Here is a 114,416-nt window from a genome sequence, read left to right as displayed (position 1 = left end):
TAAAATCAAAACTGATAAGTAACTGTTTTTGTAAAAATTAAAGTACAAGAATTATTTATTCAATTTTTCCACTACTTTTTGTAATTATCCAATGACATGTGTTACGTTAACTAGTGCATTCAAGGTTATACAAAATACCAGCGATTGTGTCTAAAACATATATTGCAACTTCTGGAGAGAGAAAAACATAACTACCTCCAATTGTCGTGCTTGCTCTCAATCTATTTAAATGTGATTGATTAATAATGAAGCCGGGAGACCTTTGTTCTAGATAATTTACTAGTGATTTTCATAATAAAATTGAAAGAAATGGGACTACTTATTTTTCTGTTATTACAACTCCTTCTTATCAAGTTTCTTATTTGCTTTGCTACTGCTATATGACGTTATATTGTACACGATTATGATATTTGATCAACATAACAGTACGAATATCTTTTTCACCTTATTCTTTTTTTCCACCTTATTCTCATTATATATTTGTTTTACCTCATTTTCAATAGCTATAGCTTATAGCTTATGAATGCGTAGGTCTCCGATTCCCCTATTGTTGTAACGAGACAATCGCGACAGCACCTTTCAACATAAAATAATTGGTTTTTACAAAATCACCAGAGGAAAATCTCTGACAAACAAAAACAGTTGTTACAGTACTGACGTCAAATTTCCTCGTACTTGAAGGATTATAATGGCAACTTGTTACATTGTTTACACAATACAACTTAGAGCGAATCATTGTCCGATTTTGCATATCAATCAGTTTGAGATTAAACCGTGCAAAGAATGTCCAGAGACTGACGTGTTAAATCTTCAATATCTCCTGATAATATAACAATCATTTTGATGTGAGACACTTGGTATATGATAAAATAATGTCTCCAAACAGCTGTCCAAAATAATTTTGATATGTGTTTTGTTACGTGTGGATTTTTCATGTTTGTGATCAACCTTTGTATAGCACATTTGTGATCAACCTTTGTATAGCACATTTGTGATCAACTTTTGTATAGCACATTTGTGATCAACCTTTGTATTGCACATTTGTGATCAACCTTTGTATAGCACATTTGTGATCAACCTTTGTATTGCACATTTGTTATTCCGTAAAGAGAATAAATATAAGAGAGTCCTTAAAACTACCTTGATACGTACAAGAAAAGAAGATATAGATTAAATATAATATTAATGTATAAGGATAGGTAATTGTGAATTGGTTTCAAGTCTAAAAATTACCACACTCCTCATTCCTATGACTATTAGAGTGCAACAGGTTAAAATAAACTGGTGCAGTTAAATGTTTGATTGATGTGGTTATATGTCCGTCTGGTGAAGTTGTTGTTTTATTGTTTAATAATACTTTTTGTATTCCTTTCTTTCTTTGGTGCGAATGTACTTTGTCTATATGCCGTTTTTATGTTTCTTTGAAATATTTGATTGGCTTTGTACCTATACATACCGTCTTTAAGTTATTGAGTTATTGTATATTTTGGTATTCCTGTCTTTCATTTTTGCTGATGCGTTTGTCTATGTGCCTTTTTGTGGTTCTTTGATACATGTATTAATTAGTTTTATACTGCGTAAGCTTATAACACAATGTTGACTGCTGTACCCTTATTTGTGATATTTATTTTACTTTTCATAAAAAATCTTTTGAATTTTAATACATACATTTCTTATCATATCATTCTTTAATTAACTATCTGTTAAATATGATATATGTGTCTACTACAAAGACGATAAAAACATAACAAAATAAAGTAATTCATCAACAACAAAATATGTCTTAAAACAGTATGTATCCTTCATAAATGCTTCACAAAAACATAGTTCATTATTGAACGAAAATTTATAAACCTACATGTTTTATAGTTATCAAAAGTACCAGGATTATAATTTTATACGCCAGACGTACATTGTAATTTCGTGGCCTTTTATAGCTGACTATATGTTATGGGCTTTGCTCATTGTCGAAGGCCGTACGGTGGCCTATAGTTGTTAATTTCTGCGTCATTTTGCTCTTGTGGAGAGTTGTCTCTTTGGCAATCATACAACATCTTCTTTTTTTATACGTACAAATATAAAATAAGATATACAGTTGCAACAGGAGTGCATGCTACAATATAAGCTTTTGTTTTGCTTTTACTCATTTTTCGTAATGTTGAATATAATGATCATGTTCATGAGCATGAGCAATGCACAACACAAACCATAGACAATTATTTCCAGATGTGGTCTGAGTTCCAAATGAGACAACTCTTCACCAGATATCATATGTAGAGAAGTAACAAATAAATGTTACCGTACGGCTTTGAGCAAAACTTATTATATCGCAAAGTCAGCTATAAAAAACTTCGTAATGAAAATGTTAAATAATTCATACGAGGAAACTAACATGGCGAGTTGCTCAAAACGTTAGATAAAGTTATTCACTGGACAGCCTATCTAATTGATACACAGCCTATATATTAAAAGCTATCCAACTTTAAATTGCTCAACCTCTGGTTAGCGTATCGCCTAGCTAACAAGTGTATAGCACTGTAGTTGATGTTTTTCGCTCAGTTTTGGTTTTGTGACTCGAGTTTGTTTCAGCTTAATCGATTCATGACTTTTGAACAGCGGTATACTACTAGTGCCTACCTTATTTATCTAGTGAATATTTGCTTTAGCTCGTGTTTTTTACCCACAATCCGTTGTAACTTGAAATAAAATTGAAGCAAACGACGCAAAACCTAAACGTAAAAGATCCGAAATCTGTAGCAAAGAAATCCTATTCTTGCATTTGGAAAGAAGTGAAGGGGAATATCGCTGTGACAGACAAATAATTATATATGCTCATAAGTCGCACGTCTGACAGAATATTATGGAAAATGTGAACACCAGGATCGTGAACAGCTAAAGAACTATGGAACAGATCAATGGTAATGGAGGAATGCTTGCCATGGGCGTAAACTGCAGGTCACACAACAATGGAAGTCAAGGGAAAAGAAAGGAGGAGGTCTTATGGAGGGGAGACAAATCTGCCATAAAAAATCAAAGACCTTCATTAATATACTCCCCGTTTTGTCGGGACGTAAGGAGGAATGGATGTTGGGATAGACATTACATTTTTATTTCCACAATGACAATGTTAGTTATTAGTTAATGTGGTGCTTCGTTGAATGTAGGATGCATTTATTGTACTGAACAAAATATCGAGTAATAAACGCGAAGTTCTCAGTTCACTATTAAGGTCCAATCACGTTTCAAAATATTTCAGACAGCCTCCCCGCCCGGGTGGTGGTAATGACATACCACGCGGCGTGTTCAAACATTACCATCACATAACTGTTTCAACAAACAGATTATCTTTCTGCAAACTAGACGTATTACTGTAGCCGGCGACATATATACCTTTGTTTTCTGCGAAGATCTTCGAAAGATTACAAAAATACCTGTTGAAACTAAACACACTCGGAATAAAAAAAAAATACATATATTGTTTCAAAAAAAAAATTTAATGTACTTTATAATGAACGAAAAACAAATATGATATACAGCAACAAACGAAAACTTTAGATAACAGGCTCTTGACTTGGGAAAGACACCTACAACATTGCGGGTTAAACTTGTTTGTTGGCACAAAAGTCTCACCTAAACTGGGCCAATCGTATAACAATACAATAAAAAAGCAAACTACAAAAATAAGTTGAAAAGACCATAACTCATCTGATTAAAGACTACTTATCATACATCGTTTCGATATAAACTTGAAAATGACAATTTTACTGTGAATATTGATATCGCAATAAACGCTTTCCATATACCCTCTAGCGAGTCGATGCACATTCATAAACAATTTTAGCCGGGGAAAAATCCTCAATTCTATTGTTTGAGACTGTAATAAAATTGAGAAAGGAAATGGTGAATATGTCAAAGCGACAACCACCCGACCATAGAGCAAACAACAGTCGAAGGCAACCAATGGATCTTCAATGTAGCGAAAATTCCCGCACCCGTAGGTGTCCTTCAGCTGGCCCCTAAAATATGCATAATAGTACACGGATAATGGACTAAACTCCGAATTATACACTAGAAACTAAAATTTAAAATCATACAAGACTAACAAAGGCCAGAGGCTCCTGACATGGGACAGGCGCAAAATTGCGGCGGGGTTAAACATGTTTATGAGATCTCAACCCTCCCCCTATACCTCTAGCCAATGTAGAAAAGTAAAAGAATAACAATACGCACATTAAAATTCAGTTCAAGAGAAGTCCGAGTCCGATGTCAAAAGATGTAACAAAATAAAATAAATAAAATGACAATAATACATAAATAACAACAGACTACTAGCATTTAACTGACAAGCCAGCTCCAGACCTCAATTAAACTGATTGAAAGATTATGTCTTCATCATATGAATATCAGGTACAATCCCTCGCGTAAGGGGTTTAGTATCATACTATCATAAAATATATGTGAAGAACATAACCCGTGTCATGCCAACAACTGTTTTTTTTAGAAATAAATGTGTTTAGTTCGGATGCAAAGACCCTATCAGTGAATCAATGTTTAAGCCAAAATATGCAATCTTTAATGACCTGACAACAGTATCGTAACTATATCCCCTTTTAATAAGCCTATTTAAAGGTTTTGTTAGTTTCTGAGGAGAATACTGACATTTTTGTGCTTTATAAAGAATATTTTCATAAAATTTTGGATGTGAAATACCTGAACGTATAAGATGTCTGCATGTTGAGTTATATTTACGAATTATTTCATTATACCGGCTATAAAATTTAGTAAATGTTTTGACCAGTTTGTGATATCGAAAACCCTGGTCTAATAATTTTTCAGTAATACATAAATTTCTCTCGCTAAAATCTAATCCGTTGTTACATACACGATCGAATCGTACAAGTTGAGATATATAAACACCATAAGATGGTGACAAGGGAACGTCACCATCTAAAAATGGATAATTAACAATAGGAAATGAAAAATTATCTCTTTTATCATAAATTTTTGTATTAAGCTTCCCGTTTATGATATAGATATCAAGATCGAGGAAAGGGCAGTGGTCATTGTTATCATTAGCTTTATTTAAAGTAAGTTGTACAGGATAAATTTCTTTAGTATAAATACTGAAGTCGTCATTATTGAGAGCCAATATATCATCCAAATATCTAAAAGTAAGTTGACTTTTAGATGTTCTTAAGATTTTATGTTGCTGATCAGCTGTTTTACTGTACATCAATCAATCAAGTACACAGGTGTTACCAATGCTGTTCGAGTTTAGGCAAAGTTTCCGGTGATCAAAAAATTATCCAAAACTTAAACAGCCTAAATAATCGAAAAGGGACAAATGGTATAGCCAAATCCAGACAATAAATCAGAGGTTTGTGTAAAAGGAGTGCATTCCATAATTCAAAATAATATATTCTTAGGCTTTAAGTTATTACAGCAAATATTTTAATGTCAATATAAAAGTACTCAGTGAAATATAAATTTCATTCGTATAATTAATTTTGTTCTTTCAACTAAAAACCATGCAAAATAAAAACAAAAATGATGAGTTCCTTAATACCCGAAAATACAAAATCGATATTTTAAAAATACATGAAAGATTCATGTCGATAAATATTTTTGTCAACTTAAGAGTTGCAATAATATATAATTTGAAACATGTGAAATATATTTACAAAGAACATATACTTGTAGATTTAGATAATACAGATTTTCTCGCCAGTACAGAAGTACTGAGTGATTTATGAATTATGTTCGTATAATAGTAATTAATCATACTTATTTACTTTGAGAGCGAAATGCCAACAGACTAAGGCCTACTTATTATAGAAATGGCCAATCAAACTTATTATTTGGGATTTGTTTGTTTTATATTGAACACGTGTATAGACGGAACATGTGATTTAATCCAAAACTTCATTGGGGAAGTCTGATGCTTCATTTGAAGGCTAGAAAATGTTTAAACTACGAACTATAAATATCTTTTAATTTTAATTCAATATAACGCTGACATAAAACTACCACATAAGTTCCACCAAACACTATTCCAAAGGGGGTAAAACGTGAGATGTGAAGGGAGGAGGAATCATGATCTAAAAGGTTGTTACCTGCATAGAAAATCTTCACTATAACTGTTTTATAGTAGGCTCATAAAAATACGTCATCGTAGTTGGTTAAAATATCGAACATGTTACTCCAAGAAAGAGTTAGACATGGTAAAGCAATTTAAAAATGTTTATTAATAAACATTATGCAATGGCTGACAAGCGTATATTCAAAGAAAAAAGTAGAAAACGAACTAACATTGTTATGGCATGAAGTCCCCCCCCCAAAAAAAAAAAAGTACAAACAACAGTATACAAAACAAAACACAACATCAAAAACAAGAGACCTAGCGATACGAACCCTTCCAAAAAAACAGGATGATCTCATGTAAATTGTTAGGTGTTTTTTATCAAATTGTTTTGAAAGTTATCTGTATAAGACTCATCAGTGCTAGTTCAATTTGAAAACATTGATTTTATACACTGTTTAAAGCGGGTGTCAGACAAGCCATATATAACAGGATTTGCAACGTTATTTATAAATACTGTCCAAAAGAAGGACCAGAAAAGAACACTTTGGGTGTATGACATTTTACATTCTACATTCTGTACAACATGAAGAAATAATGCTAATACATGATGGACCAAGGAACTTAAAACGTAAACTGAGGAGATGATAAAGAAAGTTACTGTTGCTTTCTTAGTATGAATTATTCTGTTCGTGAATGTTATATTAGCGTCTTGTATATGTTCTTCAGGGTTATATTTGGTAAAGAGTTTGGATTTTCTGCGTACATTTATCATTATCACTAAGTAGATTACAATGAGAAACGCAGAAACCAGTGTAAATAGTCCTGTCAGAATGATATACTGCCACCAAGTAATCGTCTGTGAAAGTGTTCCATTTTCCTTAAAACATTGCACCAGTACTATGCTCCTATTGACCGATTTCATTTCGGTAGTGCCATAAACAATGGGAACGTACCATGAAATAAATAGAGCTACGATGTTTATAAATAAGCACATTAGTTTTGCTCGTCTTGCAGACCATTGTAAACTAAGCGGCCGACAAACATTCCTGTATCGGTCTGCGGCTATTAAAATTAATGTAAAAGGGGAGGCAATTCCGATGAAAAATCCAATCAAATGACCAATCTTACATAACAATTCCGAGGGGTAATTTTCCATATACAATAGATAAGTGAGTACGAAAGGCATTGTCATGAAGCAATTTATAAAATCAAGCACAGCGAGACATAGCACATAAATTCGATAAGACGACTGATTGAATTTTAGACCGAAAATCCAAATCACAAGAAAATTTCCGCTAATGCCAAGAAGGCTTAAGGTTGAGACAAATAAAATTCCCGGTAAATTTCTCAAACTGAAGGCATGGTTTATTTCATTTGTTGTAACATTGCCCACTTCGATTAAATTTCGTATCCATGGCGTACAATGTCTCTCAAATATGTCCATCGATACCTGAAAGTAGCAATGAATACATTATTTCAATATTTTGCATAAATAATCAGTTCGGTAAATAGCTACTACATAAACAGATAAATGATAAGTCAAAATATAATCGAAAAGAATTAACCAATTGCTTCCGTTTACAAATAATAATAATTCATGATTAATTCTAATGCAACAATGTTTGTTACGTTCATATTGATTGCACGACGTCACTAATTTTCATGGCATCAATTGATAATTGATAATTGATGCCATGGAACGTACGTGAAAGCTCAGACGATATATGACAGATTTTAAATACGTGTTTTAACGTTGTTTTCTGGGAGTTTCATTAGAATTGAGATAACAATCTTGTATTATAAGCTCAGACGGTATCAATTAGTGATGTAATAGTCGCAAATACCCGTTTACTGTCTCAGCTAACTTGTCGCCAGTAAACCTAATTTGCGACCATCAAATCACCAATTGATGCCATCGTAGCTTAAAATATAATACAGTTTTCTCCTATATCTATAGTCGATTTTGCTTGAACAGCATGAAATAAGTTGTCGATCAATTACAACTAATAGTTTCTATCACATAACTATTTATAATGATATAAAAAAAGGAGATGTGGTATGCTTCTCAATAAAGCAAAGACCAATTGACCAAGAAAATAACACGTCATTAACATTGACGAATGCTTTCCAATTTCGTTTATAAATCAATCCAAACATTTAACTTTAACCTATAAACGTCAATGAACAATTTTACATTATGAAAAAAGATTTTAAAACATAACCATAATCTGGTTATGAATTATGGTCATCGTCAATAAAAGTGTCGAAGGATTAGTCCTAAGAGAATGGTCTTTTGGCGTGTCTCATGACGTCTCACATACAAGTCTTATGATGTAAAAACAAGCTATCACAGGGCAGTCCTAACAACGGTCACCCCATCATATATGACTACCCAAACAAATGTATTTAGTTGATAAAACAATGTAGAAAATTAAAAAAAATGTATTTTAGTAGGGATGTTAAAAGTAAAATTTAATCGGAAAGTCCATAATCAAATGACAAAATCAAATGACAAAACACATTAAACGAATAGACTACAACTTTCATATTCCTGACTGAGTGCATGCATTTTAAAATGTAGAAAATTGTGGATTGAACCTGGTTTTAGAACGCTGAACCTCTCACTTGTATGACAGTCACATCAAATGCCATTATTTGCAACGATTCGTGAATAAAAGAGACATGGTAGTAATAGGTAAAATAGTCAAAATATTGGTACAGCAGTCATTCCTGTATTTCAATCTTAAAACAACCAATTATTGACAAAAAAAGCACAAAAGCATCTATCATATTAACAAACAAAAAAACAAAAAAACATTCATAAAGAGAAGAGGTTGCACCTTTTATTGGAAAAAACAAAGGATTATTTTCAAAAAATTGAAGAGACTCACATAAAGATAAAAAACTTAGAGGTACGTATACAGACTCATTAACAAAAATACCAGTTCAGTTATCAAAGCCTTAATGAATTTGTTTATAATCTAGAAATAGTTGTTCATACTCACACAGACGATGCGGGTAAACATATGTTTATTCTTGGGTAGTTTTTCTTTAAAAAAAATTTCATATGCACGTTATTTTAGCTACTGATCATCTTTTCAGCAAATTTTGGCTTTAAATACACTTATTTTACGGCAAACCCTTTCCGTTTTAACTGGTTGTCCATTTCAAATATAAGATATGTTAGTAGATCTAATAATCATCTGTTTTCCTATCATGTTTGTTTTTGTTTTGCTTCCACATTATTGTAAATAAAATGATATTTTATTTGATTAACATACAAGTGAGAGGTTTAATTAAGCAGATATAAAAGCAGGTGTAATCCACCACTTTCTACAGTATGACAGTAGTTTCCATTCCTTTGATATGTTTGAGCTTTTGACTTTGCTTTTTGTTAAGGGATTTTTTCCATTTTGAATTCAACTTTTAGTTCGGTCTTTTTGTTATTTCAAAATTTATTTTTGCCTATTTAAAAGATGGTAATGATGATTTTTTGTCTATAAAAAACAGGAATATGATATCCAGGAATTGCTGTCTGCCATTACTTTATATCGATTGTTGTTGTATTGTGAATCATATAGTTTATTTTCTTTGAATAATTCGATATTTTGCAATCACGAGACATTTAAATAAATCATTATATGATTCGGGTTTTACTCATTGTAGAAAACCGTGATCAATGTAATTGTCCATTGGTCTTTAATATATAGTTGTTACTTTGGCAGTCATACTACATCTCTATACTTTGTATTGATGAACACGTATTCGAAATATTCATTTTTAAACCTAGTTCATCGATTGACACATCATATGTCTATATGAAATACGCACGCTTTACAGTTTTCTACAATTAGTGCTACTAATTTTAAATTTAAATCGTACATTTTACACTATCGCTACTGTTTTCGAACTTAGAACCCAGATATACAGATTAGCTACCCTAAACAACTTTAATTTTGATTCTGGTTCTTAGTTAGTATCTTTATCTGTCTTTTGTTTTTAGTTTTGAACATTGAAGTATACTACTGTTCCCTTAGATTTAAAAACAAATAAAAAGTAAAATAACAAAATGACCATACTCTGAGGAAAATTCAAACGGAAAGTCCGTAATCAAAACCTCAAACACATCAAACGAATGGATAACAACTATCTTATTCCAGACTTGGTACAGGCATTTCCCTAAATAGAAAATGGTTTATCAAACCTGGTTTGACAGCTAGCTAAACCTCACACTTGTACGACAGTCGAATACAATTGCATTATATTGACAACGATGTCTGTACAAATCGAACAGACGTGATAAATAAAAATGTCAAAAATGAGGTACAACAATCAATATTGTTTTATAATCTTAATCACTATAAAACAATGAATGATGTAACAAAGAATAAAGACATTGCACATAAGCGAAAATGAAAGACAAAAATTCAAAAAAATTGTCCTATCACATTAACACAATGGCGGGATGTTTAAGTCCAGAGTCATATGTAACGAAAACAACACAACAAGGCATATATACACATGGCACATGGCACATAAGTAAAAACAAACAAAAACATAATACATTATTTTCTTACCAGAGAACAATAACAAACTGACAGGATTTATAAGCACAGAGACACGTCGAATACATATCACTAAAATCAGATTAAACAATAACAGTATTACTGAACTCCAAGGAATGTTCTTAACCGAAAGTCCCTAAGCAATTGGTACAACCAAAAGCTCAAACACATCAAACTATTTCACCTGCCATATTCCGGACTTGGTACAGGCATATTTTTATGTAGAGAATTAAACCTGGTTTTTTTAGCAAACTAAACTCATTTTACATTTACAAAATGTATATATTTTTTTTTAAATAAAAAATTTATCTACTTAACATAATTTCAAATATGATTTAGCACATCGAGTAACATTTGTTTGATTATATCAATTTATTATTTATATGTTTGATGTTTGTAACTGTTTTAATTTTTTTCATTTCGTTCTTAAGGTGGTACCCAACATTTTCACTTAAACTAATTTGGCTCATTTTATTTTAATAAAATTTTAACAAAGTATTTACTTTGATCCTTTTACAAAAATACAAAAAATTCAAAAATTTTAAACCAACCATTTTATAAGAAAAATTACACTGGTTATATTGCAATTTTACAAATACCAATTTTGATCATTGAGAAGCTTAATATTCCCTTTACAACACAACGTAATTAAAACGTTTAGATGACTTTACAGAGTGATAACCTTGTAGTGTTTGGTACCACCTCAAGTTCTGTCACTTCATCAATGTCCGATGAAAATTGGATTGCTACATACTTATAAATATGTTCAATCGCGGCACATTGTATGTGTAGCTGTCCCAATCTGACTCAGTAGATGATCCAGTGGTAGTAATTGGTTGCAATAGATGTTTTTCTTTGTTTTTAACCTTAACCAGTTGGATTTCTCTACTACATTTTACCGTTTTTTGTTTGTTTTTCCCTTTAAATCATATTTTACTGAATGGATTGTTGAAGGCCATTCCATAGCATGAAATCTATATCATCAGCCTTTTGTGTTTTACTAGCTTGAGAAACAGAAATATTGCAGCGAGATTTTATTCTGTTTTTGACACAACTTTATTTGACACAACCATTTTCAACTTTTGATCTTCAGTGTTGTACAACTTTGTACTTTTTTTCACTTTCGATCTTTTATACCTGGGCGTCACTGGTGAGTCTTGTGTGGACAAGGCGCGTTTTTGGCGTATTAAATTTTAACCCTGATGCTTTTTGTTATCTATTAATTTTGTGTTTTGAAACGGACGAGTATCGTACAAACCCCACTTCATCCGTTGGACGTCCGTTCAAAGTTTTGAACATCTTCAAAATTTTCCACCGGACAGAACGGACGTCGACGGATATGGACGAATGTCTAAGGGATATGAAAGAATTGAAAAAAAGTTATCCGTTCGGCATCCGTTCGAGCTATCCGTTGTTTTACAAAGCCCTCAAAACGCAGTTACTAAATTTAAATATCGAAATGTATTTCGGTTTATTCATATTTTGTCATTAAAGATTTCCCTGTTCAAACAATAAAAAGTTCTACTTACGAATTTCTTCTTGATCTACAAGAGGAAAGTTTGATGCTATCCGAATACCACGCCACCACTTTATTTTTAATCAAAATGTATAAACAGGCCTTTTGTTTTCAGAGCACTTGATTATACTAATTCATTTCTGTATCATGTAAGTTACACCGGATTATTGAATAGCTTCCTCCTTTGTAAACAGATTTTTTTTAAATCCAGATATTGTTTTTAATAATTGGTAATTACAATACAAATAATTGCTCATAGGATGTTGACAAGTGTTTTAACATTATTCTATCTGGTGGAACCAACTAAAATGGAATGGTTTCGGAATTGTTTGTGTTTGCACAATAACTTTCGTTTAGATAAATACCAGTTACATACATATACCAGTGGTAAGGTGCATAAGTTTTTAATATAAACTAGCAAAACAAATCAGTAATATTTGCAAAGTGTTTACTTGCTATTGTTTGTTAGATAGCAAGCGTTAATTAGTAATTATTTTATTTAGAAATTAGAGAAAATTCGATGAGAGAAAAAAAAATAGTTTATTAATTTTTCCAGGATTGTCACTAAAATGTTTTTCTTTCAATTACTTTACAATTTGGATTTTTTTTTATCGATTACATTGATTCACAATATTGAGAACCATATTGTTCAACTTAAAGAGAAATCACGATTAATGCATAATAGATAAGAACATTTGAGAAACTAAAATATAATACAGCGAAAAAAATAATAAATGTTATAGTAATAAAAGTTCAAAATTACTGAAAAAAAGACACACTTTAAAGTAATTCGATATTTTATGACTGTATTCATGAGAACATATTATAGATATGCTGTTGACACTCATAGTCTTGCTACGTTAAGAGGAAATAAAGTTATTGTCTCTGTTTTCCCTGTTATTGTTTGTTTATATCCGAACTTTCGATATTTAAACTAACGACAGTGTAACATCTTCTCATGTTCTACCGTACCGTACCGCTATCGTTATTTGTTATTTCGGGATACCACCAAAAAAATACAAAAGAAATGTTACCCGACTTTGTTTATTAGATTAAAGTACCTGGGGTTGAACCGTCCCATGTTTAAAATTAATTATTTAGTGTCACGATTTTCCTCGGGTAAAACCCACCTTTTTAAAATGGCTGGATACACGCCTGCATGATGAAATTCTGATAGATTTAAAAAAAAATGTTAAATGAAATGGCACTGGATTTGTTTTATATAGCACGGACAAGTAAGTGATGTACTGAAAAATATTGATGTCACTGTTGATTGGAATAGAATAACGATACCGTGGAGAAAATATACATCGTTAGTCAAAGACGGACATGTCATAGCTTGCAAAAGAAAACAAGATTTAGATAATGAAAATAATTCAGAAAAAAACCCAAAACACTTATTTAAACATTACACATAATACTTAATAGAGAAAATTATGAACCCAAATAAAAACCGGGGGTGATACCAGAAGTACATGTTTAAGCTATTTCATGGGGATTATTTTTGTTTTTAAAACTTTTTATACATAAAGTTGACTTGACTTTTTTTTTAATATAATGTTCCATACCGTTCGATGCTCGGCGTGTTTTTTTGACTGAAAATCCAATACATACAACTGTTTGTTTTGTAGCGGCGCTCTGGATAAACCAATCATATGTTTTCATAAGCGCCCATGTCAGGTCAGAACTTACACCGCAAATCGACAATAATAGTTCTCATGACAGCCATTAGTAAAAGTGACAATGCATATTTATATACCGACGTGTTTATTTGTTATTTCCTTTTCATTCCTTTAGTTATTAAACTTTTGGTCACGGAGCAGGACTGAGAAATAATACAGAAAATTCAACGCGAGTAAACGTTCGATAAACATCGCACCTCGATGGTTTTAATGATCGGTCTAGTCTGGAGTAAAACGATGAATTTATAATCAACCGCATGGTCTCACTAATATTTTAAAATGCCGTTTTTTAGCGTCTTCGCTAAGTTCATTGATTTGAAATTAACTTGTCATCGTTCAGATAAACACATTTCACCATTAATGAGCTCTTGATATTGTAAAATAATTTAATTTTGGATGTAACGCGTCTTCTGATTGGATGACATTATTTTGTTTTGAGCCCATAGATTTAATTTAGACATGTGACCGTGACGTCATCAACGTTTTGTCAGGGTTTCTAAGGTTTCAAATGAAATTTAGAATTAAATTATAAGAAATGACTGTAATATTTTTTCTGTCTATTCGAAATAGCATAAAAAATGTGGTGCACACTGTTAAATAACCAGATACGCGCGTTATTCAGTGTGCACCAAATGTTGTATGTTATTTCTTCATAAACAGAAAAAATATAGAGGACGTGGTATGAATGCCAATGAGACAACTCGCCAAAGAGGATCAAATGATGTAGATGTCAGCAACTATAAATCACAGTACTGCCTCCAACAATTATCAATTAGTTGTCAAAGGTACCAGGACTATAATTTAATACGTCAGACGCGTGTTTTGTCTACGCAATGCTCGTCCGTGACGCTTAGATCAAAATAGTAAGAAAGCCAAATACGTACAAAGTCGAAGAGCATTGGTAACTAAAATCCCAAAAAGTTGTATCAAATACGTATACCGCAGAGCAAGCGATGAAGACCTTATATGACAATTTCGATGCCTGTATATGTGCATTTTGTTTGAGTTGTTCTCCATTCAAAACATATGTACTTAGACGCCTTCGTTTCATTCTTACATACTGGAGTTATGATTTACTGTACGTGTAGAAAAATTGTTCTAGTTCTTGGACAAGACAACCAATTCTTTCACATATATCCCTTAAATCTGTTTGATAAAAGAAGTATTACCGTAGAATACAAAATGATTTTTTTTAACTCTATCGTCATGAAGACATTTCAGGTAAAGAGAACTGATCAAGCATTTAGATTATGTGGTTGCTTTAAAAAAATATTTGTCGACTTACAATATCTTCAAAAAATTTGAATTTCTTCCCAAAAATTTCATGTTTGGGACTTTTTTAGCCGAATATATGGTATTGTTTTTTTTTAATTGCTGAACACAATACAGTGGGTTATAATTGCTTTTATCCACTTCATTGAAAATCTGGTTAAAAATCTATTAGGTAATCTTGTCAATAAACTCATCATAGATACCAGGACTAAATTTTGTATATACCTCAGACGCGCGTTTTGTTTACAAAAGACTCATCAGTGACGCTCGAATCCAAAAAAGTTAAAAAGGCCAAATAAAGTACGAAGTTGAAGAGCATTGAGGACCAAAATTCCTAAAAGTTTTGCCAAATACAGCTAAGGTAATATATGCCTGAGGAAGAACACCCTTAGTATTTTCAAAATTCAAAATTTTGTGAAAAAATACTGGTACTTTTCAAATAGAGTTGCAAGTATAACATGCATGCATATACAATGCGACAGACTTTATTTTTTCTAGAATGTAAAATTTCTATCCTGGTAACTATGATGAGTTTATTTATACATACACGATGTTGATTTGAAGTGAAGTTTAGTACCTGGTTAAACTCATCTCTAGTTTGCAGACATGATTAATGATTTACGTGTATGAAGACTGAACTTATTCTTGGATGAAAAAAAAACAAGAGCATATTTACTGGTTAACCGTCAGCTAAAGGAAGCAATGTGATACTGTATAGTAACAATAAATGAACATAATTCTTCTTATTTTTCATCGGTAGCTGGGTAAAGAAGGAAAATATGATTACATAAGCGTCTAGTATAAAAACACTGAATTGTATTCTCTCAGACAAACAGAACGCATTTAACAGATTCAGTGTACAGAAATAGATTAAGAAAAATTCAACATAGGTGTAAGACTTTTGATTTGGTCGTTTAAATACGACTCACGAGATGCGCCAAAAATATCCAAATCAAATACGATGTAGAATATCCTTGACTAGGTTCAGAATCACATGGCCTTGTGCAATGCAACACAAGAAGTGAACAGTACACATCGACAGGATGTAAGACAGTAGTTACTAACTTATAAATAGCAACACACATTTAGTTATGTTTTGATATAACCAATACAAAATCAATGTAATTTTTCTTGTTTCGATTGATAGGATTTGCCGAATCATCATATTTGAAACATTGCAATTAAAAAAGATAAGTCTGCGTTACATCAATGAGACATGCACATCATTAAAAACGTACAAAAAATTTATAGCATTTCAATTAAAGCTGACAACTGCAAATGCTTGCAAGGAGAACAGCAAACAATCTTTTCAAGCAATAATTTATACCTTTGAACATTAGAAATTCATATATCTTTAATAATGACTGTTATACACCCTACTAGCACACACAGGTTCATTCTAATCATTTGCTTTGGAAAATGAAACCAGGTTCAGACCACCATTTTATACATTTGCAAATGCCTGTACTAAGTCAGAAATATGATAGTTGTTGTCCATTAGTTTGATGTGTTTTATTTTTTGAGTTTGCCTTTTGATTAGGGACTTTCCGTCTTGAATTTTTCTCGGAGTGCAGTATTTTTATGATTTTCCTTTTTGCTTTGGAAAATATGACGTGCATTCAAGCAAAAATATGAGTGAATCATGAATCCTGTACATTCGTCAAAAAGGGATGTTTCAAAACACTTATAAATAGTTTTTGGTGGGATTCGTGTTGTTTGTTCTTTAGTTTTCTATGTTGTGTCATGTGTAAAAAGTAAAAACACAAAACTACTGAACTCCGAGCAAAATTCAAAAAGGAAAGTCCAAAATCAAAAGGCAAAAATCAAAAGTCCAAACACATCAAACGCATGGATAACAACTGTCATATTCCTGACTTGGTACAGGCATTTTCTTATGTAGAAAATGGTGGATTGAACCTGGTTTTATAGCTAACTAAACCTCTCACTTTTATGACAGTCGCATCAAATTCTATTACATTGTCAACGATGCATGAACAAAACAAACATACTCAAAGAGTAAAAATGTCAAAAACAGGGGTACAGCAGTCAATATTGTGTTATCATCCTAATCACTGTAAAAACAACAAATGTAACGAAAAAGCAAAAAAAGGCATACATCAAATTTAACATACTCATTTTGCTTATCTTATACGACTTTATTTATCTATGCAAAGTCTACCCGTAAAGGATGGTAGGTTTTCAAAGTACTATTGTTTGTCTGTTTTTTTTTCATTTTTAGCCATGGCGATGTCAGTTTATTTTAGATTTATGAGTTTGACTGTCCCTTTGGTATCTTTCGTCTCTATTGTTTAAACAGATTCTAAGAAACAAGGTATCAAACTTTAAAATTTACTACGGTAGCCACAAAAGTATATACAATTTTCTACATTTGAAAATGCCTGTACCAAGTCAGGAATATGACAGTTGTCCGTTTTGAATTTTCCTCGGAGTTTAGTATTTTTGTGATTTTACGTTTTGGCACACATAACAAAGTTTTGATTGTGTGGGTACAAGAAGTTCTATAACAGTATTTCATTACTTTGTCTAGAACTATGATGTCTTTATATACAATCTGGTGTAGATGTACTGATTTGAGATCTGTACTTTAAAAATATTTTACTGACGAATCGACTGAGTTCAGATATGTATGCAGGAAATTAAACACTCACTTTGGATTTGGAATATTGTATATTACGAACATCACATAGTGAGAATTATATTACAATTAAATATGAAATGTAAAAGAAGTAAAGCGGTCTTTCAATGTTATTATCTAAGGAACAATACGAGTCTTCAAGATGATGAGTATATGAACAAAAAGTTTGAATAAGCTGATTTATATTCCGCTTGTACTATTAAATCTGTATTTGTTATATTATTAGAAAGGTATTGTTGAATAAAAAGTATCAGCCAAAGCCATTTACATGCATAATTTTTAACATAAAAAAACTTTTCTTACGTACAGTAGTTTAGCCGAAAATTAACATATACACATCATTTGTCTACAAATAAATCTTGTACATACGAAAAGATTAAAAAATAACCTATGTGCACTGTATCTTTATAGCTATTTAATTTCAACACAAAAATGCAATTAGAACATCCCTTGAGCCTTTAAAAAAGATTTATTAATCTGGAATAACCCAATTAGTTATTTTCATCCGAAGTTACCTTTATAAATAAAAACGTTCAAATTATGTAATTTTAGGTTTAACTATACCTAAACAAGTGAAGAGAAAAAATATGATCAAAAGGCACATGAAACATTCATCTACGGTCACTTTTGACTGAGTGACTTCAAACCTTGTTGTCTTAATACCCCTTTTAGTTTATGAACCAAGTAAAAGTCGTTCTATATAAATCGTGTCCTTTCGGAAGTACCACTGAGTAGAAGATCATCGACTCTAACAGTCTATGTCTACCTTCATTATGAAGGCTCATTTTCAAAATTTTGAAAACAAAGAATGTAAATAAGCGCATTATTAAAATAATAAAAGGCTAAAAGGGACATAAAACATAGGCTTATTTATCTAAGGTCATTTTCGTTTTGAGGAAGTTGAAACTTCTATGTCATTATAACATATAAGTTTAGAAAAATACAAAGGAACATGTTTTTATAAATTATTTGAGTACCGCAGCACTGAGCACAAAGTTTATGATTTATTTAACAGTCCACTAACAGTGGTATCGAAGCAGTGCTAGTATATAAAGAAAAATAACCATTGTTTGTAAAGTGTCCGGCTCGAATTGTGTTTTTTTTTCGTGATCTGGTCGGATATTTTTGTTTGCTAGAGTGTGACCACAATTTTCGAGTAAATATGATCATAAGTGTAAACAAACGGACTTCTTTACTGTAGGACGTTTACAAAAATGAGATTTATAATCAATACCTATTTAGATACTATTAAGTTATATAAACACTTTACAAAAAATATTGTTTTTGCATTTAAAATTACATTTGGAGAGTAAATCCATTATTTTCGAGTGCGTCCTTGATCAGTCAGTAATAATGTATAACAGCTCGTATGGATTGAATTGTAATATGTCAGTGCATTTACAATGTACTTTGAAAAAATAATGAAAAGGTCAAATAAAGTACTTTGCAAATCACGGAACAAACAATGCATTTGACCAATACTGTCTTAACACGTACATTTCATCGAAAGGCATGAAAGTGTACCAATTTCATACAGTAAATATTAAATGTTGAAATCATCCTTGATGTGAGCTTAGACATGTTTGATAAACGTGAATACACAAAGATTGCAAAACGAATGTGTTTTTTAACATCCTAAATGTTTCATTTTCTAACGTTTGTCTTGATGATAATATCAATTATTTTGGTGTACTCAGGGTTGTACCGAATTAAATTCCGGTGTTGAAAATTCATAACTTCTTTGACTGGGGAATAGAAACATGCAGACTTTAGTACACTTCTGACCGGAAGTTAAACCCTTGTCAAAGTGAGGCGCCAACTTGACTGCTCTGAATGCTTGAGCACTCATCCACGTTTAGTCAAAATGAGGCATGTAAAGAGTGTCACACTCACAGTTATTTCTTATATATCATAATACTGCAATATTATGCAAATATGTTTTCAGAACAAAAAGTTATCATTTAACTGAAAACTGTTGTAATTGAGCAACTGTTAGTACTAGTAATCGTTTTTTTAATTTATGTATCACTGTCATTTTACTAAGTTTCTTCTGTTACCTATTTTACATCGGATTTATTTTTTCAATTGAGTACCACTGTGTGTATTAAAGTGTATATTCCTCACTATGGGGAGGATTGAAATCGTACAGAACATGTTTAACAACTGTTACATTTTTGCTCCTGTTCCAAGACTGGAACCCTTTGCCCTTGTTTGTCTTGTATGATATTCTTTTTTATTTCAGTTTTTTAATATTTTTCGGCGTTTAGTGTGCCGTCCATTTTAACAGCACCAGTTCACATTTATGATTTAACTGGTATATAAAGTCCAGAGACAGCTTAAAGGTGTCACCAATTTTTATTAAAATGTCTTGTACGAAGTCAGGAAAATGGCAGTTATTGTCTTATAGTTCCTGTCTGTGGGTGTTGCATTGTCGTTTTGCTTTTTTGTTGCACTTCAGTGTTTCTGTTGTTTCGTGGTTTTCCTCTAATAGTTTATGGGTTTACCCCAGTTTAAGTTAGTAACCCGGATTTGTTTTTCTCTCGATCGATTTATGAATTTCGATCACCGGTTGACTACTGTTTATTAAATTAGACAGGGTGAAGTGTAAAGAGCACATCCTAATAATTTGAACATGCATGAGCGTATCGTATCAACTGGAAGATTTTATTGTAATACGATGGATCACACGGTTTTTCTATTGAGAAGAGGACATTGACAACTGGTAACTTGTAACCATCCTGGTTGACATGGGTTCTGGTTTGAAATCGTCATTCTGTGTCAATTTTGAAGGAAACTTCCAGATATAAAACTTTTAATTGGGAATTTATACTAATAAAACTAGAAAAGTGAACTTGTTTTTAAAATAACAGCAAAATTATAAAGATTTTAATTGATTTTTTTTAGTAGATCTTTATAGGATGTTTATACATGAATAGTTAACAAAGTTACAAGGGTTATAATTTAGTACGCCAGACGCGCGTTTCGTCTACATAAGACCATCAGTGACGTTCATATCAAAATAGTTATAAAGCCAAACAAATACAAAGTTGAAGAGCATTGAGGACCCAAAATTACAAAAAGTTGTGCCAAATACGTCTAAGGTAACCTATGCTTGGGATAAGAAAATATTTGTTTGTCGAAAAATTTGAAGTTTTGTAAACAGGACATTTATAAAAATGACCACAAAATTGATATTCATGTCAACACCGAAGTGCTGACTACCGGGCTGGTGATACCCTCGGGGACGTCATGTCCACCAGCAGAGACATCATTATCAACATTGACGCTGGTGCCTGGATAAACCTGATCATAATGTCAATTCGACTGTGGAATGTATAATATATAATTAGGTCTTTCCACTTTTCTGTGGAAAGACCTATTATTTTTCTTCTGATTATTTTTTTTGTTCTTGCGATAAATATTTGTTTCGCAATATGTCGCTTAGATATTTGGTATATATATGATATCGAACATTTTTTGCGCTTTTGAAATAAACACTGCGTAACCGAATACTTTTCTTTGTAGAAGTTAATTTAAACATATTTATTTATAGTGGATTGGGAAACAAGTTTTGCAACTTATATTAATCCCTTTCCACTTTGCGGGTGCGAGTGCTGCCTTGTAGCGGCATTAGCCTACTCTTTTTCGAAATCTACAAGGGTGTCTTTAACGTGCAAGAGATGTGGCTCTCTCTTAACACGGGCCAGCCATTTATCGTCCCCGTCCGACGGACTTTCATCGTTTCCTCAAGACCATACTTGCAAATAGTGTCAAGGGAGAGCCGAAAATTGGGTTCCTGAAATTTTCATCCCAAACGGGAATCGAACCAGGAACCTTTGTGTAGAAGTTATTCCTCAAACACTGTTTTTCTTGTGTCCACGACTCCTTCACTACCGTAAAAGTTTACGACAAATTCCTTTTATAAAATTGCTTGTTATATCCTTCGCATGATTTGTCCTATTTTGACCGAAGCAATATGAACTCTCCATTTGAGAGTTATTTCCCCTTATGCATTTGATATATCAAGTGATATGCATTTATATCTTGTAAACCATAAGTGAAAGAGACATTAGTTCTTTTGATTTGAGGTCCTTGGTCCAAAAAAATGAAAATTAGGTCAAGGTCAAAGGTTAAAGTCATATTCTAATTTTTGAATGTGGCTTGTTTTCACTTATTCCCAAAAACCGTATCAGATATCAACAAATTATTTTACTAAATTGTTAGTTGCGACATGTCGTAACACCTTAATATGGGAGGCTGTCCATGCACCCATGGCCTTGTGAGTAATCTCATGTGTTAAAATTTATTGCTATTTAAGTGAAATAATACAAAAAATTAAATATTCTGAGTGGATTGAGTCTCCAAAACACATTTTATGAGAAATTTGTCTTGAAATAGGACTGTACCATGAATATTCAGTTGACAGAAAAAGCCATACTAAGTGCATATATTATTTTTTTTTGAGGGGGGTGGGCTTTTTCTCCTTATTTCTTATATTTTGCTATGATATAACATTTTCTTAGGTAATACTTAAATAAATATATAGTTATAAGTTGATGAAATTATTTTTAATGTTGTAACGACAAGTTATTCACTAAAAGAGAAGCCTTTTATGTCGCTCTTTGAAACGCGGCGTAAATTTAATTTTTACGGATTGTTCATTCTGCTAAAATGCTTCAATTACTCATTTCTTATAATATTTCTACCATAAATGAGTGAAAGTTACCCCAATATTTTTATTTAATGGCCTGAACAGTTGAATTTTCTAGGAAATATGAGGTATAAATTGACCAAAAGAGACCTTATAAAGAAGACAAAGAGGTTTATAAGTGGTATTTTATCTTCCCAAAATCATCTTGTGTTTCATTTTTACTGTTTGTAGGCAGAGAAGATAGATATTTGATCATTTATTGGTCCACACTCTATTCTAACTTGATGCTGCTTGGTTTGGATTTGTCGAAGAAATTTTGCTCGAATCGCTGTAGATGTCGTCTTTCATTATACTAGATTTTTCTCAAACTATTGAACTGATTATGACAAAACTTGAAAAGAATGCTTGAAATAACCAGTATAACAAAGGGGAAAAGTCACATTCAGTTTATTGAACAAAAAGGTCTTCTTTAGGTGTAACACCACCACCTACTTTCGTTTGCAACGGGATGTGACGAACCATAATTTGGTGGTATTACCTTACAAAAATGTATTAATATAAAAGTATATAGAACCAGACATTTTTGGAATCAGTGTCAAGTAAATATTTAAATATTATCAGAAGTAACATTTTTCAAACCGGAAGTAACAAATTATCTCCCTTATTAAAAACAAATATTATAAAACTATATACTTTTTGAATTAGCGTATAATAAGCTATCATTTAACGATTGAAATGTCAATTTAAACTTAATTTTACAGCTTTCATAATAAAACACATAGTTTTTGGTGGAAAGACCTTCAATTGTTCTCTGAACAATTGGTTTTAATTATACTTGTAATGTTTATATGTCGTATATAAAGTACATGTATATACATATGTGTCTTTCAGAAGTGAAATTTTCTCTACTAAAATATGAATGTAGAGGGGTTTCTGGAATACATTTTGATGACAACTTTACTAAACCATCTGTATATACTTTTTTGTTTGGTTTCTGTAGAAACAATTAGTATACTAATAAAATTTTAAAAGAGAGACTTAGGATACCAGAGGTACATTCAAGCTCATAAGTGGAAAATTAAGAGACAACGACATGGCTAAAAAAGACAATTACAAACAGACAAACAAAAGTACACATAACGTTAACGCAACATACAAAACTAAAGTTTAAACAACACGAACCTATTGCGAATGAAAAATGAAGATGCTGGTGTGAGTATCACTGATACAGAAACCAAACAACCTTGCAGACAGAAAATAAAATAGCATTAAAAAAAAACTGAAAGTGCAAAAACTAAGAAAAAATAAACGTATCGTTATGAAAAAAAAGTAAAATAAAAAAAATACTGATCTCCGAGGCAAATTCAAAACAGAAAGTCTTTAATCACACCAGCACAAATGAGAGATAATACAAATAACACATTGACGGGATGTTTAAGTACCGAGTCACGTCAGATCAATGTCATCGAAAACAGACCAAACAGTAAAAGTACATTTTTGTAATATTAATAATAGAACAAAGACAAAAAAAGAGCAATATAACACGTTTCTTTATAATATTGAAATTTAACAACAGAGGATTAAAAAAAGTTGTACATGTGTAAAGCATTTAAAATGTTTTCTCTGCAATATAAGAGCGTTCAACAGGAAGGAGGAGAGGAGGATGGAATTTGAAAAAAGTTGGCAGGACAGGAGGTTAAACAAGTTAAACAAAAGGCAGGATGAGACACTTACAAAAATAAAAAAAGTCCGGGTGACAATTTAAGTAAAAAAATGTCAGGATACACTAAAAAAAAGGCATGACCGATCGCGAATATTGTGTAAAATAAAAATGCAGGACAGAGATTACAAATAACAAAATGTTTCATCCTACCCCCTCTCCTAAAATTCAAATGGTAGCTCCCTAATTACTGTTATACACCCTTCTGGTACACACAAGTTCATTCAAATAATTTGCTTTAGAAAATAAGACCTGCGGTCAAACACGAGAGAATCATGAATGTTATGCAACCGTAAAAAACGAAATGTTTAAACTCACTTAAACAGATAATAAGAAACAAGGTATCGAGCTTTCTAATTAAGTAATAATTCCTCCATGTCATACTCTATACTCATTGTAACATGGGTAGGCATTATATTTGTCAATATTTTACACTGAGCGTTCGCGAGGTAAAATATGGTCATATATAATGTCAACCCATGTTGAAATGAGCATAAAGCATGACATGAAGAAATTATTTTGATTCTAATAGGACAAATACAGTATTTTTATAGTTCGAATCGTGCGAAATTACTGTAAAATATTTGGCTGTTCATGTTTCCTTCTTACGGGGTCTGTGCATTGCAGTTCATATTTGATCAGTTTAAAAACTACGAGCAGGGTAAATATATGTTGTTTCATCAAAATATATAATAAGAGTTAATGTTAGCTCCTTAAATGTATATATTTTAAAGGATAACGATGGAAATAAAGTAAATACAAACAGTAAGTTCGTGCGCATGTGTCAAACATAGTTTGTGCTCATTAGAACACGGCTTTGTTTTCAAAGCGTAATAAGGACGTCATATTAGAATCAAAATAAACATTGGTAGCCACAAAAGTATATCAATTAGCAAATTACAGTTTTTTGTTTGGGCGGATAGTTCTAAAATAGTATTTGAATGGGCTTTTACTTATGGGCTTGCTCATTGTTGAAGGCCGTACGGTGGCCTATAGTTGTTAATTTCAGAGTCCTTTTGGAGAATTGCTTGGCACAACTTTTTGGAATTTTGGGTCCTCAATGCTCTTCAACTTTGTATTTGTTTGGCTTTTTAACTATTTTGATCTGAGCGTCACTGATGAGTCTTATGTAGACGAAACGCGCGTCTGGCGTATAAAATTATAATCCTGGTACTTTTGATAACTATTGGCAATCATATCCCACCTTCTCGTGGACTATTTATGACGTCTGTACACAAAACCTGATTTGAGATCTTTACACAAAAATTGATTTGAGATCTGTACTCTAAAAATATTTTACTGACAAATAGACTGATATCAGATATGCATGAAGGAAATTAATCTCTCACTTTGGATTTGGAATATTGTATATTGCGACAATCAGATAGTGAGGATTCTATTACAATAAACTATGAATTGTAAAGGAAGTGAAGACGTCTTTCAATGTTATCTAAGGGACAAAACGAGTCTTCAATATGATGTTTATATGAAAAAAAGTTTAAATAAGCTGATTTATATTCCGCTTGTACTATTAAATCTGTATTTGTTATATTATTAGAAAGGTATTATTGAATGAAAATATCAGCCAAGGCCATTTACATGCATAATCTTTAGCAACAAAAAACTTTTCTTACGTACAGTTGTTTTGCCGAAAATTAACATATAAACATCATTTGTCTACAAATAAATCTTGTGCATACGAACAGATTAAAAAAATAACCTATGTGCACTCTATCTTAATAGCTATTTAATTTCAACACAAAAATGTAATTAGAACATCCCTTAGGCCGTTAACGATGATTTATAAAAATGGAATAACCCTATTAGTTATTTTCATCCGAAGTGCTTTTATGGATTTACCTTTACCAAAAACACGTTCAAATTATGTAATTTTAGGTTTTATTATACCTAAACAAGTGAAGAGAAAATTATGATAAAAAAGAACATGAAACATTCATCTAATGTCACTTTGGACAGAGGGACCTTAAACCTTATTGTTTTAATACTCCTTTTAGTTTATTAACGAAAATTTAAGTAAAAGTTGTTCTATATAATTCGTGTCCTTACAGAAATACCACTGATTAGAAGATTTTTTTACCTTAACAGTCTATGTCTACCTTCATTATGAACGCTCATTTTCAAAATTTTGAAAACCAGGAATGTTAATCATGAATTTAACAAGTGAAGCGCTATTTTACCAAAACGAACATACAAATAGGCTAATTCTAATGTCACTTTCGTTTGGGTGAGTTGAAACCTTAATGTTCAAATAACATCTTGAGTTTATGGAAGTAAAAAAATATTCATTGTATTTACAAATCTTTTAATACCACAACACTGACCACTAATGATTGCTTTAAAAGTTCACCAACAGTGGTATCGACACAGTGCTAGTAAATGAGTATAACTGTTTATTTTGAGCTTCCAAATCTTGCTGATTTAATTTTACAATCCTATTATATTAAGGGTACAAATTTTGTTTAATAAACATTTGCATATATAGTAGTATTGTACAATGAATATATAACATTGATGGTCTTATGTTTATAGCACGTAAATTGGAAAAAATCAGAAGTTGGAAATCAACTAACACATCATGGCAAAAATACAAATAGACCAAATGACAAACAACAACACACTACACAAAGCATACAAAACGAAAGACTGAGCAACACAGAATTCAAAAATTTAAGTATTGTGAACAGTTAATTGATACTTATGACCATACCTATATCAATTCATGACAACACAAAATTTCTGAATTGTTGACTTATGGGCTGTGATTTTGTCCAGGAGAAAACCTCCACCAGCAGTTAAATCTGTCCAGTGGTTGTACATACAATCATCATAGATACCAGGATAAAAACTGTGTGTATTAGACGAGCTTGTGGTCTACAAAAGACTGATCAGTACATAGGTAAAGATACAAAAGATACGAAAGTATATACCTATGCATATACGAATTATTCATTTCAATGTTTATATTCTGTCATTTTTATATATTGGGTAGTGTTAATGAAAAAGAAATACATAAGTTTTATGAATTTTTAAAGAAATCTGATTTAATTATAGTCGAAGTTGACCTTATGACATCCTCCATTTTTTTTTTATTAATTATTTTAATTGGTTGAACATGAAAAGTCAAATAAATATCAAAAGACAATACGTGTAGTTCCTTACTATGTACGCAAAAATTTCAGTTCATTGATAATCAAAACTATAATAAACGTTCAACTCAACGTTCAACAAAAGGAATTTGACAGTTCTTGTCCATTCGTTTTTATGCGTTTTGTTATTTGATTTTGCAATGTGATTATGGACTTTCCGAATTGATTTTTTTTCTAAGTTCAGTATTTTTGTGAATTTACTCATCATCATTAAAAACAGAAAACATATTTATAACATTTCATAAAAAGCTGACAGCTGCAAATATAATCAAACATGTTTTCAAGCAGTAATTATTACTTTGAAATATAATAATATAAGATTACAACTAAAATTATAATTGCTAGCAATAACGTATAGCAGCCTCGTTTCCCCATTGGCATGTTAATGGCAGCCATTTTAAATTTCCAGAGTCAAGAAAGGCTTATACACATGTCTATATACATTATTGTAAAGTTTCAATAAGTTAGGAGTTTTTTTTAAATTGATGACATTTTTGCTGTTTGCATGGTAACGTCGGCCATTTTTAGAAATTCTAAAGTCAAATAGGACATCTGCATATGCAAGTCAATATTTGAATGAAGTTTCATAAACATTTTGATTATGTCCATTTTTTTCGACATTTAAGCCTTTTCAAAGGTAACTGCAGCCATCTTGAAAATACCCCGATTTCAAATCTCCACACGCTGGTTAACATTACGGTATGGTTCCGTAACCATTGGTTGATAGAATTTTATGATATAAGCTGGACAAAAAAAAAGCGAAAGAAAAAAAAAAGAAAAAAAACACCGTATAATGACAAAACTCGGTTGAGGGTACTCTAATTATATAGTCTGATATATATGTTCCAGACCGTATGAGTATTTGGACCGTACGCGTACGGTATGGACCGTATCCGTACTTTTTCAAACTACTCATACGGTTGGACCGTACGCGTACGCTCTGACTTATAAGAAGAAGTTGGTCAAGTTTATAAGATACAAATGCATATATAACAGATCAACATAACTTAACTCGTAAATTAATATAAAATAGTTCAATTAAAATTGAAATAAGAACTTTATATTTTAACTTGTTTTAAAAATCACGCTAATTGTAATTTTAAATATTTTAATCTCTTGTATTCAGCATGTCGATCTGTGAAACATTAATTGAATACTGATCACTGAAAATGGAGATATCAAAGTAAACATAATGTGGGAGGACAATTGTTTTAGAATAATTAGCAACTTTACAAACAAATGCAAACGCAAAGGAACATACACGAACTGCAAAACATGATAATGTAAGAAATATAACGCAACTTGTGTCACCTTGGGCGAGAGTACCAAAATAGGATTCAGATACACAATTAAACCAATATTTAATTTCAATTGTTCGTTTGTTAATTCTATCCATCTAATTGTAATAATAACAATTGGTAAAACTTAAAATAAAGAGTGTGATAAATGTTTGTTTAAATTTAGATCCATATGATCCAATAATATGTATAATCAGCTCGTAGTGGACCATACTAGTATACGTATACGGTCCGGACCGTACGTTCATTGTATTCGGTCCAAATACTCATATGGTCTTGAACGTATACATAGAACTAGAACACAGATTCATTCCAATTATTTGATTTGGAAAATAAGACGTGTATTCAAGTTAAAATATAAATGAATCATGAATCTTATACATTTGTTGATAAAGCAATGTTTAAACACACTTAAACATGTTATAAGAAACAAGTTTTAAGAAACAAGTTTTTAGCTTCCTAATTAAAATTCACAATGGTAACCACAAAAGTATATCATTTAGCAAATAACAATGTTTTGTTAGCGCAGATAGTTCATTGTCGTTGACGTTTAATGACGTCTTTTCACAACATCTGGTGAATGTGTACTGATTTGTGATCTGTACTATAAAAATATTTTATTGACAAATTGATTGATTTCAGATATGTATGCAGGAAATTAATTTCTCACTTTTTGGATTTGGAATGTTGTATATTAAGACAATCACATAGTAAGAATTCTATTACAATTAAATATGAAATGTAAAGGAAGTGATGCCGTCTATCAATGGTATTTAAGGGACTATGCAAGTCCACATGATGATGTTTATACGGCACAAGTGAAAATAAGCTGATTAATATTCCGTTTGTACTTTAAAATCTGGTTTTGTTTTATATCATAAGAAATTATTGAAAGTAAAGTATCATCAAAGGCCATTGACATGCATAACTTTTATTTTTTTTATTTTTCCAATGTACAGCAGTTTTTCTTTAAAAAAAATATCATTTGTCGACAAAAAATTCTACATACGAAAAGATATATTTAACAAATAATCCGTGTGCACTTAATCTTTATGGCTATTCAATTTCAACTTAAAAATACAATATGGACTTCCTTTAAGCCTTTAATGATCAATTATTGAATTAAAATAACACTACAATTTATATCCGTCCGAAGTACTAAAACACGCTTTAATTTGGAGCCTATGATGTATTAGAAATAAACAGGTTAAGAGTTAAATATGACGAAAAGGGACACGAAACATTCATCTGAGGTCACTAATGCCTAATGGACTATAAATCTTATTGTCTTAATAGTTTATTTAATTCTCAACGCAAAATGAAAAAAAGTTGTTTTAAGTGAGTCAGTACAGAAGCACTGCTTATGTGATGATACCCACGGGACTAAAAGTCTAAAAGTTACATGGCCCTATGTTAGTGAAAGAAATAACGCTATTTATTGTGTGCCTAAAAATCGCTCTTTATGGATTACCCTCAAAAGGAACGCAAATCCCGAAATTTAGAAATAACTCTTATTTTTTGCATCCAAATCACTTTTAAAAGTTGGTCATTTGTTTTACAGTAGTATTATAATATGTGTTCGAATTTGTATTATATACATTTGAATACGTAATAGTATTGTGAAACGAGTGTGCAACATTCAGGGTCTTTTGTTTATAGCACGCTAAAAAGAACACATAATAATGTGATATTCAAAATGAATATAAGAATTAAATAATTGCGTTTACGAAAGCGTAACATACAAATGTTGCTGATTTGTGGCTGTTTCTATCTAGTTAGCATTTGTTATTGTAGCAGTTCAGTCTTTCTGTTGTTTTTTTGTTCGTTTACTATTTACAAGTTTTCTCGTTGTTTTATCTTCTATTGCGAATAAAACAAATATAGAAAACTGATTAGCTTTTGGTTCGCTTTAAAGCAACGTCAATTTCTTTAAACAAATACTGATGAGTTAGTTCGTATACTATGTACAAGTTTTCTCGTTGTTTTATCTTCTATTGCAAATAAAACAAATATAGAAAACTGATTTCTTTAAACAAATACTGATGAGTTAGAATTGAAACATTTGTGCATGCATTGGTTTCTTTCCTTTTTAATATAGTTAGAAATATATATTTGCTTTTACTGATTACGAAATAGGATAAACACTTAACAAGTTTGACTTAAAAAATAGTTTTAAAATTATGAATATTTTCCAAAATGTTCGTTTTATATTACCTTAAAATTCGGTATTTGTTTTATGCTTTTCTGTAATGGAGATACTAGTTTTACAGCAGTAAAGATTATTTATATGTTATTGCTCACGTAAAATATGAACATTTAAAACTGTTTTAGATTTTAAATAACACTGACAATACAGCGCGTGTAAACGTTCGATACCCATCGCACCTTATTAGTGGTATTTGGCTGATGTCGAGTAAATACGGTTGAGGTCACAGCCCTCTTCAGGGTCTAACAAATGTTAAAACTTGTATTTGCTGCTTCTCCTCTAAATACACTAATGTTAAATAAGTTTTTCTCGTTCAGATATGCATATTAAAGTTACTACTAGACAATCAAGCCATGTTTATGTGCCTTTGTTTTCAGATATTCTGTAATCAAAAGATATGTGCCTAGATGCCGTCTTTGAATTCTTGCAGACAATCGTAATGATTTACTGTATGTGTATCAAGACCACACTAGCTCTTGGATAGCGAAAATATATGCTTTCAGACCTATGTAAATTCCTTTTAATTTGTCAGAAAAAGGAAAGAATACCGTAGAATATAAAGTTATAGGCAAAATAACGCTGTTTTAATTAGGATTCTCAGGTAAAGAAACATTGCAAGCGTCCTTTATTTTTCTGTTTACTTTAGAAAATATAAGTCATTTTACAATATTATAAAACAGCTTGAAATGATCTTTATGTTTTATGTCTTTAATTGCCAAAACTATGGTATGGATTTTTAATTGTTGTTAAGGCCTAACGTTGGTTTAAAATTGGTCATATCAACTTAAATTGAATTTAGGTGGATGATAGCGTAATAACCAATCATGTCACATATTATTTTCATATTAATGTATAATGTTAATGATAGCCTCAAATGGTCAGTTTAGAATTCTTGTCACAACAATATCATCTTTTACCATATATCTGACATGATTAACCTAATATTTGAAGTGTTAAAACAAAACCATATGTGCAATAGTTGTATGTATGCGGATACCAGTTAGATGTATAAATTTACTTAACAATTTATAGAAATGATTGCTTACGTCTGAATTTCCATAGCCTCCAAGCAAAGTAATTGGTTTCTATATAAGGACCTTTAAAATCATAAAATCATGGCTTTTACAAGTTAAGATAAAAAAAAAAATACCCACACTGGTTTTTTTTTGGCCCCTGGGGCCTCAAAGTCCCTTAATTATTCTGCTGTTTCTAGCAATATGGAATATTTAGTACATATTCAGTATAAAACACAATTGTATAAGTTCTGTTGAGATATATTTGTATTTCTAACTTGTATTGTTTTATGCTGCGATGACAAAAAGTAGATTTAAGCGTTACGGCTTACTTTTCGGTTATCGACAGGACAAAAACAGCCCACCAAAATATTCCGGAAGGATCTATGAGTTTCTATGATTGAGTAATTCAGGGATTTAAGTAAACTATGCAAACTGTAAACTGTGACTTTATACCGAGTCGTCATAGTTAAGGCCCATGATTTTTCTCAATCTTCATGAAATATTCATAAAATTCATATATGAGTAAATTTCTGTAAAATCTGTGACATAAACCAAGTTTGCTTAAATTCAGTATGTTCTCTTTTTCACCCAATTAACTTGAACATGCACAGTCAGGTAAATATGGTGTTTTCAATCATTTATTCCTTTTGAAAGTACTTATAACGTTTTTAATTGTCATGTCATTAAGATGACATTTTTTGAGTTAATATTGCTTTACTCAAAGGGTCTTTGCACCGAATAAAACACATGTATACTAATACTCACACCACATATTCCTATATCTAATAAAACTAGTTGCTGAGATGGTACGGGTTATGTCACTGCTGGTTGACGTTTCGTCCCCGAGAGTATCACCAGCCCAGTAGTCAACATTTCGGTGTTGACATGAATACCAATCATGTGGTAAATTTTATAAATTTCCTGTTTACAAAACTTAGAATTTTTCGAAAAACTAAGGATTTAATAACTTATTCCAGGCAAAGTTTACCTTAGCCGTATTTAGCACAACTTTTTGGAATTTAAGATCCTCAATGCTCTTCAACTTTGTACTTTTTCGGCTATATAAATATTTCGATTTAAGCGATACTGATGAGTCTTATGTAGACAAAACGCGTGTCTGGCGTAAATTACAATACTGGTACTTTTGATAACTATTAGGTTCTTCTCGTATATTTTATGATTGTATGAAAGCAAACCCTTAACGGGAGGGATTGTGCTTAATTTTCATTTGATAAAGACATAATCAGTTTAATTTATATCTGGAGCTTACATTCAGTAACTGTTAGTAATCGTATAATTTATATATCATAGTCATCTTTCTTAGTTTCTTCTGTAACCTTCTCTCACATCGGACTAGGACTTCTGTTAAATTGCGTACTTCTATGCGTATAACTGAGTATATTCATCATTTGATAGTTGTATATGAGGGGGATTGAAATCTCACAAAACATGTTCAACCCTGCTGCATTTTTGCGCCTGTTCCTTTGTTAGTCTTGTATGATTTTTATTCAAAGTACAGTTCATTTTCATTTTGCGGAGATAAATGTGACGTCCATTTAAACTACACTAGTTCACATTTTATGCTCTTGAACTTTGTACTTGTTTGGCTTTACGTCTATTTTGAACTGAGCGTCACTAGTGAACCTTATGTAGATGAAACGCGCGTCTGGCGTATTAAATTATAATCCTGGTACCTTTGATAACTATTATGATTTTACTAGTTTCTAAAAATCTGTAACCGCTTCAACATGCCGATATAGAGTCGAGACACCGACATTTAGTCATGGTCAACTAATTTGTGATGACAGTAATTCTTATATTAAATCAATAGTATACTTGTCGTTCTTCCTCATAACTCATTGTATCAGTTTAAATGTAAGGAGTTCAGTGATGCAATTGTAGTCTGAATAGTTCGAACATGCAATGGTGTATTGTATCAACTGGGAAATGTAAATGCAAGACAATGGTTCGGACAGTTTTACTTTTGAGAAGGAGACATTGACAACTGGTAAGTTGCAACCATCCTGGTTGACATGGATTCTGGTTTCAATAAAATTAACGGTACCAATTTTCTTGCACCAGATGCTCTGTGTCAATTTTGAGCAAAACTTCCAGATATAAAACTTTCAATTGAGAATTAAAGATAATACCGTTAGGGTAGAAAAGTAATTGTGAATAAAAGCAGATATTTAGTATGTTTATGAATACACCTGATCATTATATTAATTATACTAGTAATTCCTATTCTGAAATATGGACGTGGCAGAGTTTCCGGAATAAACTTTGATGACAGGTTTTGGTAAAATACGATTTTTATGTGTAGCATAGAGTTCAATAATCATCTCGCTTCAGTACATTTACATTTCTCATATATTTAAGTTTGTTTGTAGTGGCTTTTTTCATCCTGGTTCAACCCATAACGTTCCTTCAGAATACGAATCGAAATTGGATCGTGAATAAAATCAGGTCATTTCTTTATTTCCATAAAACCGTCCAATAAAAGAAGTACTACTGTAGATTATTGATTTGTAACCATCTTTCCAATTTTTAGAGAAAAAGTCAAACAAACAAACACACAATAGTACACAAAACAAAATAGAGAAAACTAAAGAATGAACAACACGAATCCATTGAAACACTGCAGCTGAAAATAAAGATGTTGCTTTGAACATCAATAATATAGAAACCCAACAACCTTGCAGAGGGAAAAGAAATATCTATATCATTTAAAAAAAAACTAAATGTGAAGATATTAAGAAAAAAATCACACTATTCAACTCAAAACACTGAATTTCAGTTGTCTATACAGATGATCATCATCCATTTTGCCTTCCAGGTACACTCTCAATCCAAGTGAAAGCCATTGGTTGAAACAGGTTTTACGTATCAAATGCATTTCCTGTTCTAGTTATTCAGTGCTGGCAGAGTGTCAAACTTTTACACATGAGAACTTTGGGTAGCTACATTTTTAATTAGTTTAATGTTGTTAAGCATAAAATAGTTTAAATTGTTCTATGTTTAAATTTGTTCTTTAGACTCTTTTGTGTGCATGTGACCAGCATAATTCTATATGTTTTTTTTAAACAAAAAATTATCATTGCTGTTGCCTTCATTGGAAAGCGCGTATCTGAAAGTCTCATCTAACATTTAACATTTAAAATTAAAAAAAAAGTAAGATGTGGCATGATTGCCAAAATGACACAGAAATTAACAACTATAGTTCAAAATACGGACTTCAAAAATGAGCAAAGCCCACACCGCATAGTTAGTTATAAAATACCCCGAAATGACAAATGCAAACCAATACAAACAAGAAAACACTAACGGCCTAATTTATGTACAAAAACATGAAGGAAAAACAAATATGTAACACAGCAACAAACGAAATCCAATCAGTTACAGGCTTCTGACTTGGTTCTGACACATACAAATTGACGGACTGATACATCTTACCGAACCCTCATTATTACCTGGGACAGTTGTTTAACAGAACAACATTAGAACGGTTTTTAAAAATCAAGTCAAAAAGACTTAACCCATCAGATGAATAAAATAAAAATACATGTAACAAAACACAAATTGGACGTGGCTGGGTACTTGTACATCACAACAACAACAAAGATCTGAGAGTACTCTCATTTACTGACAGCTAGTTCAAATGCAATATAAATTAACAAATAAATCATTCATTAAAGAATAATTTGCCATACAAATAAATGTGTCTACTGTGACAACCATAAAAAGTTATCAGTTGTAAGGTGAAGATCACGGTTTCGCTTGTATCTAGATATGACATTGAACACGTTACAGTGTCGACGTACCATGTTGCACTTTATGGATTGTCTTGCGCTGTTTGTTTGCGTCTTTAATTTCAACTTCAGAACAATCCATTTATTGTTGATGACACGGAAATTCCTTCAAATGTATAAAATGTATCTAAGAACGTAAACACTCACGTTTTACTTCTCAAGGTCTCAAATACAGAGGGAAACGCTGAATTTCTTCAGTGTTATTCACCATACAATTATAAAAACTTATACCGGTAAATGATCCACTAATGCACAGAAATTATTGTTAAAGGAGAGCGCGAAACTTTGTTCCGATTGTATAATCAATCTGTACTTTTATTTTGGTAGGTTTTTTTAAAAATATATTATTGAATGTCAAATGTTAAAAGAGCCGTTATTACGAAAACTTTTGAAGTCTCCAAGTTAAAATAAATCTGATCTAATGCCACCAATTTTCGAATTTTGTGTCAGTCTACTATAATGTTACATAATGCATCATATAATCACTATATTCAGCAGATAAATGATTTTAAAACTTTCCGGGTGTTCTATAATACCGGTACGTTAATAAATGATCAAACGCTATAAACCTATTTTAAATAACTACATCGGTCATATTTCTTGAGAAGATAATGAATAAGACTTTATATTTATTCTTATGTCTAAATTAGTTTTTTGATTTATAGGGTTTTTGTTGGGTTTGTGTCATCCAATCTGCCGCGTTTGGAAATATTAGCTCTCAATAATGTCAATACTCTCCGTACTTCAATTTGACTTTTGAACTTTTTTATTCAAGCGTCACTGATGAGTCTGTTGGCGACGAAAAGTACAAAATATTTTCTTCTGATAACTATGTTTAGGTTATTCAGTATTATGTTTAGTAATTTTTTATTGTAATGCGTTATTTTCGCTTTCTAATTAACCTGTACAAAAGGTTTTTTGTTTATCCAGTGTTGTACAGATCTTTGGACTATTTCACATTTCCTTCTGAGTATCATATTCCCATCTGAACGTCGGGACTGCCATCTCTGAATGTCGGGATTACTTTGAGTGACGTTACCCTCAGTAAATGTTTAAAACTTTTTGATCACTTTGTTTTAAAGAAAGTAAAGTAATTTCGTTTTTAAAAGCTATTTCAGATCTAAACACAGAAATAAATGAAAAGAACTTTTGATCGGTTCTTTTTATCATTATGTAAGTTGTGTTAAGTATTAGAAAAAAAAACTGATAGGAAAACAATTATGTTAACTAATATCTTGTGTTTAGAAGTAGTAAAACTAGAGGCTCTAAAGAGCCTGTGTCGCTCACCTTGGTCTATGTGAATATTAAACAAAGGACGCAAATGGATTCATGACAAAATTGTGTTTTGATGATGGTGATGTGTTTGTACATCTTACTTTACTGAACATTCTTGCTGCTTAGTATTATTTCTATCCATAATGAACTTGGCCCAATAGTTTCAGTGGAAATGTTAGTAGAAATTTACAAATTTTATGATTGACCATTTTGGTCATGTTGCCTTATTTTCAGGTCTGACTTTGCTGTACATTATTGCTGTTTGCAGTTTATCTCTATCTATAATAATATTCAAGATAATAACCAAAAACAGCAAAATTTCCCTAAAATTACCAATTCAGGGTCAGCAACCCAACAACAGGTTGTCAGATTCATCTAAAAATTTCAGGGCAGATAGATCATGACCTGATAAACAATTTAACATCATGTCAGATTTGCTCTTAATGCTTTGGTTTTTGAGTTATAAGCCAAAAACTGCATTTTACCCCTATGTTCTATTTTTAGCCATGGTGGCCATCTTGGTTGCTTTGGCGGGTCACGCCACACATTTTTTAAACTAGATACCTCAAAGATGATTGTGGCCAAGTTTGGATTAATTTGGCCCAGTAGTTTCAGACGAGAATATTTTTGTAAAAGATATATAAAATTTACGAAAAAATGGTTAAAAATTGACTTTAAAGGGCAATTACTCCTGAAGGGGTCAACTGACCATTTTGGTCATGTTGACCCATTTGTAAATCTTACTTTGCTGAACATTATTGCTGTTTTACAGTTCATCTCTATCTATAATTATATTCAAGATAATAACCAAAAACAGCCAAATTTCCCTAAAATTTCCAATTCAGGGGCAGCAACCCAACAGCGGGTTGTCCGATTCATCTGAAAATTTCAGGGCAGATAGATCTTCACCTGATAAACAATTTTATCTCATGTCAGATTTGCTCTAAATGCTTTGGTTTTTGAGTTATAAGCTAAAAACTGCATTTTACCCCTATGTTCTATTTTTAGCCATGGCGGCCATCTTGGTTGTTTTGGCGGGTCACGCCACACATTTTTTAACAAAATATCCCAATGATGATTGTGGCCAAGTTTGGTTTAGTTTGGCTCAGTAGTTTTAGAGGAGAAGATTTTTGTAAAAGTTAACGACGACGGACGACGACGACGACGGACGACGGACAAGTGATGCGAAAAGCTCACTTGGCCCTTCGGGCCAGGTGAGCTAAAAATGTAAAGGCAGTGGAATAAAACATTCGTTTCCCTTGGCATCGGGAGATATGAAGATTTTCTCACCCTCGTGTAATATGAATATTTTTAGGTGAACAAATCTTCATATTTCCCTCAGGCACAGGAAATAAATGTTCAATGTTTAATACAACTTAAGGATGTACGTAAGTGATCTTAGGTAAAATTGAATAAATCAAGAATTTGAAATTCATGCTTTTAGCAAGAAGAGTATTAGTTAAGGTTCAAAATAATCTAAAATTATGATAGGTCAAGGCGCTCCTTTTCGAGATATTTGGTGTATAAAATATGGTCGGAAAAGGTTGACTCGAACTTTTACCTTATATTTGCATTAGTATTTTTTGGGCCTCAAATCAAAAGAAAGAAAATCAAGAATCTGCTTGAATTTTGTTAAATGACCTTTTATGAGCTATTAAGTCTTTTATCAAAAGATATTTGTGTGTTATGGGGCAAAATGTTTTTTTTACCTTGTATCGTATGGAAAAAACACACAAATTCCAAAACCTCACCTAAGTACATCCTTAGTGAAATGTTTTGAAAAAAAACCCAAGATGACATAATCAGTATTCAATATTATACAAATACAGCCTTTGTATGAGGTCAATACAAGGATATATTGACCTGAAAGAAGTATATTGACTGAGGACGAAGTCCGAGGTCGATATACTTCTTTGGGTCGATATATTCTGTATTGACCTCATACAAAGGCTATATTTGTTATATTATTAATTTCCGAACATGTTTGTATCAAAATCGTCATTTAGGTTTATTGGAACTTTATAGATATTACATTATTTCCTTGACAATAACAACATATTAGTTGTTATTTCATTTACTTTTTTTTGGACATCTTATGTATTTGAAGATTTTTTTTCGTCAAATAATCGATCACAGATATCATTTGTTTCAAAACGTTAAACAATATCCTGAAAATCATTACATGACGTCACAAAGTATATCGGTTTTTAGATATTCTAAAAATAACCGTGCGATATGCTTTTTGCAGGTCAATATGCTTTTTGCTATCCGCCGTTTTCTCTCTACCTTCGAAAATATAGTTTAACATGTGACTATCCCTAAACGAATCAAATTTGTTAAAATATACGAATTAATAATATTATACAAATACAGCCTTTGTATGAGGTCAATACAAGGATATATTGACCTGAAAGAAGTATATTGACTGAGGACGAAGTCCGAGGTCGATATACTTCTTTGGGTCGATATATTCTGTATTGACCTCATACAAAGGCTATATTTGTTATATTATTAATTTCCGAACATGTTTGTATCAAAATCGTCATTTAGGTTTATTGGAACTTTATAGATATTACATTATTTCCTTGACAATAACAACATATTAGTTGTTATTTCATTTACTTTTTTTTGGACATCTTATGTATTTGAAGATTTTTTTTCGTCAAATAATCGATCACAGATATCATTTGTTTCAAAACGTTAAACAATATCCTGAAAATCATTACATGACGTCACAAAGTATATCGGTTTTTAGATATTCTAAAAATAACCGTGCGATATGCTTTTTGCAGGTCAATATGCTTTTTGCTATCCGCCGTTTTCTCTCTACCTTCGAAAATATAGTTTAACATGTGACTATCCCTAAACGAATCAAATTTGTTAAAATATACGAATTAATAATATTATGCAATATCCTGATTAAAGTAAACAGATCAAACGATATTGAAAGTAAAACTAAAAGTCATTCCAAACCGGAAGAAAATTGACTTGGTTTTTCACGATATTTGAACATTCCAACACATTTATGATGCCAGTAGTCGCCATGAAATATCTTATTTTTCTTCTGTTATTTTTTTTTTTTTTTACAACAAATAAATATTCTTTATTCATCAAATTGCTTGTTACAACTTTACTTCATTGTCCAAGCTTCAATAAAGTATCCCTGTGAAATACTTTCTGAGTATCCAGGAAAATACACAGAATATAAATAAATATAAACATTATTTTTTTCCATCAATTATATCAATCTTTTTAACTTTATGAAAAATACATTATGAGATATTGTTTTGTTCTCATTCATAAACCTTCGTAGTTCCTTTATAAACATAGCATACACATCTAAAAATTTCAGTTTTTGCTCTGACACATAGTACGACTTGTAAATACAAAAACCTAAAATTGTCAAGAAATAATTTAAACCGTTATATCCTTGATCTGATATTTTGTATCCAAATACTATATGTTTTGCCAATATCTTGTTTTGAAAATTCATTTTGGCTAGAAGATAATGTACTTTCTCCCAAAAATCTTTCAAAAATGAACATGTAATAAAGAAATGCAAATAATCTTCTTCTTTTGTTTTACAAAAGTTGCATTTATCGTTCTCAGATATTTTCCACTTTAATAGTAGCTGCTTTGTAGGAATGATATATTGAAGCAGTTTCCATCTGAAAATTTTCAACTTATTTTCCTTTAAAATTTTAAATATAAAATCATATACAAATGGCATCTGTGGTACGTATTCTAATTTTAAATATCTTGTCCAAATGTTGATACCGATTGGCTTTGTATATTTTGTATCTACTAAAGTTTTATAGAGTATTTTATTATTGATATCTTTTGTTTCAATTTGTTTATTTTGCCATCTTAATTTAACCTTACATATATTGATTTTACTCTTAACGGAGTTTTCTTTTTTTAAAACTTGCATCCATTCTTTTGGGATGCAGGATTTTAACATCTTAAACTCTGCAATCCAGTTTGTTTTATTAATTAACTTTTTTAAAATAAAACTTTCGGATAAATTTCCTTTACTATCCAACATGTCGTTTATATAAACCAATCCACTTTTAACCCAGTTCGGGAAAAACAGGCATTTGTTGCGATATTTAATATATTTATTTCCCCAAATAATCTGTTTTCTAATATTAGAGAAGTGATTAGAAAATGTTGATAAACCTCCGCCTGTTTTAACCCAACTTGAAATTACTTGTGAATAAAAGTCGGGTATTTTTCCAAGTCTATCTATTGATTTAATATTATCTAAATTCATGTTAAAAACAAGAAAGTTTTTACCAAGATTGTTAAAATATTTAGTAGGAATGATCTTCCAATTCGACATATTGGTTGTTGTTAATTTTGAGACCCATGAGGCTTTCAGTGCAGTAAAATAACTATCAAAATCGATCATTCTTAACCCCCCTTTTTGGTATTCTCCAATAAGTGTGTTTCTTTTTACTTTGTCATTTTTTCCTTCCCAAATGTATTTGAAACAGAGCTTTCAATTTCTTTCAAGTAAATCTCTGGAACTTTACACGAAGTAGCCAAAAATGTAAATTTTGGTAATATTAAAGATTTTATGATCAATATTTTCCCAACCATTGTTAATTTTCTTTTTTCCCATGTTTTAATTAATGATTTCATGTTATCTATTTTAGGTTCCCAATTTAACTTTTCACATTGAAGTTTATCGTGACCAAAATAAATACCTAAAGCTTTGACGGGTTTGTCGGTCCAGCGTATGCCTTCAATCTTATCTACGCTGTTTTTAAGCGCCCCAATCCAAATTCCTTCTGTTTTATTACGATTTAGCTTTAACCCTGAGAAAGAGCCAAATGTTTCAATTATATTCATAGCTTTAGATATATCTGATTTTGAACTACAAAACAGAGTTGTATCATCAGCTAATTGTGATATTTTAATGCTATGTGTTTTATTATCTATAGTAACACGAAAACCTTTAATGTCTGAGGTTTGCCTCAATCGCTCGGCCATAATTTCGACTGATAAAACAAAAAGTAAAGCCGATAAAGGACACCCTTGACGGATTCCTCTAGAGTTTTCAAAAATTTCGGATACCCATCCATTATTTATTACACACGTCTGTATTCCCTTATATAATGTTTCCACCCATGATATGAATGATTCATTAAAACCAAAATTCTTTAGAACACTTAACATAAATTCCCATTCCAAAGAATCAAAAGCTTTTGTAAAATCAACAAATATTATAGCCCCATCTATTCCGTTTGATTCTGCATAGTCCATTATATCTTGGATTTGCCGTAAATTAAATCCAATAAAACGATTTTTTACATATCCGGTTTGATCTTCATTAATTAATTTAGGAAGAAGTTTTTTTAGTCGCTGTGCTAAAACATGAGATAGTATTTTCAAATCTACATTTAATAATGATATCGGACGATAATTGTCTAAAGATAATGGATCATTTTTCTTGAATAATAAAGAAAGAACACCTGTTCGTTGTGTATATGAAAGAAGTTTTTCCTCATGTCCCTTATTTAGAACTTTTACCAACATTGTTTTTAATTTTTCCCAGAATGTCTTATAAAATTCTAATGTTAAACCATCTAGACCAGGTGATTTATTTAGCTTCATCGTGTTAATAGCTTTAGTACATTCATCTATAGTAACCTCCCCATCACAAACTTTAAAGTCATTTACATTTATCTCCCTTTCCATAATAGTATCACCTACATATGTATGCAGTAGATCTTTATCTGGAGCCGTGGTTGTATATAATATTTTATAATAGTTTTTAATCATTTCTAAAATTTGTTCTTGATTTGTTGTTACCTCGTTATTTTCATTTCTGAGTTTGTTAATAGATTTTTTTACTTGTCGCTGTTTTTCTAATCCCAGAAAATAAGAATTATTCTTTTCCCCTAGTTCTATCCATTTCTCCCTTGATCTAATTTGAGCCCCCTTTGCTTTATATTCATAAATTGTGTCTAATTGTAATTCTAATTGTTTAATATTATTTGTAAGTGTTTCATCTTCTTTTAATTGTTTATCTCTGGTTGTCATTAAGTGTTCTAATTCGCTTTCTAATTTTCTTGTTGTCTCCCTTGATAACTTCGATTTTCTTTTGCAGTATATAATAGATTCATCTCTAATTTCAATTTTAAGATTGTCCCATAAAAGACGGATATCGCTACTGTCATTATTGATCATACGATTTTCGAACTGATTTATTACCCTGTTGATTGTGTTTTTATATTCAATATCCTTTAAGATAGAATTATTTAGTTTCCAGTATCCATTCCCTCTTTCTGAAGCCCCTGTCTTAAAGTTTAAAACTATCCCTTGATGGTCAGTCACTTTAATCAGTGCCGGTTTAATTTTACAATATTCAACGAGAGACTGGAATTCTTTTGCAATTAAAATTAAATCTATCCTACTAGCTTGTGTCTTATCCTTTCTTCTCCATGTAAACTGTTGTGTGCTTTTATGTAAAATACGCCAAATATCTATAAAATTATGATTTTTTAAAAGAACTTTTAAACTATTAACAGGCTCTGAAAATTTCGTATTTTTATTTAAGCTTTTCCTATCTAAAGTTTTCAATGCTTCATTGAAATCGCCGGCAACTAGAGTAATGCCTATAGAATTTTCTTTTATAAAATTGTTTACTTTTTTAAAGAAAGAATTTCTATCGGTTCTATAATTTGGTGCGTAAAGACAAACTAAAGACAATATTACATTATCCATTTTCACATTTAATAAAATAAGTCTTCCGTCATTATCGCAGAATTTATTAATAACCTCAATGTCTGCATGCTTGTTTATACCTATTGCTACCCCCCTACTTGCCGTAGTTCCATGACTGCAGTGAAAAATAAAATCAGTTTCTTTTTCTAGACTAGCCCTAGTTTCTTCATTTAGATGTGTTTCTTGTAAAAGTGCAATGGAACACTTATTACGTTTAACCCAATCTATGACTCTTAATCCTTTTTCTTTATTTTGTATACCATTAACATTAAGTGTACATAAATTAATATTTGTCATTGTAATGATTAGTTAAAAGGTAATTTAATTTCGTTGACTTATCTATATGATCTATTCTAACATTAAAGTACAAACTTTCAATTGACAACAGGTAAAAATTTGCGACCTTATTTAATCTCGTGTCAATTATTAACCCGTGAAGTACGGACGTACCCAGGTACATAAAATTTGTTTCATCACCTGTTACATTGTGTATAAAGCATTCAACATGTTCAATTTGGACAAATATTTCTACCTCTAACGGTTTAAATGGATTACGTTGCAGTACACTAAAAAATAAGTGAAATAAAAATAATGTGCGAGTAAGACCTTTTAAACATATGAACTGAGTATTTTGCAATTGAAAAGTGCTTTTGCTTATGTGGCATACTATAGAAAAGCCTGAACTTCGAATGGATTTAAATCCTGTTTTAGAATTCATACGTAAATGATTTTTTGGATTACTTTTACAATTCTGAAACAGATGTTTTCTGAAGATGAGCACATCACTGATAAGGTAAGTAATTTTGGATATATACCCAAGATTGTTTTTATTTGTTTGTTTATAAATTACTTTGTTATCACTTGCAACAAAAGGTTTGTGTTTGTTATCAACTAATAGTAAGTCCCAAAAAGTGTCGCTTTTATGATGTACATGCATATTGAAATTATATTTACTCACATTAACATTATACAAATACATTGTAAGAAATAACTGTTTCTCAAACATACAGCTACAGGTTTTAAAAATGACTATATGTAATCTACCTTGTTCTTGTTTAAAGGTAGTTTTACGATTTTTTTTGCTATAACATATTTCTAAAAATAGCTTTGGGAAAACCCAGTATTGCAAGTAAGCACATAATTGCTTGATATATAACACCCTCGACATTGTACATGTAAACCTCTGTTTATGATATAATTTAATTAACTCATCATCTACTATCTTATAATAATTGTATAAAATCTCAACTTCACATGTTGATCTTCGTGCTATAAAACCATAAATGTTGTACATTGTCATTTCCATTTCAGATACGAACATTTCAAATTTAATCAATATACATTTGGCGAATAACAAAATTATAGTACTACATACCGATGTCCATGATAATATTGGTGTAGTACTAACAGCTAAATATATTTGATTGAAATTTATAAAGCAGCATAAAAGTGTATAATATAAACTATATGTTTTGGTCAATGAATAACTTCTGTTATCCGATAGATTTTCACACTGACTTAATGTTTCTAAATATAGCATAGGGAAAACCCAGTTTTTATAAAACAGCTGGTTGACTTTTTTTCCCATACAATAATACTTTAACAAATGATTATGCAAAATCTGGTTGATCATGGTTCTGAAAATAAATATTATCTTTTGACCTATTAAATAATTTATGTAACACCATAACTTTGATTCTAATATTTTCAATTGACCTCTTAAAAATACAAACATTTGTATAGTAATACATAATATTAGTTTTATTAATAGCGTTTTCAACACCATATTAACTTTTTTATACCATATCTTGTTTAATAACATTCCAACATTTTTAAATATTTCATCTTTACTTCGATTAAACTCTGTATTTGAGCTTGATTTTTTTTCCATTTATATATTTTTTGTTTTTGTTTTTTTAAATAGTGTAAAAACATATGTTCAGTTCATTATAGTACATTTCAGTGGTAAATCATTAAAATACAATATTTTGAAATATGTTACAACAGTTGTTTTGACTATAACGTGATAAATTAGTCTACCCTTTTGATTTCTTAGGTGCAATGTTATCAGTAGGTGTTGGTGGGGTATGATTTCTTGCTGCGGTTCTTCTTGCATTTTTTGGAGTTCTCACAAATTTATCAATTGATTGTTGTGATTTGTCATTGCCTGAGTTACTGACATTTGATATTTGCACATTTTTTGTTGAACCTGTTTTTGTATCACTGTGTTTGCTAGATCCACTGCTATTTTGTGATGGTTTAAGTTTTGATGTGTTGGATGTTTTGTCAGTTGTTTCAGACATTTGTTCTTTTGTCTGAGCTTCATTGGACTGTAGATTTGCATCAGCACTTTCATTAACATCAACCTCTGAGTTTTCATCATTTTTATGTTCACTTTGAAGGTCAGTTGGGCAGTCTATCATTTTATGCCCACTTTCTTTGCAAGTTCTACAAACCCAGTCATTTGGACATTCATATATCAAATGACCAGGCTTCAAGCATTTATGACAAGTTTTTACATTGTTTTCATAATTGATGCTTCTGTTGAATTCAGGTTGTCCAGCATGGAAAACCCTAGCCATGTATTTGCCTATCTGCAGATTTCTTGGTATGGTCTTGTCTAGTACCTTGCTGATAACCACTCTGTCACCAGTCTGGCAAGCAGTTAATTCACCGTTGACTCTCAGATATTCTCTGAAAAGGTCTTGAATATCACACCCTTGTAGGGTTAGAGCTCTGTGGATTTGTCCATCGTCAGCGGACAGAGGGACATTCTTCACCTTAATACGAATAGTATTTTCTTGAAGCCTACCAGGATTGCGAGGATTTTGCGAGTACAGGGGCACCTGCCTGCCACGCAGGTTAAGCCCTGTCACTAACAAAGACAGTCTGTCCTCCTCGTTGTCCATATAAAGGCGCCACATTTCTCTGATCCGTTGAATACCTTTAATACACTCTGCTGGGACTTTGGTACCTATGGCATTGTATATCTCTACATTTGTGAGCCAAAGAGTTCTTGGGGGTTTTACTGAGCCATGTACATCTTCGTCTTTCAGAAAGATGGGTTTTACAAAGTTTCCGGTATTATTTCTTTGAGGTGTCTCAGATTGATTGTTTTCAGTTTGTTTGTTTTGAGTTTTACCAGTGACTACTTCAGAAAAAGACGCCATTTTTTCTTTGTTTTGATTATGTTCATTCACTTCATCTCCGTCAGATTCACTTTCTTCGTTTTGTAGAACACTCAGTATTTTTCTTCTGTTATTACTTGGAATGTTTGTGTCAGGAGGAGTTTGTGCAGGGGAAGGGAAGGTATTTACAATTAAATAAATTATATTTTAAAAGAAACATATAGTCTATGATTTACAAATAGAACTAGTACTGTAGTTAAGGAATGTTACATAATGAAAGCAAATATAATATCTAGAATGAGCCAGTCGAGATATAAACTGTATATATCGGTCCATTGACATAAAATGTACCCCTTGTCATTAGAAAAGGATGGTTTAAAGAGCACTTTATTTTACTCCCCTTTAATATGCGCTTTAACACCAGGTTTAATCTACCATTTTCTACATTTGAAAATGCCTGTACCAAGTCAGGAATATGACAGTTCTTGTCCATTCGTTTTTTATTGTTTTGTGATTTGATTTTGCCATGTGATAATGGACTTTCCGATTGGATTCTCCACTGAGTTCAGTATTTTTGTGATTTTACTTTTTAATATCAAGACATCTTCTAAAATAAGTATAATTTCTTTCGTATAAAAAGGGACGTGTTTATTCTTTAACTGATATCCAGGTCTTTGTTCGTTTCTTTTAATGGATGCAACACCCTACTTCAACCTTTCAAAAGTACTCCGTTGAATATGGCTGAAAAAATAAAGTGCACCTGTCTTATATGTTTTTAATTGGTTGATTGATTGATTGCTAGGTTATCTTTCTTGGTAGTCTAAACAGCACTCAAATATAACACGACTCAAGAAGGAAAAATTTATTTACACAAAATAATGATTTGACTTTGTTAGATAGTTTTCTCATTAGAAGTCCTAACTTATTTCAAAGTATTTTAGAAGATGTACTACGGTTACCAAAGTTCGGTAATAATTAAAAGTTTATTGTTCACACAATATAAATATGTAGCTATACAGGGTTTGTACCCAACAACAGTATCAAGTCCGTCTATAAAAGGTTCTAAAATACTTAAATGAACGTTTTCTTGACAATTTGATAAAAGTCATTCATATATTTATTTAGTGACATTGAAAACTTGTTTTTCGTGTAGTTTTCTTAAAAAATTATCTACAATATGATTTGTTTGTTTTAGAAGTATGCAATTGCAAGGGGATTTGACGTGAAAGCTTTCCTGAAGTTTATTTCCAACGCAGGACAATTTGTTGGTGGCGCTATGATGAATGTTCCAGGTGTTAAAGTGATCACAGCCTGTATTCCAGAAACATACTGTTTTTACAGTAACTATGATGACCCTGATCGTAACGTAAAATGCTCCATGTATATCATTAAATGTATTTATAAGCAGCTAGCCAACATTGGTACTTGTTTGTATGATCTGGCTGGAGACACCGCTATTGATTTACATTATAATGGACTAAATTTTCATAATTATGATCATGTTACACTTTTGTGGGACGTCCTTATATGTGCAGGTGTTGATGAATGGACAATGAACTATTTGAAAGATATGATTCAAAGCTAAATAACTTAAATACCTGTGTAAGTGTGCTTTTGTTTTTTTGTTTGGTTTTAGGTTAACTAGTTTATAATATACGAATAATTCCTACGACACTGTTTTCGAATTATTGTTTAATCATAATAAATAATGATTAATGTGTTGTTATAGTTTAATTGCTTTTGTTTGCATTTTGGTTGATATTGTAGAATATAGAAAAATGATTATGCAAATGGAGAATGTATGTAAAGGTATATTGTTTTGCTATGATAAAATAAGTGGTATAAATCTATCAATTAGTATCCCACAGATGTTCACAAGTTCGACAGTATCTCTTTTTTTCAAATTCTATGTCACATATTTGCACAACGGTCTCAAACTTTTTTCATTTACTGTACAGTGCTTCAAACTACCACACCGTTGCGATATTATCAAAAGTATTTAGACAAATACCAAAAAACATTTTGCTACAATATGTATTTTACAAATATATCGATGTAGGTAAACTATCTCTTTTCCTGAGGCCGCGATTCCAGCATAGAATCTTAAACTAATCCTACTAAAGTGTCGTCCGTTGAACCGAACTGGAAGTATAAATATACTAACAATGACCACTGCCCTTTCCTCAATCTTGATATCTTTATCACTAACGGATAGCTTAATACTAAAATTTATGATAAAAGAGATGATTTTTCATTTCGTTAATTATCCATTTTTAGATGGTGGCGTACCTTGTCACCATCTAACGGTGTGTATATATCTCAAATTGTACGATTCGCTCGTGTATGTAACAATGTTTTAGATTTTAACGAGAGAAATTTATGTATTACTGAAAAATTATTACACCAGGCTTTTCGATATCACAAACTAGTCAAAACATTTACTAAATTTTATCATCGGTATGAGGACATCATTCGTAAATATAGCTCAACATGCAGACTACTTATACGTTTAGGTATTTCACATCCAATTTTTTATGGAAATATTCTTTATAAAGCACAAAAATGTCATTATTCACCGCAGAAAATAACAAAACCTTCAAATAGACTTATTATGAAGGGATATAGTTACGATACTGTTGTCAGGTCATTAAAGATTGCATATTTTGGCGTTTATATTGATTCACTTATAGGGTCTTTACATCGGAACTAAACACAATTATTCAAAAACCAGTTGCTGACATGACACGGGTTATGTTCTTCTCATGAATGTTATGATGGTATGATACTAAACCCCTAACGGGAAGGATTGTGTCTGATATGCATATGATGAAATCATAATCTTTCAGTCAGTTTTATTGAAGTCTGGAGCTGGCATGTCAGTTATCTGCTAGTAGTCTGTTGTTATTTATGTATTATTTTCTTTGGTTACATCTTCTGACATCAGACTCGAACTTCTCTTGAATTAATTTTAAATGTACGTATTGATATGCGTTTACTTTTCTACATTGGCTTGAGGTATAGGGGAGGGTTGAAATCTCATAAACATGTTTAACCCCGCCGCGTTGTTGCGCCTGTCCCAAGTCAGGAGCCTCTGGTCTTTGTAAGTCTTGTATCATTTTAATTTTAGTTTCTTGTGTACAATTTGGAAATTAGTATGGCGTTCATTATCACTGAACTAGTATATTTTTGTTTAGGGTCCAGCTGAAGAACGCCTCCGGGTGTCGGAATTTCTCGTTGCATTAAAGACCTGTTGGTGACCTTCTGCTGTTGTTTTTTCTATGGTTGGGTTGTTGTCTCTTTGATACATTCCCAATTTCCACTCGCAATTTTACTTTCATGTTTTGTTAGAATTGGACGGACGAGGAGTCCTATGCCACGTGTAGTGTGAGTACAACACTCTCAGTTGTTTGTAAAGAATCCTTTCAACTACAATTAAATGGGGTAACCTTTGCTTTGACAATTTTGTGTCCCTCTCCTACAAGTTCTATTGACCACTAGCAACTTGTCCGTAATTCTACCACCTACTCGTTAAGCGCTTAGTTGGACCTGTCTATGCTAATTTGTTTTCCTTTGTGAATATTGACGAACATGTTGCAATAAAATCAACGGTACCAATTGTGTTGCACCAGATGCGCATTTCGACAATACATGTCTCTTCAGTGATGCTCGTGGCCAAAATATTTGAAATCCAAAGCATATATAAAAGATGAAGAGCTATAATCCAAAAGGTCCAAAAAGTATAGCCAAATTCGTGAAAGGAATGAGAGCTTTGCATGAGGGAGATACATTCCTTAATTTATAATAATTTCTAATATTTTGTAACAGCAAATTTTAATAACACAAAAAAATTCGTATTTTCATGCCAGTACCGAAGTACTGGCTACTGGGCTGGTGATACCCTCGGGGACTAATAGTCCACCAGCAGAGGCATCGACTCAGTGGTAATAATAAAATCAACGGTACCAATTTTGTTGCACCAGATGCGCATTTCGACAATACATGTCTCTTCAGTGATGCTCGTGGCCAAAATATTTATAATCCAAAGCATATATAAATAAAAGATGAAGAGCTATAATCCAAAAGGTCCAAAAAGTATAGCCAAATTCGTGAAAGGAATCAGAGATTTGCATGAGAGAGACACATTCCTTAATTTAAAATAATTTCTAATATTTTGTAACAGCAAATTTTAATAACACAAAAAAATCCGTATTTTCATGCCAGTACTGGCTACTGGGCTGGTGATACCCTCGGGACTAATAGTCCACCAGAAGAGGCATCGACCAAGTGGTAGTAATAAAATCAACGGTACCAATTTTGTTGCACCAGATGCGCATTTCGACAATACATGTCTCTTCAGTGATGCTCGTGGCCAAAATATTTGAAATCCAAAGCATATATAAAAGATGAAGAGCTATAATCCAAAAGGTCCAAAAAGTATAGCCAAATTCGTGAAAGGAATGAGAGCTTTGCATGAGGGAGATACATTCCTTAATTTATAATAATTTCTAATATTTTGTAACAGCAAATTTTAATAACACAAAAAAATCATGCCAGTACCGAAGTACCGAAGTACTGGCTACTGGGCTGGTGATACCCTCGGGGACTAATAGTCCACCAGCAGAGGCATCGACTCAGTGGTAATAATAAAATCAACGGTACCAATTTTGTTGCACCAGATGCGCATTTCGACAATACATGTCTCTTCAGTGATGCTCGTGGCCAAAATATTTGAAATCCAAAGCATATATAAATAAAAGATGAAGAGCTATAATCCAAAAGGTCCAAAAAGTATAGCCAAATTCGTGAAAGGAATCAGAGCTTTGCATGAGAGAGACACATTCCTTAATTTATAATAATTTCTAATATTTTGTAACAGCAAATTTTAATAACACAAAAAAATCCGTATTTTCATGCCAGTACTGGCTACTGGACTGGTGATACCCTCGGGACTAATAGTCCACCAGAAGAGGCATCGACCCAGTGGTAGTAATAAAATCAACGGTACCAATTTTGTTGCACCAGATGCGCATTTCGACAATACATGTCTCTTCAGTGATGCTCGTGGCCAAAATATTTGAAATCCAAAGCATATATAAAAGATGAAGAGCTATAATCCAAAAGGTCCAAAAAGTATAGCCAAATTCGTGAAAGGAATCAAAGCTTTGCATGAGGGAGTAACATTCCTTAATTTATAATAATTTCTAATATTTCGTAACAGCAAATTTTAATAACACAAAAAAATCCGTATTTTCATGCCAGTACCGAAGTACTGGCTACTGGGCTGGTGATACATGACACAGCAAATAATTGACACTTAACTGCTATAAAATAAACCCCAACAAACATAGAAACGGATTGTGTACAATTGATAACAACTGACATAGTCTTGGCTTGGTACAGGATATTATAAGAAGAAAAAAAAATGTGTAAAACCACTTATTTGGCTTTATCTAAGATTTATAAGCAAGAAATCAAGAAAATTGAAACCCAACATATCAGGTAAAGATGCAAAGGCAAAGTAGCTCGAGGAAAAAAACTCAACAAATCAATATTGCAAGTAAAATATATATGTATGGAAACTAAAACAATAATGGAATGTTTTTTGTTTTCATGGATATTAACAAAACATGTGTACACAAAATCAGAATGATTTAAAGTATATTTTTTTTTGTTCAGATGTGTTTGTTTCACCTTATCTGTATCATAACTCTTTAAAATTCAATCAGTGTGTTGTATAGCATATTTCCGGACAAAAACAATAATTGTGTTTTTGTAATATATCAGTCTCTAAACTATTACCCTGTCGCAATTTTGCTTCTATTTGTATCAAGTTTATTTAAATCTTATAAGAATTTACACCACAGTTTTATTTGTTAAGGGGGAGCTTTTCTGATGAAAGTAACAATAATGGTGAGCATAAGAGAGGGTAGAGTCTATTTGCATGCAATTATATAAGATCAATGATATATTAAAATGTTGTCTTTGCAATTCGAGGAAGTATCACCAATAATGCTGAAATATTTGGTTATATATTGTAAAGAAGTTTTTGCTTTAATGTTTTGGATTATTCATGGCATTATATCTCTCCTGCTCTGCTAGTTTAGTCATTGCTTATCGGGACTATATTCCTCAATTTATTTGCAATAATCTCTCATGGAGGTTTTCTCTTAGATGGCATCATCAGCAAAAAGTCAGCATGACTGTGCAAGACCATCATCATTATCATGGGTAGTCATGGTAGTTAAAAACCACCTTCATTATTAACATTATATTATAAGTATTATAAGTATAGATATAATTGTATGTAGAATTTAACAAAACTTTGAATATTCGATATATTAAGAATTTTCTATCCAAAGAAAAGACTACTTAGATGTATTCGACAATACCGCTCGACTTCGTACTTTATATGGCCCTTTTGACATTTAATATTCGTCTGGCGCACACAAGCTTAATCCTGGTATTATGATGAGTTTTTAACAATCAAAAATCACAATGCCACTGCTGATGGACATTTCCTCCCTGCAGAAAAATGTATCACCAGACCAGTAGTGAGCATTTCGGTTTTGAAATGAATAATAATTGGTACCGTCGTATGTAAACATTGACTGTAACGTACAAAACTGAAAATGTTCGATACTATAAAGAATTTTCTACGCCAGGGAAAAATTACATAGCTTCGATGTTTTTGACAAAAGCTATCAGAATTTTCGTACATTAAGGTTCCTCAGCTTCGTCTTTAATTTTATTGTTTAACTTTTTTTATTCCAACGTTACTGATGAGTCTAGTGTAGGCGAATTGCGCGTCTTTTGATTAGATTAAAAGTGAGATATCGTTAATGAATTTTTTATGACCACACATAAAAAGTTATATTGCATTCGGAACCTCGTGTAATTAAAAGTCTACTAAAAAAACACTCACCAATATTTACGCAACAGCATTATGATATAAACATTTCTTTTCCCTAGGCTTACGATAAAATCATTGATGAAGTAATACAAAGTGCAAACAAGTTGATTTAGAATTTGATAAATTCAATACAGAAAAGTAATCTTATGTAAAAAAGTAAAAAACAAAAAAATATTGAACTCTGAGGAAACTTCTAAAAGTAAAGTCCCTAATTAAATGGCCAAAAACGCAAACACATCACACGAAAGGATAACAACTCAGTTACTGTCATATTACTGACTTGGTACAGACATTTTCTTATGTAGAAAACGGTGATCAATTACATTTGAATTTATTTGTCATTGAAATGCCATCGATTAGATTGAATTTACAAAGTGACTGTATTTAATTCGAATACATTTTAAAAGTTATGATAAAGAATAAAACAACCCATCAGATATATACTAGACAAACATATTATATGTTTATTGTGGAAAGTGTCATTTATTAAACATCTATTTTTAAACCAGCACTTAAAAAAGTGGCGAAAGATACCCGAGGAACAGTCAAACACATAAATCGGAAAAAAATGACAACTCCATGGCTAAAAATGAAAAATACGAACATACAAACATACAAATAATAGTAAATAAGAAACAACAAAGAAAACTAAAGACTGGGCAACACTACTCCTACCAGAAACTGGCAGTTATCTCATGTGTTCCGGAAGGGTAAACAGATCCTGCTTTACATGTTTTAATTATTCATAATTTTGTTTAAAGATATATTCATAGTTATGCAATCATCTACTAGTATAGTATCAATGTGTGTTATTCTCACGTTTGTTAATACAGACGGAGTTGTAGAAAGTGCAAAAAAGTCAATTCGAAATTGATGAATCAAGTTAAGATCAACCAAATCAATGAGGATTGTGTATCTCTTGTATATGTAACTGCTGAAACCTATGATCAAACATTGTATAAACATGTCTTATTTACGTTCTAAATGTCGTATACAAGCTAGAAGATCAATTTTTATTTACTCACTCGCACTTGTATAATGGAATTCAGCAACTGTATTGACCCATGATTTATAAGCATTGATCATTGAACACGTGCATGTCCTGAATTAGTCAGTTACGAAACACCTTAGTGCACTGAAATGTTTAGCCTTAAGCAATTAATGCCACATGTTTCTATGTGACTCTTATAAAAACAGTAACAGAATCACTTTTGTCAACAAGATATTTATCAATACTATAGTTTTCTCCTGTAATTACTTCCGCATTTGCTGATGACGTGACTTCAATAATATTCATTAAATTGATTTCTAACATTGTCAATAGAGGAAAACAGTTGTTTTTATATCAACTATTGATCTGTTTCTCTAGTGCAATTATCTTACTACTGATGTTCCTACTCATTTGAGATTATATTAGATCCGTCTACGTTTAAATTGAATATGCAGATACAGGAGAAAACAATTATTAGTAAGCATAATGGTGTTAAAAGAGGAGGATTTGGGTATGAAACCACACACAAACAGTTACAAAAAGACAGTATTGTTCTTTTGAGGAGGCAAGGATGTGGTGTAGAAGGAGGAGGAGGCTATAAACACATGTATAAATTCAGGACGGGAACACGATGTGATATAAATACTAGTCATGTGTTATATATAGATGGACAAGCTGAGTCAAAAGTATAACTTGTAAATTCCGTTTTGATCCCACAAGGTTTCAGTACGCATGAAAAGAATGTCACCTTATCCGGATATCTTAATCAGACGTTGAGCCGACTAGTCATTGCTCTTATATAAATTGCACATGTTTGGGAATAAGCAACAAGTACCAATTTTAAGTCTTTGTGACGTGGACATTAAAACGAATCTATCAAGATTTTCCCTAAAACCGAGCATTCTTCCTAGAGTCAGTGAAGTTTTAAAAAGAACAGAACTTCGATAATTCTTCAAAAAATATATTTCCGTGATGTTATGTAATTAAGCATTCCTCTTTCATTATTTTATTCTTGTAGTAAATACAAGCCTTCTTTTATCTCTTTCTACTATATGGGAGGAGCAGGAATGTCCGCTGGAAGATATCGAGTTCCTAAACCAACAAACATGTAACGGACATACACAAATTCATATGATTTCTGTTGAAGCTAATTCTTGTGATTCAGTTTTAGTTTTAATCGTTTTTGTTCTTTTCGATTAGTAAAATATATGACCAGACCAGCAATCGACAGTACACTCAGTGCTAGTAAAACTCCAAATGAAATCTTCATGAACAGAGAGAAATCGGTCCATACTGCTTTAACACCTGAAATTAAATGACATTAGTTTAGACATGTTAGATGTTTGTAGAATAATAAGGAAATTATTAATTAAACATGAAATATGTCGATATAAAACACAGAAAATGTGGTATGATTGCCAATGAGACAACTCTCCACAAGAGACCAAACTGACACAGAAATTAACAACTATATACGGTCACCGTAAGACCTTCAACAATGAGCAAAGCCCATACCGCATAGTCAGCTATAAAAGGCCCCGAAATGACAATATTAAACAATTCAAACGAGAAAACTAACGGCCTCATTGATCTACAAAACATGAACGAAAAACAATTATGTAACATATAAACAAACGACAACCACTGAATTTCACTGACTTGGGACAGACACATACATACATAATGTGGCGGGGTTAAACATGTTAGCGGGATCCCAACCCTCCCCTAACTAGGAACAGAGGTATTACAGTACAACATAAGAACCAACTATAAAATCAGTTGAAAAAGGCTCAACTCATCAGATGGGCGAAAATACAAGTGGACGTGGCCGGGTACTTGTACATCCCAACAACAAAAAGACACTAGGTACAGATCTGAGAGTACTCTCAGTTCACTGACAGCTAGTTCAAAGCCACTAACAACTAATAAAAAATTTATGCAATTAAAACTAAATTATTAATCCGTACACATCCAACATCCAATGGATTTAGTGTAAAGACGTCATAAACCGTCAGAAAACACAGAAATAAACAACCTTGTGGAAAAAAGTAAAATCACAAAAATACTGAACTCAGAAGAAAATCAACTTGGAAAGTCCATAATCACATGGCAAAATCAAATAACAAAACGCATCATAAACGAATGGACAAGAACTGTCATATTCTGTCATGTCATAGAACTGTGGAATGCGATGTATATCACACCTCAGATGTAAGGTTTTAAAGTTTCATGAAAATCTTTGAGTTATATGAATTTCGGATAATAATTTCAACCTCCCGTAAACATTGTCGTTGTCGGTAATTACAATAAGAGTACTTAATGCCGGGTCGCCAATCCTCCATTGAATTGTTTTATGTTTACCTCAAGTTTATTAGTTTTTTATCTCCTTTTCAGCTTTATTGTCGTTAATAATAAACTAATCGTAAATACTACAATTATAAAAAATTTACGCTTATCATGAGTTAATATAATGTTGTGTCATTGAAAAGCATTTACTATAATGATAGAAACAAAAAAAAGTGTGGGTCTAGTGAAAAAAGCACGAAATATACCAAAGTGACATGCAATGTGCAGTAAGGTTTTGTCTATAGTATATTGAAAACCGCTATCTCCTATTTTGCATTATATTATTATCCCGTACAACATTTACTTTTAAATAAGAAATAGAGGGCAAATGTTAGATAATCAAAGCCCATAATTGTATTTATGACTGAGCCTACCGATATGACATTGCATTCGAATGCATCATGTCAACATCGATACAGTTTTTTTAGTCATGTTATAAAAAATTTGTAAGGGTTCCGCGGAACCCAGTGTCTCGCCTACTTTTGCTGTAAATCGCAGGCTCAACAAAACTGAGGAAAAAAGTCAATAAAAATATTCCTCTTGATACTATCTTATGATTGTGAGAAGCTAATCTGTCCAATTTTGGTAAAAATCTATGATAGTTTAATGAATATAATAAATGTTTTGAAAACTTTAACTGCAGACTGTATGTAAGGTAAACTGGAAGAAAATTAAAGTCCATTTAAAAGAAAAATACAGAAAAAATGGAGTTCTGTTTTTACAAAATTTACTTCTGGATACTATCTAATGATCATAAATAAGCTTCTGTCAAAGATTGGTACAAACCCAGGATAGTTTAAGAAAGTTATTAAAATTCTAAAAACTTTAACCACAGAGTGAATGTAATGTTACCCAGCAGAAAAACTAAGTCCATTTATAAGTAAAATACAGAAAAATGAATTCATTTTTTTACAAAATTTACTTCTGGATACTATCTTATGATCATAAACAAGCTTCTGTCAAAGTTTGATACAAACCCAGGATAGTTTAAGGAAGTTATTAAAATTCTAAAAACTTTAACTATTAAAATTCTAAAAACTTTAACCACAGAGTGAATGTTATGTTTCCCTGTAGAAAAAACTAAGTCCATTTATAAGTAAAATACGGAAAAATGCATTTATTTTTTTACAAAATTTACTTCTGGATACTATCTTATGATCATAAACAAACTTCTGTCAAAGATTGGTACAAACCCAGGATAGTTTGAGAAAGTTATTAAAATTTCAAAAACTTTAACCACAGAGTGAATGTTATGTTTCCCCGTAGAAAAAACTAAGTCCATTTATAAGTAAAATACGGAAAAATGCATTTATTTTTTTACAAAATTTACTTCTGGATACTATCTTATGATCATAAACAAACTTCTGTCAAAGTTTGGTACAAACCCAGGATAGTTTGAGAAAGTTATTAAAATTTCAAAAACTTTAACCACAGAGTGAATGTTATGTTTCCCCGCAGAAAAACTAAGTCCATTTATAAGTAAAATACGGAAAAAATGGAATTTTATTTTTACAAAATTTACTTCTGGATACTATCTAATGATCATAAAGAAGCTTTTGTCCAAGTTTGGTAGAAATACAGTATAGTTTAAGAAAGTTATTAAAATTTAAAAAACTTTAACCACAGAGTGAATATTTGTGGACGCCGCCGACGCCGACGGAATGTAGGATCGCTTAGTCTCGCTTTTTCGACTAAAGTCGAAGGCTCGACAAAAATCAGACTTAATAGATCTAAATTGAAAAAAAAAAGTATTATTTAATATGTATAAGGTAACACATTAGCTATATAGTATGTGAAATTTTTCAGACACTTATCACGAAGAAAAAAATACATACGTGTTAGATTAAGGTATATATATAGGCCACTTTTTTCAGAGACAAGTCACTGTGTGAAATTATATAAAGGAATTTTCAATATGAAGGGTGGACATTATATGTTCCTTGTCACCTAAATTAGTTTTGAAATGTTCAATACATAGTATATTATTTCATGATTTAAATAAAAGACAGACAGAAAAACGAATGAAAGTAATATAAGATATGTACACAGTGATGTATTAAATACAATGCATATGCAGAAATCAATAGAAGTGACATTGTATGCATTGCATGTCACCGAAAAATTAGGAATTTAATGTTTAATATATACATACAATGTGTCATTCAATATATAACAAACCTGGACAGTGAGCAAACTTAGCTGATTCATCTCTTTCATTCATACAATTATAGTACCCATCACACACAAACGTGTTATTAATACAGTAACCATCTCCACATTGGAATAACGATTTGTCACATTTGATCATCTCATCAGCTACCCAAAAAGAAATGCATACTTATATGATATTTATAGCAAAAAAGTAAAATAATAAAAATACCGACACCACGGATAATTCAAATAGGAAATTCCGTTAAATGGCATATGCCAAAACTAAAACACATCAAACGAATGGAATGGATAACAACTGCAAATGACAGTCGAGCGTTTCCAACTCATTACGGCCCCTGGATGGATAGAACACCCTCGAACTAATAATACCTATTGTTCAATAAATATAAACTTTAAACACTCAAATCTGTTTTATTAAATTTGAATAGTTTAAAATCAGTGTCCTACGCGGTACATATATATTTAACAAATAGACCTCATGTTTCATTTACTATATTAATTGTAATTATAGGACCACCAACACATATTTTCTCCGAAGTACCTGTCGCATTATAGACAGTGCTGCGGTAGAATACCTTTTAACAAACTTAAACCGAGGGAAACGCATTAAATATAAGAGGAGAACAACGACATAACACTAAAATGTAACACATACAGAAACGGACCGAATAAATCAGATGAAAAATGCTAGACTCATCAGATAGACAGCAGAGGAAACCTTAAAAAGTGACAAAAAAGGACAAGAGTACTAATCTTCTCGCAATATACTAGTATACTTAAAGTTAATTCAAAGCCAATAACAACTTTTTGCAACACATATGTTTTAAAATGTTTTTAATATTTTCACTCTTTGCTATGCCTATACTAAGTTAGGAATATGACAGTTCAATTCGTTTGATGTGTTTCAGCTTTTGATTTTAACGTTTGATTAGGGACTTTCCTTTTTTAATTTTCCTCGGAGATCAGTATTTTTGTGATTTTACTTCTATATACACTCTAACCTGTTTTGGGAAATTTGAATAGTCTGAAATCGGTGTCCTACATTTACACGTACATCATTCAATAGATACTATTTGAATTTATTATGATATTTACAATAATTGAATTAAACCACACCATCATTGACTCTTATATCAGTGATTCAGCTATGTTAGTTGTTTACTTTTGAAGAAGTGTAGTTTTTACAACTATGTATTACAACTTTTCCTACTCTAATTTAACGTAAAGCTGATAAGTTAATTTTATGTTAAGAATTTGATCTTCATTGGTAATGTTTAGCTGTTGCCATTACTGTCATAGAAACAAAGTTGTACCTTTCCACAATACAATGCATTAATTGGATTTGAATAATCTACATATGAAAAAGATAAAAGTGTGCTAAAACAGTTTGACACCATTTTAATCAGCCCGTGCTTGCATTTGTTTTCATTAGAATTAAATGCAGTGTGATTTTTTGTATAGTTTTGTTATTCTGATTGAGAATTGACATGAGCGCTATAGCTTCCGATATCCAGGAAATCTTATTTGGATAGAATTAAATTATTTTAGATTTTTACTTTGAACTCAGCTTTTCATGCTTAATTCTTTGAATTCCGTATGAAAAACCATTCTTGCATTTTGCTTTGTTTTGAACGCGTCCTTGCAAACAAGCAAATACCAACTAATGATTTATTAATGTTTCCCAGGCTAAGGATCCTTGTTGGATTACTTAAATGTATTTCCGTAAAAATGAGGTCAAACTCAATACTTATGTTGGTAGTAAAACATAGTAGTCCATTCTAACATGTAGTTATTAGTATTATTGGATTGATACGTTTAGAACCTTTAGCGACCCCAAGGTTTAAATGTCTATAACAAGTACGGTGTAATAATTCAACGTTACAGAGGAACGTTCACATATATAATCTGATCCACTCAATTGATACTAGTAACATGTGCGCGCCAAAAAATGGTCTCGTCCACACTGTTATGAAAACGATTCCAGTTTAAATCTTTTTCATTTTATCCAAATATAAAGATGTTTTCAACCTGCAAACATTTTCTGTGGTCTAGATTGTATGTATCTTGACAAACCTTGCATAGGTGTTATTACTGCCTGGAATCCAGTCCCAATACTCATATACCGACTTTTAAACTTTATTGTAACATCTTGTCCTGAAGATACAATTGGTCGAGGAATAGTAACTCCGCAAAGACCCTTTGATACAGTTATTTCATCTGTTTCTTCGTCTTCTCCTAAAACGGAAAACTTTATTAGCATTTTATAAAAAGGATTGGTTAAGTAAGTGCAAAATGCAGTCCTTTCAGCAGATTTCGAAATACAACTATAGGTGCAGTTAGGCACTACAAAAGGCTATATATTGTCTATACAAGTAAAAACATCGAATCGTTTATCTATCAATTTGTAATTAGTCTTTCAAAACTGATAATGAAAAGTACATGTATATATATATTCATAAATGGCAGGACTAAAAGACAGCAAAGTAGGACCAATACAAAAAAGTTTATAAATCATGTATGTACATGTCTTGTGTATATGATATCTTTTAACAGGCATTTAGCAGATCCGATAAGTACTTACAAGTTACATTTCATCATTGTCAAAATGCTTACTAAATATGCAGTCATTTTGCATCGTTCTTATTTATAGTTTTTGAGACGAAACAATTATTGAAAGAATGGTCGGACGGACGGAAACGGTGATTGAAACGAAGCATGCCAATCTATGGGTTTGATTACTTGAAACACATGTCCATTTTGCATAAAAATATATCATTGAGCATTCAGTGATAATTTACTTCTAGTTGGAGCAGAGATATATATAATACCATAATGGCATTGATAAGTATAAGTGATTTCAGTTATTTCTTAAAATAATCATAAACTGAATATTGCGTATATTCAGTGATCTGTATTTTATTGATTATAGATAGTTTTTAATTCTGATAACAAATCTTAAACTTTTGTTGAACAAACAATAGATATAGGAGGATGTAGTATGGTTGCCAATGAAACAACTCTCTATCCAAGTCACAATTTATGAAAAATAAACTGTTATAAGTCAAAGTACTTTTTTCCACTTGGCTCACACAGAACAAAAGCTACATGTATAAAGGGCTCCAATAAAACTGAATTTAAAAAATCTCACCTACCATCAAATACATGTAAACTGTCGTCACAGTATACCATATGGGGATGACCAATATCAAATCTAGTAAACTGTATAGATACCACGTGATCTTGGGGAACTTTTAGTCGGATGGAACATCTGTATCCATGGTCATAAAATAATGTCTTAGTCAGTGAGAGTATTACTGGGTCTTTGATTGTAATTTGGTACTTACAGAAATCCTCCATATAATCTGAAATTTTATAGAAGACAAAAATGAAGTATCGGTAACTACAATGTCGTGTTAAAGACCAAATTCATTTAAACTAGTAATAAATGTAACAAGAAAAAACAAGCTGTGTTATGGCTCATGACAAATGAAGTTAGGCACTGGTTTTCTAACAATCAGAAAATATATAAACCAATGGTCATTACCTTTAAAATTTAACGTTATTTCTCTTTGGTCATTCTGTTTGGTGGTCCACTACTTATATGTGCTATTGTAATTATTGTTATGAACAGAAATTCTCGAGAAAATCCTTCTATAGTATAATTTGACTTGAAATAACCTAAGTTTTAATACAATTGCATGAAAATCAATAACATGGTCAATTTTATAAATTTCCTGTTTACAAAACTTTGAATTTTTCGAAAAACTAAGGATGTTCTTATCCCAGGCATAGATTACCTAAGCCGTATTTGGCCTAACTTTTTGGAATTTTGGATTCTCAATGCTCTTCAACTTTGTACTTGTTTGGTTTTATAAATATTTTGAAATGAGCGTCACTGATGAGTCTTGTGTAGACGAAACGCGCGTCTGGCGTACTAAATTATAATCCTGGTACTTTGGATAACTATTTACATCACTGGGTCGATGCCACTGTTGGTGGGTGTTTCGTCCCCGAGAGGATCACCACCCCAGTAGTCAACACTTCGGTGTTGACATGAATGTCAATAACGTGGTCATCTTTATAAAGTTCCTCTTTACAAAACTGAGTTTTTCGAAAAACTTAGGATTTTGTTATCCCATGCATAGATTACCTTAGCTCGTATTTGGCACAACGTTTTGGAATTTTGGATCACCAATGCTCTTCAATTTTGTACTTGTTTGGCTATAAAAATATGAGCGTCACTGATGAGTCTTATGTAGACGAAAAGCGCGTCTGGCGTACTAAATTATAATCCTGGTACTTTTCATACACTGAATATTTATACATTTTCATAATTGATTCCAAAGATGGAGAAGCAACTTGATTTCGGCTGTTTTCTGTTCTTTGCTCAGGTTGTTATCTATTTCACACATTCCCTATTTTAATTCTTAATTTTATCAGATTCAATACATTGTATATATACATGATCCTTTATCCGATTTTTCAAACAATACGCAGCAAATATATCAGTGCAACAAGAAGCAAGTGAATTTTTTTATGATAAAAAAAACAGAGAAGTACAATATACTTTTGCATGTATATTTCCTATGATCGTATTTAACAGATAATTTTCTAAAGTTCATTATTGTGATTTCGAAATAAATGTTACCAGTGTGGTGATTGGCGTCAATAAACATTACTGTTGTAACCTAAATCGCTTGAAAATTTCTTTTCTACAGTTTTTGACTCAATAGCTTTACTATTGATTATAACAAACTCAATAACTGGAATAGCGTACAAAGAGGACTTGCAAACTATGGTTACAAGTTATAGTCTGATGTACGAGTAATGTTGCTTAATATTAATCATGGAAAGGAAACAATTGGAAAATTCAAATATTCTCATTTGTTGTAAAATAAGTCCTTAACATATCTTCATTTTTTTATTTCTAGATGTAAATGAATATCAACTATACATATAACTTTATCTGTTATAATCTTTAACGTGCAAAACTAAATGGGATATATGAATTAGTGACTAAGATAGATAGCCACATAGTTTTCATAGAGGGGCGAACAGATACCAGAGGGACCGTCAAACTCATATATCGAAAATTAACTGACAACGATATGGCTAAAAATAAAATGACAAACAGACAAATAATAGTACACAAGACACAACATGGAAAACTAAAGACGAAGCAACACGAACTAAACTAAAAACTGGGTGATATCAGGTTTTCGAGAAGGGTCAACAGGTCCTGTATCATATGTGGCACCCTTCGTGTTTCTCATGTTATTACAAACCCGGTAAATAATCTAATTTGGGAGGTCACATTCGAGGTGAAAAGGGAAGTAAATTGTAGTTACAACATAAGGAATATATTCGATATCATCTGTGAAACGGTTATTCCAAAACGGTCAATCAACTCGTGATGTCGTACGTAAAATTCACGAAGGGATGATTTCACTTGCTCTATTTTGAACTCTTGGTTTAATAGCTTCCTTGTGAGTAGCAATCCTCTATCAACAAAATCATGGGAGGAAATACAAGCCCAAATATCGTTTCAATTGGGAGTTATATACTCCTATGCAGGCGCTGCTGGAATGTTGCTACAAAGAAATGGAAAGTTCTCAATTGGGAAGCTAATATCATCTCTTTTGTCGTAAAGCTTTGTTAACAAACTACCCTCATTTTCAATTTCTAGATGTAAGTCAAAAAATGAAGCAGACTTTACTATATCTGTTGTATCCTTTATCTCTGGTTCGATGGGATAGATTCGTTCAACATAGTCACCGAAATTTGAATTATTTAGTGAAACAAACATTTTTTATATAGCGTAAACTAAGGTTTAATGATATTGCTAACTTCTTATCTTTCTTCCTTCCTAAGAAATTTCTGTATAAAGTCTGCCTCATCATATTGAAAAACAAGTCAGCAAGAATAGGGGCACAATTTGTTCTCGTTAGAATTCCGACAGTCTGTTGAAAAACGCGTCCTCCAAACGTACCAAATATGTTGTCAATCAAGAAATCAAGCATCTTGAAAATATCAGTTTCAGAGAATTTTTGTTGGAATCAGAGTGATTCTTTGCAGAGTAGGAGTTATTCCTCCCCAAGACAAGATAAAATTGAGAATGGAAATGGGGAATGTGTCAAAGAGACAACAACCCGACCAAATAAAAAAACACAACAGCAGAAGGTCACCAACAGGTCTTCAATGTAGCGAGAAACTCCCGCACCCGGAGGCGTCCTTCAGGTGGCCCCGAAACAAATATATACTAGTTCAGTGATAATGAACGCCATACTAATTTCCAAATTGTACATAAGAAACTAAAATTAAAATAATACAAGACTAACAAAGGCCAGAGGCTCCTGACTTGGGACAGGCGCAAAAATGCGGCGGGGTTAAACATGTTTGTGAGATCTCAACCCTCCCCCTATACCTCTAACCAATGTAGAAAAGTAAACGCATAACAATACGCACATTAAAATTCAGTTCAAGAGAAGTCCGAGTCTGATGTCAGAAGATGTAACCAAAGAAAATAAACAAAATGACAATAATACATAAATAACAACAGACTACTAGCAGTTAACTGACATGCCAGCTCCAGACTTCAATTAAACTGACTGAAAGATTATGATTTCATCATATGAACATCAGGCACAATCCTTCCCGTTAGGGGTTTAGTATCATACCATCATAACATATATGAGAAGAACATAACCCGTGTCATGCCAACAACTGTTTTTAGAATAAATGTGTTTAGTTCCGACGCAAAGACCTTATCAGTGACTCAATATTAACGCCAAAATATGCTATCTTTAATGACTTGACAACAGTATCGTAATTATATCCCTTCTTAATAAGTCTATTCAAAGGTTTTGTAAGTTTATGAGGTGAATACTGACACCTTTGAGCTTTATAAAGAATATTTCCATAAAAAATTGGATGTGAAATACCTGAACGTATAAGAAGTCTGCATGTTGAGCTATATTTACGAATGATGTTTTTATACCGATGATAAAATTTAGTAAATGTTTTGACTAGTTTGTGATATCGAAAACCCTGGTGTAATAATTTTTCAGTAATACATAAATTTCTCTCGTTAAAATCTAAAACTTTGTTACATACACGAGCGAATCGTACAAGTTGAGATATATAAACACCGTAAGATGGTGACAAGGGAACGTCACCATCTTAAAACGGATGATTATCGATAGGAAATGAAAAATCATCCCTTTTATCATAAATTTTAGTATTCAGCTTTCCGTTAGTGATATAGATATCAAGATCGATGAAAGGGCAGTGGTCATTGTTAGTATTAGCTTTATTTAAAGTCAGTTCACCAGGATAAATTTCATTAATATACATACTGAAGTCGTCATTATTGAGAGCCAAAATATCATCCAAATATCTAAAAGTATTATTAAATTTGTTTATCAGATGTTGTTTTGATGGGTCTTTACTTATTTTTGTCATAAATTGTAACTCATAACAATACAAAAAGAGGTCCGCAATAAGTGGTGCACAGTTAGTCCCCATTGGAATTCCGATAATCTGACGATATACGGAATCCCCAAAGCGAACAAAAATGTTATCTAGTAAAAATGCAAGGGCATATATAGTATCAAAGCATGTCCAATTAACATAGTTTTTTTGTTTATTGCTACTAAAAAATGACCTAAAAGAGTTTGAACATATATATTCAGATTCTGATATTTTGAATGCCCATTTAATTAGGTGTGTGATTTTTTTCTTAATGAGAATGTGAGGCAATGTGGTATACAGGGTAGAAAAATCAAAACTTTGAACAGATTCAAAATCACCAATATAAGCATGCAATTTATTAAGTACTTCCAACGAGTTCTTGACACTCCAAAAGTAATTTATTCCACTATTTTCGAAGGCCTTATTTGAACAATTTATTATAAGGTTTTTAATTGTACCAAGTGTGCTGGTAAGAATAATAGACAATTTAGTAGTTGAACAATGGCTTGAAGACGAAATAAATCTATATTTGTAAGGGGTTTTGTGTAGCTTCAGTAGTTTTGTGTATACTTGTATTAACGTTCGCCATTATTTTTAACGAAACAAGGTAATATTAACTTTTTCAGTTTGTCTTTTCGTTTGGAATGGGGAAGATTGTATACAGTGTAGAAAAGTCAAATGTTTTAATAGCATTGCAAGATGAGTGAGTCTTAGATTGTATGTACTCTATAAGATCTTTAGATTTTTTTAGTATTCATATCTGATTCACGCCACTTCCAGAATAGGCAGTTTCACAATAACTTTGGAGCCCGGCTTTGAATGCAGATAAAAGAGACGTTAACAGTTTAGAAAGAGGTTTCGTGAAACACTTGGAAGACCAAACAATATACCGTTAGTTGTAAGGACATTTATGTAGGTTTAGTCTCCAATACAGTGATGGAAGATCCAGTTCTTCATCTTCGGTTGAAATTCCAAAGGAACATGGAACAGACCTATGATTATCCAGGATTTTTTCTATGGTATGTGTCGTGAGGGTATATGTTGAGTTGCAAGATGATAGGGTCTAAGATTGTATGTATTCTAACAGATCTTTGGATTTTTTTTAGTTTCTTTCGTCTGATTCACGCCATCTCTAGAATATGCAGTTTCACAATAACTTTAGAGCCCGGCTTTATTTGCAGATAAAAGAGATGTTAACAATTTATAGAAAGAGGTTTCGTGGAGCACTTGGAAGACCCAGCAATAAACTGTTATTTGTAAGGCCACTTATGTAGTTTAGGTATCCAATACAGTGATGGAAGATCCAGGTCTTCATCTTTGGTAGAAATTCCAAAGGAACATAGAACAGACCTATGATTATCCAGGATTTTCTCTTTGGTAATTGTCGTGGTGGTATATGTTGACGAGTTTCCAAGTGAATTATCAATACCTAATTCATTTAGCAAGCAGTGTATGTAATGAGATTTACACACAAAAACGATGATGATTGGGGTTTGAACTGTTTAGTGTGGCTTTTCTTTTTTATATATTTTTTTTTTTATTATTAATGAAATGCACATTTATACCCCTGGGGGTTGAAGGCATATACAAACAATACAATACAATATACACAATAGAAAAAATAACATATCAAACATCATATATAAAGTGGTAAAACAGTAATATTTATGCAGGCGTTGTGTCCACTCCCCTCAGTGCAAATGACTTTTTAATGAACGGAACAGTAAGCTGCATAATATCAAATGAAGATAGAATTAATTGTAATCTATCTGTTTCAGACAAATTAAAGTATTCTGGACATATATTATTTATATCTTTTTCAAGCTGATTACGTAAAGATTTATTAATTTTACATTTTAAGAAAAAGTGGGTTTCATCTTTAACCGCATTTATATTACAATGTTTACATATTCTTTTTTCTCTTTGAATTCTTTTATATCTACCCCTCTCTATTTCCAAGAAATGGTCACTTACACGCATTTTACATAATAATTTTCTATTTTCAAAACTATTTTTAGAAATGTATTTGTCTATTTCATATTTTGTTTTTATTTTACTGTACAAGAACATTTTACTGGTTTCATTAGTTAATTTTAATTTTTTAAAGAAAATATTTTCAAAGCTATCTTTAAGTTCTTTTTTAATATTTTTTGAGAATGAACTCTTCTCTTGTTTATAATTTATATCCTGAATTTTATTTATATCTAATTTATTTACATTGGCTATATTTTCTACATATGAAAACCATGAAAATATACCGTTAGTGCTAAGCCATTTAGATAAACAAAAAGCATCATATAATAAAGGGTTATTTTCATCACTAGAAATTCTTGCTAAGTACTTCAATGATTGTACTTTAATAAAGACATCTATGGGATACTGAGCTAGTTCTGCTCTTGCAGCTATATTGACAGATTGTTTACTAAGCCCAAGTATATATTTGCAAAATTTTAAATGTGTCTTCTCCACTTGGCTGCTATCAATCATTGATAAAATATCAAATTTACTCATGTCTTTAATTTGAGCTCGTCTTTCAGCTCTTATTATTTTTTCATAAAAATCCATATACCAAATTTCAGAGTTATACATAAGAATAGGTTTAACTAGTGATTCGAACAATTTTTTGTATACTTTTATAGACACATTTTCTAAAGGAGAAAGATACTTAAAAATAGAAAACAAAACTTTAGTACCTTTCTTAGCCAATTCAGTGTGTGATGAAGTCAATTTCCCAGATGCTTCAATTATATTTCCAAGATATTTATATTTTAAAACTTTTTCTAGTTTGTCACCATTTAAGTAAAAATCATATTTATTATATAAAATGTTTTTCTGTTGAAAGACCATTATTTTAGTTTTTTGTGTGTTTATTGTGAGCTGCCACTTATTACAATAAGAATTTAGTTTATTTATAGAGTTCTGTAAACCTTCAGGAGTTTCAGATAATAACAAAATGTCATCTGCAAACATAAGGCAGTTCATTGACATATTTTGTAGAGTCACTGGTTTACAACTTTCATCAAATATTTCTGGTAGATCATTTATATAAACATTAAATAAGTTTGGACTCACATTATCCCCTTGTTTCACTCCTCTATCAATAGAGACATATTCAGATATATTCTCCTTTAATTTTACTGAAGCTTCAGTATTCTTATACATATTTTTTATCAAATTGTAAAATTTTACACCAATTTTCTCATTTTTTGTTATTTTGTACAAAAGACCTAACCTCCACACTGAATCAAATGCCTTTTTTAGGTCTACAAAACAACCATAAATCTTTTTCTTTTTATAATTTATATATTTATTAAACAGAGTCTTTACAATAAAGACACCATCTGAAGTCCTACTATTCTTCTTAAAGCCTAGTTGATGGTGACATATATTATTTTCAAATAAATTAAGTAATCTACAATTTATAACCATATTAAATAATTTACTTAGACAGCTCATCAGAGAAATTCCTCTGTAGTTTGAAGGATCAAGATGATCCCCACTTTTAAATAATGAAATTATAAATGATTTATTCCAATTTTCAGGATATAGAGAGGTAGATAATATAAGGTTAAAATATTTAGCTATGGCTGTTAACATTACAGAACTACTATGTTTTATAATTTCATAACATATTTTATCTGGTCCACAACTTTTCCCACTTTTTAATCTTTTAATTTGTGTTTTTATTTCAGATATATTTATTGGTGTATCACTTTCTTTTGATGTTAGCAACTTCTCTGTTTTGCATAATTCTTCAAAAATACTTTTCTCAAAATTTTTATCTATCTTTTCAGGTTTACACTGATTTACCAAATATGAACTATGTCTATTTCACTATGACAATGACATGATAACGCACGAAAACAAAAGATTGGCCTTTCAAAAAGATACATTTGCATATTGATACATTGTATAAGCAAGAATTCATACAGTCAGCAAAAATGACCTTGGCGATGAACTTTCATGAACAAATCCTTGAAAACACACAATGTCCATTAATATGAAAATGTATCCAAGCATACTCTGGTTAGTACCGATTATCAGGTTATCTGCATGTTGATATCGTAAAATATTAGCTGCGAGACATAATATGAAGCTTTTTGTCGAGTGAGCGTAGCGAACGAGATCAAAAAGCCTTCATATTATGCCAAGCAGCTAATATTTTACAATATTAATATGCAGATAATGTGATAATCGATTTATCGGGCTATATTTGTGTGTTTGAGAAGTGTTTTCTTTGTTTCATCAGCACACAAAAGATGACTTGATAAGTTCGGGTCAAAGTTATTAACGTCGGTTCAAACATTATGACGTCGCTGATATGTCCGGGTCAAAGTTATTAAGGCCGGGTCAACGTATTTGACGTCACAAACACATGATACGGAATAATATTAAGAGCTGAACAGAGTGATATAGACAGTGGGACGACCGATAATTACATTTATTTGCCCTCGGCACGTAAAAGGAAGATGTGGTACTATGATTGTTGATGAGACTCTTCACACGTTATCTAAATACACAGAAATATAAAAAATTAGGCCATCGTACTGCTTTCGACAATGAACAAAGCCCTTTGGTGCTGATGCTTCGTGAAGAGTTCACTAAATATTAATTCGACGAGTTATAGCTCTCAAGTAAAATTCAAATATGACGGTTAAAGTCCTATAACTCTAGAATGACAAAACAAATCAAAATGAGTGCATGTGCAGTATTTGAAAATTTGTCCTAATCTGATACATTGTAGTTAGAGTAACTCCGAAACAACAAACTTCCAAACATTGAATGGAAGCTTTTCTTCTCCAAATGAATGAAATATTTGTATCAAGTTTCATAATATCTTACAAAAGCAATCTCTGAATTTTGTCAAACAAGCGGACAGACGAACAGACGGAAAAGTATATTCTATAATACCACCCTTATATGACGGACATATATATTGTAAAAAACAATCGTCTGAATATTTAAGGAATAAACCGTATTTACATATGATGATATTTTATGTACATTTTATGGGCCCCAAACAGCATAAACATTACAACATCAATAATTTTTTCATAATACAATACAAACAATGAGATAAAAAAAAAAAAAAAAAGTTAAACGAGAACAATTTAAGTTCTTAAAGAATACGTAGATAAAGAATCTATAGTATGTTTTTTTTTTAATACTAATGCATTTTATTGCAAGTGTGGTTGATATAGATAACAAACAAGCAGCCCAAAAAGAAAAAAAGAAAAATAGATATCCACATATGTATAGTACACAAAAAGTTGGATCAATTAAATATATAATAATTAGCCAAAAAGAAAGTAGAAATTAAACATGTCCATGACTCATCCTGTGTCAGCAGCAAATAGGAAAGCATTATGGTTTCCTAAAGGCAGCTGACACCAATATATATGATGATATTTTATGTACATTTTATGATCCATTATCGGATTGGTAGTTTGTATACTGAATAACCTTTTCTTTTTGTTTTCTTTATCTCCAAGTATAGTACTGATCTAAGTTTACACATTTAAAGATGAAATGTAAAATAAACACAATACACGCAACAATTTACTATAGACTTACATGTTCGATATTTATATGTTGAAGACAGGGCATCATTAATTATTACCGCACAAATAATACAAACAAATAAGAAATCCATTTTGATATGTAACAGGTATTTGAATTTTTATCGCAGTTGAAAGCAGATAAGATAGGTCAACGAGTTTTCTATTATCATATGTTGTCGTCTTTGAATAATTTTAGTCTCAAAGACATTAAAACTAGGCATACATGTGCGCAATACATTGGTGTATGTCCATCATTTAAAGATAAATTGGTGTATTTTAGTGTTATTTATGCAGCTGAATTTTTACGTTTTATATCAAATATCTTTTTATTTGTATTTCTTACATTTTATATACTTCTTACTTCTTGACTTTATAAAAATATTACATCGCCTATAGTATTTGTATTATTCGCTCCTTTAACAAATCTTACTTCTTACAATAGCCAAGAGTCTTAACATTATAAATACATTTGTCGAATAGGGACTATCATTTAAAAATCATTACAGTTAATAAATGAAATCTCCTACAAAAGAAATGTGAACGTTTCGAATACACCTTACCATCATTAAATGGGGAGTAATTCATACGAGGATGGTCATACCAGTGTTTTATATGGCATTCTTTATCCGGATGTTAAACAGTCCAGGTTACGTTTGCGTTTATTGCTATACGTACCATTAAATGCACTATTGTTACAGTATTTGATAGAGATGCCAAAGGGTTCATATCGGCAATAGTCATTTATATCACATTAAACATTTCAGGTTTAATAGAAAAATAGACAAATTTCACAATTCTTGTTTTTACTGAATACACGATATTAATTATGAAAACATCATCTATGATTTTGCTATGTGTTTTATTCTCTACAGTACCGATCCTTTCGGAAACCTCTAAATATGACATATTTGTAGCGCAGAAGATTTTGTTTCGTAAATAATTTCGTTCGTATCCAAGATGTGATGTTGTCATTGACAGAACTTCATCCTACACTGGACCGAAAGTTTTACGCTCTACGTTTTGTTGCATGATGGGAACAAATCTCAAACATGGTCGTCGCTATGGAGTGAATCCAAAACACCAAATCCAAAAGAAGTTTTCTGATTATTAGTTTAAACGGCTCTAAATTTTCGGTCAAATGCTCTTTTGGAACTTGTTTTAAGGAAATTAAAACTAAAACAATATACATAGCAGTAGTATAAAAAATGGAATATATAGGATTATTATGTATTTTAATGGTTTTGACAACTGTACCAATTGTTACATATGCTGGTAATAGTCGACGTAAGTATTTGTATACGTTCATACATAGAAACAGTAAAATATACATTGTCTATATCGTTTTAACTCAGAAATTAATTACAAACATCAAGGCATTTCGATTAATTGAAAAGTTACTTTATTTTGGTATTTGAAATTTTAGGGACTATAAAGTTCTAATTAAAAGTGGTGAGTATGAAAACTCGCCTTGATATAAAGATGCTTTTAAAACCAACTGTATATAGGGTTTGCGTATTGTTGATTGGCGTCCGTTGATGATCTGTAATCGTGGTTCATAACCTCGCCATATTACTTTATATTGAAAGTTGCCGTGTTGATAATCATATCGCATCTCCTTACTTTTTTATAAACTAATTGTTCGTATTCAGTACATGTTGATGTGTGTAATTGCTAATAAGACAACTCTTCACTAGAGAACAAATGACATACAAGTGAGCTACTATTTGTCACTGTTTGGCCTCAATCCACAATGGGCAAAATGCCAAAGCTTTAAAGGTCCAAAAATGACAAATGGGAAACAATTCGAACAAAATCACTTAGCATTCTTAGTTATGCACAAAACAAAAAACGCAAATCAAATTAGTTATTTAGCAACAAACAACTACATGAACTACCACCGAATTACAGGCCATTGACCTGAGACATGCATAAACAGAATATGGCGGGGTTTATTCCAAATTTTACCCAAAATTTTCTTCGTTAAACGCCTGTTCCAAGCCATAAATATAAAAAAAAAATCGTTACTCTTTCATGTGGATGATCAAATCAGATTTTGTCAGGTTTTTATGGACTTTCAACTTTTTAAATTTACCTTGACATTCAGTATTCATAATTTCCTATTTCACTGAGACACATTTCAAGTCACTTGACTACCACTGGGTTCATACCATTGCAATATATTTCACATTGATTAACTACCAATGGGTGCATGCCTCTGCGAAATATTTCATACTGATTAAATACTTTTGAGTTAACACCCCTATTTATAATTCATTAACTTTGACTATGATTATACCACTGTGCCATACATCTACATAAAAAGCACAAAAATGTCTGTATTCACCTCAAAAGCTTACAAAACCTTTAAACATACTTATTAAGAAGGGATATAGTTACGATACTGTTGTCAGGTCATTAGAGATATCATAGCATATTTTGGCTTTAATATTGATTCACTTATAGGGTCTTTGCATCAGACCTAAACACATTTAATTTAAACAGTTGTTGGCATGACACGGGTTATGTTCTTCTCGTATATTTTTGGATAGCATGATACTAAACCCCTAACGGGAGGGATTGAACCTGATATTCATATGATGAAGACATAATCTTTCAATCAGTTCAATTGAGGTCTGGAGCTGGCATGTCAGTTAACTGCTAGTAGTCTGTTGTTATTTATGTATCATTGTCGTTTTATTTATTTTCTTTTGTTACATCTTCTGACATCGGACTCAGATTTCTCTTGAACTGAATTGTAATGTACGTATTGTTATGCGTTTACTTTTCTACATTGGCTAGAGGTATAGGCCAAGGGGGAGGGTTGAGATCTCGTAAACATGTTTAACCCCGCCGCAATTTTGTCAAGAGCCTCTCTCCTTTGTTAGTCTTGTATGATTTTTAATTTTAGTTAATGGTATAATTCGAAGTTTAGTATGACGTCCAATATCACTGTACTAGTATACATATTTTAAGGGGCCAGCTGAAGACCGCCTCCACATGCGGGAGTTTCTCGCTACATTGAAGACCCATTGGTGGCCTACGGCTGTTGTCTGCTCTATGGTCGGGTTGTTATCGCTTTGACACATTCCCTATTTCCTTTCTCAAATTTATCTATATCCTATTGATAAAAGATAAAACTTACTTGGGTCATACCACTGCGACATACATTATTTCAAATGGATTTAATACAACTAGGTGTATACCATGTCCACTGCGACATACATGACTTTTTTTTGTATTTCCAATTGATTAACAACAAATTGGTCAAAACTGCCACTGCGACATACATGTATTTCTAATTGGTTAACAACAACTTGGCCAAAACCACTGCGACATACATGTATTTCTAATTAATTTATTACGACTATGTTTATACCACTGCTACATATATGTATTTCCAATTCATTACAACAGCAAAATTTATACCACTGCGACAAACATGTATTTTAATTGATCACATACTTTTACCATTTTATCATACATGCATTTCTCATTGATAAACTACACTTTTGTTTATACCACTGTAACATACATGTTATTTCTACAAGAATCATACCACTGCGACATACATGTACATATGTATTTAATTTGAACAAATACTACTGGGTTCATTCCACTGCGACAAGCATGTATTTTATTTAATCAAATACTACTTGGTTCGTACCACTGCGACATACATGTTATTTCAAGTGATCAAATACTAGAAGGTTCATACCACTGCGACATACATGTATTTCCAATAGATTAACTACGACTAGGTTCATACCACTGCGACATACATGTTATTTTAATTGATTTAATACTACATAGTTAATACCATTTCGAAATATTTCACATTCATTAATGGTTATTGCGTCTGGGTTAATACCAATGCAACATAATTAACATTGACTTACAGCAACTGAGTTTTATATTACATGTATATCACTGCGACACATTTCACATTGATGTACATGCACTACCGTAACAGATCTATATCATTGTTGATGGGACGGTGTTATTTCCCGGGGATACATGTAGCAACCACCAAATTCTTAGCTTTAGGTCACTAGGAATTATTCACTATGCATTGAATTAATCATCAGCTTATGAATTTACAAATTGTCAATATACCAAGCGAGGAATGTTTCTTCGACAAAATTGGCCTTTAACAGTTATTGTTGTTCATTTTAGATCTGGCTTCGATGTTCAACTCATATCATTCCCAACTTTTCGTTTGTACATATTTTTACTTTAAAACCACTTCACTTAAATTGTTAGTCAATAATTATTCACAAACAAATGATTCAAATTCCGCCAATTCGGCATTTTTCGTTATACTGTGGATTCGTGTTTTCCCTTGGTAACAAATTTCGTGGATTGGGGAACAATTGTAATTTCATTGGTATTTATTTCGTGATTTTGACAAAGTCTGCTAATAATGCTATAGAAAATGTGTGAATTATTGGTTTCTGTATATTCGCGAAATATATTAGATTAGTATCCAGTGATAATCATAATAACACAGTATGTAAATTCCAATCTGAATGAATATTCGAAAGGTAATATCTATCAAATGATGTTCATACGGTGGTTGCCGTTTGTTGGTATTGTTCATAAATGTTTCTCTTTCTTGTTAATATATAGATAAGACCGTTAGTTTTCCCGTTTGAATTGTTTAACACTAGTCATTTTTTTGGGCCCTTTGTATCTTGATGTTCGGTTTGATCCCAAACTCCGTCATTTGACCTATAATGGTTTACTTTTACAAATCGTAACTTGGATGTACAGTTGTCTCATTGGCACTCATACCACATCTTTCTATATCTATATGCACATTGTAATTACAAATAATTCTTTTACCAGATTTTGTAACTGAAAATTGTGGACATGTTGTTGGACCAGATTATGGAGCCTATTTAGAATTCGACAGGGCTGCAACATTCAAAAAAGGAGTAGTGGGCGTTCCATACACTCTAAAAGGCCAAGAATTTGAATGTATCATTGTTGTAAGGGGTATGCCATCGACTGGAGAAAAGCGATTCATGGCTTTACACATGCGCCAATTCCACTTGAAAGAACAAGCAGTAGTGAGACCCGAGAACGAGGTTGCAAAGTGCGGGAAAGCTTATGTGATTATTTACAATGGGATGGATAGAAATGCAGCCGAAAAATATGTCTTCTGTGGTGCAGATGCAGTTACTCAAAACTTAGAATGGACAGGAGAATATATGACATTTTATTTCTATATTGACTATCGTAATCCTGATTTTTCTACAGTCGATCCACTAGTATCACTGCCGCCTGCAACCGGAAATACAACATTGTCTCCACCTACAACAACACCAGATCCGTTTCCGTATCCGACAGTCTATTTCAAGATGGACATTACATCATATGATTTTGGTAAATACTTAAAAATCTGGTAGTGAAAAACTATCAATATAATTTCGTACTCACTTAACGCTACTATATATAGTCTTATTAAATTAAGGGAAAAAATTGCCAGCTATACAATGTGACTCAGCCATACATATGTCTATGTGCTTGTTGAACGTTCAAAATCTCTTCAGTTTTATTGCCAAATCTTAGTGATTTTTGGCATTGTTTGGGTTTATTTTAGGTTTTTTAATGTTTGGTTTTTGCTATTAGTTGTATTTGCTATATATATCAAATCTTTTATTGACTGGGTGTTTTTTATTCGTAACTTATTCGAACAGAGAATAGAGAAAGACATTTGCATATAGATATAGATACACATATCTATCGTTGAAAAGTCTGTTGAACTTTTCATAAGTTGTGTCGTTGTGTAACTGTCTCATCGATGAACATCTAACTTTTTTATAAGTTTTTTTTTTAATTATTGATCAGAAGTATTTTAAATATAGCAATATATAGAATCGTAAAATAGGTAGATTTCCGATCTTGACGATTTGAAGACTCTGCTTACCCAAGAAGTCAAGTTCTTACTTTTGAACAAGAGTTGTGTAATATCTTATTGATTAAATGTCTAATTGATCAGCATAGCAATGACCGTTAAAACTCAAACAAATCATGTTACATTGGCAACGGAATGTACGAAAGCATTTGCACTGTAACTATCTTTATCATTACAATAGGTGTGATCCCATGTGATTTCAGCTTGAGATATTTCTCGCGTACAAGGCAATTATAAAAACCTAACTTAAACTTACAAAAACAGGTCATTCTTGTATATTTTTGAAAAAATGTGTAAATCTATCATTTGGTATATTTTAAACTTTTCTTCAATCGAGTTTAGATCTTCTTTTTTTATCTTTTAAGAATGTAATGAGACCATCGACAAGGTATCTTTGAAATGTAACGACAGTAAAAGATGTTTAGACGATTCCTTGAAATGTGACTTTTGGTTCTCTCGGAATTGTGCGTCAGATGTTTACCCACGTGACAACACCGACGTGTCCAGACAAGCACCTGCAAACTGTTTTAGTAAGTATCTGTAGAGTTAAAATATGTGTTGAAAAACTTATTGGACTAACTTATTGTGTTCTTGTTCCTGTCTCTGTATGAGCCTCCTTTAATAATGAGCACCACCATGGGTATAAGAAGGACATTTTGAGCCTATATCGGTACAGATTAGTGTGATAATTTGCCTATCCAGTTGCGTTTCTGTCAGTGTGGTAATGTAAACTGCTTAAACAAATGCAGTGGCCATGGTAACTTTATTTGGATGTTCGGTTGGTTTCTAGTCTGCTTATGAAAATAAAAAAGAATATGTGTTATAAATGCCAATTAGAGAACTCTCTCAAAGCCTACATTTTTCAGTTGGTTTAATATCTTATAATTGCTTCGGGTTACGATTCAGCAGGGGAGGATCCAGACATTTTTAAACGGAGTTTTCAACCCAAGATAAGAGTTGGAATTCATCCATATGTCCCCATTCAAAAGCATTTATTGTCAATATACAATTTGCCCGTGTTCAGAATAATGATATTAAGATATAAGATATTTCGTCGCAGTAAATGTACACTTTATACTGTATTGACTTTATTGAACAGATTATACAGAGAAAATGTTATTTCATTCGATAAAAAAGAAATTCACTACAGAAATTGAAATAGTTTAATGGCAACGACCGAACAGACATAAGCCTTTACCTATGGTTTCACATCGATCATTTGAATTGTTCTATTTATGTAACTAGTCTTAAGTGATTATTTTTTAATGCGTCTTCTTCAGAATAATTTAAATGTCAAACCCATAAAATTGTAGTCTTACAGTAATTTTAAGTTTCATTTTGATAAAGGAAAAATAGCTACTTGCATTGAATATTACAAAGTAACTATGCAAATTACTATACAAAAGGAAGAATACACCAAAGAGGAAACTGAGGGGTAGGGGCAATCAATTGAAATTTCCATACAGCCAATAGCGACACTTTAAAGTTTGAAAACTTTCAACCCCTAAATCAAAATAGAAAAGTTTTGCTGTTCTTTCTTGACCAGATTTAAAAGGCTCCAATGAAGAGCAAGCGATCTTACACCTTATGGGAAAGTGCTTGAATGTGAATGACATGTCCATTTCATAGCTGAATATAACATCAGACAGCTTATTATTATGTAAACTGAAATAAAATACGATTAAAGATTAAAGCTTTCAGTTATAAAGCTTTTTCGAAAACTTCTTTCTGCAATAAATGATTGATAAAGTCTTGCGTTTTTATCTTCGAATTTCCCGAAGAGTTCGGTATTTTGTTATATATTGTTAAATATGATACATGTTTATGAAACTGAAATAGCATTTGATATTTTTAATGACAGGAAAGCCAACAACGACAACTACTACCACAACCCTTGCCCCTCCACCTTTCAGACCAGATTTAACTCCCTTGTATGCTGCTGTAGGTGGCGTGTTAGGGGTGGCGCTACTGTTGTGGTGTTGCTGGAAACCAGCTTATCTCCCTTGGCGGCTTGGAAGATGTCGTAACTATCCATGTTGGGTTAAATGTGGAAATCTGTGTCCTTGTCTTAAATGTCGTGCATGCTTTCCAGGTAGGAATTACACGTTATGCATACATAAAATGTGATATCGTATGTCTAGTTTGAATAAAAGCTTAATTAAAAAAAATAGAAACGCTATCAACCCTAACTGTTTCATGTCATATTACTATAAACTTTGTTTAACATCGGCTTTTGAGCATGATAGTCTGCTGGTTGGTCAGTGTATATAATCTTGTTTTATATTGAGATGAATATTTTTCTTATAAATATTAAAGTAATATTTCAATGTTAAATTTGAATCATAAAAAAATCATTTTACTAAGTCGACTTTTGATTTTACTGTAATGCTTGAAAAAGACTAAAATTGTGTATAAACTAGTAATTTTAAAAAAATTTGGATTACTTTTTATTGAAATGGTTAAAAGGTGTATAAATTCTAAAATATGGATGATTGTATATTTTGAAAGACAAATATCAATGGAAGTTTACTTATGTGTTTTCCTTTTCCTTGTAGGACCATCAACTATGAGCCCAACAGGGGCTGCTGCTTGGAAAGCTGCGAGGTTACAACGAGGCTCTCTTATTTCACAAGACATGTCCGAGTTCTCTCCACTTGGCCTACCCGGTCCGTATTCAGTTTCCGGATATCCGGATAGTCTCCATGGTGAGCATAGTATAAGGCATGCACCAGGGGTATATCCATCTCAAAATGGTTCTGTCCGTCCTAATAAGAATGGATTAAAATTGGACATATCAGATCCATTTTGTCCATATCAGCCTCCTCGTAAGAAGAGCTTTATATCACAAATATGTCCATGTATGTCGTCAACCACAGCAGTTGAAGGTGAACCTCTATTTACATTTATTCCTCACTTTTTTAAAAGTTCATAATTATTCATTTGATAGCCTATATTACAAATCAACATATTTCTTTTTGCTCCAGCTATATTTCCCCATACTTCAGGTGCTCGAACACTGTACCTAATATGTCATTGGTCTGATATATTGGCTTTTGGATTTTAGAAATAAGTTTCTTCGTCGGTTATCAATATATTATTATTTAATTACAAACGGTCACAAAAACAATGTGGCTATCATTTTATAAATAAGGAAATGTGGTATGACACCTTTTCACCAGAGACCGAAGGACAGGAATCATCACGTCATTCAATGATAATCAACACTCATATTGTACTAATATTATATACGTGTAGTTCGCTATTAAAGCCCCCTGGTAATAAAATACATGCTTGCATTTCTCTGAAAGATAGCTATGTTATTAAGATACCTAATACCGATTTGCTTAGTATATAAGTAAGAAGAAACCAAGATGGCACATACTCTGAGTGTTGCTGAAAGAGTGACCATAGCCTTGTTAAAAATTAAGTGTCAACCGTCATTAAAACAATCAACTAAAATTAAACGGGAGATCAGGCACAATAATGGTTTTCGTGTTCTACTACTACCATTGCTTACGAGTGCATTGTTTATAATTAAACTTGGGAATATACTCCGGTACTCATTAGTGCTATAAGTTGAACAGAAGTTTTAGGGGCTGCAAAATATAACAAGTAAATGTACTTGAAATTTTAAAAAACGGCTTAAAATAAATTGCATTTCTCACAACTACATCTAAATGCAATAAATACTTCTGCCTATATAAAACTTTCTGATTTGCTATATTACATTTCCTGTCACATTCTCGTACATATCGTGTTAATAGAAGGTATTGTGCTTGAAATGATTAACATCTGTGAAAAACAGCATTAATCCTTTTGCATATGAAGAAACCATTGGAAATAATAAGAGATTCCAATTCAATATAACATATTCATCAAAACCTTTCTGATGCACAAAATATGTTCGCAATCAAATTTTGGAACCAAAAGAAAAGACTGCACGGCTTTTCCAGTTCAAAATACTTATATGACATTATTTTTTTCCTTTGAATGCAAATTTTCACTTTCAACAAAAATATTGCGTTTCTTAGTTGCAAATGAATATTTGCATGACAAAAATAATCCCATCGATAGAATGCAGTTTCTCGTGGGAATATTAATGATTGCATGCCGCTGGATTCTGTCCATTGCATAGTAGTTGTAAAAACATACAGAATTGCGTATAAAAAGAGAAGAAAAGAAACATTGGGGCTTTCATAAAAACAGAAGTTTAAGGAACACAGATAAGTATGATCGAGAAAAAAGAAGACAAAAAGACCAAACAACATTTCACAAGAACATTACATACAGTGTAGGCAACTTTAGATTGAGAAACATGAACGCCTACAAACACCGATAACTTTGTAAAATTTGTTGAAGATAAAAAAATATTTAGTTCCCATGATATATGGAATGAAACGGATACAAACATCCACGAACGTTTAAAAAGGTAACGATAAAATAAAGATGAAAACACGTATCTCGTTATATTTATATTTACTAGAACACACCCGCGTAATCGCGGTCATAAACAGCATGTGAACTGTTGTAGGAGGATTTTTTTGTAAAAGATATTAAGTAAGGAGAATTTCATAAAAGGTATCAAAAGCCCTCTCCCCTTTTTCCAAAGTCCGATATTTGTTTCCTTCTTTTAAATTCAATTTTTTTTCGTAAGTCTGACCTCAGACCACAAGTATTCTTCTACTTCACTACAATGCATCTTTTGGTAAAAGTCAAATTAAATTAAAGATTTGTACCATTTCAAACATGAAATAAATGTAACTGCTTATAAATAGACCATTATTAGTCTAATAAAATATGCTTCTAGGACTATCCATCAGTGATTTTTCTTTTGAGAACCTTATTAACATGTCAATGGTAGGACATGAATCTTGTACAAATGACTAAGACCGACTAAGGCTAATTTGAGGGGTGGGACCACCCCTCAAATTAGCCTTAGTCGGTACTGATCCCGAAATCCCGGGCTTAAAAACATGAAATCCCGAGATGCAGAATTGTCGTTTTTCTCCAAAATAACTCAATCTGAATAATCATAAGAATGGGTGACATGCGACTATGCATGTTACCTATAGAACACAGAGGTATGATGATTAATTTATCGTGGAAGGAAGAGAAGCGACACACAAAATGAGGTCTTCTTGTTTAATAGTATGGATATTTGAAAGCCATCAGAAGATAGCAGGTCATGGCTGGTCAGTTTTACTTTATATTTATTTTTTCTAATTTTTACCGCTAAATACCTATATTGCTTGTAATAAGTTACAGGTCTATATTCTCTTAGCAATAATATATAACATTCCTAATGACAATTGTATCTTTTATTTATTAGGAGGTCCTCGAAAGTCTATTAAATCTGGACAAGTTGCACCCTTTCCAAATGGCCGAGGTAGTATTCCAAATGGAGTACCCACAACTCCGGGTTCATTTGAACAACGATTGGCACAACCGTTTGATTTCTATCCAAGGAATAACGCGAAGAATGTCTCAAATGCGCCACCAAATCCCCAAGTTGAAACAGATTCAGTGAATCTTGCAAACAATTGGATGAGACTGTTGTCGGCTGATGGATCTCATTTACGTGAGCAACGATAAACAGTAATCAAATTTATGATAGCAAAACCAGTTCTAGAAAGGAAGGTTACGATATGTCTTCAATATTTTATTTGACTTTATTTAATTTCACATTGAATATGTGATTAAAGGGAACAGACAATAGTGTATTCAAATTAGTATTTGAAGTTATTCAAAGTATTTACACGCAACTTGTTTTCAGCTGGTTGCTTTAGCTTGAAGGATATTGCTATCAACTTCGTTTCAAAAATATTTCTGATATATAGTACATGTAGTAATTTTATGTTGGTAAGAAAATTTGAACATGTTTATACGTACATGTATGTGAGTTTAAAGCATGATAATTGAATGATTTACGTGTGGGAATGAAAGTGTGTATGTATGCGGAATACACATTGATACTGGATTCAAGATAATAACGATTGTATTGGGTTTGTTGCGAAAACATGTTGTCTTTTTATTTTGAATACATGCACTTAGTATATCCTTACTTTATAATATGTATAATACTGTATATATCTTATAAAATGTCATGTAATCTTTCTCAGGAAAAGTTGATACGACAAGTGCATTTTGAGATTAAATTGAAGCTTATATTAAAAGGAAATTTGCGATATAAATTTACTTAGATGTAGTTTACCAGGTATGGTATGATACAAACGATACAAACTTACTGATTGACTATTTAGGTGCTTAACGTCACTTCTTGCACTTTTGGTTATTTCGTGACGACCAGGTTTTATGGGCGGAGGAAGGCGGAGTGCACGGAGATAACAGTGGCGGAACCAGGGGTCCAGGGATTAGAAACCCTCTCTTTTTCCTGACGATCTATGGGTTTGAATGGGGACAAATGGTTGGACCGCCCCCTTTATCCTGGGATGAGAATTTTCCTTTAAAAAATGGCTGAATCCGCACAGGAGAACCTCCATCCAAGACAACACGAAGGCAGCAAATACACAGCAAACTATATTTGTCAATAAGTGTTAAAGGTGTACTAAAATATCATCTCGAATTTTAAAATTAAGTGAAAAGAGAATTATTTAAGGAACCAAACAATAGGCTCAAATATTGACATGATTGGTAGGTTAAAGGGCTCCTTTTCGAGACATTTAAATGGCGGGAAACATCTAACTTTTACCTTGAATTTGCATTGCAATTATTTGGGTCTCAAATCGAAAGAAAAGACATCAAGAATATGTTTAAATTGGGATAAAGGACATTTTATGAGCTATACTATTACAAATAGTCTTATACGAAAGAGAAAATAGTTGTTATGGGGCAATATATATTGCCCTGTATTGTAGGGGAAAAAATACATGTTCGAACATCTGACAAACATTTCTAAACTGAACCTAAGAATATATATTCGATCTTGATTTAAGCAGCATGTGCAAATGGACGAATAAATTGTAAAAATGTAAATTGATTCATCACTTGTTAATGCTAAATAAAAACAATTCTTATATTGAACTAGCTGGTTGACTCGATGATCTAATCACAACTAAGAAATAAGATTAATTATTTCATGTTAAGATAGAAAATGATGGTCGTTACGTTTAATCTCGCCGGTGAAAGAATGTCACAAATATACTTAGTCTAGTTTTAATGTGGTCGTAGCTATATTCTCTCGCTTTATTGTTTCATTGTTATCCAATCGATAGGAAAATTGAAATCAACTGTTTTGTATAACGTTTATACTGGTATTGCCCTCTTAGTCTTAGTTACCTCTCTCTTTCTTTATAACTTAAATGTGGGTGTTATGAGAATTTGGAACCAGAAAGGAGGAGGTTATTTTTTAGTTGTATGATTCAAATTGAGCATACTTTACTTTTTGTGTATTTTGGTATATTTTATTTAACATTCCTTGACAGCAAATATCTGTGGTTATTTTACTTTACATTCCTTGAAAACAAACGCTTGTTGCATTTCAATGAAAAAAGCCATCTTGAAATAACACATATTTCCAATATACAGTAAGGGGTTTTTATTCTATTACTAAAAAACAACTCATTAATCTGAAAATGACAAACATCTCAAAAATAAAACTTTCTTATTTTTCTACGTCATGTGAAAACGTGTTTTTTTTCTTTTTTTCCCATCGAATTGTGACAAATGTTGTCTTTCAGAATTCTACAGAAATATATTTACGCCATGTATATTATGTTCCAGACCATATGAGTATTATACATTAAATGCCATAAAATTCTGTTTAAACTGGTAAACTCAAGGTGTTTTACTATATGTCCCCAGATCTGATGTTTTATGCATCACAGAAAATGAATAACAACCTGACATTTGTATTCCTCTTAAAGTTTGTTTTTAGATATGAATTTGTCTGTATTTTGTTGTAATTTAGGTTTTCAATTTATGGGTTCTTTTAAGGTGCGTGGGTTCTTTTAAGGTGCGAGGGTAATTTGGGGAGAGAGCAACGTTTTAGATATACAACAATAGATATTATTATACTTCATGTCAAAATTCCGGATTTTGATTGGTAAATGCGAGGTAGACAAGTTACTCTGTCACATAAGCCGTTTGCACAAGGTTGAGTTAATCTTCAATTAAAACTGTCGGATTGCTGGGATTCGTAGACAATCAATAATACTTTTCCAATTATTATTGATATATGAGCACTGATTATTAAAATCCCAGAAAAAATGGAAGATTCATCATTTATTAAGTCAGCAGAAATAAGATCTAAGATGTGGTACGAGTGCCGATGGGACAACGTGTTGGGGACCTATACATTTTTTCTACCATTAATAACGTCCATAGACTACCCAACTATATACACATAACACTAATAAAAACCAAACTAAAGTTCAAATTGAATACCCACACGATAGTGCCACATGTGCTGATTTTTATTGCACATTATGATACAAAATAGCATGTCGACAAAATATAGTCAGTAATCATTTATAACATCAAATAAATTCATAAAGCAAGATACAAATTTTAACTGGGAAAACACGTCTAATCTAGTCGGCCCTGTCGTGCTGAATGGTCATATCCCATGAAGCGCTGGAAGCTATGGGCAGACAACTAGAAGAAATTAATTTCAATCTAATTCAGTTCCTTCAAACGGTTGAAATGACATATACCTTGACCTATAATGGTTTACTTTTATAAATTGTGACTTGGATAGAGAGTTGTCTCATTGGCATGCACTCATACCACATCTTCTTATACCTATATATGATACCAATAGGAGTAAATAAGGTTTATACTTAGTATTCATATGTATAGATACTGAAAGACAAAGCATTATCCTGTATCTACGTATTGGTATTTGTCACAAACTGAAGATTTAAATGTCTATTGTAAAAAGGATTATCAGCGCCGATATTTAACAATAATGTTTCATTGAGAAAGAGTGCAGCTCATTTAAATAACATTCTCAAACTATATAGTTGTACTTCATTTCTCAACCAGAATTGAATGATATAATAACTTTTTGACCTTTAAGGACGTTTACATCTTTTACAGTGAATAAATTATTTCAATACATTTTTGACCTTTTAGGACTTTAACATCTTTTACAAATGGTATATTTCTCTTGGCATTTCCTTTGATTGGTTCAGTGTGAAATGATAGCTTCTATGTTTTGTTCTTTTATGGATCTTCGATTGTTCTTAATGCGCCAGTAGTTAAATTTCCTTTAATACAGATGAACCATAATAAACTTAGAGTAATGAGTCGGAAGATACTAAAGGAAGTATCAAAACTTTCAAGTCGAAACTAGACGGAATTTATCATGACAAAAACGAAAAACTACGAAAAGGCTAACAACAATTTACAAAACACTACACGAAAAACTAAAACTTTGCAAGGGAACCCTGCCAAACTACGAGATGTCCCCCAGTGCTCTGGAAGGGTTAACAGAGTAACTTGAGCAGTCGGTTCCATATTTAGCACACATCACTTTGTAATTCAAGTACAATGTATAAATTAATTGAAAAGCAAGAAAATACAACACCACCACCCGAACTCCTCCGAAACAAAACAAGATGATCAATGAAACAAACAACACCAACATCCGAACTCCTCCGAAACAAAACAAGATGACCAATGATACAAACAACACCAACACCCGAACTCCTCCGAAACTAAACAAGATGACCAATGATACAAACAACACCAACACCCGAACTCCTCCGAAACAAAACAAGATGACTAATGATACAAACAACACCAACACCCGAACTCCTCCGAAACAAAACAAGATGACCAATGATACAAACAACACCAACACCCGAACTCCTCCGAAACAAAACAAGATGACCAATGATACAAACAACACCAACACCCGAACTCCTCCGAAACAAAACAAGATGACCAATGATACAAACAACACCAACACCCGAACTCCTCCGAAACAAAACAAGATGACCAATGATACAAACAACACCAACACCCGAACTCCTCCGAAACTAAACAAGATGACCAATGATACAAACAACAACACATAGTCCTGGTAGCAATGATACAAACAACAACACGTAGTCCTGGTAGTAATGATACAAACAACAACACATAGTCCTGGTAGTAATGATACAAACAACAAAACATAGTCCTGGTAGTAATGATACAAACAACAAAACATAGTCCTGATAGCAATGATACAAACAACAACACATAGTCCTGGTAGCAATGATACAAACAACAACACATAGTTCTGGTAGTAATGATACAAACAACAAAACATAGTCCTGGAAGTAATGATACAGACAACAACACATAGTCCTGGTAGTAATGATACAAACAACAACACATAGTCCTTGTAGTAATGATACAAACAACAACACATAGTTCTGGTAGTAATGATACAGACAACAAAACATAGTCCTGGTAGTAATGATACAAACAACAACACATAGTTCTGGTAGTAATGATACAAACAACAAAACATAGTCCTGGTAGTAATGATACAAACAACAACACATAGTTCTGGTAGTAATGATACAAACAACAACACATAGTCCTTGTAGTAATGATACAAACAACAACACATAGTCCTGGTAGTAATGATACAAACAACAAAACATAGTCCTGGTAGTAATGATACAAACAACAACACATAGTTCTGGTAGTAATGATACAAACAACAACACATAGTCCTGGTAGTAATGATACAAACAACAACACATAGTTCTGGTAGCAATGATACAAACAACAACACATAGTCCTGGTAGTAATGATACAAACAACAACACATAGTTCTGGTAGTAATGATACAAACAACAACACATAGTCCTGGTAGTAATGATACAAACAACAAAACATAGTCCTGGTAGTAATGATACAAACAACAACACATAGTCCTGGTAGTTATGATACAAACAACAACACATAGTTCTGGTAGTAATGATACAAACAACAACACATAGTTCTGGTAGCAATGATACAAACAACAACACATAGTCCTGGTAGTAATGATACAAACAACAACACATAGTTCTGGTAGTAATGATACAAACAACAACACATAGTCCTGGTAGTAATGATACAAACAACAACACATAGTCCTGGTAGTAATGATACAAACAACAACACATAGTCCTGGTAGTAATGATACAAACAACAAAACATAGTCCTGGTAGTAATGATACAAACAACAACACATAGTCCTGGTAGCAATGATACAAACAACAAAACATAGTCCTGGTAGTAATGATACAAACAACAAAACATAGTCCTGGTAGTAATGATACAAACAACAAAACATAGTCCTGGTAGCAATGATACAAACAACAACACATAGTTCTGGTAGCAATGATACAAACAACAACACATAGTTCTGGTAGCAATGATACAAACAACAACACATAGTCCTGGTAGCAATGATACAAACAACAACACATAGTCCTGGTAGCAATGATACAAACAACAACACATAGTCCTGGTAGCAATGATACAAACAACAAAACATAGTCCTGGAAGCAATGATACAAACAACAACACATAGTCCTGGTAGCAATGATACAAACAACAACACATAGTTCTGGTAGCAATGATACAAACAACAACACATAGTCCTGGTAGTAATGATACAAACAACAACACATAGTCCTGGTAGTAATGATACAAACAACAACACATAGTCCTGGTAGCCATGATACAAACAACAAAACATAGTCCTGGTAGCCATGATACAAACAACAAAACATAGTCCTTGTAGTAATGATACAAACAACAACACATAGTCCTGGTAGTAATGATACAAACAACAACACATAGTCCTGGTAGTAATGATACAAACAACAACACATAGTCCTGGTAGTAATGATACAAACAACAACACATAGTCCTGGTAGTAATGATACAAACAACAACACATAGTCCTGGTAGCAATGATACAAACAACAAAACATAGTCCTGGTAGCAATGATACAAACAACAAAACATAGTCCTGGTAGTAATGATACAAACAACAAAACATAGTCCTGGTAGTAATGATACAAACAACAAAACATAGTCCTGGTAGCAATGATACAAACAACAACACATAGTTCTGGTAGCAATGATACAAACAACAACACATAGTTCTGGTAGCAATGATACAAACAACAACACATAGTCCTGGTAGCAATGATACAAACAACAACACATAGTCCTGGTAGCAATGATACAAACAACAACACATAGTCCTGGTAGCAATGATACAAACAACAAAACATAGTCCTGGTAGTAATGATACAAACAACAAAACATAGTCCTGGTAGCAATGATACAAACAACAACACATAGTTCTGGTAGCAATGATACAAACAACAACACATAGTCCTGGTAGTAATGATACAAACAACAACACATAGTCCTGGTAGCAATGATACAAACAACAACACATAGTCCTGGTAGCAATGATACAAACAACAAAACATAGTCCTTGTAGTAATGATACAAACAACAACACATAGTCCTTGTAGTAATGATACAAACAACAACACATAGTCCTGGTAGTAATGATACAAACAACAACACATAGTCCTGGTAGTAATGATACAAACAACAACACATAGTCCTGGTAGTAATGATACAAACAACAACACATAGTCCTGGTAGCAATGATACAAACAACAACACATAGTCCTGGTAGCAATGATACAAACAACAACACATAGTCCTTGTAGTAATGATACAAACAACAACACATAGTCCTGGTAGCAATGATACAAACAACAACACATAGTCCTGGTAGTAATGATACAAACAACAACACATAGTCCTTGTAGCAATGATACAAACAACAACACATAGTCCTTGTAGCAATGATACAAACAACAACACATAGTTCTTGTAGTAATGATACAAACAACAACACATAGTCCTGGTAGCAATGATACAAACAACAACACATAGTTCTTGTAGTAATGATACAAACAACAACACATAGTCCTGGTAGTAATGATACAAACAACAACACATAGTTCTTGTAGTAATGATACAAACAACAACACATAGTCCTGGTAGCAATGATACAAACAACAAAACATAGTCCTGGTAGCAATGATACAAACAACAACACATAGTCCTGGTAGCAATGATACAAACAACAACACATAGTCCTGGTAGTAATGATACAAACAACAACACATAGTCCTGGTAGTAATGATACAAACAACAACACATAGTCCTGGTAGTAATGATACAAACAACAACACATAGTCCTGGTAGTAATGATACAAACAACAACACATAGTCCTGGTAGTAATGATACAAACAACAAAACATAGTCCTGGTAGTAATGATACAAACAACAACACATAGTCCTGGTAGCAATGATACAAACAACAACACATAGTCCTGGTAGCAATGATACAAACAACAACACATAGTCCTGGTAGTAATGATACAAACAACAACACATAGTCCTGGTAGTAATGATACAAACAACAACACATAGTCCTGGTAGCAATGATACAAACAACAACACATAGTCCTGGTAGTAATGATACAGACAACAACACATAGTCCTGGTAGCAATGATACAAACAACAAAACATAGTCCTGGTAGTAATGATACAAACAACAACACATAGTCCTGGTAGTAATGATACAAACAACAACACATAGTTCTGGTAGTAATGATACAAACAACAACACATAGTCCTTGTAGTAATGATACAAACAACAACACATAGTCCTGGTAGCAATGATACAAACAACAAAACATAGTCCTTGTAGTAATGATACAAACAACAACACATAGTCCTGGTAGCAATGATACAAACAACAACACATAGTTCTGGTAGCAATGATACAAACAACAACACATAGTCCTGGTAGCAATGATACAAACAACAACACATAGTCCTGGTAGTAATGATACAAACAACAACACATAGCTCTGGTAACAATGATACAAACAACAACACATAGTCCTGGTAGCAATGATACAAACAACAACACATAGTTCTGGTAGTAATGATACAAACAACAACACATAGTCCTGGTAGCAATGATACAAACAACAACACATAGTCCTGGTAGTAATGATACAAACAACAACACATAGTTCTGGTAGCAATGATACAAACAACAAAACATAGTCCTTGTAGCAATGATACAAACAACAAAACATAGTCCTGATAGCAATGATACAAACAACAACACATAGTCCTGGTAGTAATGATACAAACAACAAAACATAGTTCTGGTAGTAATGATACAAACAACAACACATAGTTCTGGTAGCAACGATACAAACAACAAAACATAGTCCTTGTAGCAATGATACAAACAACAAAACATAGTCCTGATAGCAATGATACAAACAACAACACATAGTCCTGGTAGTAATGATACAAACAACAAAACATAGTCCTGATAGCAATGATACAAACAACAACACATAGTCCTGGTAGTAATGATACAAACAACAAAACATAGTCCTGGTAGTAATGATACAAACAACAACGCATAGTCAAGGTAGCCTCTCACAATTTGGTATATCAATGTACATTCAACAACCTAGACAAAGTATACACTGGAAAAGAAGTTATGTATGGATAATATTTTTTAAAAGGTTTATATCTAGATTAATGAGTGAGTTTTATTTCACATTTTAAATGAGCCGTAGGGCGTACTAAAACCTGAACGCATTAGAAAGGAATATCCCACTTTAGTGTTGTCGGTAAAATAGGATACTAGATTTTGCAAATCTTTATAAAAAATAATTATTTTTTTTACGGTATATAAGTCAGATAATGCATATTTTAAGGTTTTTCTTGTCGTAGAACACACCTCGGGTTGTCAGGATTGCTAAAAGAAAGACCTCACTACGGTCGGTCTTTCATTTGATTAATCCTGACACCCCTCGGTGTGTTCTACGACAAGAAAAACCTTAAAATATGCATTATCGCGAAGTTCCCCGGGATAATGGTTAGCAACGTCCGGGGAATTGGGTTAGCAACACCCAGGGACTATGGGTTTTTTTAACGACGTGCGTTAACCAATCAAAATCCTAGATATATACTAAGCCGGGGATAAATTTCTGTATTCTTTTATAAAACTTGCAACACAAATCAAAAAATATTTTTTTTAATAATAAAAAGGTTTTCGCCAGCGAAATACATTTAAAAAAAAACTATAAAAAAAATTACAAATGTAGAAACACAAATAAGTTTTCAATAAATTATCAGTCTATATCACAAAATTCTTAAATGATTGAAGGTAATCTTCATGTTTCGGTTAGAAATCTCTCTCTTTCTCTCTTTCCCTCTCTCTGCTTAATCATTTTGACAAATTTGGTAAACTTTGAACAAAACAAATTAGTAACAAATAATTTGAAAGTAAGTTGAAAAAAAAGATGTCAAATTTATGTTTAATGGGATTATAATGATGAGGACTAACGAATTTGCCTCCCCTCTAATTAAATGTGTTAAAGAATATTTCTTTTTAAATTTTTTTCATTTCTATATAATACACATATACTTTGAGACTTGGATTAATAGTACCATACTTTGAATGAAAAAAGATATAAAAATCACTCAGTTGATTGTTAGAGGAAATAAAATATTTAAAATATTTTTTTGCATTTTTTTTTAAATTGTCGATATAGAAATTTATAACTATTTGTTAAACTAAGAAATTTTTAAACAAAAATCCCTAAGTTTGCTAAAAACTGCATGGACACCAAAATATTGTTTCATGCAATCGAATCTCCAGACTTTGGAATTTTAATAATGCTTTTACTTGAACTTCCTCCTGAATTAGGAGTACTAGGTCTGTCCTGAGATGAAGACATGTTGGGATCAGATCCGTTCTTCATGGAATGGTATCCATCGTTATAAGTTTTGTAATATTTCCTAGTCAGTGGATAATTACTTTGATTATCCCATTGTTGTATAATAGGAAGTGGATCCTTTAAGAACATCTTCCATCTATATTGGCGGTATACATAGATACCAATTAAAACGCATATGACGACGACCGAACCGACACCAATGGCAATCCCTGCTATCAACGCTGAGTTATCACTGGATTCTGAGTTTGCCAATTCTGCATCTGAAATAGTTAGGAAGTATGTTTTAACAAGTATGAAATTTTGACATCTTTATACAATACATGCAATTATTTAAATTAGATGGTCATTTCATGATGGTCTATTCATTTTGGTGGAGAAATCTGGCAGACCTGGAGATCGAGAATCATCAAATCTCGGCTGGAAAACTTGTAAAGTGAGATCTAAGTCGAACACATCTCACTATGAACGTGCTTCGAACTAACAGCCTCATTGTAGACAGACAATTGATAGAATTTTCTAGACTGCTTGATCACTTATGCCGCTAAATGGTTTTAAGCATATTTACACGAAGTTGAGATATATCCAAACATTAAATACTAAAATACGTGTCTATATATTTGTTCCATCAAGTAATTAAAAACTATGAATTTATTAATGTTTTGCGTTGGTAGACTTTGTGGGTTCATAATCAAACCCAATATAAGAATCTTCTTGTTACTTGTAGTCAAAACGTGATGGGAAAACTTTACAGAATGCAAACTATCTTGAATGGTTTTACACTAGTAATTTTGGGGCCCTTTATAGCTTGTTGTTCGGTGTGAGCCAAGGCTCCGTGTTGAAGGCCGTACTTTAACCTATAATGGTTTACTTTTTAAATTGCTATTTGGATGGAGAGTTGTCTCATTGGCACTCACACCACATCTTCCTATATCTATCACAACACTCAAACCTCTCATTAGCAAAAATCTATCTTTTTTTTTTTAAATTGATTTCCGAAATATTGAAAGTGTACTTGAAAAGAGCATTAGTAAGTACCATATCTATGAATAACTGTTCTGTTTGTTATTTAAATTCTCTCTCATAAATTCGTCCGAATTTAAAACATTTCTAATCTATCTATATGGCGAAATAAGAGGCAAGTCAAAATGTAGGTTTGGTTTTCTCATGGCAACTTCGAAACTTGTTCTACAAACCACAGTTACTAAAGATAGAAAAAGATAAGGGAAACCCCAAATATAACGGAATAGAAATAAATTGATAGTATATTGAGTATCTGTAATTGTAGGTTATCGTTGGTCATCTCAACGACATTGATTTTCGAGCTTGAGTATTATTTTAGTGTGAATGCAAGTACCTGCGCAATGCAATATATTCAATATCATGTAGAGAGAGATTGCCATTACTTTTGATTATCTGTTCGATGAGAGATTGTATGTCATTCTAGTATGATTCCATGTGCAGTGACGTATCGCCAGTAGATGTAATATGAATATGATAACTGTGAGATATCGTCAGTATATACAATATGATTAGATGTACAGTGAGATATCGTCTGTAGTTAAGCACGATATCTCACTGTACATCTAATCATATTATATATACAGTGAGATATCGTCTGTATATGTCATATGATTAGATGTATAGTGAGATATCGTCTGTATATGTAATATGATCGGATGTGCAGCGATATATCGTCAGTAAATGTAATATTAGATGTACAGTGAGATATCGTCAGCAAATGTAATTTGATTAGATGTACAGTGAGATATCGTCGGTAAATGTAATATAATTAGATGTTCAGTGAGATATTGTCAGTAAATGTAATATGATTAGTTGTACAGTGAGATATCGTCGGTAAATGTAATATGATTAAATGTGCAGTGAGATATCGTCGGTAAATGTAATATGATTAGATGTGCAGTCAGATATCGTCAGTAAATGTAATATGATTAGATGTGCAGTCAGATATCGTCGGTAGATGTAATATGATTAGATGTACAGTAAGATATCGTCGGTAAATGTAATATGATTAGATGTACTGTGAGATATCGTCAGTAAATGTAATATGATTAGATGTGCAGTCAGATATCGTCGGTAGATGTAATATGGTTAGATGTACAGTAAGATATCGTCGGTAAATGTAATATGATTAGATGTACTGTGAGATATCGTCGGTAAATGTAATATGATTAGATTTGCAGTCAGATATCGTCGGTAAATGTAATATGATTAGATGTGCAGTTAGATATCGTCAGTAAATGTAATATGTTTAGATGTGCAGTCAGATATCGTCGGTAAATGTAATATGATTAGATGTGCAGTCAGATATCGTCAGTAAATGTAATATGATTAGATGTACTGTGAAATATCGTCAGTAAATGTAATATGATTATATGTGCAGTCAGATATCGTCGGTTAATGTAATATGATTAAATGTGCAGTCTGATATCGTCAGTAAATGTAATATGATTAGATTTACAGGGATATATCGTCAGTAAATGTAATATGATTAGAAATACAGTGAGATATCGTCAGTAAATGTTATATGATTAGATGTAGTGAGATATCGTCAGTATATGATTAGATGTGCATTGAGATATCGTCAGTATATGATTAGATGTGCAGTGAGATATCTTTAGTATATGATTAGATGTGTAGTGAGATATCGTCAGTATATGATTAGATATACAGTGAGATATCATCAGTATATGATTAGATATACAGTGAGATATCGTCAGTATATGATTAGATGTGCAGTGAGATATCGTCAGTATGTATGATTAGATGTGCAGTCAGATATCGGCAGTATATGATTAGATGTACAGTGAGATATCGTCAGTATATGATTAGATGTACAATGAATTATCGTCAGTATATGATTAGATGTACAATGAATTATCTTCAGTTGTTGTTACTAATTACCTGTACAGTCCGATTCGTCAGACTGATCTCCACACTGGTCATAATTATCACATTTTAGTGAGGATGAAATACACAGTGAGTTGGTACAGCTAAATTGGTTACTTGAACAGGGTGCTACAAAAATCAAAGTTTAATAATATAATTATGAAGTGACAAACTGTTTAAACAAGTTTAATGCTCTTCAGAGACCAAGGTTTTTGGTTTTAAGGTGAACATCTCTCTCTCTCTCTCTTCCATTGGCAATCAAACAACAACTGTTTAACGAGTATGGAGACAGTAGGACATGGCGATTTGGGGAACAGCTAAAAATGTTGACGATGCCAAAGACGACGGAATGTGTAATCGCCATGTGTCGCTTCCGCGACATTTATGTCGTAGGCTACAGAATGGAAAAAAGACATCTGACTAACATGTTTATTCCAAGTTCGGTTATTTAGAAAGGACAGTTTGGAAGAAAATTTGTTATGGAAATCATAATAAAATCCGAAGACATGTTGACAAACTAGTGAGTAGGTTTCTTAATTTCATTAACATCCAAAAATAGGTAATAGCATTCCATATTTTGTATATTTTCTACAAGTGTGTTTTTTTAATTTTATTTTTTTGGATCATTTCTCTTACCATATGAAAATGCCGAAAGTATAAGATCAAAGCCTCTGTTCGTGACTGTTGAGTCGGTAACCAGTTGAACAGTGAGTGAAGTTCCAGTAGATGTTATGTTGGTTGGCGCTATATATCCACAGTTGTGATCCAAATTCAACGGACTGGAAGAGGTGTCCACTCCATCATAAAAATTGACAATGTCGTTACAAACGCCATTCAGTTGATCCTCAATTTCATATCGTCTAAAAAAATCAAGAATTATGACTTTTCCTCGTATACTAAGTACTGTAAAGGGTTAAACTCGAGCTTTCTTAAATCAAATATTTATATTATAATTAGAGGTTAATTTCAATCTATCAAATGTCACATTTAATTGTCGGTTACACCAAACGCGTCAATTATATACTGTAAATTCAGAAATTATTGCGAGGTTTTTATTATTGCGAAAAATGCGAATGAGTTGTAAACGCAATAATTTAAACTCGCATTTTGAAATATTTTATACGGGTTTTACAGGATTTTTCTTAAAATCGTAAAAATTAAAATCGCATTTAAGTCTTAAATGACAAAATCACAATAATTAATGCACGCAATAATATCTGAATTTACAGTAAGTGATTTATGCTAGTAACATGATCAGTATAGCATCGAACTTTTGCAATCTGGCAACTTGGACCAATAGAAACATTGAAAGGACATCATTCATCATTGAAAATCAATACGATCTTATTACATTTACTGACGATATCTCACTGTACATCTAATCATATTACATTTACCGACGATATCTCACTGTACATTTAATCATATTACATATACAGACGATATCTCACCATACATCTAATCATATACTGACGATATCTCACTGCATCGTACGGAGTCTGTCTTAATATTTAATGATCCTTGCCATTTGTGGAAAGGGAAAGGATAAGAATCATAACAATAGGTTATATTCTCGTAAACAGGAAACTTCAATATAAATGCGTAAAAACCAGCATAAGTCGAACCAGAGGAAATTTAATTTTTAGTCCTTTAAGAAAACAAAACTTAATAACAAATGATACAATTTATAGAATCTCGCACAGCTACATGTATAGACAAAGCTTTGTTTAATCACGATGAAACTATATTTTATTTACAATGATTTTATACCTTATCCAAGTACAAATGAGCAGAGAAAACTGTCCAATTGATGAGCAAGGATTACAATATAAGTACTTAAATCTATATCTGTATAAGCTGGTATAAGAATAGCTTTATTGTCATTTAAAACAGAATAAACATATCCACATGCAGTTTGTGAGGGAAAAAAAAGAAAGAAAAATGTACATGAATCAAGGGAATAACACATGACCTTACTTCTCATGACTGATTAATAAAGGTGCCAATATTTAAAAAAAAAAAAAAAAGGGTAAAAATGTATACTGCAGTACAGAAATAAGATGGTATAAAATTCCCTTACCGTATTGAACAAGAGAAAATCACCAATAACTTATTGGCAATAAGTATCTATAAATTCCTTGATTATATATGTAAATATACGATTTGGAATGTTTCTGCATCAGCAATTGTATAACATACCTAAAGACAGCTACTACTTTATAGTTCGTGGGTACTGTGACAGCGAGGTAACAGTTCATAGAGTTAGGGTAAGATAATGCTGTACTGGACTGCAGCGATATGCCAGTTGTTATGGCAACGGTCTGGTTACATGATGTTGTTAAATACACTGAAACAAAAATATTATATTGTATATTTGTCTTTGTCAGAGATAAGATAAAAGATTGTGCTGGTTATAACACTGTTACTGTGTAAAGGAACTAACAGACTTATACTTTTTTAGTTAATAGAAAAACGTACGTTCTGTGCAACCAATTTTTGTGTAAATATGAATAGAAAAATAATGGCAAAACAGTTCCAGATAACAGTTCTAGATAGTCATGCAGGATATAAATCTGCTAGACGAGTATACATTTTTTTCAATTTATAACTATATTATTTGAAGCATACGAAATTGTCTAGTAAAACAATATTCACCGTGTATCATCGTACAGCGGATATAGGTACTAACCAAGAGGGCGTGGGATATTTTGACCTCTATACGGTATCGGAAATCTTTGTTTTGTTCACATAATATCAATGTGTACTTCAATATAAACATACTTGTTGTTTTAAGAAATGATTTGGTCGGAGGTTGGTGTTTAGACATGTCTCATTATTTTCCAAAAACAAGAACGATTACTAAAAACATGTGCAAATACTTGTAAAAGAAGTAGGCCCTCATCTCATCCAATATAATTCTATATTCATTGCAACTCTTTTTCTGATAGAAGGCCACTGTGTGTGTGTGTAATAAGTATAGCTGTTTCCATGATTGGCATTAGTATCTTTAATATATAATTATGTTATTTTTCGATATTTTATTCCGAAAGAAGCGCTAATTTCGGTGTTTAGCTGACCACAAAAAATCTTCTGTACAGTGCATAGCTATGTTGCTTTACACCGTACACAAAAACTTTATTTTCATACTCGTGTATTACTCAAAAGTTTCAAGGAATGAGTCATCACAGGTAGGATTATAAATGGTTACTATTACTTTTGCCCTGTATTACATGAAGCTTTCATCTGATAAAACATGTAAATGTTTCGAAAACTGTATCGAAATTGAAAGTTTGTGTTGACCTTCACAACCATTTGTGCATGTACAAGTTAATTGCTCTTATAAGAATATCAAAGTTGTTTTATAAATAGGAAAAAATCGAGTGCGAAAATTATTTGGGTGCAGGATTTTCACAAGTTGAGAAATGTACATTGAATATTGATAAAAGCAAAACCCAGATTTTCGTTACCGTGTAAGGTCACAATCGATCATGCCCGATTGGTTAGTACCTATATCCGCTGTACTGATGATACATGTGCACGGTGATATTATTTCGTGTAGGTATGCCGGGTACACAAGTGATAAATATAACTTGAAATTATCGTTCGTGTTCTTTAATACAAAGAAAGTTTAACCGGAGCGAAGAAGCAATATATTGTATTTGATTTAGGACTTTGTTTTTTGAATTTTCCTCGGAGTTCAGTATTTTTGTGTTTTAATTTTTTTTTGTAAACATATATTCTGTGATTGATCAGAGACATATATACACATATATGTCTCTGGATTGATTAATATTTTGTCAATAATCATGTCTTTACGTCTCACCTGTGCTTATCGAACTTGCTGATGGGATGATCAGTGACAAAATGAATATGAAAACATTGGAACATAAAAATGAATTCATTTTGACGGACACATCGTACATTGTTTACAAATGGCGGCGCTGCTTGGCAATACTGTTACTGTTACTGGTAATTTCCTCCTCTCTCAGGAGCACTCCCAAAGGGATACATAAATTTTAAAGTATAGTCTAAGAAAGGATATATATATTTACAACTTACGTTAAACTGTACAGTTTCCCACCACCCTTGGCTATTGCGTATACTAAAAGCATTGTTCATTTGGCATACTTTAAGTCTATTTACACACTGTCTATAATATTACTTCTTATGTTTCATCTTTTAGGAGATAAGTTCTCCTCACATGTAGTCCATAACATAATGTCCTTGTTATTTGTTCAATATCAGTATAGTTGTCCTTTTTAAAGCGAATAGATGTTCTCACACTTTCACATGTAGAGTCAAGAATAAGTTTCATTAGTTGTCTATTATCAAGATCTTCGTATGTTCCTTTTTTAATGTTTTCTAGATAGCATTTTAGAGTGTTCAAGTGATTTCTTCGTACATCCTCTAATCTATCACATATCAATAAAAAATGTTCTAAATCTTCTGTATCATTTTGGCACATTTTACATTTTGCTGTTTCTTTATTATTACTAAACTTGGCTTTATTAACTTGTAAAGTATAAGTTCCTGTAAGCAGTCTGGCTTTTACTTCAGCTTTTTTCACCTCAATATGACAGTTTGGTACAGATTTCCATATCTGATGAGCATTTCCTATAGCATATGACTGAATATTTAGTAGTTTCAAGGTTGACTTCTGTTGTTTCTCTTCTTGCCACTTAACATCCCAGTAGTGTATTATATGTTTCTTTACTGTTTTTTTCCATTTCAGAGTATCTAATTCCTTCTCTAATAATGTTTCAATTTCTGGTAAACCATATTTCTCTAATCTCTGAATAGCCTTAATAATGTAACTTTGTCCATTGCGTTTTGCCATACTTAATTGTCTTTCTAAAATTTTGAATTCTAAAGTTTCTTTGTTGTGAAGGAGATTTCCTAGAAATGTTAATATCAATCGGTCTACTACAACCTCGACTGGCTCCACTCCTAGAAGTGAGTAAGTGGCAATATTTGCTGTCCTGTCTGGAAGACCCTGAATTTGTCTACATACTTTCAACTGTAGTCGCTCTAATTTCAGGATATCTGACTCAGTGAAATTCATTACTTCTATTCCATATAATGCTCGTGGTATGACATATGTTTTCCATATTTTATAGGCTACTATTGGAGACATGCCTTTCCTTGCATGTAGTCCAGGTCCAAGTAAAGCATACAGAGTTTTCCTTGCTAGTTTTAGTCGATCTTCAGTGTTCAGCTTGTTTTTACTATTTCGTATTAGTCCTAGATGTTTTGTTTCACTCTTTTGGGTTATCTCATCTTTTCCAAGGTATACCGAAAAGTTACTTTGACATTTAGTGATCGGTACCAAATCTGACTTGTCTGGGTTTATAGTTACTAGGTCTCTTTTTGTACAGTTTTCAACAATGTCTAATAATGCTTGTACTTCATGTTGGTTTTCTGCCAATACAGCTATGTCGTCAGCACACGTTGGGGCCATTACTTTTATGTTTCCTATTTCAGCTCCAATTTCAGATCTTTCTAATGCTTTCAGTATATTGTTATTATATCTCTTATATAACATTGTTGACAATTTTGCTCCTTGTCTTACACCTTGTGTTACTTTCACTTCACCTGAGAGACTATTATTCCATTTCACTTGTATAGACATATTTCTATATAGATTACGTAAAAGTATCCAAATTCCACCACAAATTCCGTCATGATATAAGTTATTAAAAAGTATCTCATGATTGAGTTTATCAAAGGCCTTTTGGGCGTCAAGGGTAAGTAGAAAAAGTTCTCTCAAAAGTTCCTTATAACAGTCTGCTGTTTGTGTAACAATAAACGCTGTATTTAGAGATGATGCCTTTTCTGTGAAACCACGTTGTAATTTACTTTGTTTTGGAAGTAGAGTTGGTTCAATTCTGTCTTTTAATAGGCTTTCAAGTACAGTTGAAAAAGTATTCGTAACTGTTATACCCCTGTAATTTTCTGGGTACATCTTGTCTTTGCCGGTTTTTAATACTGGAGTAACTGTTCCAGATTTAATTTTTTCTGGCACATCTAGATTGTCAAAGATTAAATTGATGATAAATACTATAAATGGTATAATCTCTTCTGGTCCATACTTGAAATGCTCTGAGCTAATTCCATTAACGTCTGGTGACTTTCCTGTTTTCATCTTACAGATTGATGACTGGACCTCATCTACAGTTGCTCGTTCTATTGGTTGTAGATTTTCTTTTTCTATAGATTCAATGATTTCATTTTGGATCTTTACGAGGTTAAGTTTTTCTGCACCAGTCTCATTCTCAATGTTGTTATTAAAAAGTTCTGAGAAATAGTCCCTCCATCCATCTGAAATTTCCTCTGGGTTATCTAAGGCGTTTTTATTGAATACCATAATGTCAGGATTTGAAGTATCAGATCTTCGTTGGTTTTGAATTAATTTATGAAATAGTTTGTTATCACTTTGGCTTGATTTCATAATTTTTTCTGTAAGTGCTATTCTTTGCGAAGCATGTGCCCTACGTTGTGCACTCCTTAATCGTCTTTTTGCAGTTTGCATTTCATTCTTGAGTTCGTAATTTTGCGTATCTTGCTTCCACATGTAGAAGGCTTCTTTAGATTTTCGAGAAGCATTGTTTATATCTTGGTTCCAAATACTTTTGCCTTTTGTTGTAACAACTGTTTGTTTTCTATACTTTGGGATAGAAAGGTTTCCTGCATGATGTAGGATATTCTCTAAATTTTCGATTGCTTCTGATGTTGTTTGAATTTCAGTTAGATCTATTTCTTTCAGTTTAGTTGTGATGGCTTCTTGGTATATTTGTTTATCACATTTTCTCCAATCAGGACGTTTAACTATTTTTGTTATTTGCCGTTGTTTTCTATTCAATGTTCCTACAACTTTCGCTATGACAATTGTGTGGTCAGAAACATTTAGAGGCTCCATGTCTGATATAGATACTGTGTACCTTATATTCTTCTCAGCTTTCTTGTGAAGAAAATAATCTATCTGTGATTTAGATATTTTATTATGGTTATAGAATGTTGGTTTAATTGGATAGTTGTGTACCATTTCCAATTCGTTGTTGGTTAAAAATTGTTTTAAAATCATATCTCTTGATCTATTGTCTCTATGCAATGACGCATTTAAATCTCCACAAAGCATTATTTGATATTTTTCCTGATATTTTTCAATTATCTCTTCCAGCTGAGCTAGCATATCTTTATATTTCTCATCACAATTTTCATTTCCTGATGGCATGTAAACATTTATCAAGCATATTGGGTGCTCTTTCGTATTCACTGTTAGTACAATTATGCGTTCATTTCCATCTGGCATATATTTCACTGCATTGTCAATGTCTTTTCTCCAGAACGTAGCCACCCCCCCCCATAACCTCTTCCACATATAATATCTGAAGTGTCGATATTGTCATCAACTGATTTTGCCTCTACTTCATGCATATTACTGACAGCATTCAGGTAATGTTTCTCAGATGAATATAACCAATGTTCTTGAATACATAAAATTTCACATCTCTTTAGTACTTGTTTCAAATAAAGTTCATTTGACTTAGCATTTTGTATATTTAATGTACCTATAGTGATTTCCTTTTTTGCGGATGATTCGAGGTTGAGGCTCGGCCGTGCTCTAAAAAAGAAGTAGAATCTCTTTGTTCTTGATTTCCTGAGTTTGCATTATTTTCAGTTACTTTTACACTTTGAATGTTAGTGTTTTGCTCACTTTCACTTGAGTCTGAATGTTTCTGTTTGGGTCTATCACAGTTTGATTTCAACTTGTGTGTATTGTTTTTAAGAAGTTCTCTTGGATATTTTCCTGTCGGAATAACTCGTGGTTGTTGCGTTTTAAATTTCTCTAAATTTGGCAGTGTCATACTTTCTGGTGCTTTCACCTTACTTTGATTTAAAAATGTTGGTATCTGGTGGAAATCTCGTTTATTTTGCTGATGGTATTTTTGGTGGTCATTTTGTCGCACATTTCCAAAGTGATTTACCATAGGCATATTTGCTTGCTGTATACTACTATGTTGATTGTTCATTCTATAAGAATTCACTTGGTGCATGAGATTTTGTCCTTGAATATTACGTATTTCTTGTGGTTGTTGATATGGCCCTGGAAATCTCTGTGTCAATATTGGTCTCAATTGATATTGACCTTGCATGGGTACATGTGAATGTTGAAATGGAAATACCTTTGTTAATATAGGTCCCAACTGATTTTGTCCTGCAGCAGGCATTTGTGGCTGATTCATCATATAATGTTGGTTCTTGTTTTGAGTATTTTCTATATTTTGTACATATCTTTGTTGATTTATTAGTGGTTCTGTCTTGTGCTCAGTTATCAACGATTTATGATTTTGTAAGCTTGGCTGAGAATTGTTCACTAATTTTTCATTGTTATTTTTACATGCACATTTACTCTCATGTTGTTCATAGTTCGGTCTATTATCATGAAGTTTCATCATGTTTATTTCAGTTTTTAGATCTCTGATCTCAAGTTCATGCTTTAGTTTTATCTCATGAATGTCTAATTTGTGCTGGAATTCTATATTCATTGTTGTAAACTTGGCTGATATTGACTCTTCTAGCATTTGCACTTTAGTTTTTATGTCCTGTAAGGCAGAATTTTGCCATTGATGAATTTCATCTTTTTCTTTGCCTGTTGTTTGTTGTTTCCATTTACAGTGAATGAGGCTGATTGTATTTTCATAGTCCCTGTTTTGCTCCTCTAGCATGATAATTCTTGCTCTGCTAGCTGTGAGTTGTTGTTCTAATTCTATAGTTTCTTTCTTTTTCCCTTTTTTTGGCCTCGGTTTAAGGTTTATCGGGCTATGAGAAAGATGGTCGCTTACGTGAGTGGGTAAGTTTTCATTTAGTTCATCTGGCACCACTGTTTTCACTTTAGTTTCCTCTTCATTTATATCATTTACCAGTTGTTCTTGATTGTCTCGTTGATTATAGGATACATGTACTTCTGTTTTTGATTCATTTTCTTGTTGTTGATTGCTATTGTTTATAGCTATGTGCGCATTTTCTTCTTCTTCTTCTTCTTCAATATTGAATGTTATATTTAGAGGTGTGTTTGTTCCCTCTCGGTCGTTCTCTAGTTCAAACTGTATAAAACTCTCATTTATAAATATATCTTCTAAGTTTTCACACAATGGGCAAGTATATGTCAGGTTGGTGTCTTCAGATTGTTTTTCAAATTCTTCTTCAGTGAGATTACTGCATTCTTTATGTAACCACATACAACATTTTGTACATTCAACAGAGTCCTCATTGTTGACATCATAAAAACATGCTGGACATTTGATATGATTAATTTGTGGGTCAATATTTTCTTGTTCACTTTGTGTTTTATTAGTTTCAATTTCAGGCGTAGTAATGTTCTTTCTTCTACCTATTATTTGTAACTTGTTTGGGTTTTCACATTTTAAATCATTATCTTCTGTATTATGGTTCTTACTACTATATTCAGTCACTGCCTGATTTGAAAGTACAAGCTCGCATATTTCTATTATCTTTTCATTGATTTGTTTCACATTTGCCATATCTATGGTCTTTATGATTTCTGGGAGGTCTTCACAAATAAATTGCTGGTATTGACGCCCATTGATATCCATTCTACTAGTAGTATTGAACATGTTGATTCTATACCATTGTCTACATTTAATATTCATATTTTCTTTCGGTCTAATTGAAAACGATTCCTCTACTATTGCTTTTCCAATTGTCTTATTGCTAGTTTTACTAGATTTGACAGTTTTAATGTATGTTTTATTCTGATGTTCATCATAATATTTGATTATAGCCCTTTTATATACTTCATATGCAGCTGGTGTAAACGACATCACCAAAGTACCTCTTTTAAGTTCGATTTCAACATCAAAATCTCTTTTCGCAGCATCTATCTTTTTAAGTAATGCTGTTCTTTCATTAAGTTTATATTTCATCGATGTTTCATTTCTACTGGGTGTGAATATCTCTTTGCGTACAATCGTTCTGTTTGTCTTCCGCACAGTAATGGGAGACGCCATATTTAAAAGTTTGACACTTCCGGTTTTGTATTTTAAAAGTTACTTCTCAATAAATATATATTTTCTAGTGCGCTATTTACGAAGTGCTCATCAATAAAAGTTTTTAAAAACGATAAATGTCAAATATATACACTAAAAGCGAACACACAGGATTATCTACAGGTTTAGGATAAAAGCACCGGTAAAAATTGTTCAACCATGACGCATTTAAAACCTTAAAATGTCATTTGTTGCAGGAGGTTAAAACTCTAAAATGCACTACGAAGCGTGAGAAAGTGTGTAGGGTGAAACTGTACAGTTTTTTGTAAAACCTTTTGTGCTTTAAAACAACTAAAACTCTAAAAATATTGGGAGTGCTGTGCAGGTGAACCTTCTATTCCGCCATCTTTATTCAAAAATACTCCAGTTTACCTGTACAGGTAAATAAAGGTTAATCAACGATGTAAATCGGAACGGAAATGATACAAAATTCGCAAAGATCTGTGATTTAACAAACAAAAAAGTGTATATAAATATGTACTAGTATATGGCGTGCGAGAGTAAGTCTTCCAGAACATACTACTTTAATTCGCAAAGCAAAAATCAGAAACATATATATACTATATATATAGACGAGTTGTATATACATTATGTACACAGCCATGTATCACCATCATTGATGGCGATCCGATGGATACATCTGTTGTAGGGTTGGACATCACTGACTCAGACGTACTTATGAATATAATTATTTTCTGTGACTGTATCTTACATTAATTTGTAGTATCCTTTACTATAGATAATTTAGCTGATCTGTAACAATAACATCTTCATGCCTTATATATCATGTACTGTAGTACGCCGCTAGATTAAAACCGACGTGGAAAGGTAACATATGGCCAGCGAAAGCTCTTTATTTTGAGAGCCCAGGTGGTCGTGTGGTCTAGCGGGACGGCTGCAGTGCAGGCGATTTGGTGTCACGATATCACAGTAGCATGGGTTCGAATCCCGGCGAGGGAAGAACCAAAAATTGGCGAAAGCAAATTTACAGATCCAACATTGTTGGATTGATGTTTAGACGAGTTGTATATATATATATAAATGTTTGCACCTGTCCTAAGAGACAGTAGTTGTCGTTTGTTTATGTAATATATACGTGTTTCTCGTTTCTCGTTTTGTTTATATAGATTAGATCGTTGGTTTTCCCGTTTGAATGGTTTTACACTAGTAATTTTGGGGCCCTTTACAGCTTGTTGTTCGGTGTGAGCCAAGGCTCCGTGTTGAAGGCCGTACTTAAACCTATAATGGTTTAATTTTTAAATTGTTATTTGGATGGAGAGTTGTCTCATTGGCACTCACACCACATCTTCCTATATCTATGTGTTAAATATCTCTGATAAAAATATAGCAACGTTTTACCACATAACTTTTGGAAAACATGAGAAATAAGTCACTGGTTTTCCAGCTGAGAAGGGGTTTGTCATAGTGTTGATTGTTTTGGATTTTTTTGGGTTTTTTTTTTTTTTTGCTACGGTATTTTCGGGTTTTCTTTTTCTCTAGTTTATATGTGATTCAGTATGGGGTCTACGGTTCCTTTTTACAGCATGTTAGACTTTCTACCGTGATGTCCCTTCCTAATTATGTTTTTTCTTCTTTTTTTTTTCAATTTTGCCCCTTTAATAATTTTACTGCTTTAACTATGAGATTACAATTATACTGACATCTGCAGGAGGCTGGCTCTTATAAATTAGTTAGAGAGAAATAATAGAAAGGGAATTGTAGCAAGTCTAACAGCATGTGCACTGTACTAGTTTGTATATATCTGTTATGTGAACAATTGTCCGGTGGACATAATTTCACGACGGACAATATTTAGTCGTCCAACTACAAAAACAAGTATTGTACTGACTTAGTCACAGTAACTACAGAACATAAGTTTAATTGAGATATACGAAAAGTGTGTACATTTAATTCTTGTGGATTAGAATTTATTAGAGTTTGTAATTCACATTGAAAAAAATTCCCTTAGTACATATAGTTTACATCCACCTTTGAGATAACATATTTCCGCAATCAAAACTTTAGGAAAATCAAACGAGCAAATTAATTTTAGTCAAAGTGTTTAACACTTTGTATAATTGAAATTTAATAAAAAAAAAATTAAAAAAAGACCTTCGTCCTATGTTGTGGTGTCGTAACATCTGATCTATTGGTACCGATTATCAGGTTGTCTGCATAAGGCTAGTGTTAAATATCATCCACAAGACACAATATGAAGCTTTTGTCGAGTAATCGCAGCGAACGAGCTTGAAAAGTAACGTATTGTTTCTAGCAAAGATTTATTACAATTAAAATATGATTAAAATCTGATAATCGATTTATCAGCTTGTACATTTATACGTGCAAATGAGAAACAAATCCTTTTCTTTGATTCTCCAGCCCGGCACACAATTAGTCTTGTTAGTTTTCATTATAACGTCTAGTCTAAAGTTATAAAGACCGAATTAACGCATTTGTTGCCACAAAGCCGTGATATGTACCGATTGTCAGGTTGTCTGCATATTGCCACGATCATCACTGAAGAGACATGTATTGTCGAAATGCGCATCTGGTGCAAGAAAATTGGTACCGTTAATTTTATTACTACCACTGGGTCGATACCTCTGCTGGTGGACTATAAGTCCCCGAAGGTATCACCAGCCCAGTAGTCAGTACTTCGGTACTGGCATAAAATACGGATTTGTTTTTTATTATTAAAATTTGCTGTTACAAAATATTAGAAATGATTATAAATTAAGGATTGTATCTCCCTCATGCAAAGCTCTGATTCCTTTCACGGATTTGGCTACACTTTTTGGACCTTTTGGATTATAGCTCTTCATCTTTTATATAAGCTTTGGATTTCAAATATTTTGGCCACGAGCATCACTGAAGAGACATATATTGTCGAAATTCGCATTTGGTGCAAGAAAATTGGTACCGTTAATTTTATTGATATAATTGTAAAATATCAGCTACGAGACACAATATGAAGATTGTTTCGAGGTCCTTATTGGCGACAAATGTACCCCTATAATAATTGTATATCAAACTTGTTCTTGTGTTTTATGAATCACAATTTTTGTCCGAATTATCAATCTAAATACCGTTTCAATAATTTTAATGTTGATTGATTGATTAAAATATGATTTTTGTTAAACTCCACTTTCAGCACTTTATAAATTTAATTTTCAGTTTTAATTTTACTAGTGTGCTTTGTCTATATGTCTTTTTGTGTTTCTGTGTTTTTATAGTGATTAAGATTATAACACAATGTTGACTGCTGTACCCTAATTTTGACATTTTTAACTATGACGTCTTTTTGTTTTGTTTTCAGCCTGATCATTGTCAATTGCAATATAATATAAATTTAGAGGTTTAGCTTGCTATAAAATTGGGTTTTATCCACCATTTTCCAGATAAGAAAATGACTGTTCCAAATCAGTAATATGACAGTTGTCATCCATTCGTTTGATGTGTTTGAGCTTTTGAGTTTGCCATTTGATTACGGACTTTCCGTTTTGAATTTTCCTCGGCGTTCGGTATTTTGATGATTTTGCTTTTTACAAGATAATGCTAGCTTTATTTCAGTTTTTCTCATAAGCTCATGTATGAAGTTTTTCTCATGTAAATAAAGAAATAAGTCGATTGGAAGAGTAGCACAGTGGTATCTAATGGGAATGCCAATTATCGGGTGAACAACTCGTCACCAAAACATAACAAATATATATCATCAATCCAGGAATCAAGCATCTCGATACTGGCGCCCTAACCATATCATAAGTGCGAAACTTTATTATGCTATAGGGCGTCCTAACATAAGATGCGCCTGAGATAGCTTCGAAACGCATTTTAAGAGTAGATCACAAGTCCATCCTAAAATTGGTCTTATCTATGACTTACGATGAATCTTAGGATACTTTCGAGAACACCACCCCAGATGTATTAGTAAACCTTAAAATGAAAATTCATATGACACATACTTCTTTTTCACGGAACGTTGTTGTTCTCCGTTCCCACATTGTAGTATAATTATAGGTTTTCTTTAAGACAAACCGATAAATTACCCTACATCTTGACGATTGATGGTTACCCGATATTTTCTTATTTTGATCAAACAAATTAACACCACTTTAACAACCAGGGGTAAAATTTATGTCTATGTATAAGAATGAAATATTCTAAGTATGGGTTTCAAATAAAATACACTTTTATGCAAATGAAACAAAGCAAGTTAAATTCGAGATACTGCAGCGAATAATCCAACGATTTGTATACATGTAGTAAGACTATACACAAATCCTTAAAAAGAAATTTTATCTGAAATTCTCAATGGACAATGATGGATGTAAGAGGAGGATATTTCCGATGGATTTCAAAAATTTAAAAAAACAATTCATATGCACAAAATGCAAAATTTCGAAATGCATCGGTCACAAAACAAACCCCGGAGTCTAATTAGTATGATCTAAAATGTTTGTAAGGTATCATCTGAAATTCTAACTGGGCTGATAGAGCGATATTATTTTATAATAAAGAGACAAGGGCGTTATATAGAATCCAGCAATATTATACTAAAGCACACTGTCTAGTAACTATACCAAATGTGCGCAATATTGAATTCGTAATAAGGTAAGAATTACTTATCTATAAAAATGAAAATTAACTATATAAATATATTTTCTTTACCTCAATTTACTAGTGTACATGTACTTATGGTTTTATACAAGTACAACATTAGGGAGACGGATTTATATTAGTTTTTCCAAATTTGTTTCAAACATATTTGAATATTTCCGTTTACTAATATTTACATATACTAGTTGATATGACTTTATAGTATGAATACTTGAATCTTTTGCCCAGCGCGAAATAAAGTCGAAAAAGGCAAAATGAAGCGGGACGTCGTTCCTGCATTGTGCATGCATCGAAATCTTCTTTTTTATTACGGTTCTATTTATATTTATACTAATATGAGGAAGGCGCTACCTTAAATGCCAGCTTTATACTAAGACAATGTCCTCTATACAGATTGGTTGTTGGTTGTTTAACGTCTAGTGGCAAATATTTCATGCATGTTCAGAACGAATGTCCTAGGCTACATTAACGATGGGGGATAGGACCGGGATCGGGTGTTTTTAGGTCGGGATTTCGGGTTTGATCCTTTCGAGATCCGGGAATTCTTTATTCGAATTTCGGGACATCGGGATTTCGTGTTTTTAAGTCCGGGATTGCAGGATTTCGTTTTTTTAAGCCCGGGAATTCGGGATCAGGACCCCTCCTACCCCCCTCCCTAATTAACGTATTGTTTATATCTAAAATTTAATTATAAGTTCAGATGGATAATGTTTAGGGAACAAACATTGAACTGGAAAAGGCAGAAGGGTTGTAGTATTTTTCCTGAAAAAAATATTCTGATTCCCAAATTGATGAATAAAAAACCTGGCCTTCCTTTTCCTTAGGGGTCCCAACATTACTGTTGAAAAATGGAGGGTCCCACTATATACATGTGTTTGAATACATTTTGTAATTGATATATTAAATAATATTCTATTGTATTGATTGTTTATATATTATAGGCTTAAATATGTCCGTTATATTAAAACTGTTTATATGGTTTTGGTTTGTATATAGGTTGTGGGACCCTAAAGTAAATGAAAGCATTATAGCACTCTTTTACTTTAGGGGTCCCAATCAAATAATCTTTATATGGTTTTTGGCTTGTATATAGGTTGTGCGACCCCTTATAATAAGTAAATCAAAGCATTATAGCACTCTTTTACTTTAGGGGTCCCAATCAAATAATCTTTATATGGTTTTTGGCTTGTGTATAGGTTGTGGGACCCCTAAAGTAAATGAAAGCATTATAGCACTCTTTTACTTTAGGGTCCAAATCAAATAATCTTTATATGGTTTTTGGCTTGTGTATAGGTTGTGGGACCCCTAAAGTAAATGAAAGCATTATAGCACTCTTTTACTTTAGGGTCAAAGTCAAATAATCTTTATATGGTTTTTAGCTTGTATATAGGTTGTGGGACCCCTAAAGTAAATGAAAGCATTATAGCACTCTTTTACTCTAGGGTCCAAATCAAATAATCTTTATATGGTTTTTGGCTTGTGTATAGGTTGTGGGACCCCTAAAGCAAATGAAAGCATTATAGCACTCTTTTACTCTAGGGTCCAAATCAAATAATCTTTATATGGTTTTTGGCTTGTGTATAGGTTGTGGGACCCCTAAAGTAAATGAAAGCATTATAGCACTCTTTTACTTTAGGGTCCAAATCAAATAATCTTTATATGGTTTTTGGCTTGTGTATAGGTTGTGGGACCCCTAAAGTAAATGAAAGCATTATAGCACTCTTTTACTCTAGGGTCCAAATCAAATAATCTTTATATGGTTTTTGGCTTGTGTATAGGTTGTGGGACCCATAAAGTAAATGAAAGCATTATAGCACTCTTTTACTTTAAGGGTCCAAATGTATTACAAAAAATAAAAAAAGTGAATGTTAGGTCATTTTACTAAAAGCAAATGCATTTTAAAACAGCAAAAAAGATTGGAAAATTAATTAAAAACTTAAATACACTTAAAACAGGTCTATAGGGAACTATTTTTTTTTATACAATAACATACCACAAACTTTTATGGACTGGGACCCCTAAAGTAAAATCCAAAAATGTTGGGACCCCTATAGTAAAAGAAGGCCAAAAGTCTGTCAGGCATAGGACAAAAAAAATATTTTGAATCCAGATCTTCACCAAAAATAATTTTATCTTTCAGATAATTCTGCAAAATAAATTTAACTTTTATATATCCAAAAACATAAAAACTTCCCAAACCGCACATGTCAGTCTGTACAGTAACACAGTAGTTTTTTTGGGTGATAATAAGGCCATATTTGCCAATTTTTTGTGATAAACCATAATACTAGTGTTACATTTTGACTAAATAATTTTAATTGATAGTACTGAAGGGCTTTGTTAAAAAAAAATCTGACTCGAATAAAAAAACATTTGTATTTCAGATCATCTTCAGTTTGGGAGTTCTACATCAATTTCATGTACTAATTCAGAGTCAGTTTTATGTTATTTCTTGCATATATTTTTTGTTACATGTACATGATGTAGCTTTCTTTTCAAGTTTTTATATGAAAGCAAAATAAAATTGAGAATGGAAATGGGAAATACAAGCATGTCAAAAATTTTCTTTCGAGTAAGAAGATGCACTCAAAATATGGTGTTTTAAATATTTTATCTGTAATTTGTGTATTTTCCTATGATAATGTCAATGTCAGTATCATGATAAAGAAAATATATTTGGTAAGTATATATTCCCAATTGACATGCGCCAGTGCGCTGTAAAAGGATCTTCTTTCCCTTAAATTCCAAAAATTGCACCATGATTTTTTTTCTCTCACAGAAACATGAATTATTTGGTAAATAAAATACTTATCATTGTTTGAAACTTTCAGTATTTAAATTTGGTTTAGCCTTTTTGAATGTTTCA

The 114,416-nt window shown here is 32.1% G+C and overlaps 7 protein-coding genes across 9 annotated transcripts; 2 read left to right on the top strand and 5 right to left on the bottom strand.

The window, feature by feature from the left end:
* Positions 1-6,486: 6,486 nt before the first annotated feature.
* On the bottom strand, positions 6,487-12,276 carry LOC134723756 (kappa-type opioid receptor-like). The gene is made up of 2 exons (XM_063587303.1): positions 12,177-12,276; positions 6,487-7,532 (listed from the first exon to the last, which is right to left on the bottom strand). The coding sequence occupies exon 2, from the start codon at positions 7,524-7,526 to the stop codon at positions 6,507-6,509; it is 1,020 nt and encodes a 339-aa protein (XP_063443373.1). The 5' UTR covers positions 7,527-7,532; positions 12,177-12,276; the 3' UTR covers positions 6,487-6,506.
* A 33,105-nt stretch (positions 12,277-45,381) lies between these two features.
* Positions 45,382-46,817, bottom strand: LOC134723020 (uncharacterized). The gene has a single exon (XM_063586652.1). It carries the CDS (start codon positions 46,815-46,817, stop codon positions 45,684-45,686), a length of 1,134 nt encoding a protein of 377 aa, XP_063442722.1. The 3' UTR covers positions 45,382-45,683.
* Positions 46,818-46,898: 81 nt separating this feature from the next.
* Positions 46,899-48,474, top strand: LOC134721880 (uncharacterized). Of its 2 annotated transcripts, none has more exons than XM_063585147.1 (2): positions 46,899-46,956; positions 47,974-48,474. In XM_063585147.1, exons 1-2 carry the CDS (start codon positions 46,918-46,920, stop codon positions 48,358-48,360), a joined length of 426 nt encoding a protein of 141 aa, XP_063441217.1. In that variant the 5' UTR covers positions 46,899-46,917; the 3' UTR covers positions 48,361-48,474. The 2 variants fall into 2 exon arrangements, with proteins under 2 accessions (XP_063441217.1, XP_063441216.1); XM_063585146.1 differs by having other exon boundaries at positions 47,971-48,472.
* A 7,150-nt stretch (positions 48,475-55,624) lies between these two features.
* Positions 55,625-72,842, bottom strand: LOC134721879 (uncharacterized). 2 transcript variants are annotated; one of them, XM_063585145.1, is made up of 5 exons: positions 72,786-72,842; positions 62,347-62,556; positions 61,268-61,429; positions 59,201-59,338; positions 55,625-55,981 (listed from the first exon to the last, which is right to left on the bottom strand). In XM_063585145.1, exons 1-5 carry the CDS (start codon positions 72,808-72,810, stop codon positions 55,824-55,826), a joined length of 693 nt encoding a protein of 230 aa, XP_063441215.1. In that variant the 5' UTR covers positions 72,811-72,842; the 3' UTR covers positions 55,625-55,823. The 2 variants fall into 2 exon arrangements, with proteins under 2 accessions (XP_063441215.1, XP_063441214.1); XM_063585144.1 differs by lacking the exon at positions 72,786-72,842 and adding an exon at positions 72,239-72,355.
* A 255-nt stretch (positions 72,843-73,097) lies between these two features.
* On the top strand, positions 73,098-85,099 carry LOC134721878 (uncharacterized). Its single transcript, XM_063585142.1, has 6 exons — positions 73,098-73,509; positions 77,071-77,610; positions 78,508-78,672; positions 80,004-80,234; positions 80,698-80,847; positions 83,472-85,099. The coding sequence occupies exons 1-6, from the start codon at positions 73,431-73,433 to the stop codon at positions 83,732-83,734; spliced, it is 1,428 nt and encodes a 475-aa protein (XP_063441212.1). The 5' UTR covers positions 73,098-73,430; the 3' UTR covers positions 83,735-85,099.
* An 8,142-nt stretch (positions 85,100-93,241) lies between these two features.
* Positions 93,242-107,315, bottom strand: LOC134721877 (neuropilin and tolloid-like protein 1). The gene is made up of 6 exons (XM_063585141.1): positions 107,297-107,315; positions 100,690-100,822; positions 99,066-99,213; positions 97,503-97,726; positions 96,882-96,995; positions 93,242-94,219 (listed from the first exon to the last, which is right to left on the bottom strand). The coding sequence occupies exons 2-6, from the start codon at positions 100,787-100,789 to the stop codon at positions 93,861-93,863; spliced, it is 945 nt and encodes a 314-aa protein (XP_063441211.1). The 5' UTR covers positions 100,790-100,822; positions 107,297-107,315; the 3' UTR covers positions 93,242-93,860.
* Positions 104,435-106,894, bottom strand: LOC134723019 (putative uncharacterized protein DDB_G0282133). Its single transcript, XM_063586649.1, has one exon. It carries the CDS (start codon positions 106,892-106,894, stop codon positions 104,435-104,437), a length of 2,460 nt encoding a protein of 819 aa, XP_063442719.1.
* Positions 107,316-114,416: the final 7,101 nt, after the last annotated feature.

Source organism: Mytilus trossulus, chromosome 6 (assembly GCF_036588685.1).
Source record: "Mytilus trossulus isolate FHL-02 chromosome 6, PNRI_Mtr1.1.1.hap1, whole genome shotgun sequence".
In the NCBI taxonomy this organism is placed as follows: Eukaryota; Metazoa; Mollusca; class Bivalvia; order Mytilida; family Mytilidae; genus Mytilus; species Mytilus trossulus.
The sequence above is the reverse complement of the archived record's forward strand: the minus strand, read 5'-3'. Positions and strand labels throughout refer to the sequence as shown.

Excerpts from the sequence above, each read along its gene's own strand:
- LOC134721879 (XM_063585144.1), bottom strand. The coding sequence starts at position 72,317 with ATGGATTTCTTATTTGTTTGTATTATTTGTGCGGTAATAATTAATGAT. Across the intron at positions 59,339-61,267 it reads AGTAATAACACCTATGCAAG|CTGATGAGATGATCAAATGT; the intron begins GTTTGTCAAGAT and ends CTTTTTGGGTAG. Across the intron at positions 55,982-59,200 it reads TAAGTTTGCTCACTGTCCAG|GTGTTAAAGCAGTATGGACC; the intron begins GTTTGTTATATA and ends ATTTAATTTCAG.
- LOC134721880 (XM_063585146.1), top strand. The coding sequence starts at position 46,918 with ATGTTTGTGTCAGGAGGAGTTTGTGCAGGGGAAGGGAAG. Across the intron at positions 46,957-47,970 it reads TTTGTGCAGGGGAAGGGAAG|AAGTATGCAATTGCAAGGGG; the intron begins GTATTTACAATT and ends TGTTTGTTTTAG.
- LOC134723756 (XM_063587303.1), bottom strand. The coding sequence starts at position 7,526 with ATGGACATATTTGAGAGACATTGTACGCCATGGATACGAAATTTAATC.
- LOC134723019 (XM_063586649.1), bottom strand. The coding sequence starts at position 106,894 with ATGGCGTCTCCCATTACTGTGCGGAAGACAAACAGAACGATTGTACGC.
- LOC134721877 (XM_063585141.1), bottom strand. The coding sequence starts at position 100,789 with ATGTACGATGTGTCCGTCAAAATGAATTCATTTTTATGTTCCAATGTT. Across the intron at positions 97,727-99,065 it reads AAAGTAGTAGCTGTCTTTAG|ACGATATGAAATTGAGGATC; the intron begins GTATGTTATACA and ends TGATTTTTTTAG. Across the intron at positions 96,996-97,502 it reads ACTTTCGGCATTTTCATATG|CACCCTGTTCAAGTAACCAA; the intron begins GTAAGAGAAATG and ends TGATTTTTGTAG.
- LOC134723020 (XM_063586652.1), bottom strand. The coding sequence starts at position 46,817 with ATGGCGTCTTTTTCTGAAGTAGTCACTGGTAAAACTCAAAACAAACAA.
- LOC134721878 (XM_063585142.1), top strand. The coding sequence starts at position 73,431 with ATGGAATATATAGGATTATTATGTATTTTAATGGTTTTGACAACTGTA. Across the intron at positions 77,611-78,507 it reads CATTACATCATATGATTTTG|AATGTAATGAGACCATCGAC; the intron begins GTAAATACTTAA and ends TTATCTTTTAAG. Across the intron at positions 78,673-80,003 it reads AGCACCTGCAAACTGTTTTA|GAAAGCCAACAACGACAACT; the intron begins GTAAGTATCTGT and ends TTTTAATGACAG.